The sequence below is a fragment of the Leptonotus elevatus genome, chromosome 9 (assembly GCF_054856555.1).
Source record: "Leptonotus elevatus isolate MCC_2025b chromosome 9, RoL_Lele_1.0, whole genome shotgun sequence".
NCBI lineage: Eukaryota > Metazoa > Chordata > Actinopteri > Syngnathiformes > Syngnathidae > Leptonotus > Leptonotus elevatus.
In genome coordinates, this window is record NC_141247.1 from 11204730 (window position 1) to 11348229 (window position 143500).

At 39.6% G+C, this 143500-nt stretch overlaps 10 protein-coding genes across 22 annotated transcripts in view; 3 read left to right on the top strand and 7 right to left on the bottom strand.

Annotated features, from left to right (window-relative positions):
• The first annotated feature begins 13030 nt into the window (after positions 1–13030).
• Positions 13031–22142, top strand: pitx2 (paired-like homeodomain 2). Of its 3 annotated transcripts, none has more exons than XM_086085555.1 (4): positions 13031–13273; positions 14913–14978; positions 17797–17996; positions 20953–22142. In XM_086085555.1, exons 2-4 carry the CDS (start codon positions 14933–14935, stop codon positions 21499–21501), a joined length of 795 nt encoding a protein of 264 aa, XP_085941681.1. In that variant the 5' UTR covers positions 13031–13273; positions 14913–14932; the 3' UTR covers positions 21502–22142. The 3 variants fall into 3 exon arrangements, with proteins under 3 accessions (XP_085941681.1, XP_085941682.1, XP_085941680.1); XM_086085556.1 differs by having other exon boundaries at positions 14916–14978; XM_086085554.1 differs by lacking the exons at positions 13031–13273; positions 14913–14978 and adding an exon at positions 17250–17654.
• An 18046-nt stretch (positions 22143–40188) lies between these two features.
• Positions 40189–52717, top strand: elovl6 (ELOVL fatty acid elongase 6). The gene is made up of 4 exons (XM_086084623.1): positions 40189–40520; positions 49918–50049; positions 50952–51103; positions 51370–52717. Exons 1-4 carry the CDS (start codon positions 40438–40440, stop codon positions 51804–51806), a joined length of 804 nt encoding a protein of 267 aa, XP_085940749.1. The 5' UTR covers positions 40189–40437; the 3' UTR covers positions 51807–52717.
• A 3514-nt stretch (positions 52718–56231) lies between these two features.
• Positions 56232–71149, bottom strand: egf (epidermal growth factor). Of its 3 annotated transcripts, none has more exons than XM_086084620.1 (21): positions 70726–71149; positions 68534–68609; positions 68091–68272; positions 66764–66991; positions 66482–66684; positions 66283–66393; positions 65025–65147; positions 64194–64316; positions 63539–63664; positions 63304–63440; positions 62707–62855; positions 62308–62412; positions 61975–62192; positions 61722–61889; positions 60935–61081; positions 60725–60844; positions 60368–60506; positions 59573–59737; positions 57185–57281; positions 56881–56977; positions 56232–56792 (listed from the first exon to the last, which is right to left on the bottom strand). In XM_086084620.1, exons 1-21 carry the CDS (start codon positions 70773–70775, stop codon positions 56608–56610), a joined length of 2949 nt encoding a protein of 982 aa, XP_085940746.1. In that variant the 5' UTR covers positions 70776–71149; the 3' UTR covers positions 56232–56607. The 3 variants fall into 3 exon arrangements, with proteins under 3 accessions (XP_085940746.1, XP_085940745.1, XP_085940747.1); XM_086084619.1 differs by having other exon boundaries at positions 68534–68733; XM_086084621.1 differs by lacking the exon at positions 60725–60844 and having other exon boundaries at positions 60368–60677; positions 68534–68733.
• Positions 71150–73301: 2152 nt separating this feature from the next.
• Positions 73302–81295, bottom strand: lrit3a (info leucine-rich repeat, immunoglobulin-like and transmembrane domains 3a). The gene is made up of 4 exons (XM_086084622.1): positions 80958–81295; positions 77814–78280; positions 76269–76574; positions 73302–75435 (listed from the first exon to the last, which is right to left on the bottom strand). Exons 1-4 carry the CDS (start codon positions 81071–81073, stop codon positions 74411–74413), a joined length of 1914 nt encoding a protein of 637 aa, XP_085940748.1. The 5' UTR covers positions 81074–81295; the 3' UTR covers positions 73302–74410.
• Positions 81296–82476: 1181 nt separating this feature from the next.
• gpm6aa (glycoprotein M6Aa) lies at positions 82477–102329 on the bottom strand. Its single transcript, XM_086084744.1, has 7 exons — positions 102031–102329; positions 91458–91650; positions 89674–89830; positions 88027–88180; positions 87785–87861; positions 87321–87386; positions 82477–85487 (listed from the first exon to the last, which is right to left on the bottom strand). The coding sequence occupies exons 1-7, from the start codon at positions 102065–102067 to the stop codon at positions 85335–85337; spliced, it is 837 nt and encodes a 278-aa protein (XP_085940870.1). The 5' UTR covers positions 102068–102329; the 3' UTR covers positions 82477–85334.
• Positions 102330–106999: 4670 nt separating this feature from the next.
• spata4 (spermatogenesis associated 4) lies at positions 107000–110993 on the bottom strand. Its single transcript, XM_086084366.1, has 6 exons — positions 110700–110993; positions 110144–110273; positions 109823–109941; positions 109001–109221; positions 108843–108911; positions 107000–108077 (listed from the first exon to the last, which is right to left on the bottom strand). The coding sequence occupies exons 1-6, from the start codon at positions 110774–110776 to the stop codon at positions 107983–107985; spliced, it is 711 nt and encodes a 236-aa protein (XP_085940492.1). The 5' UTR covers positions 110777–110993; the 3' UTR covers positions 107000–107982.
• A 122-nt stretch (positions 110994–111115) lies between these two features.
• Positions 111116–118327, bottom strand: asb5a (ankyrin repeat and SOCS box containing 5a). The gene is made up of 8 exons (XM_086084365.1): positions 118039–118327; positions 116724–117653; positions 115478–115557; positions 113716–113823; positions 113489–113639; positions 112626–112760; positions 111616–111807; positions 111116–111546 (listed from the first exon to the last, which is right to left on the bottom strand). Exons 2-8 carry the CDS (start codon positions 116947–116949, stop codon positions 111419–111421), a joined length of 1020 nt encoding a protein of 339 aa, XP_085940491.1. The 5' UTR covers positions 116950–117653; positions 118039–118327; the 3' UTR covers positions 111116–111418.
• Positions 118039–124502, top strand: ctso (cathepsin O). Of its 2 annotated transcripts, none has more exons than XM_086084363.1 (8): positions 118039–118310; positions 119103–119208; positions 119398–119522; positions 120818–120985; positions 121511–121632; positions 122371–122534; positions 124203–124295; positions 124362–124502. In XM_086084363.1, the coding sequence occupies exons 1-8, from the start codon at positions 118110–118112 to the stop codon at positions 124409–124411; spliced, it is 1029 nt and encodes a 342-aa protein (XP_085940489.1). In that variant the 5' UTR covers positions 118039–118109; the 3' UTR covers positions 124412–124502. The 2 variants fall into 2 exon arrangements, with proteins under 2 accessions (XP_085940489.1, XP_085940490.1); XM_086084364.1 differs by having other exon boundaries at positions 124439–124502.
• Positions 124503–124504: 2 nt separating this feature from the next.
• On the bottom strand, positions 124505–131347 carry tdo2a (tryptophan 2,3-dioxygenase a). The gene is made up of 12 exons (XM_086084362.1): positions 131190–131347; positions 130993–131098; positions 130807–130897; positions 129560–129630; positions 128435–128562; positions 128170–128356; positions 127688–127795; positions 127490–127601; positions 127331–127388; positions 126763–126842; positions 126428–126518; positions 124505–125295 (listed from the first exon to the last, which is right to left on the bottom strand). Exons 1-12 carry the CDS (start codon positions 131222–131224, stop codon positions 125142–125144), a joined length of 1221 nt encoding a protein of 406 aa, XP_085940488.1. The 5' UTR covers positions 131225–131347; the 3' UTR covers positions 124505–125141.
• Positions 131348–143099: 11752 nt separating this feature from the next.
• Positions 143100–143500, bottom strand: part of LOC147168368 (teneurin-3) — a 215617-nt gene continuing 215216 nt past the window's right edge. For all 8 annotated transcript variants that reach the window (XM_086084930.1, XM_086084935.1, XM_086084934.1 and 5 more), the window contains one exon: positions 143100–143500. This exon is cut by the window's right edge and continues 3131 nt beyond it. The gene's annotated coding sequence lies outside the window, so the exon portion shown is untranslated.

Here is a 143500-nt window from a genome sequence, read left to right on the forward strand (position 1 = left end):
CATGCGGTGCTCAAGCCTGCTATAGAAATGTTTTACTGCATCCTGCACAGGAAAATCATACTTTGGGTGCCATGATTGTGATGTGAAGCCAGTTTCACTTAGCAACATGAAATTTGGTAGGCTTGTGCATCATGAGTAGACCTATATAAAAAGTCTCAAGAAGCCATGACTGAAAACACACAGGAAGTCTGCCATTTTGGTTTCAGGTGGCAAACTTCACCAAATCAGTTTCACTTAGACATGACATTTGGTTGGCATTGACATCAAAAGTAGACACAAGAATCCAAAATCCAAAAACATTTTGTTTTGAAGTGACGGTTTTAGGATTATTTCCAGGGGTCCTTCAAAGACAAAAGCTTAGAAAAGAAAAAAAAAGGGAGGGGGGGTATCTTCCTTATAACAGTGGCTTCACTAATTGACAAGAAATTGTGCGGACATGTCAATTAACAAGACACACAAAAAATTCTCATGGTCCACTATCCAAAAATAAGTCGGACATTTAGGTTTGGAATTCCATGGCTCTCAGTTTGTTGAACTCCTAACTAGTTTGCCAAATGATCCCCGATCAGAAGCAGGTATCTTAGCTTGATGGGTGACGTTAAATTGCATCGTTGCCGCTTGTATGACATTGCCTAATAAAAAGATTTATTACGGTGACAGTTGAGTTCCACTGTACTGCGTGACATTATTATTCTGACTCCACCAACAGGCTCGTGAAAACTGTTGATGGTTAAATCTACAAATAAAAAATCGCATACGGCGTTCATTTCCAATAATTGCGTCAAGATGCAAGCGCGGTCGCCAACAGGTGATTCTCACAAACGTGGAATGCGCACATAATCAAAGTTGCGCACGTGCCATATTGATGACGACTGAACACATGACTAACGTGCTGATATTTCCCGCCAGGCATGCAAAATGAAGTCATGCGCGCCACCAGGGACCCGCGGTGATGATCCATCACGTTAGGCATTATCACTCACGTTATGAAAAAGAGCTTCGGGTTCCACTCCTGCTTGCTTTTCACTCCCTCCAACTATAAACGATCCCATTCCTGTTTCATGATACAAGAAGGTTGGAGAACTTCGGGAGGGCGGAGGGAACAAAAAATCTTTTAGCGATTCTAATTACGTCAATCAACAAGCGGCAGGCTTTCCAAGAGTTTCCTGTTAGCTGAGCGGCGTTCGTGACAGCGGTGCGATTAATTGAAACATTAGAGAGCGGCGGGAATGCGGCCTTGGCTGAGGCCTCCAGTCCAAAGCGACACGCAAGGCTGCACAGACGTCCGGCGGCAGCAGCAGCGTCCAGATGTCACTTTCTAGTCAAACTTTGTGCTCGCGTGAAAAGCAGACGCCATGGAAACGTCTCTCCAATGGCAAAGTTAGCGTCCCCACTGGGTATTTTTTCCCTTTTTTTAATGGCTTTATTAACTCTCCTGTTATTTTTTTGTGGCCTAATAAACTCTCAACAAAAATATAAACACAACACTTTTCTTTTTGCTCCCATTTTTTACGAGATGAACTCAAAGATCTAAAACTTCTTCCACATGCACAATATCAACATTGCTCTCAAATATTGTTCACAAACCAGTCAAAATATGCGATAGCGAGCACTTCTCCTTTGCCGAGATAATCCATCCCACCTCACAGGTGTGCCAAGATGCTGATTAGACACCCTGATTAGTGCACAGTTGTGCCTTAGTTGCAGTTTTGTTTTATTGTGTGTGGGCGGGTCTAAAACTGCACCTTTCAGAGTAGCCTTTTATTGTGAGCAGTCTAAGGCACACCTGTGCACTAATCATGGTGTCTAACACTCGATCTCCCATAGCCGTCATTTTGACAGTTCTAAAAATTGGATTTGTTGTTACTCTGTTTGCATAGATGGAGTCATAATCGAAATTATTACACCCGTTATTACACCCGTTTTCCACAGAAAAGCAAGAGAGGGGCTTTATTAGCGACTCAAAACAGCAAGTAATACCCATATTAGGCGATTACGTGAGTGCGAGAGAGCAAGCCGTCAAAATGACTGCTCTGGGAGATCTAGTTGTTTTAAAATTCTAGTAGTGCTAGTGCTAATCATCGTCTTGATTTGGTACACCTGTGAGGTGGGATGGATTACTTTAGCAAAGGAGAAGTGATCACTATCACAGATTTAGACCGGTTTGTGAACAATATTTGAGAGAAATGGTGATATTGTGTATGTGGAAGAAGTTTTAGGTCTAAGTGTTCATCTAGTAAAAAAAATGGGAGCAAAAAGAGAAGTGTTGCATTCATATTTTTGATGAGTATAAAAATAGCAGTGATAATACAAGCTAGTGTCTTGTGACTTTTAGTGTCTAGTACACCTTCCGATGAGAGCTCATTTGGGCAAGTTCCCTAATAGGAGCTCATCAAAAGTAGGAGAATTCACCCAAAATGGCTACTTTAAACCAAAATGGCCAACTTCAAGTCAAGTCAGGTGTATTTATATCGCCCTAAATCACAAAATAGTCTCAAAGGGCTTCACAGATCCACAGTTGAGAAAAACGACATCTAACAATCTAAACAGGGCAAGAAAAAACTCAAAAACAGCAAATGGGGAAAAAGAAGAAACCTTGAGAGAGACCACAGATGGAGGGAATCCCCTTCCAGAATGACCAGGCTGCAATGGATACCAAGTGGGCGACATTCAACACACAGTAATGTGGTACCAAACAATCGTCGCTAGAACAGCGTGAAAGTCCAACTTCCCATTCAATTAATGGCCATGGGACTTTTTCATGCATCCTGTTTTTGTCCATGTAAAAAACTGTGATCTATTTTTACAAAGAGTCATCTTGCTTGCTCTCACCAAAATGGCAGATTTCCTTTACGAGCGTAGGTCCTTGAGACTTTTTGGTGCAGACTGTCAGAAGAGACATGGTAATCCAATTTCTCCTTTCTTCTTTCTTCAGGTGTTATATTTTTTTAACTTTCCAAGAAAAGAAAAGAACGAGAATGTTCTTTGAATTTTGACACGCTCACAAGGTAAATCATTCTATAGATTTTGATTGATATATGACACAAATGTTTGAGAAAAAAATCAATACTCGTTCTTTGTCGCTAGCATCGCTAGGTGACTATTTTCATCCCACATTCCATCCACTCTTTGCCACCTTATCTGATTACAGTGGTCCCCATTTATTCACATGGGAGAGAGGCCGAAAATAAAAACGGAAAAGTGTCAAATAGGTGATTCTGCAGGTGCCAAACAGCGAGTAGGCGTCACCAACACTAACCTCACACCCAGGGCTGGACTGGCACAAATAATCGGTCCTGGCATTTTCCCCCGACCGCCCAGCCCGTTTCCTGATCACCCTTGGCTACCATGTTGATCGGTTCAGTTTGCTCTCTATATTGTAAACTGATTCATCGGCTGCTCCCTCTAAATTGCGGGGTGGTCTCTATGGGTAAAATGGAGGAAAATAATAATTGAATATCACCACATTGGTTTCATAAGACACCGGCCCACCGGGCATCTGCCCTGAATGCCAGATGGCCAGTCCAGCCCTACTTACACCACACCTCTGTTTTTTACTGTGAGCTTTCCCACGTTTCTTAAACTTTGTGCAAATGTATCTGTTTTTCAAACTTTAAGGGACTCTTTTCTACAAGTTTACAAGGTCAAGAATCCTTTTGATTTTGAGTGATATGCATCACAAGATCGCTACAGTCAAGTCGATAGTTGTCCCTTGTCACCAGCACCTGTCAGTCCTTGACTTTTTTCAACTCGTTTTCTGTCAACTTTCAAACATTTCTTACACTCTATGACAATCTCTTTTCTCTACAAGTTCTAGAAGCCTGTTGAGTTAGATTTTGCGTTATCTCTCGTGCCACTGTCTGTGACAACTTTCATGAATTATTAGCTTTGGATCAGCACAAGAAAGTTGTTTTTGTGAATTCCATTTTCATACTGTTTTTTTTTTAACACTGCGTCCCCGAGCTAAACTGCATACATTTTCCAAAAGGCTTAATGTGGCTTCACACCGACTGAGCACAGATCTCTACGCCGTCGGTGAAAATTACCCCCCCCCCCCCCAAAAAAAAAAAGGTGGCGAGGAAAGGCAGCAAGTAAATATGTATAATATGTACATATTTAATCCTGTTTATCCTTTCGTAAGGCCGGCCCATGTCCTATAATAGTCTGCAATGAGTAAATACAATCAATGCGTGATATTAAAACCACCACACCTTCTATCCCCCCACCCAAAACAATCATAATTGTTGGAATACTTACATAGCAGTTGCAGCACAGTATTGACTTTAAGATGTACCCAAAAAAAAAGAAGAAGAAAGATGGCCCTCCGTCTCCTTTTGTGCTCTCTTACTCCTGGATTACAATCTCTTCATCCATTATTAATGAAGTTAAACTACTAGTGGCATGCTGAATGCGCTGCACGGGAGATTTGTGGCTAATCCAGCGCAAAACAGCCCCAGTCACATAATGAAGGAGGGGGAGGGGGGCCACAAATGTCAACAGTTTCACACTGGGACTGGATTAGACACCCCCCAGATCACATACACACACACCCCACTGAATGCAGCACACACACACACTTTATCACCTTTCCTGTGATGTATGCCAGCAAATGGATTAGTGAATCTGAAGTGCAGATTGGAGTGAAAGGCCAAAGGGTTGTTCAGGTCCGCGTGTGACATTATTCAACACTGCTTTTTCATTAAAAAAATATATATAAAGGTCTTGTCCATGCTTGATCAAATTAATTATTCTGATGGGAACAAGTGGATGCTGAATACGCACAGCCTTTGTGCTGTAGTGGTGTGTTCAGGTGCAGTCAGCTTTGATTTCTACTGTGATGCGTTTAAGTGCGCTCCCGTAATAACTTTACTGTAACATATTAAGACGCAGTTTATTAGGGTGTTCAATTGTGGTCCATTCAGGTACAACTTATTGTTGGAATTTGGTCATGTTGCATTCAAGTGCAGTCCAGCTGTGGGTGGATTCACGTGCAGTCCACTATGGCTTTGTCTATGGTGCATTCAGGTACAGTTGGAAGTAGATTTCCGGTTGTGTTGCATTGGAGTCCAGACCAAAGACTTTTACTAAGGTGAAACCATCTTTGATTTCTACTGTGCTATATTCAGGTCAATTGGGCCCAGTGGTGCATTCAAGTGATGTAACTTTAACTGAGGTCAAATCCAGCATGGGGTTCCGGCCATGGTGCATTCAGGTGGAGATAATCTTGGAGGGATTCTATTTTAAATTTTGGCGCAGTTCAGCATGTGGTCTTGCTGTGGTGCATTCAGGTACTTTCCAAAGTGTGGACTTTGGGATTTGGTGCATGCAAGTGCAATCCAGGTGTGACGTTCAATTGCAGAACCACTCAGATTTCTACTGTGATGCATTCAAGAGCAGCCCAGTTATGCCCATCTTATTCTGTATTTGTCAGCACAAAGTCCAGCGTGGGGAGGTTGATTGTGCTGTGGTGCGTTCAGGTGCAGTGCAGCCATGTGAGGCGGCTCCATGAAAAGAAGGGATGAGCGTGAAAGAGTGGAACTGATCACAATGCGCGACACGAGCCTCGCATCCTAATTTGGGATTAGGCGTGTTGCATCCCACCCACCATCTTCGCTCTCTCACCGGACCCCCGGCAGGTGATGTGCACAACACCGGCTTGTCTCCTTTATATGTTTATTATTATTCATGTATTTATTTTTACATGTCTTGTTTTATTTTAAAAGTCCTGCTTAGATTGGGAGTTTTTTTTTTCTTTTGACACAAAATGGCTGCTGTAGGAATGACCAAAGGATCATTTCCGACCTTTTTTTTTTTACACTTTCACGTGTATAGTGCTTTCTTTCTTTCTTTCTTTTGTTTTAATTTGTAATTAATTCAGTGTACTTTAAGTACCTTAACACTTTCTGCTCATTCACTGCAGTTCAATAATCCTAACAATTTTGAATATGATTTGATTTGACACAACACTTTCACTGTTTGTTTTTCCGTTAGAGCAAGAATCCTGCAGATTTGGGCCGACATTTGACACAAAATGGCTTCATCCAATCAGGATATCCGAGCCAAAACAAACATTAGCGGCCGACAGCATCAACATGTCTTCTACTTTGAAGCAGCTAATCTCAAGACATGTTTAGATTAGCGCTCTCGGCTGAGCACATCTGGATGAGATGTGCCGGAAAACTGACAATTGAGCACAGTGAGGATGTAGAACCTCCACCAAGGCAGAAATGTTTAAAGTGAGGTTGGGGCGTGAAAATAGTTGAAATTGATAAAGGGTATATTGTTGAATTGTAAATCAGAGGTAAAGTTTGGCAGGTGATGTTGCCACAATGGAAGCGAGTTATTGTGTTTTTACATTTTTATATATAATAATAAATTACAAATCACCATTAATTTCATACCCATTGTTTAAAGATGCTACCATTTCTTGTCTAATTCAGCATCTTTTATTGCTACAAATTTCATGCGCCTGATTGGCCTTCCGCATATGTGTTCTCGTCTGCCAAAGCAGACCAATTAAGCACTAAGCCCATTCCCGCCTGGTGACCTTTCGGGCCCACCTCAAGTCCACTGACAGGAGCGTTAGCGTGTTAGCTGTCCTGTTTTACATGTTATCGACAGGGGCCGCGAGGCATCATAGTCATTTTATCACACCAATTTCATTCTTGGCCGCGTCGCCCTCAGGCTGGTTAGTGGCAGCTTGCTATTGATTTTTTTTTTCTCCCATAATTGATCAGACGCCTGCCCGGGCAATTTACCGGCCCTGCTTGCACCTGTGATTAAGGCCAAGGACCCGTGTGTTTATGCATGCACCGGCTAGTGAGGCTTAATGAATGCCGTACTGACTCGCAGTTAGGTGTTTAATTTAACGTCTTGTCGTGCCGTGACAGCAGCTGTTCGCGTAAACACTCAGGCCTGAGTGCAATTCCATGGCATCTATTTACAATAACCACCGCTCTTGAGCAATTGATCAATAGGAATAAACAGAACTTCTACAAAACTTTTTGCTTAAAAAATTTAATCCAAGTTCAATCACACATAACAATTGCATTTGCATGGCTATCAACACAGCTCTTACAAATATTAGATTTAATATAATGATGAATACCGTACTCTGAAAGTTTATCCAGCATCTGTTAGGCCTGCAATAGTGGGAGTGAGAATCCTGCACCGACTCCTCTCACCAGTTATTTATGACAACCAGCACCCTTGCACAATACAAATAAACAGAGCAACTACACTCTAAAAACAGTTGGGTCAAAAATAACCCAACTATGGTTCAAAAATTGACCCATCCTCTACTTGGATCTAATTTTTAGTCAAGATTTTTATTTTATTTTTGTTTAAAACAACTCATAGAAATTGGTCAGATCCTTGACTTGGGTCAAAAATGGGGTCATTTTGTATAAAACAACCCAGAAAGTTGGGTCAAATTTACCCATAAAGTGAATCGGTCCATTTTTTACCCATAATTGGGTTACTTTTGACCCAACTGTTTTTAGAGTGTAGAAATAATGTAGAGTAAAAAATATCCTTGTCACGTCAGCAGTTGTTCACCTAAACACAGGTGTCATTTCAAGGCCTCCTGCGCTAATATGACAGCCACCAAAGCCACAATGACATCATCTGAGCGTTTTTCCTGGAGACAGAAGACACAGCAGCACTCCTTTGGCGTAATAGCATCCTGTGGACCGCCAGCTAGCGCTAGGCTACTGCAGCTCCCCTGCTCGCACCCCCACCCTTTGGATGCGGCGACAGGCGGGAGCGAGCGGGATGAGCCGTAAAGCCGCTCAACGAGCTGGAGGGCTATCAAAGAGAACACCCTTTTAATTTGCTTAATTTACAGGAGGCTTCGCCCCGGCTAATTACCTTCCCGGAGTGATACTTGACAAATTGATTGGAAGGCGTGCCGGATGCGACCAATTGGAAAGCGTGCAGGATGCTGGTATTTCCTGTTTTTGACGCCAAATTCAGGATGGACAAACTTTTGTGTACAACCTGACTTTTAAAATGGACAGATGAGCCAAGACATTCAGATATTAGATTGAATGTGGCTGTAAAATATACATAGAATAATAGTAAAATTATTATTTAATTTGTATTTTTATTTCGTTTTTTAAATTGCATTACTTATAATTACTGAACTTATATATTTGTATTTTACATACTCAAAGACATATTAATTACAATAACTTAATTAATCATTTAATTAGTGATCGCAATGAATAAAACATGTAAATTACTTCATGTGACTAATAAAATAATGTGTTCTCATTTTTATTGTAATATTGATTTTAATTAACAAAAGACTTAATAAATAAATCAAACAGTCAAATGTACATGTAAAATTGTTTAAATTACTAATATTCCTTTTTTTTAAATAAATAAATTAACCAGGTAATTAGTGTGATAAATAAAAAAACAATTTTAAAAAGCAATAGTAACTTTACTAATAAAGTATTTGCCTTTACCATTTTCTAATTCTATTGTCTATGATGAATTAAACTAGAATGTATTAACCAATTATGTGGGTTAGGGTTAGGGTTACATAAAATGTTACAATGTTAAAGTATATATTTTATTATTATTTTATTTTATGAATTTGTCATTTTATTTACAATGAATCAAGTAACCAATAACTTAAAATGCACATTTTTATGCTTATTAATTTCAAAAATTTTAACAGTTTGCTAATATATTTGTAATTGATTATTTTATGACTATTTTTGTGTTTTATGAAAAATATATTTTGATAATGTAATGACCAATTGTGAATGTTACTATTTGTAATTATTTTAATTGATGAAGCCATTTTTTTATTTAAAAACCTGGTCTCACAATTTTTTTTATTATTATTGTTTTTTGCTATTAACAATAAATCAACTATACAAATGTTCCATTACATATATGAACACAAAAATAAATAAATACATTCAGCTAAATGGCTACTTGACTCCAACAACAACTCATGACCATAACAGCCCTTACTTGACCAAATACGGCTCCAAACTAAAGCTAAAGCTAAAACTATTTTCCCCACACATGAGCAGCACATCAGCTGATTTGTGGTGTGAGTGTGTTTTTTTTTATCTCCGAATGCTACAAGATGTCCTCACAGTCACACACAGAACCACTTGGGTTTGTCACATGTGGTTTGAGGCCAAAACAAATTTAAAAAACACCCCTGAAAAATGAAATCTGCACGAGGGCGACGACGATAGCGTGTCGTGCATGGCCGGTTAGACGTATTTGTTTCTGATTCGAGCGAAGCGTAATGGATTCCTGGTGCCGTGGTGTCAAACAATCGACTGCCTTTAAAGCTCTACGGAGGGGACACGGGGATTAATTTCACAACAAGCGGTGCGATTTGGCTGGAAGTATGTACACTATGCCGACACGTGGACTTTACAGCTACAAGAGGTAATAGAGGAAGAAAATATGGAGTGTTTAGTGCCAACTCACACTGGGCCATGGCTCATGACAACTGCGCTTCAACCACTTACCAGTTGTTTACTACAACCGCCAACTTGCACAGTGGAAATAAACACAACCAGCAATTCTAAATCTCATTGATTTGGGAAGAAAAATGTCTCAGTCGTGTAAGGCAAACTGTATGTATCATAATTTGTGTAATTTAGTTTCTCATCCGTTATTCAATGCCATTGCCACCTTGCACAATATAAATCATTCAGAGTGAAGAGAAAAAGTTGACAGCACAGGCGCACAATGCCCATTGTCATGATTAATTCAATAGCTTCTCTTGCCAGTTTTTTTTTTTAACAATAAAAAAACCATCTTGCACAATAGAAATAAACCAAAGGACTCAAAATAACGGAATAATGCAATCAAAAAGGGCCTGTTCTGTCACACACAAAAACTTACTATCATGTGACCATTCGTTTTGCCAATGATTCATGATAACCACCACCTTGCACAATAGAAATAAAGAGAACAACTCAAAATACTTTGGTCATAAAGGGCTCATGAAAAATGTACTATCGTATAATGAATATGAACACTCCTTTCAGCAGTGATTCATGATAAACAGCATCTTGCACAATAGAAATAAACCAGACTTCTAGACATAATGCAATCAAAAAAGGGCCTGTTCAGTCACACACAAAAATATATCATAAAATTAATGTGGCCGCTTCTATTGGTAGTTATTGATAACCACCACCTTGCACAATAGAAATAAACAGAGCAATTACAAGTAATTTTGTCAAATAAAGTTACACTCAGTCATGCATGAAACTCATGCTATCATATTATCAATGCAAGCACTCCTCTCGACAGTTATCCACCTTGCACATTAGAAATAAACCAAATGCATGCAAATAATTCAGTCAAATGGGCCTGTTTAGTCACACATGTAAAACTATTATATAATCAATGGATCCACTCCTCTTGCCCGTTATCTATGATAACCACCGCCTTGCACAATAGAAATAAACCCTTGAAGTCTCCTCTTGCATCTTCCTGCTGCTCGGTCCCGTAGCGCCACCGACAGCCAAGAAAAATGAAAGCATGTTTTTAAAAGTCGACACCTCCAACGGGCCCGGCCTCTCGTTAAGAGTCAGGAGAGGTCGCCGGCGGGGAGCGGGTCACCCCCGCTTCTTTCTCACATCAGCGGTGCTTTCAAGTGTCCTTCGCCGTCGCCGCGGATGACAACAGACGATCGATAAGGCGCTCGAAATGAAAAGCGGGAGCGAGGCGCCGCTTTTTTTCTTCTTTTCTCCCGCTGCAGCCCCTGAGGCGGAAGATTTGGCAGCCGCCGCCGCCGGGCCTCCTCTCAACTGGAGGCGCTTTGCACCTTTTTGTGCGTGAGAACCAACACACCCTTGACACATAACCTTCGCCGACGCCTTCTTATAGAAACACAACATTAGAGGAGCATCACCACCCTTCATGTGTGTGCGTCAGTGACTACCTAAATTGTTGTCAAGGTTCCCTTGAGCAAGACACCCACCCCCTGCACTCCAACCCACCCAACAACTGAAAACAAGTCAATTTTATAAATACACATCACTAGAAAAGAAAACGAAAACTCAGAAAAAATCATTAAAACTAGGACTTTTAGGGGTTTTTGTTCACCCCTAAACTGAATCCAGGCAGCCTTGAATTTTGACAGTTATGTCCTTTTTAAACAAGCTAAAAAAAAAACGGTTTTTTTCCCTCCCAATTCCTCCTACCTGCCTTCCAGTGACATATAGTCAATGCCTATGTTCAAATTCACAAGGCTGTGTCCTCCGACGGCCGAATTTGTCGGCTGCATGACATCACTTCAAATTAGTCGGCTGCATGACGTCACTCCCGGCGCGACTCAACATTTTATGCAGCCCCACAAGTCTAAACACGGCATTCTGATTAATATTGCATGTTTTAAACATAAGTAAAATGCACCCATTTGTATGCATATCTGACGGCGGACATTTTGCCACTTGCTGTCAACTGAAAATAGCATCACAGTTGCTCAGGGCTCAGGTAACGACCAATCATGACTCAGCTTGTAAACACCACATGACCAGTCTCAGAAAACAAGTGAGCCGTGATTGCTCGTTACCTGATGTCATGTTCAGTAGACAGGAAGTGGCAAAATGGCTGCCCCCTGACAGGTGAATTTGTCTTCTTAATTCATAATCCACAAACGCGATATTAATAGGAATGATGTGTTTAGACGAGTGGGCGTGCATAGAAGGTATTATTGTAAAGAACATTTTGGGTTTGACTCAAGATGTTACTTGATCATGTGCACCAACATGTTCAAGTGATACATTCGAAGGACTGTTTTTTGCTGTGTATGGGACACATGAGAGCTAGGAGCAAAGAAGGAATTTAGTATTTAGTATTTACAACTGTCAAGTTACTACGTTCATGTGTTTAACATGCTGTGCGTTGAATTTCAAATAAAAGTCCCCCAAATAAGTTTTGTGAGTTTTAGTCACTGCTTTACTCCAAGAAAAATGCATTCTGTTAATGTGTAGGCTATGTAGAGGTGACGCTGAATTAAAAAGAGTGAATTTCTCCACTTAGAATGTAGGTTACAATTAAAAACAATAAATAAAAATAAAACAAATAAAATAAAACAATAACTCTTATTCTCTGGCTACGTATTTAAATTACCTTTCTCACATTTGATTGTTTGGTCACACTTCCATAAATATGGGAATTCAATTGTGCTGAAAGGTAGAAAACAGTCAAATTGCATTTTAGCAACTTTAAATCCTAGCATGGCTCCTGTGTGTAGCTATCTAGCTAGTTAGCGCCTAAAGCTATGTTTTCCTTGGAAGAACTAGTAATTGATCAATTGAAATATAACCACAATTTTTAAGGCCTCTTCGTTTCTCCTGAATATACTTTATTTTTATTTGATCATTTTTTATTTATTCACTTATTTATTCATTTTTATGAATCGAATTCAAAATGGTATCGTTTTGTATGTCCATGCAGGATTTATGTACGACCAAGTTATTTGTCACTCCAATCCGTCTGGCAAGTTGACGCATGCGCATTTATCACAACAAAATGACGTGACCTTTACTGGGCAATTAAATAATATGTTTGCTTTCCAAATAGCATAGGAAAACAGAGTGCGTGCGTGCGTGCGTGCTCGCGCGCGCCTCAGTGCGGGTGTGTTGGTCGTGTGTGTGCACGGGTAATTCCCACGTGCATTTGGGCGTTAATTACCACTTTAATAGGGAGTATGACTAAAAATGTAAAAAGGGGATTAGATTTGAGGGGGGGTTGCACATCCGGTCTGCTGCACGCCTGATTTAACATATGAAATATGGGAGAATTGTACGACTAGCTCCGCGTGTAAATATGAGTGAGGAAAATGGCCCTCTAATGTGTTTAATTTAATCGCAGTGGGGCTGATTTAGTTGTTATTCGGGCTCTCCTTGTGCCGCCCATGCGATATAGCAGCGTGCGTGTGCACTAGCACACCCCTTTTCCAGGCGCGCGCGCGCGCACGCAGGAAAAGCGAGACGTGGGGCAGAGGGGTGGAGGGGAGAAGCCGGAGCGTCTTTCAGAGCGGAAAAAAAAGTTGAGGCGTGCAGAAGAGGAGAAGAAGAGCAGCGGAAAGACTGCGTGGACTTGCAGCTGCATGACGATTTTATTTCTGATGAAGTTGACACTTTTATTTTCTTCATTTTGGGGATAAAAAAAAATATCGCCGGCGACTATAGAGGACGTTCAAGTTGCGCGCCTGTATGTGTCTTTTGCACGGTGGAATTTATCTCATCACGCACTTAACGAGAGACGTCCACGCGTGGTAAGAGGATGTGCTTACTTCTGTCATTAATTCATTTTATCTTTTTAAGTCAGTTAAATGAAAGTGAATATGGTTCCATGAGTCAGTTGCACCCGTAAATGCGCACACATGCTGTCATGACTCTGTCTTGAATAATGACAATAATGGCAAGTAGGTTGTTAGCCGTTTCAAAATGGAGTAGAAGAAAGTAAATCTGTTTTTGAGTCAATTGTACGAATTCGCTTAAAGGACATAATGACGGGTGCAAAGTTTGCCTTTAATGATAATAATGATGACGTATTTTGATATAGGGTCTATGCGTCCACATATTTTTAAGGAGTTAAATAAAATCAAATACACGTTATGTGTCATGTGTGGTCATGGCTGAATAAATAAATAAAATTATTATAAATGACGCAATGAGAAATCCAAGTTTGTCTTAAATTATGTTGTGTATTGTTAAAATGATGGGTTCCTTTCTTAAAGGGAGTCAATTGCGAATTGAGGGTCTGTATTAATTGATGATCATAATGAATAAGACCACATGATAAGAAGGCAGAGTTGTATAATGAAAATGATGGCAAATACAAAAAAAAATCATTTCAAATGAGGATAAAATGTGTCAAAAAATAAGAAATGCCAATTAAATTCATATTCTGCTCGTTAAGAATTTAGCGTCAACGCGAAGCTACAAATCACTTTCTTTACAGAAAAAATAACACAATTAGCAACCCTAATGTAATAATTACATAATCCAAATAATCAAATGCATGCGCTTAAAAAATATATATGCAAGATGCGTTCACGTCCCGCGTGTGAAAAGGCCGGCTTTCTGTCTACACCGGGCCTGGTGCCATGACCCCCACTCCCTCCTCCTACGTCAAATTAGAAACGACAGATGGATGTATGAATTGATATATAATATCGTTGTTAACGATATGATTATTGGTATGCGACCAAAGGTAAAAATCTATTTGCTAATTACAGAATAGGGCAATTTTCATACTTTTATTAACATGACTTTTTTAAGTTGTAGTCTGAGTGGAGGAATAACATTACCAAATAGTCCAATACCATTTTTGAAATAGGAAGTTACGATATAACCTTCCTCCTATCAGACGTTGAAGACGTGCTGAAAAAAAGGTTGTGTTCAATATTTATTTGTATCTCAGAGAAGACTAACAGCAGGATGAGGAGAAAATGGCGCCCGCTGACATGCAAATTTGCATTATCATAAGCAAACATTCTAATAAAAGCCCATCTGTGTTGGCGTCCTATAATGAATTTTGTATATGCTCGCACGCCCACAGACTGACATCTCAATCAAGAGTCTTAATCCGGGAGGTTTTAGCGGGCTGCGTCACGCGCACGCGCGACATACTGTACACAGGACGAGTAAATAACACCTTTTTGCCTGTGATTGAAATACGTGAAAACATTCGGGGGGGAAACGTGATTAGAAAACCAAAATATTGAATTATTTTTTATATATATTTTTTAATTGATTTCAACTGTTTACATATACGATGTCTTAGCCTGCATTACGCACGCAATTCCAAAACATGAAATTTATAAATCTGTAATTTTTTTTACATTTTTACGTTTACCTGTTTACTTTCACTCATTTTTATTTTATTTTTGTTTTTCCCCCAATGCACAGAAGATATTTCCTTCGTCATCATGGAGTCCCACTGCCGGAAGCTGGCCACCACCTGCACACAAATAGGTAAAATATCAATGCACGAGAAGCAACATAAATATTATTTTTATTTTTTATTGTTTGCACGGTTTACACAAAATCATTTAAAATTGACAGTTTATTAGAAAATTACTATTTGAACATGTTAAATGGTGCAGCCTTTACTCAGACATGTTATATAGGCTGCGACGTTAAACACAAAACCGTCATGTATACATAATTGAAATTATTTTTTTCAACAAAAATATGTAAGGATGTAAAATATTGTGCAGCGCTGGAATTTGTCGCCTGATTTCACACGCGAGTGAAGGAACCTACTTGTACTGCATATCTCCTCCAGACGTGATCGCCTGGCTATTCCTTGTGTTATAGCGACACCTGGTGGCTAATTGTGAATCAGTAGCACCACCGGCGAGTGCTTTCAAAGGTCTTTATAATGAGCAACAAAGGTGGCCTATTTTATAACTACTCTGTTTGAATCGCAAAAGACACAACACAATCCTTCGAATTATCTACTAATAATGTCAAATTGACACGATTGTTTGAAATTACACATAATAATTGTAACTCATTCCTCTATATGAATATGCAACTTTTTCAGCATTTGACCCGAGGCGTGTGTCACGCATATTCTTAATGACGATTGATTAGGACTAATAGAACGTGACAAGCAGTGTGTGCGCATCCAAAACAGTGCGTGTAATGTATGCGGCTCTCGTTGCGCTCTCCACTCTGGGGAAAAGGCACATGTATAATGAAAGACATTCGTGAGCAGGAATACGCTAATGGAGGAATGTGATGTGTCCGTAATCCTGCCTAAAAAGGCTTGTCGTCGTCGAACCCCTTGCACCCCTACTCTCTGCAATAGGCTATTGACTGAATTGTTAATTAATGGCCCATGTATATGACGGGATGAGGAAGCGTCCACAGATGAAGACATAATCCACTTCAACGTGAAAATAAAACAGAAAAAGACTAATAGTATTATTTGGACGATTAATAATAGCGTCGCTTTAGCATGCAACTTAATTGGACGACTCGTCAGGACAAGGCTGCAAGTGAATGGAAGGATAAACTTAATTGTTAATGGAAATTTAATTTGCATAGACCAAAATATGAAATGCATATATATATATATATATATACTAACTATAATACTTAATAAACAGTATCCAAAATTCATATTTTGGGCCAAGGTGGGTGTCAAAATTATTTTTGACGAACCCTTTCCTTCATGACTGCATGTGAAAGTGTATGCATAATCTCAGCGTTATATTACTAAATATCAACAAATTGCTATATGGGTCATTTTGAGTTCAGAGATCATGGAATATTGTATCCATTCATTTTAACAAGGGATTCAGTAACAAATAAAAAGCTTGCAATGTCTTAGCATTTGCAATTTTGATCCTTTTACCAAGAAACTTGAGGTCCACGTGCACGATTTGCTTTAGCGGACCAGATCTGGCCCCCAGGTCTTGAGTTTCATACCTGTGCCCTAGATTACACGATTTTGCTTAGCAATGCAGAACTTCCTAGGCAAAAAGTCAATTTTCGATTAACTTCAGAAAACCACCAATGATTCCATACCCACATGAGTGAAAACAACCCCGTAACGTCCCTCCCGCCGAGACAAGTCAATCGGCAGTACTGATATTCGGTTCAGTCTCATTACCTGCCTGATTCACAGCCCAAATCTTGCTGATTGCGTCGCCAGCAACGGCCCCAACCAGCAGTTTTTTTTTTGTTTGTTTTTTACGCGTGCGTGCAGGGGACAACATCTGTGGCGTCTCGGCCGAGTCGACCTCCGAACATGAAGCGGGTTCTGTTTACGCCTAACTCGCTTTGGACCTCTCCGGATCCATTTGCAGGCGATGGTTGAGGTTGTCGTGTAGCGAGGGTGCACTTTTAGAGGGAGGGAATGTTGATTTGGCTCTTTTTCAAAGCGAGTCCGGTTCCTGAGAGAGTTACTCGTGGTAATGTATTTTTCTTTCTTTCTTTCTTTCTTTCTTTCTTTCTTTCTTTCTTTCTTTCTTTCTTTCTTTCTTTCTTTCTTTCTTTCTTTCTTTATTGTTTGTTTGTTTGTTTGTTTGTTTGTTTGTTTGTTTTGGTGTTTGGCTGCTGGGGGGACCCATTTCTCTTCGACGCCTCAAGCACGCGCCTGTCAAGGTAGCGAGTGGGCAGGGCTACAGGTGGTGACGTCAGGAGAGAGAGAGAGAGGGAGAGAGAGAGAGAGATGGAGGGGGCTGCGTTCGCGCGCCGTGCTTGTGCGTGCGCGCCCCCGGCTCCAATATCAACTACCTGTCCTTGTCACTCCACTAGTCAGCCGCCGCCCGCCGCCGCCGACGTTAGGATGGCAGCGCCCCACGGTGGCCCGCTCTAAAAAGAAACCCGGAGCCCTATAGCATTTTAAAAATACATGAGAGAGAGACCCTATACCGGAATTGGGATTTATTAAACACTCCTTTTTCCCCTTTCTTTATTTTTTATTTTTTTTGGGGGGGTTGGTTTTCGGGGAGCGACCGATGAACTCTATGAGGGATCCTTTAAATCTAAACCACCACCCGCACCACACATTTACCGGGACTAAACTCGCCTCCGCTATGGCAACCGGTTTGCAGCCGCTGGTGCGAGCCGTGGACTCAGGCAAGCACCGCATGGACGCGCACGCGGTGTCGGACACTTCCAGCCCGGAAACTGTGGGTAAGACAAGACAGGCAAGGCAGGCGAATCACGGGAGACAGGCGTCTGACATATGCAAATGAAGGATTCATTGTTGGCTGTTATGCAAACGACACACTGAAACAATATTTATTCGTGAATTGTTTTTGATTTATTTGTACAGAGAAAGAGAAAAGCCAGAGCAAGAACGATGACTCGTCCGACGATCCGTCGAAGAAGAAGCGACAGCGGCGACAGAGGACTCACTTCACCAGCCAGCAACTGCAGGAGCTGGAGGCCACCTTCCAGCGCAACCGCTACCCGGACATGAGCACCCGCGAGGAGATCGCCGTGTGGACCAACCTCACCGAGGCCAGGGTTCGGGTGAGTCTATTCTGGGACCAGCGATTTACCATTACGTTTAAAAAAGAAAGAAAAAAAAGACGGTTACATTCCAGGGTAAAAAAAGCTGTTGCAGAGAACTTTATTGAGTACAATTAGACGTTTTTAAGAAAACTAAAACGATTTATCTCTGATAGCTACATTTTAAACAATTGCTCGTGCTAAAAAATATATTTCAAATCAGCCCTGCAATGTCAAGAGTATAAAGTAGGACTTTTTTTTTTTTTTTTTACCGCGTTTTGCATTTTAAACATGTCAAGCAAGATCAAATATATTTTTTTGTCTTTTGATTTTTGCATTTTAAGAATATATGTATATGTTTCTGATCAGTGCACATGAAGCAACGTGTCCTTACATTTCAGAAAAGTACAAAATTAGATATTTTCTTGCGTCATAACTGCATGAATTAAAAAAAAAATATTTAGTGCACGATTAAAAATTTACGTATATCCATATACAAAAATATGGGTCTATATGAGATATTTTACTTTCCATGTATATGCATATAAGTGTGTTAGTTGGATAATCATATTGCTGTTGTGATTTTCAAATCAATTTATTTCAAAATGGAGGCTTTTTGAAAAATAATTGCACGTGAAAAAATTATTTCAGATTTCAGAGAACATTATGAAGATTAAAATGTGAACATAATGATAAATGTTTACAACAAGTCGTGAAAACAGCACAAAAAGAGACATTTTTATTAGACGTATAATCTGCTAAAAAACACACACATTTCTGCACGCACGTGATATGCGCATGCATAAAGTCATTATCAACAACTATGTGCAACAATATGCATTTTTTTCCCCATTTCCAGCGCACATTATCGACCTGCCTTAGAGCAAAATATTACAATGCTATAAAATTATTGTTTGGTTTGATACTTCGCGACGGATTAAAAATGTATAAAATTACCTCGAGGTCAGCAAATTCATTGAATTTACTGCAAAACAATTTGTCTATTTCTTTACGTGCAAATCTCAGCAAAAATGTTCGTTTTGGTAATAAAACAGCCATGCAGTGTTAGTGTAATAATGTGTCCTCCACTCAGATGATCTGCAAAACAAATATGCACACACACTTGTTTAAACACACTGCCGCTCCGAGACCCATAGTCACAGCTTAATTTGATATTTAATATAATTACACCCCCTGCACGAGAAGATAAATAGCTTTTTTTCCCCTTCAGTAATTCATCCCAATATGCTGTCTATATGCGGTCCAATTAGAGGTGCAGCGTGGCTTGCGTGTGACAGCAGTGACGGATGCCGCGCGTGTGGTGTGAAAGAGGTGTAAAGCTGCTCATTTTGGGACAGTGTCGCGAGACTTCAAAATTGGGCGGGGGGCAGTCAGCGTGGAATACACACAAGTTACTGATAAGGACCGAGACAGGAGACGGGAAATAACAAGATAACAAGCTCCATCTTTATGTGCAGCGGAATTGACGAGAAAATGCATTTGTGAAATATGACGTCATCAGATATCATGTGCAAGCTTGAAATGGTTCAAGATGTCACGTGCACCCTTAAACTACAATTCCTCAAATTTGGTTTTGTCGGTTTAATGACAAACATAACACATTCAAGCAGTACATAAAGACAAGCATTTTGGCGTGCATGCTTGGGGCATGCACAAACATTTTCAAACATGCAAATGTGCAAGACAATTAAAAGTCAGCTATTAAATTGGTGACGTCAATTAGAAGTTGGAATAGCCACACTTTTGAATATATTTAACATGTCATCTGTGGATGTCTTTGCGGACATTATTAAATAAGACCTTTGAAAGTATTTGACGTTTTGTCATAATTGTTAAACTACACAAGACAGACTGTTTTGAAGACGAGGGGGAAATTACACAATTGTATGTATATATTTGCATCTATATGCCACATAATTTTTTTTAAATTTTTACCCTTTTAAGGCAGGATATGACTACTGTATTGAACATTCGCCAAGTTCTAAATTGCGCAAAATCAATGTTAATCATGCCACCCAAATCTTTGTAAACATTACTACAAATGCTTATATTAAACGTCTTTAAATTTTAACATTTGAAAGTTTAGACTTGCATAACCGTAATCATGCCACTTGTGTTTGGTAGATATTGTAATAAATAAATAAATACATTTTTAAAAATATTATGCCTATTAATTTGAGTGTTTTTTGCTTGATATGATGTTAATAAATATGAAATACTGAAATACTATATGGTGCTATAACTCCAAACAATCTGGATCCATCAAGTACCTAGTTTTACGTGTTGAAATAGGCTCCATTAATAAACAAACAATACAATTAATAATAGTAAATAATTTTGCACTTGCAATTTAGTTTTACGTATACTGAAATCTGCTGAATACAATCTATGATTGGGCATATTGGTACCTGCAATACACATATTAGAAATAGACTATAGTGTTAAAAAATGTGGGTTGCAGAAATGCATTTTTTTAAACCAATTAACATTATAAATCATGAAAGTGTTTAAAAAAAATGTGGTCGCATTTCTACGAGTAACCCTTTTTTTTAATGTAGGAATTTGTTTTCATGAAAACGTCTGAACGGTAGTGTATTTTCAAAACAGGATTTTTACAACAAATAAACAATGGCTGTAATTTTGCACGCGCTAAACACAAAATTTGAGGATCAAGGTACTCCATTACGGTAAAAAAAATAATAATAATACACTGCTGTTCAAAGGTTAGAGGTATAGTTAGGATAACGCTACAATTACAAATAGGGCCTATAGGTTACGGTACATGGTCGTGCACTTTACGCAAGTAATCCACCAAATTCAAATTATGGAAGCTGTGAGACTGAAAACGTTGGAGAATTTCTAACCTGTTCAAATGTCCATTTGTGACGATTTTGATGAGTGGTAAAATAAATAGATAAATAAATAAACAAATAACGCCGGTTGTCCTTGTCCTCAGGTCTGGTTCAAGAACCGCCGCGCCAAGTGGAGGAAGCGGGAGCGCAACCAGCAGGCCGAGCTGTGCAAAAACGGCTTCGGCCCGCAGTTCAACGGACTCATGCAGCCCTACGACGACATGTACCCGGGCTACACGTACAACAACTGGGCCGCCAAGGGCCTGACGTCGGCCTCGCTGTCCACCAAGAGCTTCCCCTTTTTCAACTCCATGAACGTCAACCCGCTGTCGTCGCAGGCCATGTTCTCGCCGCCCAACTCCATCTCGTCCATGACGTCCGGCATGGTACCGTCGGCCGTGGCGGGCTCCAGCCTCAACGGCCTCAACAACCTCAACAACCTCAGCGGGCCGTCGCTCAACTCGGCCGTGGCGGCGCAGGCCTGCCCCTACGCGCCGCCCACGCCGCCCTACGTCTACCGGGACACTTGCAACTCCAGCCTGGCCAGCCTGAGACTGAAAGCCAAGCAGCATTCGAGCTTCGGTTACGCCGGCGTGCAGAGCCCCGCCACGAACCTGAGCGCTTGCCAGTATGCCGTGGACAGGCCGGTGTGAGACGCGCGCACCCCCATCTAAACCTACTCCAACACCACCCCACCCACCCCGACACCTACGCCCACCCTTGAGAGAGGAAAAAAAAAAAAAGCACCACTTTGAGCATCGATTTCCCCCAAATGGGATGTACAGAAATGCAACAAAGGCATTTATGGTGGTCATTTTTCATCCACAGGAACATGAGACTACTACTATTATTATTGTATTCTGTTTTTTTCCTTCCAAAAAAGGGCACTAAAAACTGAACCACTGATTTTTTTTTTAAGCTTTATTCCCCGATTTGCTGTCTGAAAAGTTGTGTATATATCCAAACATCCCCAAAGCTGGGGTTCAATTTATTAACGCATGCGTGGTAGGGAATAAATAATAAATCATGTTTTGCTTGCAAACAAAAAAAAAAGGGAATGTAAATACTAAAACGCACCGCAGTGGTGTGTTTCTAACATAATATTAAATGATTATTATTATTCATGTCTGTGTGAATATCGATTTTAGACTAGAAATCCTAGAGGAGGAAGAAGAAGAAAAACGCATTAAAATCTTCCTGTAAAATATTTGGTACGGATCCCCCCCACCCCCATGCACCCACAACAGCAAAAATGTGTTTTATTTAATGGAAGTAAATATATTGTTCAAAGTCATCCTTGCTTGTTATTGAATCATCTTTTTGCTCATGCGAAACTGCACTCCACTTGACTAATCTGTAGAGAGGGGGCAACAATTGTGCTGCGCCAGTACACATCATGCGATCGACAGATTAAGATGCCGAATAACATGTCTGTCTGCCTCCCAATCAACAAACAGGAGGCCCGAGACCACACAACAGTGGCGGGGGAATTCAAGTGGGTAATCATGCAAAGGTATGCGAGGGGCCAAAGTGCACATTTACATGCATACATTGTTGGATGTAGCCTATATGTAAAAAATAAAATAAAATAAAATACATGACTCACAAAAGTGTCCAAACGCGGATGTTTCGGCGAAGAGTAGGCAAGTTGGCCGGGGTGGAGGCACCTTCTCCGGAACACATGTAGCTGCAAGCTACGGTGAGGGGAGAAAAGTTACGGAAGATACCTCTCTTTTTTTTTTCTCCCCTGATTGTCGACCATGACGTGATTTTTCTTCTAATATTTTTGTTTTAATAAAAAAAATGAGCATACATATTAGTCATAAAAGGGGGAAGTTATTTATATATATATATATATATATATATATATGTGTTAAAAAAAAAAAAGAGGCACATTTGCATGCATGCATGCATTGTTGTATAAATTTAAAACAAAGGATAATTCAAGGTGACAAAACTTTGGTGTAAGGAGTATCCCTCTTGGCAAGCCGGAGAAAAGACACCTCCGCTCGGCTACAAGCGGCCGTACGCCCGGGTGAGCACCAGTCAAGTTATTGACCTTTTTTTATTTTTTATTTTTTTTTAAGTTTTAATACTCTCGTTCTACTAAGCTTTACATAAAATAACCACAAATATTCTGTAGCAGGAGGAAAAAAAAGATGATATGACATACTTATACGTGTCAACATAAAGAAGTTTGCGGGGACTGACTGCCTGATCAAGTCGGGGAGGAGACACCTTTGCTCGGCTACAGGCAGCCGCACGTCCCAGTATGGGTGCACCGTGCAGAAGATTATTCATCCATCCATCCATTCATTCATTAATTCATTCATTCATTTGCTTGACGAATGTATATATACAGTTTTAAAATTAACACTCTAAATACTTAATTTTGATTAAAATAAATAAGAACACATTCCACATAAAAAGAGAAAAGGTTGCGTCAGGTAAGTAGCTAATTGTGCATATTCTCCATTCAACAACATCAATTTGAATATTAATGAATGGTAATTTAGGGGTGGCAAACGTGGACATTTGTATACAAAATGTGTGTGTGTGTTTTTTTTTAAAAAGATTCACCACAACGTGTCCAAACTCGGATGTTTCGACGGGGAGTGCCTGCATGGTTGAGCAAGTCGGGGTGGAGACGGATCCATTTGGTTGGAGTCTGCCGCACGCCCGTGTGAGGAAGCTCTGGCGGACCATGAACCGCTGACCTTATTTGGGAGTCCGTTCAGTGTGTTTACTCTTTTGTAAAACTACAATACATATTGTGTTATTTAATTAAAATACGTAAAAACACACACTGCAGGAAAAGGGAGGGGGAAAGTTGCTTTAAGAGCTGGTGTCATGTTGGAAGAAGCCTCGGGGGTCACCTCTCAAGAGGGGGATTACTACATAGTGGGGTGGGGGCTGGGGGTGCTTGGGAGGTAAATCACAGTTAGGCCAGATGCTGTTTAATTAAAAGGCACATCTAAAAATAATAAGAAGCAGTCCAACAATGCGCGGAAAGCTGCTTTAAGTTGTGTATTGCGTTGATGGGGGAATTAATCAACCCAGGGAAGGATAAGCCTCGTCTGCCGCCGCAATACACATCTGCACAATCAACATGTGCATAGAAGACGAGGAGGAGGAGGAGGAGGAGGAGGAGGAGGAGGAGGAGGAGGAAGGTGCATGAATAGGACATGTTCATTTATAGACTTTTAATTCCCCGCATTACATTTGTTTAAGGTCGTCAGATCATTGCTTGTTGCACCTGCTTGGATTCAAATCCCGTTTAAAGGTATAATTTATAATTCGGATAAAAACTCATTTATTTGAGAGATTTATTATCTCCATGTGCACAGTGCTCTATTGGTATATAAATATAGTCTAAAAAAAATTGATTTGTGTACATGTTAACGCGAGATTTGTTCCGCTACAAGACATGACATTTCAATAATTGTTACATGGATGCTTGGATAAGAGCACATAAAGTCTATAATGATAGAGTATAACTTTTCAGAAGAAAATATATTTTTAAAAAATCAATGGAAAAGTCAAATTTCTGGTAAGAGCAGACAAAAATCATAGCAAAAATTCAATGAAAAAGCTGAATTTTTGGAGGGGAAATAATTACTTAAAATTAAAATTTTAAAAGTACAGTACAATTATTGACAGAAATTAATTTTAAATTCAATGGAAAAGAGACAGAATCGGCAGGGTGGACAATAGGTAAAAAAGTCTACAAGTTGAATGTACTAGTGAATACTGTATATATACATTTCAAAAATCAACAAAAAAATCAGATTTGGTTAGTCTAAAATACATGCACTAAACATTTCATGGAAAAGTGCCGTTTCTGGGCTAAAATACTTAAATATACGTTTTTTTGTACAACAATGAAAGAGTAAAAATTCCTGGAGTGAAACCAGACTAAATCCGACCCCAAAAAATCCATGAAAAAGTGTTATTCCTGGGGGAGCGTTAGACAAAAATGTACTTAAAAATGTAAAGAAAAAGTGTGATTTCTGGGGTGAACACTGTCCAAAAAAATTTGGGGGTGTAAATAAACTCAAGTATGGTGGACCAAAATGTATTGTTTGTCATCACCTAAAAACACAAACAGTTGCATGCATTGCTTCTTTTGTTATGAGGTCAGGCAACATAATAGTGAACTGCTGTGGGTCAGGGGGAAGTGTATTGGAAGGGAGTGGGGTTTGGGTGGGGGTGTGTGTGTGGGGGGGGGGGTGCTTCTTTGGCAAAGGACCAATGGTGGACCAGTGGCTTGGGCTAAAGGTTGCACAGTGTGACCTGGCACATTCTCACCCTGACCAAAAAAACTTAAGCCAACCTCATACACAGGGCAGGACACGTGCAGCACACGAGGCAACACATTAGTAGGGCAAAAAACAGATTGAAAATTAAAAAACAGAGCATTTTTTTAGGGGAAAATATACTTAAATAAATTTAAAAAATCAATGGAAGAGTACAATTTCTCTGGGTGGGGTATTACTAAAAAATATTTTAAAAAATGGAGATATGAGCAATCCTTTGGCTGATTATTTTGTCTTGCTTGGCATCTGGCATCAATATCGCGGTATAGGTAATATAGCCCTTGAGGGCAGTGGTGTCCAATCACTGGCCCGTGACCCAATAGCGGACTGCAGGCATACCGCGGCCACACAGATAGATTGAAAAAAGTGGAAAAATTAGGTTACTGTATTTACTTAAATTTATAGCGGACAGAATGTATCGAAACAGAAAATATAACAATAGTGCCGGGCCAAAGTGGGCATTCCGTCAGTACTGAGGTCTTCTGACAAATGATGAAAAAACTGGCGGTCTATGCACCGACGCAAGTGGATTTTTATCCCTAGACGCAATTGTCACTAACCGGGTCAGTACCAACGGACCTCTCAGTCTATCACTGATGGACTCCCATTTCGCTGATGACGTATGTACGCTGGAATTATTTTAGTGCTTGGTTCGTGTCATTTAGGTCAGGCATGTTGTTGGACAGCTAACGGGCCCTACGAGGAGATATATTGAGTCCACGTTGCCGTTTGTGGAAGTTACGACAGTGTGTTCCTCCTGCACGGCGACGGAAGGAAGAGAACAGGAAAAAGACAATATCAGGCGGACTGAGTGAGCTTGTTAAATGGAATTGAGTCACCATTAAAGCCACAATGTTTGTCCTGCAGGGGTAGGGAACCCTGGTCCTCGAGAGCCACTGTCCTGCCTGTTTCCAATGTCTCTCTCCTCCAACACAGTTGATTCAATTGATTAGCAAGATCTATCGAAGCCTGATAACAATCCTGTTCATTGAATCAGGTGTGTTGGTGGAGGGAGACATCGAAAGCAGGTAGGACAATGGCTCTCGAGGACCAAGGTTCCCTACTTCTGTCCAACTGTCTGGCCACACTCTTTAACTTGAGTGATTGTGTGGAAGAGCCAATCCAGCGAATCCCCCTAAATTCCCATACAATACGTTGTCGACTCCGATTGGTTGTCGCTGACACAACAATCCTAAAAAAAGTGGTGACGAACTCTAATTTAGCAATGACAGAAGCTCGGTTAAAATAACGATGACGGAGTAACGAACTGACGATTACAGCTTGGTTCGGCTTGAAATAATGATGGACTGATGATGACGGAGGGGTGGCCCAGCAACTAGCGAATGATGAATGACGGACCGGCAACATCTTCTGAGAAAAATGATGGATAATATTGCAGTTTACTGAGCATTTTGTGTACAGGTATGTACTATAACGATTAGCGCCCGGTTGTACGTTTTTCAACCCCAACACAGACAAAGGAATTTCATCTTTTTGTCCTGGACTTGCCGAGATGTTCTGTCTCACCCAACCTGATGATTCATCACAAAACCCAACCAAGCTGGTAAATTTCCAGCTTCTCTGAGGCGCAGAGACCGCACCCCGGTATAAGGCCCGTGCCCCTCACCTACTACTTCCTCTTTGCTCTTCTCTTTCCCTTGGTTACCTCTTCACACTGCTGGCCCCTCTGACTGTTTGTTTGATCAATTATTATTTTTATTTTTTTTATCAATTTATATTAACCTCTAAACTGAACAAAGAACTAACAAAATTGTTAAAGGGTACAACCTTTATTTTAATGACTGATTCAACGAGGTTCTCCTCTGTTATCTCTGCAGACTTGACTCTGAATTAATTTAAATATTACATTTAAGTCTCCTTCAATTAATGAGTCAATTGATTATTTATTTGATTATTAACAATTATTGATTTAATAATTAATTGAAACGATTTCCCTTACAACGTTGTACTGCCCCCTGGTGGCCAAGGCACACACACCAGTGGAAACTGCTCACCAATTTCATAAAATCATAATGCACAAACTGCTTAATTCTTTAAATTATATTTAAATTGTTATTAGGCAACTGTATGTTGTTATCATTTAAAAGACTTGGGAGTGATAGTTGTCTTACCAAAAACACACTGCACACATGTTTGTTGGCATTTTATGGGGGGGTTGGAACAGATTAATGGCATTTCTATTCATTTCAATGGGAAAAGTCGATTTCAGAGAGTTTTGAGTTACAAGTGTGGTGATGTAATTAAATTTGTAAATTTCTGTAGACTGAAAATTCTATGAAAATGTAACATTTCTTGGCGGGGGAATAAAATAAAAGAAGATTTTGCTCAATTTATTTTTTATTTTTTTGTAAACAACTGTAGGCCTATATGTGACACATTTTGGATGTGTAAAAAACAAAAGTCAAAGAATAATCAAAATACAGCCTTTAAGGCTCGCTACTTACTAAACTGTGGGAACATCGATTACTAAACTATGGGTACAGATTGCTAAACTGTGGGAACAGAGCAGTAAAAAAGTAGGAAAAGAAAAGTAAAAAAAGAAAAACAAGAATAGGAAGAAAGAAAAGTGTTTATATGTTCAAAACGGGTAGGAGGAAGTTAAAAACGTATCGAGTCCTACCCCTTATTTGTTTTATGTTGATAAAATGATAAGGTGAAGTATTTCAACAAAAGAAAATGTATAAACCTAATCATATATACAAGTTAACACACGCACATTTGCCAGCAACATATGTACATGAAAATCACAGGCATATACCATAATACATTTATAAATCATATCCTCATACTCACATATGCAATTTTCATTACACTAATACCGATACAACCAAAGAAATTACAGCATATATACATTTTTAAAAGCTCATGTCTGATTTATGTAATTTTTTAAAACTTTGCTTTTAAACAATTTTTTTAATTCAGCAAGTGACTGACATCTTTTCAGGTCAGTTCCAAAATGATTCCAAAAATGAACACCTTGTACCTCTTATGTTATAAGGACTCTCTCTAATTTCAAACAGCTTCTGAGTACTGTGGCAGAGTAGATTGTTGTGTAATTTATACATTATTTGTGCTATTTTAAATTCAACTAAGTCTTAAAATGTCATTGTATTTGATTTAATAGAACTCGCTGTATATTTAGCCATGTCAGAGCAGCCATGTTTGTCGAGGCTTTAAAACTCAAAAGCATCTTCTAAGCAAATAGCTCATCTGAAAACCAACAAAAAAACAACATATTTGCCAATGAGTCATCGCAACAAAAACGAAATCTCGCTTTCCCGTACGCTCAAATTCTTCTGGATTGAAACGTCACTCAAGCGGCATTAGTTAGCATTAACCATTGTTTAACTATGCAGCTGGATGAGAACACATCAAAGGATGCCATATCCAACTACTTACCGTCCGTATATGTATATACAGTAGTCTCTCTGTCTCTCTCTCTCTCGTTCGCACTCTATATAAATAAATACAGCGAATAAGTATATTAGAAATACAAAGAGTGTGTGCCTGCAGGCTCAACAGCTACCTAAAGCCCTCGCATGCCTTCTCATGTCTAAAGTTGCTAAAGTTGTTTCATGTTCAGACATCTTCACCACACACAAAGATGGCGTCCCGTCACCCAACACTGACATCTAAATTGGCGTTTACCTCGAGAGTTTCCCAGGCTGCAAATCCATGTTGAAAAAAAAAAAAAAAGAGAAAAGGACATGAGGGACCTTAAATTTTCATATGACACTTTGACTGCTTCGCCCTTGTTGTTGTTGCTGTCGTTATGGCAACCAAAGCTGTGTCATACGTTGCCCAAATGCTAATTAAGAGTTTGCGCGGTGGGTCACAGACGCCTGCTGTGACTCACAGGTCGAAATATTAGGGAGCGCACCCACACACGTTGACGGGGATGCATGGACCAATGCGCATGCACGGAAAGCATAGCCTAACGACGTCCTGAAATGCTTCATGAGTGGAACAACGTGGGTATTGGCGGTCTATGTGTGAGTCCGCAGTGGCTAACATGCACAATGCGTTGACCACAATATGTAACACAGTGTCTGTGGGAACATTAAAATGTATGCAGTTGCGCGGGCGCGACTGGATAAAATTCTTACTCATTCGCGACCAATTTGTTCGCAGTCTCGGGCCCTGCATGAAACGCACTTAGTGAGTCCTGTCTGTAAGAAGTGCGAAATAAAACAACGTTTTTAATTACAGCACATACACTACAAGATTACCCAGTTTGGACCTACAGTAAGTAATGAAACAACAGAACTGTCCGTGTCACATACAGGAAGTGAAAAGTGAAGAGAATACGAAGTTCCTTCCACTCTTCTAAGATTATTTCGTACACTCTAGCTAATCCCAAACGTCAAATTTATCTGAGCTTGCTGTGTGTAACGAAGAAAATGACCATCCCCGAAATGTTCCCACAACCTTTGGAAGCAAAATATGAAGTATTAAGATAATGGGCGTTGTTATTTGTTTGTTAATGATGCATCTATCAAGCGAGTGAGAGCAGAAGGCATGCAAAGAACAGACAAAGTAACTTCTCAGCGATGTATACGCTCCACCTATATGTCACAGATGGCGGGATTGGCTCGGTTGATATAGGAAAGCCACCGAGGAGCCGTATTGATTTGGCCGAGTGCTGCTCTCCGCGACTGAGCTCCGCAGGATTGCCAAACGTCCGCATGCAGAGACGTAGAGGCGGGAAGTACCATTATAGACGCATACACAAACTATGCCTTCCCCCACCATTTAAAACAATACTCAGGTGTTTTAGTAACATGTTTGTGACTTTACACCCTCAAAGCAGGGGGCAGGCCTGTGTGTCTGTTACCATGATGAACAGGTGCTAGGGATGTATTTTCACGTGTGGAAGCAGCACTTTATCAACTAGCCGCTGAATTCTGTAACAATTAGTGTAGTGGATCCGCACATGCGTGTAGCACATGCAGCAGTCATATCTCCATCAAAATTACATGATATGTCCTCTTTTGCTATACTAAAGCTGGGCAAACCTTGGTGCTCAGGGCCCACATTTGAGGTTTAAAGGTGGATGGACCCGGTCAAGTACAGTACTATATGTATATAAAACATCTTTGGAATAATAAATGAACCACTACTTTCTATTTCACGATTTGGAATTAAGGTGGCTCAGTGCCGACTGGTTGGCTGGGTTTGAATCCGTGGAGATTGCATGTACTCCCTGTTCATGCATGGGTTTTCTCCTGGTACCATGACCAAAAATTAGGGATGCGTGACTATCAATATCTGCCAAAACCAGGTTATTTAAAGGTGGTTAAAAACATTTATCTTGTCTTCTAGTTTACACAATCTCTTGTGTTTGCTTTTTTTTTAAGAGAATAAGGTTTGTATTTACCATTTTGCTAGTTTCGGCATTCACTACCGCCTACGTCCAAAATCTTATTGTCTTAAAAAAGAAAACACAAATGACTTATATCAAGATATTGGTACTTCCAACTGCAGACGATACCATTATCTGCCACCCTCTTGTTGCCGTTCTATGGTCAAGAATGGAAAATTGCCATTCATTTCATGCAATGTTAAGGAAGCATGCTTTAAATTGTATTTATGTTTTATTTTTACGAGTAGTATCGGCATTTGGCATTGCCCGTGACTACTCAAGCATTGTGTAAACACTGGTATCGGTCTGAAAAAATGGCATCGAACATCCATACCAAAAATTTACCCTAATTAATACCACAAATGTTAGAGAAGTGCCACTTGATAATGTAAATACTATTCCAGCTAGGGCTTGAAAATGGCATCTCTTGACCCAGCCTATCGTCGTGGGCAGAGAAAACTTGGTGTGGTGCCACTTTTTGAGCTTCAGGCAGAATTTTCTTTTGAATAAGAGTCCATCCACAATTTAAATCAATGTTGAACTAAAACTGATTTTTTTGGTAATTTGTTTTCCGGATTTTTTGCACCACACACTACTATTAATAATATTGACTGTATTTAGTTGTTCAATTTCACACTTGACAGGCGGACAAGCAGGCCACTGACTATTTGCACACAATATATTTAAAAAGTCACTTTTACATAATATGTGTTGAGGTTAGTGGGTAAGTGAAGACTGTTAAGCAAAAATTTTACACATTACACATGATCCAGTGCATGAATTTGTTGTTACTCTTTTATGCATTGTACAAGTCGACATAAAACCTTCCTGTCAATGTTGGTGACCCTTCATTACTGCACCCTGTGGGGGGGCCCCTTGTGGTAATCTCTGCTGGGGGGAATCACCGTACACGCTTGAAACGGAAGTCGCACGCACGCACGCACACGCACACAAATTGTGCATGATGAGCTACACACATATTGTACAGTCAGCTTGGGATTGGTTACATGGTAACATGTAAGTGTCACATATTGGCTGTCAATGTTAAAAAATATATATGTACTGTACTGCATAACACTGATGACTGATTTAACACTACTTGCTTAGTTTTTCCGCTCGATTAAGGTCAGCCCTCGTGGTTTTGCATCAATAATGCTTTGTTAAGAGCTCATCTATCTATTATTGTTTCTGAATCGTCATAATAATAATAATAATAATAATAATAATAATAATAATAATAATAATAATAATAATAATAATAATAATAATAATAATAATAATAAAAGAAGACAACAAAAGATCGTGTTTAATTCAAAATGTTTACAGATTATTTGATTTTGAAAAAATAATCCGAACATGCTCATGTAAATACATCACTTTCCAGGCTAACAAAGACTCTCCACCGCCTCTCAGGCTAAATTTTGCTTGTCCGTGGCATACAAATGTTGTCTCTCTTGATGTATGAATTCGTCATGTGTTGGAAGGCTCTGGCAACCATACTGTTTATTTATACATTAGCCAGCAGATGGTGCCAAATTTAATCAAACCTGCGATTTGGTCTAGTGCAGAAATGTTCAAAGAATTGGAATTAACGTCAGCAACAGAATTATTAAATTTCTTACAAATGAGGTACAATTCATGCTCAGGCTTTGCTCCAAAGATGTGCAATCAGGTTTGTTTTTCCAGAACTATTTGGTCAAACAAAATATTTGCATTTAGAGGTTTTGGTGTATTTTTGGAAACATCCAGGGTTAGAAAGTTGCAAAGTAGTACTATGATGTTGGTGTGCGTGTTCTTTATCATGGTGTCTAGTCTTATGCAGCTCGGGTGTTATGATGAAAATATTTGATGATAAAATGTTAGTTTGCCAAGTTTAATGCAGTTACTAGGTTCCTTATGCGCAGATATATATTTTTTCATGCTAGTATCAAAATGGGTACTGTATATAGCTGACAGTCAAAATACAGTGTTTTTCCTTTTGCTTTTTGTTGTATTATACTTTATCTTGAGTATAGAAGTTAAATCAGTAGGCCTACTTCTGCTTTTACCCAGAAGCTCAAGTATCTGTACCACTATGTAAGTACAGTGACCCCCCCCCCCTATCATCACCACCCCACCCCGCAAAAAAAAAGGTGGGGTTGTGCAATATTGAGGCAAAACACCTACAATGGAGAGGACCATAAAGTATCAACACAATCATGAACATGTGTAACAGAGACAATGTGTATTCTGTAATTAAATTACTCAACACAAATCAACCACCTGAGTGGCTATCATACTAGCCCAAATAACAAGCTAGCACAAAGTGACATGACAGCACACATGGACAAACAAATGTCATGTGCACACCAAAACTTTACACAAAATCCTTAAACTCATCAAAAGGCATTTACACACAATAATACATGTTAGGGAATACGGTTTATTGTAATGGCAAAGTACACTACGGGCTATTAGAAGCCACATCAGAAGTGAAGCAGAAATATAACATTTTGATGATGTAAGAAGTGAAGGAAGAAGGACCACCAACACAACAAAATATCTCAAACCAAGACACTATCAATTACTGCAATTAAACCAAATTACAATAGGATTCCACAAGATGGCGCCAAAGTAAAACCACAAACTGTTGTGGCCTGAGCCCAAAAACGGCAAGAGTCAAGATTTTCAGCGAAGAAAAAAACAACACAAAAAAGTAATTTATACAAATACGCTAATGCAAAACAGCGAATATAGAGAGGGTTTCAATCACTGCATGAGACATGGTAAATTGGAATTTGCAAACAATCACAATAATAAGCGTTGCTAAAATTGTACAATTAGATCTGATTTGATTTGACTGTACCTTACATTATGATGAGTGACTGTCTTAGCAGTAGAACTGTCGTGTGTGACTCTCATATCTGCGCAATAAAAGAATATAAGTTGGAGTGGGGGCTCGGAAAGGGGATGATGGGGGAGGCTGCCCGCCGCAGTCACGGCCAAGGCAGGTCTATTCTCCTCTCTTTTATGAGGCATCGCGGAAGGTAATGAAGCGGAAAAGGTCACGGCCATGTGGTGTTTTTCATCGTCTCTAAAGTAATAGGTCAGATTGGCACTTTCCACGCCAATACTCTGTGACAGCAGCTGCTGCCCTTTTGCTTAAAACAATATAGTCACCTGGGCCTTATTGGCACATATTACACACAAGATCAGACATGGCACCTACGCTATAAGATGCGTTGTAATGTAAACCATACATTATGAATCCAATTTGTTTGGGGGTTGGGAAGACAAAGGGTATTTGCGGAATAGGTCAAGGGGGCTGCAGGGCGTGTTATGGACACTAGATGGCACCATGTCGGTGCTCAATATACAGTTTATATATAACAGTTTGAATGCTGTAACAATTTAGGCACACTTTTTTTTTTAATTCAATGATGATACCATATAAATTTACTCAAAAGTTGAAAACCTCAGTGTGAACTCTTTGTGTTTAAAGCACCTCCTCAATGTTGGAGCATACAAAGGGGAAAATTAAAATTAGGTCTTAGGTAGGCTATACAACTCAGGTCCAAATGTTCGTATTGTACTATTTGACTTTTGTATGCTCATTGCTGCCCATTAAGCCCTTTTATGGTAAATGGTACTTCGTTTATATAGCGCTTTTTCTTCTTACAAGACCCTCAAAGCGCTTTACATTCGACTACTCATTCACCTACTGATGACGCAGCATCAGGAACAACTGGGGGTTCAGTATCTTGCTCAAGGATACTTCGACATGGTCACAATGGCATGGGATGGAACCCACAACCTCTGGGTTGGGAGATGACCACCATACCATTGATCCACGCCGCCGCCCCCTTTTAGAAGCGTCTATCATTTTGTCTTTGCGTCAAGCTGCGAAAGACCCAAAAATATGGTGGACATGAGCTGTACACGCCCACCAGCTGAGTGCGTAGGAACTATCTATACTACCTAATAATTGACACGGAAACCCCATTTTAACCAGTCAGAGCGCATTTTTCTGAGAGGATGTCAAACAGACATGGCGTAAACGTGATCACACAAAAATGATGTCATAAATATGGGCGGAGATGGCTCTATTGTCACGTACCTTCAATTGTATTCGCAAAACTGAAATAATCAACAGCAGTTTGTGCTGCATTGCCATGTTTTGCCATTTTTGTTTACCTGTTTGTGTATTATTGGGTTATAAATACAATGTGTGTGTGTGTGTGGGGGGGGGGGGGGGTGCGTGCATGTGTGTGTGTGTACACACTGTGGCATTTTCACCATATCAATCAATCAAACTTTATTTGTATAGCACTTTTCATACCAAAAAAATGCAACTAAAAGTGCTTTACATAGTTTAAAAACAAATCCCCAGTCCACCGCGCCCCACAATACCGAACCACAAAAAAAAAAGTGCATAAACAAACATTCAAAACAAAGCAAAACAGATTATCTAAGGCTCAGCACAGGGCAACCTAGCAACGAAAACGCTATCTCAGGGAGCCCGCTACACCAGGAGAGGGCCAAAAGCGGTGGCGGCAGCCCCAACCTCAAAAATAAAATACTAAAAGAATAAAAACAAAAGAGCAAAATGCTAAATATTCAAAAACATAAACATGATACATAAGATTTAGTTTAGCATAAAATAAAAAGCTAAGATAAATAAAAGAAGTACATAAAATAAATCTTAGGTTAAAGCTACATTAAAAAGGTGTGTCTTGAGCCTGTTCTTAAAGACAGAAAGAGACAGAAAAGAATGTGCTTGTGTTAGTGTGTGGCAACGTAAGATGGCCGCCGCACATACATAGTTCATGCGCAGAACACAAACCAAAATTCCGTTCAAAGGGGGTGCCACAATCGTGTTCATACAGTATGTCCCTAGCCTCAGCTAGTTTCATGTAATCATAATAAAATGTGCTGACTAGATCTTACAGGTTCATCTTAACACGCCTGTCAGTTAATGCAGAGACGATATTTTATGTTATATAAGATATGTAGTATGTTGCTCAAGGTAGCATTCCGGCATGTCAAAGACAAGTTCTATACTGGTGATGACATCCTGAATTAGCTTTTGTGAGGGAAGCTGTCGCAACTTTCGTTTCTCTACAGAACATCCGCAGCTGTTGTACTGCGGTGAAAAAACTTCACCACCTTTACCGCTCTGCCCAACAGCCCACGTGTTGCGACGACTGCACACCAAGCCCTCTCTGTGCATACAATAGTATGTACAAAGCATCTCTCAAGTGGTGAAAATCCAGCCACTTCCACAGCATGACTTATGTTTTTAGCATTGTCGGTGGTCACAGGAACGAGTGTATTGGACTTGCTGGTTTTCCACTGTTCCAAAAGCTTGACTGTGTAGCTCTTGTAGCTAGCGCATGATATTTAGAAGGCCGTGTTCGCAATTTACCAATTATGTGTGATAAAGTGTGCGGTTATGGTCATGTAGCGGTGTGACAGGGAACGTCCATCCGTCAGTGTTGAGTGCGATGGGTTCAGTAGCATTTAATTCTGCCTCCAATTTGTCCTTCGCTTCCTCGAAGAGATTAGGTAATACAATTTAAGAGTATGTAACATAACATAACGACCAGTTGTCTGTGTTTTGTCAACTACTTTGTCATCAGCTGACCTCCCTACGCTTGGAGGGTCCACAATGTCGGGGTTATTTGAAGTATTAGCCATGTTTCTTCCTCTCCTCCGTTCTCCTTACGTATTAAATTAGCACAGTCGTGTAGCCACACTTTTGCTCACTCCTCACACCGAATGTTATTGTCCTAAGACTGCAGTTGGATGGGGGACGTCCCCGTCCGTCCATCTGTCCGTCCGTCCGTACGGACAGACAGACAGACTGACTAACTACACATCGCTTCAGACTGTAAACGGCCCGGTGAAGTGAAGGGGATCAGATTTATGTATATCTTTAGGAAAAGGGTGTGTAACAGTGTGAGTGACTTTGTGTTCAGTGACATTCCCGCGCCAAGACAACACAGAATTCCTCACAGAAGTTGGGCGGGCCTCAAAGGTTGTAACACAGCTACTGCCAGAAACAAATCCTTTGTTGCTTTTGTCTAAGAAAATGGCATATGTCATCTCTATGTTTACATAGTATTGGTTTTGAGAAGCATTGCAGTCCATCCATCAATTTTCTATGAATACTGTACATGGGTCCAGGGGTGTAGCCAGAAAATTTTCATTGGTGGCCAGAGTGAAACCATGACTCATATAGGGGTGGCCATAAATTCATACCTGAAATGTCTAAATAAGTGGTTCTTAACCATGCAGCCATACCGTTCACATACCGGCCTTGGGCTGCGAGCACCGACTAGTGGGCTGCATAAAATAATTTCAGATCATATGTTATGAATTCATACAAACACTTTGAGTCGAACAAAAGTTGAAGTTCAATCAGAATCCTCTGGGGAAAAAATATGCAGAATTTACATTTGTAATGGCTGTTACAATTGTCAATGAGTTGCTCAGTTACAATAGAGCTTTCTTGCACTTGTCGGCTATAAGGCAAATGTCAGTTACTGACTTGAACACAATAAGTAGAAAGGGAAACCGAACAGCGAAATTCATGACTAGTTATAGTTGATTTTACACACATTTATTTGTAACAACAATGAACATTAAACATTCAAATAAATAACAAAAACAAGTAAATTATGCCTTTTCATGGACTAACATAGCACTAACATAGGCTAACATTCAGGCAACATGACAACGATGTCCAAAAACACACCCGCAGATGCGACACAGTTTTTTTGTTGATTAAAAAAAAACACATATTGAAGGTTTGTAATAATAAACTTAGGTTTGTGTAAACGCCACATGTGTAAGCTCTGAAATGTTTTTGGAATTATGTTTCTATCTGCTTCAGGAGCTGAGGTATCAATTATTTAGTAGGTATTGACAATATTGTTCAATATCCAGGATCCAGGGGGAAGGGGGTTGTGGGATGGCCGGGGGGGGGGGGGGGGGGGGGCACCACGTGCCTGCGCCATTGCATGGGTCATTGACAGATAAGTTTGTCCGAAGATACCCATTTTATGATGTATCATGTGGTGCAACCAAAAATAAATAATCAATTTGGGACTTTTATTTTGAAAAACATTTAAAGACAAGAGTTTGCATCAGCCACAAGACAGCCACAAGTCTCACAATTATGTTAAAAAAAAATAAAAAATAAAAAATAAAAATAAAAAACCTTTTAGCAACTGGTATGTAGTGGTCATATTATTTTGGATATTATGTGACCTGAAAAAAATATTACTTTTTTTCCAACAAATATACATTCTCATTTTAATTTTCTTTGTGTGGCTATCTAGCTTGTTGTGTTTACGTGGCTAATTGTTAGCCTCATAACTTGATTTGAGTTGAAATATTATGTGGTGGGTGCAACCATTGAAGAAAGCTTTTCATGATCAATGTATGTACGGTAGCCCTCTGGAGCTTTGGGCATCAAAGGATCTTCATAAGGTGGCGGGTATGCAGTGACTTCTATTTAACATGAGTTTGAATGTGATTGGTTAATTCTGAACACAGTCGCATTCCAGCTATAAACAAATGTCCACACTTGGGCAACCATATTGCCTCATTTGTTTATTTTTGCTTTCTTGATTTCCTTTTTCAATTGAGGAATACAGATCTTAGGTCTCATTTAAAGTTTTAATGTCATGTGTCTTGGTCTAATTGTTTTTAATTTTACCAAAACTTGACATTTGAACAAACTTTATGTGTAGACTTTTTTTTGTCTAGCCCAGGGTTCACCAATTCCTGTCCCCGAGTTCTGGAGTCCCGCAGGTTTTAACCTACCAACACACCTGAAAAATCTGGATCGTTATCAGCCATTTTGCTAAAAATTGCCAAAAATCCACTTTAAAAGGCCAAAAAAATCAGTAACACGTAAGACAATGCCAAAATTGGGGATCCTAAATTGACAACATGGTGTCCATAAATTATTTCACGTGGATTTAACCGAAGGCAGAGCTTGATAGTGCCTTAAAGGGTGTCCATGTGTTGTTTCGACGACTTTGACACCTTGAACTGTTCGCCAGCCAATTGCAGGGCTCATACTGTCATAATCACACTAAAAGACCATTTATAGTCCTCAATTACCCAAAGAAGAGTCAAACGGCTATAATCCCATACATATTTACATTTGTAAATATTCATGAATATGTTCTGTCCCATTTTTAAAAAATAAACAAATAAATGAAATGAAGCATTAGCAACTATGAGATACAATGTGTTTATGGTATACAATATGATATACAGGGTTGGGGAATCCAGGTCCAGAAATAAAAGGCCTGAAATACTGTAGTTTGGCTTTAGCCACAAGTGCTTCTACTCAACAGGCGGAGACGAGCTTGTTTACCTGCCAGTTGAGTAGAAAAACCTGTGGCTAAAGCCAAGCAGTGGCATGGTTTTTACTTTATGGACCTGGATTCCCCAACCCTGATTTGTTCAAATGTGTCCTTCTCAAACTTGCAACTTTTATTTTTCCTCTATCATCTTGTTATTATTGTTATGCTTGTTTGAGTTGAATAAAGATAAAATGGTGTTCTGTATTAACATTAAGCGAAGCAGACCTTAAGGCACAGCTATGTGGTTATTTTAAATCAGGGGTGCTCAAGTTCGGTCCTCGAGAGCCTCTATACAGCCTGTTTTCCATGTTTCCCTCCTGCAGCACAGCTGCATCTAATGATCAGCTAATCAGCAAGCTTTGCAAAAGCCTGATAACGATCCTGATCATGAATCAGGTGTGTTAGTGGAGAGGAACATGGAAAACAGGCTGGATTGGGGCTCTCGAGGACCGAACTTGAACACAACACACGATTTGTACTTATTTGTTGTTATTATTGTTTTGTTTAATGTGACAGTGAACTTCCACTGGGAGAGGCATTACACTGACTGAATTGACTTCAATTCCACCATACAGAAAAAAAAATGGCTGAAAGACAGCTCATATCTCGAAAAACTCAAATGTCTTGTCATATGTATCTCAAGTAGAGGGTGACACAACTCCTGTCCATCCCACTCCCATAGAAAGAATCTTGTCCTGTCCGCTCCAGCCTCCCAGTGAAAATGACTCATCCAGTCGAATCGCTGTTTCAAGAAATCCAGCGCAACCGGAAGATCCATTGTCTCATGGGTCGCATAGTTCATTTGGCTAACGTTAGTTGGCAGGCCCGTGAACGTTTCATCATATACCATCCCAATACAGTGATTAAAGGTAAAGTCGAGTCCCATCCCATGGGAATCTTCTTGGAAAAAAATGGCGTCCTCTAATCCAGTGATTCACAATGAGAGATCATCAGGTGTGCTGCAGGAAATTATCCAATGTTAATTTTTTTTGACCAAAAATATTTATTTTCTAATAATTTTTTGGGGGGTTAATTTATCATGTCACCGTGTATAATGCTCCATGTACCATGTATAATTAAATGCTGTTCCGCTAGATGACAAATTCATAAACCTGTTATTCCACTTTATGAGAATTGATTTTCTAAGTGGTGCGGTGAGATTTTTCCCCAATGTGAAATATGTGGACACGTAAGTGCGGAGAAACAATGCTCAAATCTCGACCATAAAATCCCCGGCGCTAGGACTTACGGGATGCCTTCAAATCGAAGAGCGGAGGGCGTGGCTATGGTGAGGCAGGCCGACCAGCGGGCGAAGGAGTAAGAGGAGCTGCGTTCACTTACTGTCAGTGCATCAGGATTCCGACATCAGCTCCCACGCGACCGCGACGTCCTGACGTCGGCTAGGGCGATGTGAGTGGCGAGTGGCGGGCTGCGACTAAATCAGATCTCTTCCTTCTATTTCTACTACCTCCACCACTTCCACATCTTTCCGCCGTTAAGCTTGACGCCCTGACTCGCCTCCCCGCCAGCATGTCGGTGTTAGCCCTCCAAGAGTACGAGTTCGAAAGGCAGTTTAACGAGGAGGAGGCCATCAGATGGATGCAAGAAAACTGGTAAGCCCACATTTAACTGTTCCGTGTTAAACCCTTCGAACCCAGCACCGCAACGCCTCAAATGCAGATACAATCTAACCGCGCTTTACGTCCAAACCCGTCGTGTGATGCCCTTGATTCTTTTGCGATTTACCCCCCCCACATCATCCGCATTTCACCCGCTCCAGGCATCTGGCAACATGATGACATTGTTAAGGTCATCATATCTCCAGCTATACCAAGCTTAGCTTTATATGTAGAGGATGAATGAGTCCAAACTAGGCTAAATGTAGTTCCTTTTTTTTTTTTGGACTGATGGGGCAGCATGCAACTCATTTCAGTTCTGCTCATTTTCAAATGTTGCTGTGTTTATTATAGTAGAAGCAATTCAATATGTGGACAAACGTTTTATTTTATGTCTCAAATGTCTATTTGTATGTACCAATTGTGTAGTTCCTCCTACAAAATACATTGACAAGGCATAGGTGTCCCAGCATTTTAGTGCCTTGCGGCCGTCTGCTGTCAGTTGTTGACTTATTCAAGATTCCCTGCATGAACTTATTATCAACATGATTCACATAGTATCACATTTTAATTTCAAGTGTAGTATGTATGAGGCCGCATGGGTCAGCGACACAGGAGTCTGCCACCCCCTGGCACTAAGGAAGCACCAATCAGAATCATCTACTGATGTCTGCTGACAGAGCAGTGGCCAATCAAATCACAGCTCTGCTGTGCAGGCATCAGTCTTGTTGTAGATGTCACCCACATGGTCGTTCAAGGGAAAGTGTGATCTTACTTTTGAAAGAGACTAGAAAGAATGCAGGGAAGCGAAAAACATGCGTATCGGCGTGAAATACAGGAATTGTGAAACCTTAGCACAGCCAAACCGGCGAGACCAGTTACAAATACTTACCAAAGAGGATTGTTGATGGTTAAGGACATCTCTTAAAGTGGTTTAGTTTACAAAAGGATTGGACACTGGAAGATACTTTCTTCTTTTGGTTAAATTTGGGTCATCAAGAAAACTTGGCAAGCTAGAGACTGTAATTAAGTTCATAGTCCACATACATTTGACCTCATCTTGATGAGATCATTCCGCGGATGTAGTTTACATAGCCTATAGATTAAAGGTGGTTTTACAGATTTCATTTGCTTTGCCCTTATCTTAGATGGCAGTTTACATAAGCGCCTGCCTGCAAGTTCATCAAGGCCAACAAAAGACTAGGAAGGAACAAAGACAGCTGTTCATTTAGCAGATTGTTTTCTCAAAGTGGCTGTTTTTGACATTTTAGAAAATGACACTGTTACCATTTCCCTCATAAAGCCAGTGGTAACAAACTCGTATGGAAAAAAAGTGACGAACCTATACAAGCAGATAATTTCATGAAGTACTTAAGCATGTGGTCCCAGTTCAGTGTGTAACTGTCAAACCACAAAATAAGAATTTTGACCACTCATACCCCTCGACTGTTAATTGACTCAACAAACCTCAAAGTGGACTTTTTTGTTTTATGAAACAATTATTGTTTCCGCCAAAACGCCAGACATGATCACGTTTTTTTGACTCTAAAATATGTTGTCACAATTTTTTTATGGGAAAATGATGCAAAAAGTTCATGCATTTTGAGTGGTGGTACATAGATAATCTATTTATGTACTTTTCACATTATAAAAACAAATGCCACATCTAATGTGAACGCAACGCGCCCATGATGCGACTCGCATGCGCTCGAGTGACGTACACCTAAAACATCACGTTGCAATGTTCACGGAAGTAACCCGACTTGCAATGTTTTACCGTGTACCGTTCACACCGCATGAAAAAATCAGATACTTGTGAAAAATTCGGAATTGAGCTGCAGTTTGAACACAGCCCAAATAACCAGAAAGAAAGACTTTTTGCCATTTATAGTGCTAAATTATTCCCTTGCCCTTCTAGAAAAAAAATCACAAAACATCCTTTTGCGTAACCCGCCTTCTGTGTTGGTGACATCACACAAGGTTTGATCTCACACATCATAATTAGAAACTCGATCGCCAGTGCACTGTAGCAGCCGGCTACCGTTCTGTGGCAGCCATGTTTGGGAGGCACGTGCTTACATGGCGGCCATGTTGGGGAGGTCAGCGTTCCCATCAAATGTAATTAATTCGTGGACGTTGAAATTAAGTCTCTCAACTGCTCAGGGCGGTGTACTATGTTAGAGAGGTTTATACTTAAAAACATACAGTAAAAGCAGTATTTTGCATAGTCATGCAGGTTAACACTAGCAAAGGATGCAGATGCGTCTATGAAGTCAGTCTAACGTTGACAATTGGAGACAAGGAAACATTCTGCTAATGTAATTCAAAGAGGATTATTATAACCATTAATGCGAGTGTGCTACTGCTGCCATTAAAATGATGTTGATCGCTCTCGATGGCTTCAACCTCGACGACCCCAGGCTGGGCTGCCGGCCTTCTCGGTCAGCGTGGTAGATGTGGGCCAGCTCTTTAGGAATGATGCCTGGAGTGCTGCTCCTGTTTTGGCTTTCACATCGCATCAATGCTTTACGGGGGAGCACAGTGGCAGCAAATTATTTGATGAGCGTGTGGTAGGCCTGTTTGGCTTTGTTTAGGGCTGGTAATACCCAATCTTTTTAAAATCGATCATCTGTTGATTACTTGATTACCTCACTCATCGACGACCCCAAGGCCGATACATATTGCTCAGTTGACATGTTTTGTTTGTTTTTTGGTAAAATGTTGGATAATGATAAGCAGTACACATCTGCAAATACACTTTAGCTTGCCAAAGTTGATGAAAATTAACATTACACTCTCTTAAAAGTAAACAATATTTTTAAGCTGACCTAAGTTAGCTGGAAAAGCTTTAACATGCACCGAGACAAGTTAAACCGGTCATGACAATTTAGTGGAAGATGTTTTGCTCCTGTAAAGTAATGAAGGGATGTAAAGCTATAGCTTGTTCTGTGCTAGTGCTACTAGTGTCATTAATATTTACGGGCTAACTCGGGCTACTTTTTTTCAGAGGAGCAAACCTGAAATACTGCATTAGGGGCACAAGTAGACTATTTCGGGGGGCTGGGGGAAGACTTACAAAGTACATATTCACTTTTCAAAATACTACTGATAAATGAGCTGGAGTGTGGAGAAGAAGCTTGTCAGCAACAACTAATATCCAAGGATGGTGGTAATAAAAAATAAAATCTGCAAATTTACGGGTCTCACGGGTGCAAGTAGATGGAACAATGTATTTGCGCTGTCTCTAATTATAGGAGCAAAAGGTCACCATTTAGGGGCACTAGGGCAGTCTGGACCCCTGTACTTAAACAACTACTGCTACCAAAAATTTGTGAAAAGAAACGGATAACAATGCATATGTTAGGCAATAACCGAGCTAATTTTTTATTTTTTCCCCCCAGCCATAGCTTTATTAAGGTCATTTCCCCCGTTATATTACAATGATTCAGCCACGCATAGGAAAAGTTGAAGGTGAGTGGTAACATATAGTATTAAGGATTCGGAAATTTATAATTCATGTATATACACCACGTGCATGAATCCACTACATAAATTGATGTCACTTAAGCAGCTAGGCGAAGAAGTCCTGCCACTGGCAATTGAAATTCAGTCACTTACAGTAACTTTTTTTTTTTAACATCAATAAAACCTGGCATTTGACAAGGGGTGTGTAAACTTCTTATATTTTCAAATTTTTTAGAGCTCTGCCCCTAGTCGTCATGGTAACAAAAAACATTCTCGCGGTGGCACACTGCAGTAGAGAGGGCAGGGCTACATCCCCAAAGACCAACGCCTCTGCCATGCGTTGCTATGGGAACAAGAGTTAACAGCATTTCGAGATATTCAACAATCCCGGTAAAATACCATGGTACAGTATATTGAGTTACGAGTGGCCTAACTTTTAATTTATGGGCCGTGTGTGTGTGTGTGTGTGTGTGTGTGTGTGTGTGTGTGTGTGTGTGTGTGTGTGTGTGTGTGTGTGTGTGTGTGTGTGTGTGTGTGTGTGTGTGTGTGTGTGTGTGTGTGTGTGTGTGTGTGTGTGTGTGTGTGTGTGTGTGTGTGTGTGTGTGTGTGTGTGTGTGTGTGTGTGTGTGTGTGTGTGTGTGTGTGTGTGTGTGTGTGTGTGTGTGTGTGTGTGTGTGTGTGTGTGTGTGTGTGTGTGTGTGTGTGTGTGTGTGTGTGTGTGTGTGTGTGTGTGTGTGTGTGTGTGTGTGTGTGTGTGTGTGTGTGTGTGTGTGTGTGTGTGTGTGTGTGTGTGTGTGTGTGTGTGTGTGTGTGTGTGTGTGTGTGTGTGTGTGTGTGTGTGTGTGTGTGTGTGTGTGTGTGTGTGTGTGTGTGTGTGTGTGTGTGTTCTGTGAGTTTTTCAACGACAAGGTACGCCAGCATTCAAGTGAAGTGGATAAAAAAAAAAGAAAAGACGACAGCCATAGTAGCTGATGCACATGTATTGAACAGTAAAAGCCATCAAACAGCACAATTATTCAATTCAAAATCTCGCAAGGAGCTACTGTAGATTGGACTGGATTAGTGGCATTGCAATTCATTGCAATGGGGAAAGTTGATTAGACGTCTAAGTAAATTCATTTATGAGCTTGGTCAGGCATCAATGTAAAGCTAAAATGACAATTTATCGTCAAGAATTTTGTCTGTATGGAATTTTTTACCATGTACAGAACAGCAAACTGATGTCACCGAGCGCTCCTTTCATGCTGTTTCTACACAATTGCCATTTAATAGATGAACTGCGACCTCCAGACTATAAGCCACTACTTTTTCCAAACGCTTTGAACTTGGGTTGAAGACAATTAAACCAATACAACCGAATATTAGTTCAACAAGGAGAGAAATATGACTCCATCGGTAGCAGACTCCTCAATCGATACATCTGCCAGGAATCTTCGATTGTAGAGTTTTGGACTGATGGCAGCGAAGAAGCAATAAATGAAATGACTAAACTTGTCAAATCTGAAAAACAACAACAATTGTCCATTATATCTGTAAAACAAGCTGAATCAATCAATATAGTAATTATCGTGATGGGTCTGTGTGGCTTATGTTCAGGCGCACGCAATAGTGCAACGCGCATAACAACGTGTGACAAATTGCAATTACCTTGTGAGTCCTGGATCGCTTCTATTCCTTATCACACTTTTACTACCCTGCTTTAGTTACTACCTAGGTATCAGGTCGATATTTCAAGCAGAATGTTTGTGGCTATGTGAGGTTGGATTACATCCACAAAGAAACCCTCAACTATGGCTCCTGCATAACTCTTCTGATTATGACTCTGGCTAAGATACAGGAGTTCAGAATATTGTGGCGGCCGTGGCTGAGGGCGGAGAGACGGTCGTTCAGTAACCAGAAGGTCGGCTGTTCTATCCCCGCTCTCCCCAAGTCATGTGTCATTGTGTCCTTGGGCAAGGCACTTCACACACATTGCCTCCAGTGCTACTCACACTGGCGTGTGGAAGGTGCGACTGTTTGGTGGTGGTCGGAGGGGCCATAGGCGCACACTGGCAGCCACGCTTCCCTCAGGTCATTGTGAATGTGTGGGGAAAAAAAGTCAAGAAAATTGAGAGAGAGTCAATTGACTTTTCATCTCCCTAGTCGTCGATGAAAAGAAATGTGAAATACACGTTGCATAGCGTTGCATCACATCATGACTTGGCCTGAAAGAATTTGCTATCTTGAAATGTTGCTCAAACATGATGATTGACAGGTAATTTGTCTGCCAAATGTACATTCAACGTCAGCGTGACCCTTCACTTGATATAAGGCAATTATAATGGCCACATGGAGAGATTGCATAAGGCTGAACCGGATGGTATCTGCCTGTTTTTCAAAGATGACCTTGTATGGAATACACTATGACGCACTATGTAACAGAGGTGCGTTAGAATAATACATTCCCGTATAATAGTACTGCAAAAGTGTGGCTAATTCCTTTATTTTTTATGTCGACTGACGAGCTTGTGAAGATTAGAGTCAACTGCATGTATGAAAAAGTCTCATGGATCCATGCCGAAGTAAAAAAACAAAAAAATATGTCAGTTGTTTTAGTTTGAAGTAGCCATTTTGGGCAAACTCCGACTAGGGAATGAGGTCAAATTGGAGGCAGGTATCCAACATAAATAGTGATGTTAGGTGGCAAGGTTTCTTTGGACTATGACTTTCATTGTGAGTGGAACTTAGTCAAGGTTTGATTATTTCCAGGCTTCTTAAATTAAAAAAAATAAAAATAAACTGGCATAAACCAATTTGATTAATTTACACTAAATTGGGTGGATATGTTTTCTATTATAACTGTATACATGATTAAAAAGTCCCAATAACCATGCCTGAAAGTTAACAGGATGTCGCCATTTTAGTTTGAAGAGTACCTACCTACCGTCTTCCTTTTTTAGTGGCCAAGTTGGACAGGTCATATTGCTCCTTTAATTGTGTGATGTAATCAGGACCTTGGGCGCTTTGCTAATTGGATTACATGAGTATGCTTCCTGTTCTCATGCCTGCCACCTCTTGGTCTCTTCGTCATGACACAGTATTATTGTCATTGTGCTTCCTCTACTCAAAACCACTTGACCGTTTCACTTGTGTGTACATTAATTTGTGCAGTGTGCACATTGTTAACACACGATGTCCGGCGAAAACACTGCAGACCCATTCCCAGATGGCAAACTCAGGATTATGTAACTGCTGAAATCTCCTGGACCGTCTAATAAGGATACAAGATTCACAGTAGGTTAGCCAGCAAGTCCATGCACTGCTGAGGGAGGGGGTAGAGGGTTACACCCCGGGGATTCCTGAGTTTGGCACGATACTCCAATTTGTACATCAGTGCATGCTTGCATAAAGTCGACTATGTGTTATCCAGTCTTGTTTATGATGCTCGTTACATTGCAAATGCTGCAAGTCGATGAGTGGAATTCACAAAGATGTGTCAAACATTGCATGGATAACTTGACCCCAGGTGCAAAAAATATCCTTATACCTTACAGGGGTAGGAATCTTTGAATGTCACGATTCGATTTTGATTCTTCGGTCTGCGATTCGATTCAGAATTGATTTTTGATTAAAAACGATTTGATTGACTGATTTTTGCTTCAATCTATAGATGTCCAAGGAATTGTAATGATCTACTCCAGTCTGACTCGCTAATGCTAATTAGCGCGCTACTCGCGGCACTTTTATTGCTCAAAAGAACGTCTCCACACTGCAAAAAAACAACTTTTATTGGAATAACTTGATCGTGACTTTTTCCTTCTACTCTCTAATGTGGCTACAACTTAACAGTGTATCAGACCGCGTGGAACCACACTGCCCCTCAGTGGCCAAACCCGGGTACAACATGAACAGCGCTCTAAGTAAAGGCACACACAGACAAAGGCAAGACAGTATAAAATAATTAAAATAAAATTGATTCTGAATCGTACTAAATGAGAATCAAAATTGTTTTTTTCTTGTATTGCTGATGTTACTGTTGCACACCAACATAAACACAACACCTCCCCCAAATCATGCTAACCAAATTGACTAAAAATCTGTCAATTTTATTGCGCTGTTTATTGATTAGAATGGTATGGGCATGTCGCCACTGCCAGCCATGTCCATTTCCATAGTCTTTAATGACTATAGTTACGTCATCTGTAGAAATTGTGTTTCAAATGTCTGACAAGGATGTCTAATAGTCCCTTACTGGCTGACGGGCCTTTTTCTGCACTGATGAATGATAGTGATCAATGTTTAACAAGACAAAAAATGTGTTTAGCCAATGTTCACTCATTTTTATTTAGGGAGCTGTTTTTGCTTGTGGTGACTTTCGATCAGGAGATAAAATGCCACAGAGCTGCAGCGGAGTGAGGGAGAGATGGTGTTATGGGATGCCTCAGACATTTAAAGTGTGCGATAGAGTTAGGAGATCTTTGAGGCCCTCAAAGATAGTTTTAACACTTTAGATTGGTTGATATTCATTTTAAAAATAACTTGACAGCGACCAACAAGTCCTCCTACAATAAATGACCATATTGGTTGTTTTACCATGCACCAAAATACGACCAAATGTTACGTATTGACGTTTAGAGACCACTATCGGCCATAATAAATAGCGAAAAATACTAATGGGACTCGACTCGTTCCAGGGTCGTCTGGTCGCAAGACGAACGCCTAACTACTGGCCTAACAGATCGGTAAATATCTGAGTGTTTTTTTTTTTTTTGTATTGACTGGGACAAATGGTTTGGATTAATTATTAGGCTTTCAGTGAGATTGTACACGTTACATCTTTACATGGGACACTAACGGTTGAGGTTAGGAAGAGGCTCACTGAGGCGGTAGTATGGTTGACGACGTTACAAAACATGTCAGAGGCTGAGATAAACTGTATTTGTATGTGTAGACGTTTGCTGAGGGTGTGAAGCAGTTACGCTCCCTTTTGCGTATTTGAATGTATTTTCTTTCCATCTTATTTTCCTTCTTTCTTCCTCCCTTCTGATTTGCTTTCCCATTTTGACGCCATCCATATTTTCTTCCACTCTGCCTTTCTGCTTTGCATCCTGGTTTCCACCTTCCCTCTTGCCTTCGTTCCTTGCATCTTTATATTCTACCTGTTTGTTTCCTTTCTTCTGTTTGTCATTCCTTTCCTTCCTTGCTTCCGTCCGACGTTTCATCAAGCCTTCCTATTTTGTCTTAGCTTCCTCCTTTTTCTTCCTTCCTTCCTACCTCCCTTCCTCCCATTCCAGCCGATCCTGTAGATTAAACCGTATATTTTACCCACTTGTGCTATTGGAAATGTGAGAATAAAAAAATGGAGAGATACTATGTTTACAATCTATGATCATGATCTCGGTGTCTGCAAAATGTAACGAGGTGGCCATGTAACTGTTTTGAACGGGGAATTTAACAACGTTGCTTGAGCCCCACCCCGCCCCACTGTTCTGAGGAGCATTGAGAAGCAATGATGTCATCCTGCAGTCTGGCCTTGTCATTGCTGCCTTATGAAGCCACTATGTTCTTGCATTATCTGATTGACAATAATTGATAGCCTTGTCACGCATTTCTTCCACGCCTGCAAGCATATGTTTTTTTTGTTTTGTTTGCTCTTCAGTCCTTGTTTTTGTCAGCTTGCCCTTCAGTTACACCGTGTCCTACTACCTGCTTATCTTAAACACAGAAGGCTGCAGCTGTGAGGCGTTTGAGTCAAAACAGCACCACTGAATAGGATCTGGCGCTATTTGCTTAAAACGACACCGCCACGTCATGTGTCATCACTACAGTTTTGTTTAATAAACAATATGGTGATGAATGATGCAAACATTTATTGAGATGCACCTGTATGTGTTTAAGTACTGGATGTTGTTGACCGCTGTATATTGATGTTTTTGTTTGTCTTATACAGGAAGAAGTCCTTCCTTTTCTCTGCCCTCTACGCCGCCTGCATCCTCGGTGGCCGACATGTCATGAAGCAACGGGAGAAGTTTGAGCTGAGGAAGCCTCTGGTGCTCTGGTCCCTCACACTCGCTGTTTTCAGGTGGGGTGAAGAAACGAGTGACAGTTGTAAAATCGGATTTTAAATGGTGGGGTTTTCCGCCAAGCAGTACAGGAATGTTTTGCCACCGCATGATTCGTTATTACAATTCGTAGGCCCATGATTCAATTTTGATTACTGAAAAACTGTATTCATAAACTAGTAAATTAACAACAAAATGGAAGAGATGATTATGAAAATCCAGTATACACTCCTCAGCATTTCAAAGGCTCTACCAATGTTTGAAATTAAGCTTTTACTGATAATGCATTAGGCTGCATCACAACTGAGCCACACTTGTTAACATGGTAAGAACTGCACTGATTAATAGTTTTTAGTGGAAAGGAATTATGATCCTAAAAACGCTTCATTTCAAGCTCTAATCACACAAAAAATAAAACTTCTCCTGCAATGTCCATTAACAATCCAGGCTCCAAAGTTAAAGTGCATCACTTCCACGTGCTTTTTTTTTTTTTTACACCAATTACAACTGTCCTGGATTTTATGGCATCTTGGAGCATTTTTAGCAAGTGTACACATTTATAAATAGGCAAAATTGTTTTCTGTAAATAGCTGAGGATAGGTTTCACAGGAAAAAATGTGAACTAGAATAGCAAACAGAGACTAGGCACTGTATACCATTTTTTTGTCGCATGAAAAGGAGATTCCAACAGTCTTTTAACCGAGTCTCTTGTACACTTAACTAACTGTGCCTTTAAAACATAGCTATTGCTCAACTGCAGTTGAGATGTTTTAGACTGAAGAACCAGTTACAGCAATCCTTCACGGTGTTATATAATGCCATGCAACACTGAATACCTTTTAAGCAAACACAAGTGCTTTGTGTGTTATAGGTTCCTGTTCAGTGATATGCACTGTTGTTTTTTTGTCTATTTCCCATACAGTATATTTGGCGCCGTCCGCACTGGAAGTTACATGATGTACATCCTCATGACCAAAGGGCTCAAACAGTCAGTGTGCGACCAAAGCTTTTACAACGGGCCTGTCAGCAAATTCTGGGCCTACGCATTTGTGCTAAGTAAAGCACCAGAACTGGGTAAGTCAGGTCTTTTCTATTCATTCATTCATTGGGGCTGGAGATCTTTGGAATTTCATTTCGGTTCCGCTTCCAAAGAAGTCTTGATTCCAATTCTGTAAGGGGAGAGGGTCAAAAAAGGTTTGCGAGGTTTCAATTAGGTGTCCAAACTCTATAGCCATTTTTTTTTTTGATGGATCTGGAAAACGCGTACAAATCGCTGATATATTTGTGTGAATAATTTTGAGACAAGTCAGTATAACAACCTTAACACCTTTTGTGTGCAGGTGACACATTGTTCATCGTGTTAAGGAAGCAGAAGCTGATCTTCTTGCACTGGTACCACCACATCACCGTGCTGCTGTACTCCTGGTATTCATACAAGGACATGGTAGCCGGCGGGGGCTGGTTCATGACTATGAACTACCTGGTGCACGCCGTCATGTACTCTTACTACGCGCTGCGGGCGGCCGGCTTCAAGGTGTCACGCAACTACGCCATGTTCATCACGCTGACGCAGATCACTCAGATGCTGATGGGCTGCATGGTCAACTACCTGGTGTACTCGTGGATGCAGCAGGGCCACGAGTGCCCGTCGCACATGCATAACATCGTGTGGTCGTCGCTCATGTACCTCAGCTACTTTGTGCTCTTTGTGCAGTTCTTTTGGGGGGCCTACATGGGCAAGATTAAAACACCCGTTGCCATGAAAAAGACTGAGTAGAAAAGGAAGGAAATGAGGACTGATGGTGGGATGATACTGTAGGTGGACCATCGTGATGAAGCCATCGCAAGCTGATGTTAAAAAGTTCCTCTTTAAGTAGTCTTAAATCACATGATCAAAAAAATCTGCCACAACTGTGTGTTTACTTGACTTTTTACAGTACTACTACAGTACTACATATGAAGAATTATTTTTGTCTTGTCAGCGTGTACGTGTGTGTTTTATGTCATGTCAATCCAAATAAAAGTTGTTAATTTTCACCTTTTTCTCAAGCATTTGCCACATTTTCTCAGGTCTTAGTTAAGTCACTTACTCACTGAAAAATGCAGACATTTGGACACAAAAATAGCCTATACAGTACTTCCGAATTGATCTATGCTTTGTTTTTGTTTAAATATAAAAGTTAAAAATATATACATATGGTGGTTAGTACAGTATGTCTGCTTCCCAATTATAGGTTTTGTGGTTTTAATCTGTAAAGTACAAAATGGGTTGATTAAAAATATTTCCGACAGTATTGTTGTGAAAGTAGTTTTGTTTACGAAAGGGAGGTGAGCAATCATGCAAATTGTTAAATAATACGCTGCATTGACTTAAAAGACAGATGTTTGTTGTGCTTATGTGCTTTTGCATTTGATGTTGAAGAAAACATGCAAAACGTACATTGTGCCTGTTCTGGTCTTTTTTTTTTCCTGTCTTAAAATCACAATTTCATCAAAATTTCGAGTACTGTACTATTGTGAATAACGTTTGAATTGTATACAGTACGTAGACGCTTTAAATCCATTCTGTTTGACTCTACGGCTCCCTCTCGAGTGTCAATGGCAAAATGCACTTTTAAGTACTGACTTTACCATTGTGAAAGTTACTGTATAAAGTGACAAAATTAAAAGACTGATTTTGTTAAAGTACCATCTCTTGTTATTGCCATAGTACATTTAATTTTGTTCTTATTTTTTTTTGTAAATTATTTGTCATTATTTTTGCTGGGTCCGCTAAGGTAAACAAAATGTCTGTTTGCACAAACGAGGCTCAAGACTTATTTTGACCACAATAATGAAAGACAAACGCACCTAAGTTAGGATCAAGTGTTGAACAAAGACGGAAGGGCATGCTGCAACTCTTCGAAATGTGAGTTCTAAAACTAACGCAAATACCAGAAGTGTCATGATTGACAAGCATAGGATTATTAGCAGATGTGGGGCTTTAAAACATTTATATTAAACACTTATTCAACATAGACCAAGCATTAATTAAAGTCCACATTTGTCTTTCCCTTATGTGTCAGTAATAAGATAGCCTTGCTAAAATGTTAGCTTTTTAGAGCACAATTAGGCTAAATGGAAAACTTGTTAGTCATAAGAATTGTCAAATTAGCTCGGTTGTGCTTGCTAACATAATTTTTTTTTGTAACATTGTGTTGATTAAAGTCACCATTATAAAGTATGTCATAGTGTGTTAATTTAAAAATTTTAAGTTGTAAACCTTAAATGGAAGTTTTGAACTATAAGTGTAGCATGTGTGATATTAGCTTAGCTCCAGAATGCTTATTAATTCGTTAAAATAGTAGACATTCCCGTCATTTGTTCAAATAATGCCTTCACCAACTTTCAATAAAATTGAAATACAGTAAGCCTACATGTTGCTAGTTGCTACTTAAACACATGGTGCACCCATTCAATTGCAATGATACTTACTAAAAGGAAACATAATGCACTTTATTTTCGGTATTTAAAACTGTTTCCACTTTTATTGATCATAAAAAGCTGATGTCATTACATCATCACTGTTTTATAAAAAAAAGAAGAAGCACCATATCACACTTGCCAATTAACATAGTAATGTGGCACATGAGCACACGTTATCGCCAAGGGCAAATACAACTTGACAACTTAATTAAACATAATTATGGTAATCACTGACATTCTTAGATGTTACTTACTCTCTCAGTCAACAGAATTGTATCTCTTCAACATACTTCCTTGACACAAATGAACATTTTTTTATGGCCTTGCCGCCATCTTATGTAATATTTATTACTACTGCAGTTTATTGAGTTGTGCATACATATAGTGAGGGATGACTGTACACAAGACAGGCCTCACCTACTAATATCAGGTCAGTCCATCACAGATTTTACTTTTAAATTTGTAGTGCATAGGACCACCGTATGTATTTAAATAAGGAGAGTATCTATGTATTACCGAGTCAAAAACATCATAAAATGGATGATAGGAAAGTAGTAATTGGTAGTTTTACATGTTGTGAATCTACGACATACAGTCCAGCATTCTCACAGTTCCAGTGCATTTCTCCCCCAAAATCTAATAATTTGTAATTCATTTATTTGTAATAATATTCTATATTGTAAAATGAGTTTGAAATGATATAGAACTGATATTAATGCTGTTCAGGATGGGTCTTGCTCTCGCTGCGAATAGCAAGGGTTTTCTGAATAAAAGTGTCAACGGAAGCTATGCTGGTCTCAGCAATGTAGAGTACACAAAAAAAGTCAAATTTCCATGACGTGTCTGTCCCCATTAAAGGTAGAGTGTAGCTGCAATTACAAATGCACTGCCGCCATCCACTGGACAGTTAAAGCATCTACAGAAAATGAATAATTTATTCTCCCTTAATGGACATGGAAGCAAGATGCACTGGTGTAGAACTGTAGATCAGTGATAATGCTTTCAAACTCCTTAGCTTCCCCTCAGGAGCCAAAAGTTCCAGTTTTCCAGATTTGGATTTTAGCTAGTGTGTTTATGCATTAGGACCCCACACTCCCACTCGCTCCACTATTGTGATTTTTAAATCAGGCTAAATCCTTGTAAAAAGCAGTGTAACTTTGTCCCCGCAGCAGAGACACGGTGTGACCCGTAGGATCAGCGCTAAAGCCTTTGAGTGGCTCACTAATTCCACGCCAAAGACCTCATCAGCTGTCATCCCGGCTGGAATGGAGTCGGGAGCGAGGCAAGCAAAGCTAGTCCCATCTGGCAGGAAAAGAAAGCACGGTAACCTCCGCTGCAAACTGGCCATTAGTTTTGTGCAAACATTTTGCTGTCACTGTTGCATTGTCTTCATTATAACACAAAATCAATACTTTATATAAATTATATAAACACTTAATCATTTAAAACAGATTAAATATTTTCCTTTTAGGAAAGTAGAAAATCAAAAGTTTGTCTTCTTTGGCAAATGAACAGTGTGGCCAAGTACAGCAGTAACTGATTTTAGGAAAGTGCAACAGTTTGAATAGTCTTCGGCGGGTAAACTAAATTGTTACCACTTAAATCTATTCTTATTAGCGAGGTGTGAAATCCACCGTTTGTCTTCTTTTTAGGAAATTGACGATGCATACCACTATCACGGTTTGAACAGCCTGAGCTTAAAACCTCTTAAGTCTTTTTTTTCCAGCAGTGTTGACACCAATAAATATTCTTCCTTTTAAGAAAGTGTGACATCAAACGTTTGTCTTCTTTTTAGGAAAGTGCTACTTCAATTGTTCAACTTCTTTTTAGGAAAGTGCAGTGTGACCAAGCAGTAACAGCTTAAACAGTCTGCACTAAATATTTCATAACACAGAAATGTTTCAATCTTTTCTTCTTCTAACATCAATAGTTTGTCTTATTTTTAGTTAAGAGCAACATCAGTGGTTTGATTTCTTGCTAGGAAAGTGCAGCATCAATAGTTTGTCTTATTTTTTAGTAAAGTACTAAATTAATTGTTCTTTTTAATAAAGTGCAACATCAGTCTTTTTTAGAAAATGAAGCATGTGGACAAATATAGCAAGCAGGATTGTACTTGCATACTTCTGGAGAGAGTAATGGGTAAAATGGTAATTTATTTTAAGGAAAGTGCAACACCAAAGTCTTAAAAAAAATTGAATCAATGATATACAGCAACAGTATAACAGTATGTATTATGATGCCGTGAAAACACCATCGGCATTTGTTATGGACGTCCATTAGCCATAGGCTGAGTTGCACTGTGCTAGATTTGGCGCATGAGGCAGACATTTTGGACAATTCCATGCTTAGTTCCAAATCTGTGGGCCGTGGCTACAATGCGGTCTTTCTGTACGTAGAATGCCCCTATACTTTAGTTCACTCAACTTCCCAGTGTCAGTGACTCAATTGCCCTCCCTATTGTCCAAATTGAGGTGCAATTCAAGATAAATTGACTCTTGCTCTTTGGACTGCACCCTAGCCCTCTATCTGTTAGTACTAATGGAGGCCAATGTATAAATAAGTGTGCGCTTGCCAGGAAAATCAATATCCATGTGACCCTTGAGCTATTTTTTCTGTGAATAGCCTACCCCAAAAAATTTAACAAATAAAACACAACCATGTCAGTTCAAAAATGTATTTTACAACAAAACTATTAAAAAACAGATTCTGAGTAAATCTTGAGTCAATAGTCAGAAGCTGTGATTATAGTTTTATTATTAGAAGTACAGTATAAAGTTTTATGTCACAGTTATGTGTTATTGCTTACAGCTGCTAAAAGTTTATATGGCACAGTGTTGCCTATCCAAGGACTACTGAATATGATGATAATAAATGATGGGTTTCACCCATTCGTTAAACAGGAATTATCAGAACTGGCCAGGCATTCCAAAAATATCATCATCACTATCCAACCATACATTTTCTACACCACTCACTATTTTCAATACAAATACTGGAATGTCGGTAGTTAATAGCTTCATAGAACCAAACTAACTGAATCGTCTACATTAACACCATTGTGTAAAATCTAGTACGCTGTTGACCCCTAGTGTAAAAATCTGGTAATGCAAGACTTAAACGGCGCAGGAGGCAGCCGACTTTGCACTGAGGAGTTGTGTCTGCGAGATGCAATCTGGCGCATGACTCGAGCCGTGGACGGATTGCTGGTTGGTCTCCATGGCAGCAGCGGACACCATGGAACACTCATACGCCTGGTTGAGTTTAGACCATGTCCCTGTTTCTTCGGACTGGTTGTCTCCTAGACAAAAAAAAAACAACCCAATTATATTCTGGAAGATGTAGGTCTATATATTTACCTGCTGGATGTTCACAATAGCTTCAAGTACCTGTCTCTGAGGAGCAGGATGGACATACTGCCCTCCTGGGACAACCCGTTGTTGGGATGATGACTCCTTTTGGGTCGTTCTTTACCGCTGTGTAGACCTGCAGTCGGACAGTGATTGATTAAGGGACACTAAATCTTGTCTGCTGGCACAGGTGACCTGGGTGCTATTCACCCCCTGTTATGGGTAGGATGCTATGATGTTTGAAATGCCTGTGCCAGTGCATGCTTTTGATAAGTACTCCATTTTGGAAGGAAGCACTGGTGTGATGGACCACAGTGCTACCATAGTTTGCTAATATGCTTACCTGACATACGTCGTTTTTGGCGATCTCGTCCTCGTCCTTCACACTGGTCTCGCTCACATTATCCGCCGAGGGCTGCTTGCAGAAGAGACCTCGAGTTCTTCACAGTAGAAGATTTAAAATTAGAGTTGCCTCTCAAATCACTGCACCCTAGCTTTATAAATTATATGATAACATATATTATATGTTATAAATTCAAGTTTATGGTCAAGGACCCAGGCGGTGACTGCACAGATCCCGAGACACATAAATTGCTTTTACAGTGTGGTTTTATCTAAGATGGGGGACACAAAGTCACATGACTTAACTTCAGGTAGACACGTTGCCAATTTTATGACATCCTTGTGTTTAAAAAAAAAAGAAAGAAAGAAAAAGAAAAAAAACTGATTGCTAAATAAACTTTTTGGGGTAATGAGGACAGCAAGAGTTTATGACTTGACATATGACTTAATGCACTTAACCCTAGTAAGACTGGAGGCTTATGATTTGCACATACAGTATCTGATTTACTGCCACCTTTGGATTATGCACTTTGTCATACAAATCAACACGTTTGTGAACGTAATCCTGTGTAAGAGCTGGTGTGAAGTGTTCCTTTGCAGATAGCACCAAGATAAGGCCGTTTTTGATACAACTCATGTATTGGTGTAGCTTGCCAGAGATTTAGTAAGTAAATCCAGTGCTTGTGTTATTCTCTGTGAATTTGATGGTGCGTTTAGGTAAGTCAGTTTTAAAACCAGGGTAGATCTTCAGTGGCTCATATCTCTATGCAATGAGGGGCTTCTTTCCCGTCCCCTCTAAGCAAAGATACTGAAGCACCAAACTCAAAAAGAGCGCCCAAGTGCACTTGCAGTCAAGTGCAGAATGCAATTTGAAGCCGAGCTATTGGCGGCCATGCGGGGTCATACCTCAGCGGCTCCATTTTGTCGCAGCGAAATGACCTATTTTGATGCGTAATTGCTGTCGAACAAGCTAAACCAAGCATGTAATTGAAAGCGTGCCACTTCCACAGACGGGGAGGGGGGCACTGTGACCAAGGCAAGTGCGAGGATGGAAGCGCGAGATGGAGGCGAGTCAAGAATGCATGGCGAACGCCGACAGCCTCGTCCGTAAGCCAGCAAAACAACAGCAAAGCAAATCAGCTACTTAGCAACGGCTCCGGTGGAAATCAAATGGAGCGGATGCTCCAGCTGTGTCGTCACTCAGCTACGCGGTGCTACTACATGCTGCCACATGTGGCCCCCCCGCCGCCTGGAGACACTCCCATCACACGACTCACGCATACCAAATTTAAGTTTCCGGGTGTTTTCCTTCGTCACTAGAGCAGCCCCACAAGAATGATGACCAATGATAATAACAAAGCACTGCTTTTACAGTAATTTGTAACACCATGTTTCTATGATGTATATATTATTTATGTAAAATGAAACCTCCATAGTCGAGCGTAGTTGAGATTGGTCAAATTTGGCCCAAATCCATCCAGCTACCCGTTATCTATACCATCTGTCCTCATTAATCTCATTCACTCCCAGACATTTTCACTGAAGCAACCCCCTTTCGCTCCTGGCTATTTTATTGGATTTTGACAAATTTTGCAAGGCCCACATAATATTGTGTTCTATTGCTATAAAAACACAGAACCTACCAAAAGAAAGATTAGAGTCTCTTCTTGCATCAGGAAAAAAAAGTTTGTATCTATTTCCGTTTTGCAGCAATTAACATTAGTATATAGCTAAGTTTTATCATTATTCACATTCCTGGTGAAAACAATGGCAAAAAGAGCTTGTTGCAACATGGCCCTGGCTGATCTCTTATACTCTGCTGCCACTTGCTGGCCGTTTTTTGTAATAACTACTTTTGCTTTAAGCGACCTCTTCAGGTCAAAAGCTGCATCAAAGCCTTCTTTCTGTATGTTCTAACATTAAAAACAACAACAACAACGTATTAATACGTTTTTGGGAGTGAAGGACAAAGTATTAAAACACACAATTTATATGTTAATAATTAATAATAAAGTGCACAACTAGCTACAATATCCACCAGAGGCCTCAGTTTGTTTACAGAGTAGACATGTGGATAGACAAACTTCAGTCCCACCATGAACCTTAACTCATTCAAACGTTTTATATGTTTTTGGGAGTGACGGGCAAAGTATTAAAAACCTTATTTAAATGTTTTTGTGTTTGAATGAGTTAAGGTTTATGGTGGGACTGAAGTGTGTCTATCCACATGTCTACTCTGTAAACAAACAGAGGCCTCTGGTGGATATTTTTTTCTCATTCATTCACTCATTCGAAATAGTGACTGTTGTCTGCATCATTTATTTCTGAAATGGAAAACAAACAATTGATGTTGCACAAAAATTAAAGGTAGCAATTCCTCCCTCCTCACCTGTAGCAGTAGCTGACACAGGCGGCGATGGAGAGTAGGCAGATCAGGAGCACCATGCAGGAGGCGACGACTACGTTCCTACGTTTCTCCTCCTCGGCCTGCTGAAGCTCCCACCATTCCAAGTCACTGAACTGGCAGCGCTCGCCCATGTAGCCCGCCACACAGCTAGAACAGGTGAATATTGATTATTTCAATTACAGTATATTTTGTGAGGATAATAATGCCTGTTTGACTTTGTCATACAGGTATTGAGTGAACAATGTGTTTATTATTGTCCCCTGTTGCCCACCTATTGAGGATATCAGTTTCTGATTGAGGGCTAATTTGGGCAAATTCCCCATTGTGCCATATGCCCATTGTTGAAACTGGTGACATGGGCTACTTTTCCAACGTTCTTTGGGGCATTACTGAGTGAATCTTGGAGGGGTGCTGTTGGGGACCCCCCAAAAATCATATACATTTTCAGTAAATGCAAATATCAGTGAGTTTCAGGTTTGTTGAGTGGCCTAAAACGGCGATTCCTTCTTTGGATGATTGATAAACACAGCCATAATAAACATATTGTGAGCGTCAAACAAACATGGGCATTACAAAATATTTTGTAAAGGCATCAAAACAATATGCATGGACAAGTGTGACTACCCAGTGTACCCATATTTCCTACAACAGCTTTATAAATGTTGCTGTGGGTTTCATTGAATAATAGTGACCCCCTAGTGGTTGAAACCATTCATTATAACAAGGAGCCTTTCTCTGATGGATCAGTTCCAAGTTAATAAGACACAGGTGAATTACTTGCAGGCGTAGGTTTCCACCTCTGGGAAGTAGAAGCAAATGCCCTGGTACAAGCAGTATGAGTCATGGGTGGAGGGGCAATTCTCCACGGAGCTTCCAGGGTGGCCGGCCGTGATCGACGGAGGTGTTTTGCTTATATCTAGAAATAAAAGAAGATGACATGGAATGAAACTGGAATTAGCTGCGAGCACACTTTGACTTACATGTACATGCCTGTTGCTGTGGTAACCAGACAAAGGTGCGCTTCGTCTTTTCAAGCAGTCTGCATTTTTGTTGCAGTTGTGGCTTTCCAGTTTATATTCATCAATATATTTTATTTTCTGTTGCTCTTATACTAGAATGATATCATATACCCACCTACACACAAGTGTCCATCACTGGTGAAACCTTCTAGACAAGTGCAAACCGGGCTGCCGGCATTCAGGGTACACTTTGCGTTAGGACCACATGGTCCTGCCGAATAACACTCGAGCTCCTCTGACAGACACCATGTGGAAACACATAAATGAATTACAATCATAGTAAAATGAACAGCTTTCAATTATTTTTCATCGATGCTGTTGTTACCTGACACCATCTTGTCTGTGAATGTCCTCGTGTCAACTTCTGAGTCCACAGCAGCTTTGTTAGAGGGTGTGTGTAGTGCGCTTTCATCATTGAGTGTTTTATCTGGGAGCGATGTAACACCCATGGGCTTGTTGTTGAACCCTAACCCTATGAAAACTGAGAGTCAAACATTCACACCGCAAAAACTGAAATCTTAAGTAAGATACAATTTCTTCAATTTAATTCAATTTGCTTATTTTGCCTTGACAAGTTATTGGTACTGGAAGCTTAAAACAAGCATTTTCCACATTTTAAGATGACAACTAACCAACATCAAAGGCCCTGAACTGGGGTTTCATAACCTCCCTGCCTGACACTCTGGAAAAGTTATCCAAGCATAAAATAATACTTGTGTATTTTAAGAAAATAGGTATATTTATTACAGCTTGAAAAAAGTCAACATTACCTGTTTTCATTCTAAAAAATACTATTTTCAAGACTGCTGTGGTTGATATGGGCATAGTATTATTTTCTTATTTTTCAAAATCTTACAGTTAACTTTAATTTAAATGTTTTTCTTAAAATTTCTATGGTCCTTTGTATCCCTATTTTAAGTATGCATACTTAAAAGTACAGACATTAAGCCCCTAACCCAACTATCTCGATGGGACTTTCAAACTTCCAAATTCCGATTGGTCGTTGCAAGTGGATACATAGAAGTCAGCCTTTTCAATTCATCCTCAATGGGTGGATTGTACCTCCAATCCCTACCCATATAGGTTAATAAATACATCTTTATTTGCTGTACCTGGTTTAGCAAGCGGATGCACCACTACAACAGAAGCAGGTTGGACCAGGTCACCAAAGACACGATGCAGTTCCCTCCCAGTCCGCTTGTGCACGCTCAATAGCTGCTGGTGCTCCCTGTCCACGAACCATAGCCTGTCTTCAAATACGGCCAGGTCAAATGGCCAGCCTGGGCCAGTCGGAAGAGGAAATTGTGAAGGTCAGTGAAACAGGTGAGCGTCAATCAATAGACCATGGTCATTTCATAACCTCACCTACTTGGATCTCTAGCAGGATCCGTCGTTTGGAGCCATCCAGGGTGCAGGTCTCTACCCTGCTCCCGTCGCACCAAAATAGACGATCCTCAGCAAAGTCGATGGTCAGACCTCCGGGTGCAACCAGGTTAGTGTTTGCGATCACTGTGCGGTCCGTCCCAAATAAAGAGCAGCTTTCCACAGTAGGTTGGTGTCCGATATCCGCCCAGAACAACTTCCTCAAAATAAGAAACCAAGTGTAGTATATATGACGTTTTAAGTCAGTACATATGATAAGGATTTTCTTAAATACGTATTTTGGAGTATAGCAATACAGTTCATTGTTAAACTGACTTGTCCAGAGGATGAACTGTGATGGATGTTGGCTTGTCGAGTCCTCTGCTCACTACAGTTGTCACATTGAGTCCATCCAAGGTACTGCTGACCACTATTGACTGTCTGGAAGTGTCACATTGAAATCCTTTACTTTAATAAGTCCTAGCTTAGTTCAAATTAATGAATTAGAGTGCCCCAAAAAGAGAGTAACGGAGTATGCTCTAGTCGCTTCAAATGGGGTTGCGGTGCGCCTGGAGAGTCAGGCAGTACAGATGGAAACAGTTCAAGCACATGATGCTGATTGATTTATAATACAGGGTGCTTCAAAATGTAATTGGAGAGGAGGCCCCTAAATCCACATATTGAATGAAAACATTTTTGTAACTTGCTTATTTTTAAAACTGTCCATCTACGCACCTTGTAACGGTCCAATACATTTTACGATGGATCCAGTCGAGAGCCAGCCCGTTATTTGAGTCTGGGCCGTCGGTGATGAGGCGTTGTCTGGTCCCGCCGTTCATATGGATTCGTTCGATGGTTTTCTGGGATGTGCTGGCAAAGTACACCTTTAACGTGATGAAAGAGCATAACATTAAATACACTTACCCCACTTTACTGTGACCAAATATTAAAAAAAAAATGTAAAGAAAAAAAAATTATTCAGTTACAATATCTGTCCACTAGATGTCACTGCATGCCCACACCTAAATAGGACCCTTTTGCACTGTTGCTATTTAATTAAAGTATCTATCTGAACTCTCATTCTAAGCCTTTTGTTTTTGCAGTGTTTCCCACACGATGTTAATACTTGGGTGGGCCACCCAAGTAAACTGGCCACCACCCAACACCCAAGAAGTTTTCAACCAAATATACCACATGTAATGTTAGTTCGCCATCACTTTGTGGATTGAGAGGCTAGAGCAGATGTAGTAACAGGACACACCCCACACCCGCCTGCCGGTGTCCACCCACCCAGGTAGATTTAAAATCTGTGGGAAACACTGTTTTGCTTACATGATTTGACACTGGGTCATAGTCCAAAGATACAATTGCTCCTCTGGTCTCATCCACAATGATTTGTCCCTCAGTTCCATCACTGTTTATTCTATGCACAGCCACCAGACTGGCAACAAGCAGATATGGTGGTGGTCCTAAAAACGAAAAACAAACGATTGCATGTGCAAGCTTAAATGGGCACACGGAGATAAGATGTGTTAATCGGCTACTTCACAATAATAGTGTGACTCACCAGAGGCAACGCACCGCTTGCCGTCTTGGTGGAGCTGGTAGCCAGGCATGCAGTCACATTGCCACCTAGTGGGGGAGACATGGACGCACAGCTGACTGCAGCCCCCTTTGTCTGCGGAGGAGCATCCTGCAACAGTAAAAATACAGTAGTCATGCCAGTCACTGTTAACCTATATGTAACAACTTGTAGCCTATAATATTGTGTTATTGTTTTAATGATTAACAGGGCAGCTGTTGCCTGCCACCATGCCAACTCATCTGTCTGTGTCCTTGAGCTTGACACAAATACCACAACCATGACTGTGATGGGTCATTATTTTGCATACGTTTGTGAACATGGCAAATAAAGATGATTAATCTGTTATGTGTCTTTTAAAAAGTAAGAATTGTGTTAAAAAAAAACTCTAACAGACTGAAACATTCACACTAAACCAAACCCGGAAACCTCGGCTTAACTTTAACCGCCCTAACCCAAACCCAACAGCTAATCCTCAACCTACCCCAGACCTAACCGTGATCCTAAAAAGTGCACTTCTTATACAGTAGTAATGTTAAATGTATTTCCCTATTATTTCTCATGTGAAGAAAGAAAAGTGAATTTTATTCTTTCTTTTTGATTTACTTTGTACTGATTAATTACACATAATAAAGGGTACCTGTACAAGCCTGTCCATCCTCCTTTAACACAGAGCCCTTCTGACAAACACACACGGGACCCTCATCTGTTGCTAGGCAACCATGACCACACTCAGTGGCGTTGCCTTCACAAGTTAGGATCTCTGATGAGAGGAAACGAGCACAGAAATTTTACCTTTCATAAAGGTTGTTAAAAGATGCAGCATACATGTTGTTTGCTATACATTATTTTTAGGCAGCCAGCCATTGCTGGGACCCGGAGTCCAACTAGCAACAAGCTTCTTATGTAAAATCCCTTTATGAAGTCAGATCGTAATCCTGTAAAAATGGGTGAAAGTGTGGTGGGAAGCAATCTGGGATGTAATCTTAGCTCATACTGGACATAATATACACAATAGTAGCAGTCAATGGTTTTATATCCATAGTGGTTTCTTGACTTGTTAACATGGCAAAGGTAGCAAACACTTTTTTACTTGTATGCGACTACTTTTTACTTTTACTTGAGTAATATTATTTTGAAGTAACATTACTTTTACATGAGTACAATTGTTGGCTACTCAACCCACATCTGAAAATAAGTCCCAAATGAGCACAATATTTTTTATATGTGCACTATACAAGTGTCAGTGTTTTGTCCCAAATAAGCGTACAAGCAATCGGTTGCTCCCATACAATGTCAAGGCAGTCTGAGCGTCTGCGACTCAGCGTTTTTAATTGACTCTGTTGCATTAAAGTTGTGACTGCAAGGCAAATCAACAAGAAGAGCTAAATGACATGAACCAAAACAAGTCTAATTTAAACTGACGAGCAATCTATACATAGATACAAGACAATCAAGTGTCCCACTATACCTCTGCATGTTTTTTTATCCGGTAGAAGGGCATATCCGTTGGGGCAGGTGCAGAAATAAGACCCTAAGATGTTCTCACAACCAAGAGAGCAGCCGTGGTTCCACTGGGCACATTCATTCACATCTAAGGTAAACAGCAGTAAATAGTTATAAATTTGATAATGTATAATCCATGTTGAGTGAAAGCAGCAAGGCTAGAACAACCTTTGCTACTTTGACTACCAGGGGTATAGAGCCAGGGCATTGACAAAAATGAGTGCCCGTAAGACGGTAAAAACATTGATTGTATCTTCCCTTGTGGAGGCAGCATTTGTTATCAAGCTGCCGAATTGCACATGCCATCATCATCTGTGTTGCGGATCCATGAATGTGGCAAATGTAGAAGACGCATTGGCAAATAGTTCCTCCTTCCTGAACCTCTAAACCTAGCTTTACCCAGAGATGGACTGGCACAAAAAATAAATGAATAAATGGTTTAAGCCCGCTGGCCTGGCCCGGCCTGGTCCAACTCCTGACTGCCCTTGCCTAAAACATATTTCTACCACTGATATTGGCTGATGTTGGTTCAGTTTGCTGTCTATATTCCAAATGGATTAATTGACTACAAAATAATTTAAAAGCATTGCATCAGCCCCCAAAAGACGCCGACCCACCAGCCATCTGCCCTGTATGTCCAGCCCTGGCTTTACCTAACTAATATTTACCTATTTAACCCCCTCCCTTTGATTCTATTTCTATCATATCCATAGTGGAAATAAATAGTATTACGGGTTAAAAACACATAACACAATCTACAATTTGTTTGGTCTCCTGTGCCCGTGTAATCGCTAGTGTTTTATTTAATTTTTTTATATTTTTATAAACACTACGTCTAATACTAAACCTAACCATAATCCAAATCCATAACCCTAGCCTTTACCCAACCCTGAACCAAACCCGAACAACAAATCCCATTATATTCCCAACCCAAACCCAAAGCGCTTTCATATAGTCCTACCATTGCTTGGAAATGCTAGTGCTGAGCCCAACCTAGCTACCAAGCCATGAGTGGAGAAACTCAGTGTTGGGGTGGAGTTATTTATCCAAATTGTTACATCAAATCAGATGACAAGCCAAATAATTCAGTTCACCTGGCTCACAGACACATTTTGGGAAATAGGCAGAAAATTGACTTGGTTTATATTGTATATTTGTATACAAAGTTCAAAAAAGTCAATTTTGCATAATCTTTGGTGCGACATCTTTAATAAAAACCTTACCTTCACAGTGGAAGCCTTGTTTACTGAGAGCAAAGCCAGCGCTGCACTTACAAACTCCCTGCTCAGTGCTTGAGCACACATTGACGCAGTTGCCGCTCTGTTCATCGCATCCTGATTGATAAGAATTAGCATTCATTTTGTATATTGGTTTCCAGCATTATAAGAAATAATACAAGTTGAACTGTAAGTCAAGTCAAACCTGGAAGCGGCAATGGTGAGTCCGCCATTGGCTGCATGTCAGGATGAATCACTTTGATATCAACCGGGACCTTTGCCATTTGTTTTAAGTTGACGTCCAGATCCTCGCCACCTGTGTACTTGTCGACTCGTTTTATTGCTCGGGATGCAGCGTTGGTGTAATATAAGTGCTTGTGGAAAAGCGCTATTCCCAGCGAATCAGACCTAAGCAAACAAGAGAAAAGAATGTGAAGCACACAAGTAAAAAAAGGAAAGGGATTGGAAATAACTTTAGAGTGTTTACTGAAGGGGCTGATCTATGATATGCAGGGCTTTGCCGTTGTAGTCTGACGAAACGATGGTGCTTTCTCCTTGCAGACCAAACTGTACCCAGAACAGTCTTCTGTCTTTGTAGTCAATTGAGAGTGCCTTCAACTGCTGCGAGGTTTTAATCAGCAGCATTTTTGCTTGTCCTGTCACGTCACACCGCTGGACGGTCGGGCTCATTCCACCGGACAGCCAAAACAAAAACCTGTCAAATACAGTATTTGTTTGCTGATTTGTTCATTTAAGAAAAGTATGCATATAGCAACAATTGGCAGGGATTTGCGCTTGTTCCCCTCCCTTACAATCAGCAATCTCCCGATTGTCAAATGTTTCTAAAAGACTATCTTCAGCGATTATCTATTGGTGTGGGGTGTGTTGAGTGATTTATTTATATATATATATATATATATATACATATATATATATATATATATATATATATATATATTATTATTATTATTATTTTTTTAATCTCTGATTTGCATAGCAAATGGTTGGGGCCAACAATTGTAAATGTTAAACCTGTTGAATATTTATGATGGCAAATCCGTGTACCGCAAATTGCATGATTGTGACAGAAAACGGAATGATTAAGAAGCGACCTGAGTGCACAAACTAATAGTCGGGATAAATTTGAGCATCTTCCCTTCCTTTCAATCAAAGTCTGTAAAGGCCCATTATCGAATGTCTCCAAAATAATCCTGTGCTGTAGGGGGTCTTTCTCTCCATGATATGCTCGGAAAACGGTCAGGCTGACATGTTAAGCCTGTTCAATATTTACGATGGCAGCTCCTCACATGTGCGGCGAGTGACGGAGTCCATGATTATAACGTGAAACAGAATGATAGCCAATAAGGAAGTTTGCTGCCAGATATATATATATATATATATATATATATATATATATATATATATATATATATATATATATATATAAAAGAGGAAGAACTGGTTGTATTGAGAGTTTTATATCATGTTTCACAAGTTATTCACCTCAATAAAAAAAGACATGATGAAGCGTTTGCAACTGAAACACAGTTACCAGATGAGTTACAGTAACCTAAGTAGCTTTTTGTGTTTCTTAGACTTTGCTCTTTCTTCTATGTGTTTTACAACAGTCTGGACGCAATGTGGCACCATGCAACCTCTCACAGGTAAGTCTTGGTTATACCTTGGTTAGGTTTGGGATGTTCTTTGCTGGTCATCTCAAGTACGTCACACACTTTAAAATCACTTTCCTCATCATATGTTAAGAGATGGGTTACAGGTTAAAAATTTCTGTCATAAAATTTGACTAGTGTTACCTTTTAGTGGGGTCGATCACAATGGAGCTTGGCTGAGTCAAGTGCCTCACGAGAGTCCTTTCACTTTTCCCGTTTGTATCAATCCTCTTGATTCGGCCCTTTTCCCTGCTGGTCCAGTACACGGCATTCCAAATCCAGTCCACGGCGAGGCCCGAGATGTGTTTGTCGGACGAGTACAGTTTCTGCGGAAGAAAATAAACGAACAATTTGTGTCCCTCCAAAGGCAAACCAAATCAGCTTCTTGTAACTGTGTTGGTCATGTGACTGCTTAGTTACAATGCCACAGCCTCAAAGGTGAGATCTTGGAGAGGAAAGTCAGAATGTCTGAAAAGCTGAAAAGTGTGTGTGTGGGGGACTCAAATCGTTGTTATGTGTGTACCTTATTTAAATGGAATCAATCAATTGATCCAAGACACTCCTCTAATCAAAAGCTTCAACGTCACCTGTCTGAGCAAGCCTCTCACAGATGACTTGTAGATGATTCCGGCGTGCTTGTCCGCCCAGTAGATTTGTTCCTCACTGAAATGGAAATCAAGCAGGATAGAAGATGCCACCCCAGCCACCAGCCGTCTCTGATTCTTCCCGTCCAGGCCCATCCTGTGTATGGATTTGCCTTGGCCGAAGATCAGGAAGGGCTGCAAAGCTTAACACAAGGCATTGTTTTCATCTGTCTGTCCCGGAGCAGCTTCAAATTCAAGGTTGCAATGGATCATTGCACAGCAGCACGACAAGATTAAAAGCTAAACCTTAGAAATGCCACCAGTGATGATGCCCAGTCAGTGCAGTCAGTCAATTCTCTGCAGATGAATAAAGTATATGCAAATAAATGAAGTGCCTTTGCTGATGCGGATACGATTTTTTAATAAATATAGCTGGGGACTGTCAGGTCATATTTCCATTCAGGAGGGTAATGGCTTTGGGATAAAAGCTCTTCTTCAAACTTTTTTTTTTTTTTGCCTTTATGGACCTGAATCGCTGGCTGGAAGGAATTAGGCCAGGGTTTAAATTGTCCCGAAGAACTTTTCTATTGCTGTTTAAGCAGTGAGAGGTAAAGATTGTAGAAGTTTTAGCTGGTTTGTGAATAAAGTCTTTATAAAGAAATGATAGCAACAAAGACTTTATCTATTTCCCAATAGTGTTGGAAAAATAGTTATTGGGGTGGCCTTAAAAGTGAGTGGCAGACGTTGACACATGCCTTATTTGTTGTGTTGTTCTATCATGGTAATATCACTACGTGCAACCATGGATACTGCCTCGACTCTGCGGAATGAAGAAAAACAATGAGCGATGGCTGGCAAGCAACATAATGAAATTGAGGTTCATGGAACGGTCAGCATTATTGTTGAATTTGTAGGTGGTGTTCATCCAACACTATGAGAACGCATGTTTCATTTGTACCCGGTGGCAAATGACGGTGACTGGAGAACGTATTCATTTTAGATTACTAAGAAAAGTGTGAGCTGTCAAAGTGGGGGAGCTATCGGGCTAGTCCTGTGCCCGCACCTCGTAAGTAAATATTTCACTGTCCCGTCACAAATCACCCACAGCTTTACTATTTAAACACCATTTTCCAAATACCAGCTGCTAAATTTTCATGGTTGATGTCATTGACATTTCATCATCATTGTATCAAAATTACAAGTGTTTGCGTGTACAAAGAAGCTTATACTCTTATCCCCCCCATTTCACTCACATAGCAAACACATAGTCATTTGGAAAAAAATTACAAACTTTGGATGATGGATGGATGGATGTTACACAGCTAGCAAATCTTTTTTTTTTCAAGTTTGGGTTTCGGATAAACACGACAAAAGCTACAAATACAATTCTCTAGTCTTTGATAAACTCTTTGAAAGAAATGCTACATTTACAGTATTTTATGGATGGATGAATCTTATTATATGTTATTAATAATTTATGATATTCTTTTATGTGAACTTACTGATTGTTATTGAATTCTGATAATCAAATATCGGCAATATGCAACACTGTTTATTTATAAATCTCTACCAGTGTTTACATTTTCAAATGATCACTACGCTAGCATTCCTCAAAAATCACATTATATTTCTAGCTACATTTTTAATCAGGTAACTAACTACTAAATGTATCAGAATACATTTGTGAAGTAACCCTGAGTCCCAACCCTGAATGTCAACATTTAACAAGAGAAGATTTTAAAATTACAACATTATTCTTGTAATATTACCGGTACACCTTTTATTCTGAAAAAGAGCCTGTATTCTCTCTCGCTCTCTCCAAAAAAAGGACTATACTCTCAAAAATATGCCTTTGTTCTAAATTTTTTTTATAATAATGCCGGGATGTGTCATATTTATGTGATATGTCAGCGCTTTTAATTGGTCTAAGCTAAGATGTTTGTTAAATTGGTACTACGTAGGTTGAATTTCTAAAATAATACAGCATAATAATTTATTGCAAATTATTTTGTGGTCTTCAAGATATGGGGGAGCCTGGGCCTCTAGTTTGAGAGCCACTGTGTTTGATAATACAGCTATATATCTAAGAAGAGAAGAAAAAGAGAAAAAAAACACAATATGTACCTCAATCAGCATCCCAAACAGATGTACTACAATTTCCCCCCCTAAGACATTTAATGGCGAAACAAACTCACCGACACAGCTGCTGTTTCTGCCCGCCCGTGTCAACCTCTCGTCCCAGCATGCCGTGCCCAGGGCCAAAGCGCCACTATTTTGCACCGTGAGATAGATCAGCACTGTCGTGAGCGTCGCAGCCAACATAATCCCGTTCACTTTGCCTTAGGCATTCCTACAAACAGCCCCGGCGTGGAAGAATTTCCCCGAACGAAGCGACATCTGCGCATGGACCGTTTGCATGTCACCCTGTGGCGAGGGTTACGACTTCACAGGTGTCCCAAGTCTCAAAGTGAAGATGCTAGAAAATAGCGTGCACATCCTGCGCATGCCCCGCGTTGGCCCCCATGCTGCCAGTCTGTTTTGGAAGCAAAGATTGAAATTCCTGACACCCCCTTGGTAAATTTTGCACAAGCAAACCCCAGCGCTAGAGCGAAACCTCCTTTAAGTCAGTGTCCCGAGGCAGAATGTGGAAAATGCCAGCAATGAGGTCGGGCCCTGTAGAAAAGTCCCACACAATAGCAATTTGGCCTCACACCTCCCCCCTGAGAGACATGTCCCTTCTCCATGTAGATTCCTGATTGTGTCTGTGAGACTTACATGACAAATCAGTTTGGGCTTTAGGGTTAAATTACATCCATGCAGCTATCTCCTATATCCATCATTTGTCCTCAGAAAGTCACAAAATGTACTGCCTACTATAAACAGAAATGTGATGATCTCATCTCACCAGCACAGAACAGATAGTTGTTCTGCATATCACTATACGTCGCTGGCATAGATAGATGGACAAGGATTAATATGTTGTAAATAAATAGATTTCAAACCAATTCAATTAAATCGGATAATTGGTTGGGAATCTACTGCCTATCCTATTCAGGGCCATTGGTGAGCTGGAGCCTATCCCATCTTACTTGGATCTGGACTGGTACAGTATCTCCATTCTGGCAATACATTATTTTGTGTGTTTGTTGTGAATACAGTATACAGTATAATGATTTACAAGCCAATTAGGTGAAAGTGGATAATTGGTTGGGAATCACTTTTCTTGGCGTGAGAAGCACAGTCATCGGGGAGGGACTCAGATTAGAGTCGCAGATGAGGTGGCTTGGTAATCTTTTTAGGATGCCTCTTGGACGCTTTCCTGGTATTCCAGGCACAACCCACTGGAAGGTGGCCCTGGGGAAGACCCAAGATACGTTGCAAAAACTTTCAGCTGGCTTGGGAACCTCTCTGGGATCCCCCGATAGAACTGCAGGAAGTGGCTGGGGAGAGGGAAGTCTGGGCTTCTCTGCTTAGGTTGGTGACCTAAACCCCAGAAAGTAGAAGAAAATTGATGGATCACTATTAAAGGTTAAACTGAAGTCAACCCTGTCTAACTTTTTGGAGAGAGAAGCAGGTTACACCTTGGCCTGGTCACCAGTCAATAGCCGAAACTTCCTCCATCCTTTTTATCGTCAGTTGGGTTGCGGATGTGTTGGAGCACAGCTTACTTTGGGCGAGAACACCTCCCTATAATCCTGGGCTGGTCACCAGTCAATCGCAGGGGACATATAGACAAACAACCATTCACGCTCACATTCACACCTATGGACAATTTGGAGACCTCAATGACCCTAGCGTGTTTTTGGTGTGTGGGAAGATAGATTCAAGAGTATCCAGAGAAAACACAAATTCCACTCAGGAGAGCCTGAGATTTGAATACCAAACGTCAGAACTGTGAGACAGACATGTGAACCTCCAAGGTCAAATTCAACTTGGGTAAACTCCAACCATTCCTAAATGACATGCACTTCCTCAGTCACGGACAATAGACTCGTTTTCTGACACCAGAGTGTCAAATAGTCCCCGAGGTACATCAGCCCCTGCAAGGAATGAGTAATTTCGAGAGAACGGCATTGGCTGAGCGCATTACCCTTAATTGTTTGGAGAACAACTAGCAAATGTCAGGGACTAAACCCTCTATTCATAGCCGTTGTGACTGCGAGTCTTTGTCAGCTCCCGAGTCACCAGTAACTTCGTAGAAGAGCACTGCAAGATTTATGCAGCTCACTCAGTCCTTGAGTCCAGCAGTGGCCGGGGCGATGACCTTTTCTCACAATTCTTCCACCTCCTATGCTGGATGATGAACAATGAGCGCAGTAATATGTTTGCTTTTCGGCTGTCTTGGGCATCACTGCAGCCACATTTCTTCTTACACATCATTGGGGAAGAGGCTAAATCGGAAACTCTTCAGCTCAAATAACTCTCAGTCTTTATGCTCCCTATTTCAGGGGTTTTCAAACTCTTGGGGAGCTATTGGTAATAAACTAATAATATATATTTTTTAACTCTCCCCTGTTAAAGCCTATTACAGGGGAGATTACCTCATAATCTTAACGCTACTTAACCATAACCAGTAACTTCCATGTGTACCCTTAAATGCCACAGAAAAGTAAAAAGTTGAGTATTTTTAAAGAATAAGTCAAATATATGCCATGTTAAATATTTATAGACAAACATTTTTGTTTGTTTACCCTTCCAACCAATTTCACTAATCCCCTACACACCAATATAGGTTACTTTGCCTTATTACCGGAGTTATATGACATTTCTGCTGTATTTCATTTTATTAAAACACATGGAAATGTACATAATAGTCTTAAAAACAAATATACACATTATAAAGATGAAAAGTGGCAACCTTTCAGATGAGTCACATTGTATAAACATTTGTCAGGTAAGGCATACTTGGATGTTGTTGATGACAGGAAGTGACTATGAATGAATGACTTGACTAGTCTAGCATATGATATTCATATCTAACACATTACATTTTGGCATTGAATATCACAAGAAACCACTTTGATTGATAATATGCGCAAGTCCAACAACGGTGTTGGCTTGGCGTGACACCCTCTGAAAATTTTTAACTGATATAAGGCTACAAAAATGGATAAGGGCATGCATAACAATATCAGTCAACCATAGAAACAAACCTGTGGGAGTGTTAAATAAGTGCTTTCTAAATCGTAGTAGTGCATCTTTTTTTTCTCTTCATTCTGCTGCGTTTCTCTTGGTTGCACTACTTCCAGTTGTGTATATTACATTTTTTAGTCTTAGATTTTAGCCTCTATGTGTTGCGCTCTGTCTTTACTGCCTAGGAACTTCAGAGTCAGTTGTGCTAGTCAATGTAACTTAAACTATTAGGAATGAGACTGTTTCTTTAATCAATAGCCAATCGGATTTCAAATTCACAAGCTGGCCCACAATAATTTTAGCATTTTTCCGTCACATGGCTATTGATCAGAGCAAGACATGTTTGATAGTAAAACATGTCTGCAGCAATCTGCCCACATAACTACGTTTAATCATAAGCATCTCTGGTGCATGATGTATTTTATGAAGTGTTTCTATGTGTTTGTCGTGTTGTTAGATAAATATTGATTCTGAATTGTACCAGATGATGTATGTGGCACAGTTGTATTTTTGTGTGGTATTGATGGTTTCGATAATTGTGTTGTGTTGGTTCTGGTATTAAGGGGTGGCTTAGTCGGATAAATCCCCACTAAAGGCCCAGGTACCAAATGTACAGCCCACCACTGCTAAATTCCCATTTATGTCTTTAGAAATGTATGTGTTTTAACTTCTCAATGTTAACTTTTTTCAATGGTTTATCAAAGGCATTTAAATGCAAATAATTTTTCCGAGCACGGCGTTCTGGTATCAACAGAAATACTCAGACCGCGAACTGTCACTCTTGTAAGTCATCTGGGAGTCGATACTCGAGCGAGAGCACAGCAGCAGCCGTTCCGACTCGTGGGTGGGCCTCCTTGCCCAAAGCTCTGTTGGATGAGGGTTCATGTTCCTTTGCTTCATGGTGATAGTCTCAAACTTGACATAACTTTCCTTCTCCAGCTCCTCTTCATCCGGAGCTGCCTCGCTCGCCTTGCAGTAGAGGCCGAGGATCTTGTAGAGCAGAAGCCCAATGAGCGGCAATGCCAAGGCGCAGGCGATGCCGCTGAGGATGACGAAAAACTGGTTCTGTTCTCCATCCTCCACATTGTCCAGTGTGTAGAAGTCAATGCAAGGGTCTTTTGCGGCAACACTACCCTTGGCCACAAGGCAAACCGAATACCTAATACCAGGTGAAAGTTCGTCCAGCAGGATTTTGCCACTGCCTGCAGTCGTCTCCGATGTTCTTTTGTAGTCATCCTCGCCGTCTTCGCCATAAGGTGAATAAACAACAGTGAGGGGAGAGTTCTTGGGTAGACCCTCTGCCGTCCATACCAGAACCGCACTGTCAGATGTTTCCTCCACAATCTCTAAGTCTTTGACCAACTTTGACGTGTCACCTTTCTTACTTTTTTCATCCGACACAAACTTCCGCCCGCCACTGCCTTGCTGGATCTTTGCAGGCTTGAGCGAACCCCTTTGGTCACCAGAGATTGTTTTTGGCTTAGCCGAGAGGGCAACTGCATTTGTTGGGACCATGGGCACGGTCGACGTTGAGAGGGTCACGCCTGTTCTCGTACTGTACATCCAGTCTGGACCTGTCGGTCCCGTCCCAGCACCGGGCATCGGTGGAGAGATGGTGGTGCTTATGGTGCCGGCCACTGAAACGGATATGGTGGCGTCTGCTGTACCGGCGTCATTCTTGGCTTTGCAGCTGTAGTCCCCGGCGTCCTTGTGTAAGATGCCATGTAGGCTCATGATGGACCATCGGATGCCGTCACCTGGTGATTCCTGTACTGTGGAGCCAAGCAAGAAATGTCAATACGAAGACCTGGAAACGTTTTGTTGATTTATTTTCAAACTCTACAGGAATTCATCATTCAATACACTATTCGCAAAAAGTTAGAGATATTTCGCATTGAGGGGAACATCCATTTCACCTTCCCTAAACTTTGGACCGTGCATGTCCAACTGTTCAACATGGCAGTACCTTTTGCACCATTTGCTGTTCTCAAACAAGGAGGAAAAAATCACAACAGGTGTGTGATCCTTGATTGGACTTACATTTCTTGGTTTAGTTAGAATTGGTATTGAAACAGTAAAGAATTGTGATTTAAACAGTACTTGTCATCATTCTTTTCACATTATGAGATGATGCCTAACAATTGAGCAATAGTACCTCGCCATTGCAAGGCTTCAAACAGAATGTTCTCAGATTTAAGTGGACACTGAGCTTCGAGTGTCTACAGCAGGTTGCAACAGAGGGACTGGAAGTGTCACAGAAAGGGTTAGAAGGCTTTGGAAATTTCCATGGATTAAACACTTGTTTTGAATTTTGCTGTTGAGCTCCTTGTTAAAGATCAGCAAGTTGTGCAAAAATCACAGATGCATTGAACAATTGGAGTTGCATTCAAAAGTTTAGAGAATGTGAAATGGAGTTGACCTGTAACAGCTATAGTGCAGTTAACCGAAAGCCCAAGATCTCAAACTTTTTGGGAATGATGTAGAGAAAATTGCACCAACACCGAGTGGTATAACTGAACCCATGCTGCCTACACCAAAGCCAGATGAATATACCAGTATAGAATTAGTGACCCCACTATGAGAACAGTTACAAAGAGCTTAATACCTGTGTTGTTGACTAGTGATCCATCAGACCGAGCCCAGGAGAGGCTTGGTGTCGGGTACCCTGTTGTGTCACATCGCAGGAGAACATTACTCCCCAGCGGAGACGTAATCTTGGTCGCAGACGTCATGACCGAGGGTTTGACACAATTGTCGAGTTCGGCACGCTGAAAGAGAACGCCAGCTAGGTTCTCGGGTGCACTGCAGGTCAGGAACAGGTCCATCAGAACCACGGGCGTGACTGCCATTTTGGATATCTCGATCAACTTGGAGATCTTGCAGTCACAGAACCAGGGGTTGTCTTGGAGGCCTAGAAATATGAATTAGGGGAATCAGGTTTTCATTGTATATACTGTATGTAGTTCAGGCATAAGATATGATTGGGAATTTGTTTGATTTAGTCTTTTTTGTCATTTTCTTGTGGGGTATTTACCAACCTTTGTTGAGTGAAAACACTTATTTTACATTATTTTGAAAAATCTCAAGGCATACCACCCACAAAAAAAAAATTGTGTATCCTTTTTTTTTGCTTTTTTTTTTTTTTGCTCTAGTTGTGAGTCAAAATTTTAGGTGTTAGTGAGGTTTAGATTCAGAGAAGCTAGTTGGTGACAGAGGACCCCATACATTCACCCAGCAGCCAGTGTCTCCCTCAAAATTTAGTATTTCAATTGCTCTGCCTGTCAAAAGTAAATAAATAATTGTCTGACTAGATTACTTGAAATGTTGTTTTAGCCTCATAAAATTAGAGCAAGGGCTGTGTATTCATAACAAGTGACTGTGCGAGCACCTGTTGCACACAATAAGAAAACATGTCCCCAGTGCATATCAAATCCCTTTAACCAGATTAGCTGTCCTAACAGTGTCAGCCAGTGCACCTAATCTAGCCCTGTCCTTTATTCGGTGTGTGGCCACTCATCAGCCACGTCAATAGATTACAGCATTTGCGTGTTAAAATGAAGTAAAAGTAACAGTTTGATCTATCAGCATTAATAATGCTACTGTTATAGACCGTTTCACTCAGTAATTATGAATGTGACATGTTTTGATTGTAAGAAAGATGGTCTTCTCTGGACATCTTCGTCAAGTACAGCATATGCCATGAAACACATAACGTATTAGTGTATGTGAAAAGGGGCCATTTCATGCTTTGGAATGAAGAATAGGGTAACTATAGCAATCCCAAGCATTGATTCGCTACATACTGGGATCAGAGATGCTAAAATGATGTCGTCCATAGCCTGTAATTACTGAAGGCATCATTGTATGCATAGTCAATGCGTGACTGAATGCTAGATTCATGAATATACGCGTATGTTTTTCAGTCAGATCATTCATTCTCCACTTAATTAGGGTGATAAATTAACTGTGGACAATGAGCTTGAACTGTGCAGTCACTTAATTAGAATGTGCTCAATTGATGGTCCTTGGCGCTCGTACGTTTGGGTGATTAGAATCAATTTGGCTAGCTTAGTAGCAGGCTGATGGAACCAACTGGCTGATGTAATTAAGACTGACCTGTCCTGCTTGTGACACGATCCTTGGTACTCACCCAGCACCACCTTCTGAGAGGCGTTTGATGTAACCGGCTCGCCATTAAACGGTGGCCAGATATCCATGAGGTCCGAGGGTAGGGTGGCTAATTTGTTGCTGGATAGATCCAAGTACGTAATCTTCATCAGGTAGGGTATAGCCTCAGCAGGAATGCTGGCAAGCCTGTTGTTGTGCAGGTCCAAGGTTCTCAACAAGGGCATCTCCTTGAGGGACTCCCATGGGAACACAGAGATCACATTGCCGTCCAGCCTCAGCTCGTGGAGCACTTTGAGGTTGTAGAAACTCCCCGTGTCCACCGAGGTGATAGAGTTGTATGTGATCCACAAGTAACGGAGCTCTGTTAGGTAGTAAAACGCTTCTGTCGGCACTCGGCGGACGCCGGTCTTCTCCACCCGAAGCTTGACGGTGTCCACCGGGACGTTGACGGGGATATCAGACATGTCGGGGTCATTGCAGAGCACGGACCTGGGGATGGAATTGGAATTGTGAATGTGGTTGAAATCTGGATGTGGGAAATGGACTCACACTTAGTAATTAATTGGAAGTTAAGATACTTGTCTAAAGAGGACTGGCAAAACTAGAAGTACTCATTCAACTCCTATTCAAAAAGGTGAAGTAAAAAAAAAAGTACAGACTCAAAAATGTACAGTACGGGCCAAATGTTTGGACACACCTCAGCAATGCATTTTCTTTATTTTCATGACTACATTGTAGATTCTCACTGAGGGCATCAAAACTATGAATGAACACATGTGGAGTTATGTACTAAAATAAAATAATGTTTTATATTCTAGTTTCTTCAAAATACTCTTTGCTCTGATAAAAAATGTTCGCACACTCTTGGCATTCTCTTGATGAGCTTCAAGAGTAGTCACCTGAAATGTTTTTCGAACAGTATTGAAGGAGTTCCCACAGGTGAGAATGCCAAGAGTGTGCAAAACAGTAATCAGAGCAAAGGGTGGGTATTTTTTACGTGGCGGCCGTGGCTCAGGGTGTAGAGACCAGTAACCGGAAGGTTGGCTGTTTGATCAGCGCTCCCCCATGAGTCATGTGTCCTTGAGCAAGACGTTTCACACACACATTACCTCTAGTGCCACTCACACGGGTGTCTGAAAGGTGCGAATGTATGGTGGTGGTCAGAAGGGCAGTAGGTGCACACTGGCAACCACGCTTCCGGCTTCCGTCAGTCTGCCCCAGGGCAGCTGTGGCTGAAGTAGTTTACCGCCACCAGAGTGTGAATGTGTGTGCGCACGATTAATGTATCCACTGTGAAGCGTCTTTGAGTGTCCCAAAAAATCGAATGCATTATTATTATTATTTTGAAGAAACTATAATCTAAAACATGTTTTCAGTTATTTCTCACTTTTTTTTTTTAGGTACATAACTCTACATGTGTTCATTCTTTTTGATGCCTTCAGTGAGAATCTACAATGTAAATAGTCATGAGAATAAAGCAAACACATTGAATGAGGTGTGTCTAAACTTTTGACCAGTGTTGTACTCAAGTATAAAATATATTTTACTGTCAGTCATAAGCCTCGTTTCTACCAACGGTATCTACCCTACTCTACTCTGCTCTACACCAAAAAGCAGTGCGTCTCCACTGCCACGGCCACCACCCGGGAGCCCCTCCTCACTTGGCCAGTGATGTCATGCTAAAGCGACCGCAGCTAGCGTGCACTGCACACACAAGCAAAAACAATGGAGAGCGCAAACAATGGTTTGTGCCTGATTATTTCAGCCTGAAGACATCGAATGAATATTGCAGCAACCAGAAGACTGCGTTCAATAATGTTAAAAAAGGTTTGCACCTCCTCACAAGTCCAAGCATTAATCTGTTTGGAAGCCATTGTTGTCCTCTCTTCATCGTTAATGGCAGCTGTTTTCCCGGGGTGGTGATTTGCGCAGCTGCAAATTGATGACGACATGTCTCAAACCAATCATTGGCCTCCAAAATAATTACATCACGTTTTGGAACTGGGCTACTTTTTTTTTTTTAACCGCAAAGGAGCAGGTAGATACCAGAAAAAGTGAGTAGAGTAGAGTAGAGTAGAGCCGGGTAGATTTGTTAGTGGAGGCGAGGCTTTTGAAGAGTAGAGTAGAATAAAGTAGAGTAGATACCTGCGGTATTTAGTTTTTGTGCACAAGCTACTTCTTATCTATATTATCATACTTTTTCTCCTAGCGTAGCTTAGCAATACAGCAGGGTAGCGATAGAGACCAGTGCTAATTAGGGCTCCCTCAGGAATTAATGGGACATTACCACACCGTAAACACGTGTTATCTCAGTACATGGATAAACGCCAGATTTTTAATCAATGTGACTACATTTTATTTGGTCAAAAAAAGCATCCACAGCTATATCGCTGTTGAAATGTTTGGTTTAGATTTGTTTGGTTGAAAAGTGTATGTTTATAGAACTGGACGAAGTGGCCGAAGAGAGGGAAGTTAGCGACCCGACCCTGATAAGCAAATGAAGTTGGATCAATTGATGGATGAATCGATATATCACTTTTTACCTTCCCTATATCATCCACCTATTCTATATCACAGATTTTTTTCTGTCAAGCAGATACAAAAAAATGGGTTAACTACACCATGTGGGAGGGTAAGGCTTAAACAATAAAACAAATGTTTTAAATTCTTATTCCATTTTTTCATATATTTTTTTGCTTGAACTTATTATTATTATTTTCAAATGCAGTGTGTTTAAAAAGTGTGTTATAATAACTTTTTATGTGTTTAAAGCATGTATATATTTTTGACATGGTCTCTTTATTGCAAATTTTCACCTACACTCTAAAAAGAGAATCGTTGACGATTAATATATTAAGTTTAATGAACTCAAGTGATTAAACTTAATGACCTCATAATTAATTAAACTTAATATATTGAATTGGATTAACTTAATTCTATCGCATGTCACCACTTGAAGCAACGCAATTAAGTTGGTCAACAATTCTCACTTTAAATTTAAGTTGGTTCAACAATTCTTTTTTTTTTTTTAGAGTGTACCACAGGTGGGTCTGGAACCTAACTCTCACAATGAACGGAGAATCACTGAACTCTTGAATATTTTAAGATGCCCAACTCAAGTTTTATAACAAACCCGTGAAAATATGAAAATGTGAAGAAAAGTTACCTGGTTCCCGCTCCATCACTACGTCCATGGGAAACACAAGTGCACTGGGATGGACAGAAGGGACGAGCCATGTTAAAGCAGCATATTAACACCAACGACCGGAGGATTTGATGCATGATTTCACCAAGAGGACCCCAAACAGTCACTTGGAGGACTGATCAGGAAAAAAGACATCAGGATTCTTTACAAGTTCCAAGGATTCCTTCCAAAAAACAAACAGACAACAAAGAAAATCGCTTTCAAAGTCCATAAGCGTCGGCAGGCTGGCGATGGACTTACAGTACAGGTCACCTGTGAGATGCTAATCGCACAACCCTCCCAGCCTTGCCAAGATTAGCCGAGGATTTCTTTGGGTTCTAAGGGTCACGCAAGCTCGGCAGCAGGCCCTTTAATCGCTAATCCGCCTCTTCCGGAAGGGTTCCCCTTATGTGACCATCACGGCTCACCTGTTTTCTGGGTTTGGTCATGTGACATTTCTTACCTGAGCTCTTACCTCTTATGCGCTGGGATGTCATTTTTAGTCAACAGCAAGTGACAAAATGGCTGCTCAGTGAGATAGATACAAATCGGTGGATTTAGTTGAGTTGGGGTTATAGTTGGTTTAGATTGGTTATGGTTGAAGTTTGGGTTGTAATTAGGATTTGGAGACTTTATGTTATTAGTGCATACTGTACCACTCACTGTTATGTGTGATATAATATTCAAAATCCATCGTTCTAAGAATATACACATATCATATTCTGGTTTTCTACACCTGCTTGATTCTCTGACACGACTGGATAAACAACCAAATTGTAAACGTAATATCTTCTTTGTGTGCCAGATGTGTGCAAACGCTCTGTCTGGCAACAGAGCGCAAAGTGTAATTTGGGATGTGATTTATGGCCTGACTGGCCCCATCCCTCACAAAAGGCCAAAGCCAAACCGCCTCTTGAAAAATTATCATTGGAATGGACACACGTTCAACATCATACATATCAACTCATTACTGTATTAGGTTTTGAGTACCAGACAGTGAAAATTATTTTTTTTTTTAGGCCTGCCCAACACGACCCTCGCAACATTCACTCTGGAGTGCCCACTGGAACCATCACAACCATTTCACTGATCAACACGAAATTGGGTAGACATGTCGATCATGGCTGGATGCATAGTGTCAATGGCCCATACCTAAAACTAAATAGGAAGTTGGACATTCTGGTTTTGAAGCAGCCAGTTTGGGGCCATTTACAAGGCTCATACTTTGACAAAGTCTGTTTTGCCCAAACAGCCCCAAGGTGTCTGAGACAGATGGATGTCACTAATAGTCAACCTTATTTGCATGTATTATCTTATATGGATGAAGCTTGGCATTACATTTGCTGTTCTCAACAACAACAAAAATGTTCAAATAGTTTTAGCTGTTTGTTTTTTTGCTTAAAACCTTGTGCCTGTGCAACGTAACGGACGCAATAGCGTCATCTAGTGGTTCACAATGTAGCTACTCATTCTAAAAGCGCAATCTACCAACACCGTCACCTCAAGTACACAAGTGGATTTTATTTACGCGGGCAAATTTGATCATACAGGTCAAATAAGCCACTTCAAGCTGTTGGCACATGAATGTATACAAAACAAATTCAACTTTTTCCCGCCGTCTTTTCATGTAAAGCCCGCTATGAAGCATCGGTAGTGAAAGTACAAAAAACAAATACAAGGAGACAGCCGATAAGAGTAAGAGAGAGAGCGAGGTCATTACAGAATAAGCAATGTCAGTACAAGTATTAAGCTTTAGGACGATTCCTCATCACAAACTAATCACAACTCAAACAACTACGTCTCTATATTAGAAGCATGAAGCATCATTATATGGAAGGTTTTAGTACTGCACGTTGAAACAAAAGGGCTGGTTAGCAAGACAGGTAAAAAGTGTCAAAATTTATAATAATAAAAAAAGATGTGAGATAAAAGTTACTTTTTGAGTCAATCCGACTACATTAATGCATGTCCATGCCACAATTAACATCTAAAGTCACAGTCTTTACTTAACAGTAAACTTTTCCAACTCGGAGCACAGAAAATAGTCGAATAAGCGTATGAAACACTGACAATATTATTCTTTTTCAACAGCCAATCAGATGTCAGGCCTCTTTTTCCTAGACCATCAGTGTTGACTGCCAAGAACACCTAAAGAAGACATATGATGGAAAATTGACTTTCTAATTATTTGTGGACACATAGCTTGGTCTCTGAAGTGGAGATTAAGCTATAGTTCAATTTCGTGTGCTGCGAAAATTTGTCAGCGCATGAGTCATTTGGAATTTAGCCAGATTATGATGTAACAGCATGGCTAATTTACATAATTACCCCCCCGCCCCCCAGTCCGCCCGCCGGCCCACAGAGAATCATGTAAAGACAAAAGGTAAGCAGAGCTGCAGTCTTCACACAGATTAGCATTAGCTAACAGGGTGATCAGTATTAGATTCTCTGATAACCGGCGCATTTCGTAAAATGTGTGTCTGAGTAAGACTCTCAATTTGGCTATTTTACATCATTTAGCCCTCATGCAGGTTTTTCCCCGCCCATGACTTGGCCCCCACAAAACTGAACTATTCCAATCAGAGTGTGACAAGTAGGTGTCAAGTGTTCTGTAATCCTTAACGGGTTTTAAGACAAGAATGCAAGAAAACTGTTTTAAAATGCCACAGTACACAATATGTCTCCTTTAAGTGAACCAACATTCTTATTCTCCTATAACTCAAGTTGCAGTGCTTCACCACACATTGGAATGCTTTGATATATCACTATATACATTGCAGAGTCTGCAGGAAAAAAAACCTCAATTCATTATATCAGTCATAACCATAAGAGTGGTTTATGAGAGCATGTGCTTTAGTGACAATGGAATCATTCACAGTTCAGAGATATATGATCCCTTTCTCGCAAATTTAACCCCATTAATATATATCAATCAAAAAAATAATTTCCCTGTTTAACAGGCTTGGCACACCTAGCAAGTTATCAATAGATTTTGGTATTCATTGTTGTTCGCTATTTTTTCTTAAAATATAAAATAGCTACTGTGATTAGTGGTTTTAATCCCTGGCAAACATTTTACTGTATGATTTTTATTTGATTTTTTTGAAAATACATCAGTCATTCACATACAGTACGTCGATATCACACATGAGATGAGAAATGTGCTTGAGAACCCTTTTTAAAGCCTCTGTTGACCTCCTCGTGAAGCAAAAATAAATAATTTGTCACACTAAAACTCAACAAGAATGATCTTAAACCTCCTGCAATATTGCATGCCATATTGACCCATTTTAATATGTAAAAATCTACGTCAATTAAAAAATATTGTAAAAAATACATTAATAAAATGAAAGAAAAGAAAACCTATTCTGCTTGCCTGATTTCTCTTCCTTCTAATTTTAAGATTATTAGTGTTTAATTCTTCTTCCTCTTCTTTTTTTTTTTTTTTTTAAATCAGAGAAAGACAAAAACATATCAGGAAGATTAAAAAAAAAGGTTTTCCCCTATTTATTATTAGCTTTTTTTTTCTTTTTCTTTTTTTTACATATATATATATATATATATATATATATACATATATATATATATATATATATATATATATATATATACATATATATATATATATATATATATATATATATATATATATATATATATATATATATATATATATATATATTGTATTTAACACATGTGACCTGTTCGAAGTTAAAAAAGAAAAAGAAAAATTTGGAAAATATTTGAAAAAAAATAAATTACATTTTACCATTGATTACTAGCCCTGTTTTTGTTGTTTGCATCACATTTTTTTATAGCTATATTTCATCATCATATAATGGGTCACATTGACCCATGGACATTTTACACATAATAATTGTTTCTATTTTTTCTAATAGTTTTCAATGTATGGTCTATTAATCCCCTATTTTAACATTTTTAATGGATGCTTAAATATGCAGCGGGTCACATTGACCCGTGAACACATGTAACAGGAGGGTTAAGAGCAAAAAAAAAAAAGTTGGCTTAGCAAAACAATTCATTCATAAGCAAAAGCGTAAAACGTAATAAAATCTTTAAAAAAAATCTACTACTAGTGCTACTCATGATTCTACAAACTACACTACAATTACTACTCGGCACTAAACGACTGTTCTCATATTTCAACAACTGCCAGAATGATAACAAACACCATCCACGAGAGAGGTAAAGGGGCTTCTTTTTGTTAGCTGAAATGCTGCTTGCGGCTGAGGTGGACCCCCGCCCAAACCATATTGTCATGTGACGCACCAGTGACGTTGGCGGTGGCAAGGAAGCCAAGGGAGTAACCGCCCCACCCCACCACCCCATCTTGGATTTTTATGTATAAGCGTTGAGCCGTTCCTTGGAGCGAGTGGAGTGGATGTCGTGAAGCTCCTGCTCCTCCTTGGACTTGATGTCCTCGTACTTTTGCATCCGGCATGCGTCCTTCACGTAGGCCCAGTTGGCCGACAGCACCATCAAGTAGTGGATCTGGAGGGGAATGGCAGAAAGAAAAAAGCCATGTTTCCGAATGGGAAAACAGCACAATGTCCTTTTTTTTCCCTATTAACTGGAAGCAGCAGTCTAACGCAGATGCACACATACCGATATTCATTAACGGATGCCCTTAAAAGATTATCCTGAGAGATTTTTTCTGTGGTGTGTACTGTGTTATGACTGATGTTTCATCCCTGATCTGTTCTGAAAACAATCAAGGCCGCAAATATCAGATTTTTCTAAAAGAATATCATCAGCAATTAATATGTGGTGTGCTCAGAGTTTTTTTTCTCTCCCCCATCTAAGTGTAATTGTTAAAAAGCACTTGATATATGACTTTATTCTTGGGCTACAGCTATTAAAAAAAATTTAACCCGTGTATTTTACCATCAATTATTCCATTAATAAATCTAGTAATCAGATAAAATATTTTTGTATTATTAAACAATACTAACACATAATAAAGTTTTTAAAAAGTGGGGGGGAAATTGATTATGCATGTTGAAACCTCTGTCGCTTCCACGACAATCCAGCAGGTGGCAGCATGATGCCGACTGTATTCTTGGGACTCGTTTCCATAGCAACGCAGCACAGAATGAATTATCGAGCTGCAGTGACTGTCATTTCACAAACAGTCTATTTACATACACATTATTTTCACATTTGGTGAATGAATTGCTTTTGTTTGACAATTAAAAAAATCTACTTCACATTAATTGCATTTAATTAACTGGGTTTGCGTTGAGATATCTTGAGTATTCATTAGATACATTACATTGATTATGTTTTTCAGCAAGTGTAATCCCTCATTAACTAATTTCCTCCCTGGGAAATAGGATTCCTAATAATATTTTCACCAACAACATCAACACTTTCTCCTTCCGATAAAATAGCTCCGAGGAAATGACTTGTATAAAGCGAGCGCGTTTGCGACCATCACGTCTCCTTTCTTCTCACTGTTTCCATGACGACGTCGTGACATGCCAAGCCCCCTCCGAAAGGAGAGAGGAGAGGGAGGCAGACAAACGACGTCGTTTCACTGCGCAAAAAGGCTTTCTCACAGATTAATGGTGGTCTGCTGCCCTAATTACCACCCACCAGTCACAACAAAGAGGTTTGCTCCTTAGTCACCTTATAGATAGATAGATAGATAGATAGCTACCTAGCTAGCTTTGGTTCTCTTGGAATAGCCTAGTGGTATAGTCACGGGCGCAGATGGCACTGGGGACGGGGGTGGGGGGACATGTCCCCCTCAGTTTCATGAAGACCATGATCGGTCCCCTCCATTTTCGAAGGGTTTGCTTGACGCGTGCACGTCTGAGAGCACACGTTTTGCTGCCTTCGTCATACTCAGCACGTCTTTTCCCCACTGTGGTCGATATTCTCCCAGGCTATAGGAGGCAGTAAAGAGCGTCTACGGCATATGAACAACACTTCACCCCATTAGTAATAGAATACAATTGTATTTATTTGTTTATTTATTTTTCTAATAAACGAATGACTTCAGAGAGAGAGAGAGAGAGACTCTAGGTGTGAATCTCCTGCAGGGAGTTTGCAATGCATGTTTCCCCAGCGCTTGTGTGTACTTTCTCTCACATTCCAAGAACATGCACTGAAGACTGTAAATTGTCCGTAGATTAGAATTATTCTTTGTTTATGTATGTTCCCTGCATCTGGCTGACAACCAGTCCAGGTCTTACCCACTGAAAGTCAGCTGTGACCCTGAAGTTTGCCAAAAGTCAGCTGAGATAGGCTCCGGCTCAGCCTCACCCTAAAGAGGACGAGCGCTACAGAAAATGGATGGTTGAATGTTTGGATGAATCTCACCATAGCAATGACGGCGGCTCCTGCTCCGGCGAGGGCGCAGATGAACAGGTGGAATGTCATGTCCAGCTGTAGCAAAGACAAACAAAGAAACACAGCACAATTTTCACCGTCATTGTTTCTTTTTGTTCAAAGCCGAGGTGGGAAGGATGAAAATGAAATCATGTTCTTTTATGATCAGAAGAAACTCCGCATTTTAATAGACATGCCAAAATCACCACGTCATTGCTCTTCTTGGATTGGTTTCAGTCAGAAAAAAAAAATCTATATATCAGGATTTAAATAAAAATATTAGCTCATCCAAAAAAAATAACTATTGGAGCAGAAGAGTGAAAAAAACTATTGGAGCAGAAGAGTGAGGTGATACTAAATATATAGTGTGACACGACAAGATACATTTACTATTGTGACTGAGTGTTTTCTAGTACTGGCAAGTTTCTAATTACGTGACAATCTTTAAAACTCACCTCATTAGATTCGCACATCCTGTAAAACTTCTCAGATCCGGCACACACTGTCTTTGCTTCATTAATAGCCACGATGCCTGCAATGTAATTAATTAACATTATTGTACTGCAAACAATGCTCCAATTAGGCAACAGTAGGTGATCACCTTACAGCTAATGGGATGTGAGAATCATGGAACCAATTGTAAAGGACTTTAGCTAAATGAGCCATTTAACGTTTTGACGGGCTTGGCCATCCCTACCGTATTGGCGCGGGTCCAGGCAGAGCGTGGTGCCCTCCAGCACGGTGGCATTTTGGCAAATGCTCCAGATGTTGAAGTAGATGAAGACGGGCAGGGAGGTAAATGCCGTCACGCCCAGCCAGGCCAGCATGAAAATGTACGTCAGCATGATGAACTGAAATGACACAATAGCTTTTATTCTAAGTATGTAAATAAATATTGTGTTCATTTGCACGAAAAATTATAGATGTATAATAGATGTATCCCTTGAACATATTTCCTTGATACCAATTACTACTTTGCTATAAGCTTGGGCTTTGGCACCATCTGGTGGCAATTTAGGGTGTTTCAGTAATACCACCAAAAAAACGTGTTTTGCACAAAAATGTTTCTTAGCATTCATGCAACAAGTTGAGTTTGACATAAGCTCTAACTGCGACATATAAAATAAAACAAACAAATCTGATTGGTCAATGAGCACAAGACCTGATGACTTTCTTCGCCTCCCATGCAGAGAGCTGCAGACTGGCAATCTCATTTCACGGCTGACATAATCTTGTTTCGTGCCGACTCTGCGATACGACATTTTTCATTATTGTCACGTCCTGGTAATTGAATGATTTGGGCCGCAATGTAATCACAGAGCTGGAACGCGTTTAATACCAACGTTGTGTTATTTGGTTAATTTTTGCAAATTTTCTTACAAATCTGACGGATAAGCTGCAAACTTTATCCAGTTAGCAATGTTATTAGTGCAAATCAGTAAGTTTTTAGAAACAACGGGATGTTGGATAAGTAGCCACCTGAGAGTGGGCAAAGTATGGCCCACTGAGAATTCACATGATCTAAAAGTCCTGTAATATTTGTTGCATGTGTTCCCCCTTAAAATTTGTTGATTAAAATGTATTTATTAATCTTTATAAATCATTGTTTATTTTATTTTAGTATTAATTTTGTTTAAGTGCTTTATTGTAAATCTTTTTAAAAAATGCATATAGCTAATCAAATAATTGGTTAATTATTTTTGAAAATTAGTTCATCAAATGAATTCATCTAATGAAAGAATAATTTATTTATAGTAAATAAAATATCATTGTTAAAAAAAAAATTCTAATTAAACATCCAGTGCCATCCAAATCAAATTTTTAACACTGTTTTCTGAGTAACATAGGTCAAAATGAAAATGATTTAAAGTTTGACATCCAGATTTTTGTGTCGTGACATACAATCATAATTCAAGTACCTGCCCACTTTGTGACAGCTACGCACCCGCTCAACCCGCAAAAATGGCTAAGCAGCAACAATGCAACTGCGTTTTGTTCAAAGCTCAAACTTTGCATCATCTGCCAACCTCAGAGGAGATGACGAATAAACGTCCTCAATCCACATATGAAGAAACTCGTAAGCATTTGAAACCAAAGTTGTGCTGTGTTCGGCCACATTTCGTGAAAGATGACTTTGTCAACGTCAGCTTTCACACACGTACGGTACAAATACATTTCCACTTGGTCAATTTTGGCAAATAATGGTTTAATTAGCCCTAATGAAATTAATAATAATAATAATAATAATAATAATACCAATTTAAAATGAGTTTATTATTATGGTTTGATAAAAAATCTTACATATTTTATGCATCCACTTTTTAGACTATATGTCATGTCCTACCCAAGCACTGACGCAGCGTCCGCAGGTTGTGATCTTGAAGTCTCCGTAGAGGTCTTTGATGGCTCCACTGGTGAAGAAGCCCTCCACCATCAGCAAGATCCCATAGACAAAAAAGGCCGAAGCCACGCCGTAGATCACGTACTTGATGATGTCAATCCTGGAAATAAATACATAAAAAAATATATTTTTTAAAAAGCTTTAAAAATAAATGTTCATCGGTAAGCTTACATACCAGGAAAAGTACATGAATTTCGACTTTGTTAATTTTATAAAATGCAGGAAGGATGTTTTTGGTAAGAAACCAAAATTCCAAATTTGGAATTGAACCAAAGCTTTCCACCTCTTAAATTGTCAAATTTTTAAGAAAGTGCAAAGCCAATCATTTATATTTTCATCAGTAGTTTGTTTTCTCTTCAGGGAAGTGTGACAGCACGCATTGTCTTGTTTTTAAGAATGTATAACATTAATTTTCCTCTTCTATTTGGGAAAAGTGTAACATTATTTGATCAATTATTACATTCATTAATGAAACAATCATATACATTTATTTAGCACTAAAGTTGATTGCAAAACCCTTTTTTCTAGGTTACTCTTTATTAACCTATTATTTGATATTTTTTCATGATTAAATAAACCACAATTAAGCAATTTCATGTCAGAGGAAGTGATGCTGTATTCAACAACCTTTTTGAAATTGACTGCTACTTTATGGGTACTGTATTGATTAATGCAAAGGGTTACTAGCGGTAGTTTTATTCAGGTTCAACTCAATGTAAATTACAGGTTATTCGAACCATGTCTTTTTTAATAACAGATTAAATTGACTATTTTTTTTCTATAAATTGATCAGGATTCAATTGCTGTTTTAGTCAGTAACATATCAGAAAATGGCCAAATATGTTGATCATTGCTTTACTAAGTTAAATCAGATGTTTGCAAATTTCTTATTAAATACGCAATCAGAAATCAGAATATTTACTCAAGGTGAAGAGAGGTTTGGGGTAATTTTAAGTTAAACATAGGCTCAAAACGATTACTCAATTATCAAAATAGTTGATTCATTTGATGATCATTTAGTTGTTGATTAAGCGATTACATTTGACACCTCTAGATTTTGCATGTACTTTTTAAGAAAGAAAGAATGCATAGAAGTTCAAACGACCGTAAGAACACTAATAGCAGTAATAGCGCCATTTGTTATTACTAGAGCCTCATCTAAAGAACCTGGGTGAGGCTTTTTAACTCTGCCATTGACGGCTATAGGCGTGAAAAATTCAGTTGAACAATTTCTATTAGTTAAATTTTTTTCTTCCACTTTTGTTAACAATGAAAATCTAGAAAAAAATGATTGTACATTTAGAACAGATCTAAAATTTGTGATTAATTGTGAGTTAACTATTGAAGTCATGCTATTAATTTTAATCGCCTGACGCCCCAAATTTTTTATAATGTTAAAAAATAAAACTATTATTTTTAAAAATGTCTAGGTTTTCATACTCTTGTTAACAAACGTGGGGAAAAAAATTAAAACTAATAGAATTAGTTGAAATTAATTTTTGACGTTTATAGGCAGTGAATGAGTTAATGGCCACTAGTTGTATGACGCCATTTCAAACAAGTTAGTAAGGTTGATGCACAATATTTATTATACAAAAGCATATCACTCGCCATGACGTCCCCTACCCAGAGGCAGAGCTGCACTGTGTTTGTATACACAGCGTAAGGCAGTTCCCCTTCCTGTCCTTTACCTAATCATTTCCAAAAGTGATGCTTTTTGTACTCACATGGTGAAGACGTCCAGCGCGTCCACGGGGCTGCGCACCACCTCAAAGTAATTCTGCAGGATGGTGACGGTTCCGGAAAGAGCCTCGTGGCCGCATCCGCAAAACAGAGCCACGCCGGCGTACAGCAAGATGGTGGCGATGAGCGATGGGTAGGGGATCCCGCCCAGGCATTTGATGCAGCACTCCAGGCACCCTAAACACAACCAAAAAAAAGGGGGGGGGGGGTTGGGTGAGTAAAAGAACAGTTGAAGCTGCAGCTTCACTCTGACAGTATAACACGATTTGGCCATTTACAATCTCCCAAATTTAAAGCTCTGTCGGCGGGCGCCCATGCACAACAGAAAAAATCCATCAAGTGGACGGGGAAAGTAGGCCACAGTTCATTTTGTGGCTGATATATGAATGCTGACAAGTGTATTCTCCTACTATCAAGAGTATTTAAAGCCACACACCATTCACCAGCCAGCCTCGGTTATCTCCCGCATCCTGGCTTTGTGCCTTCGATTTGTTGTCGCCCTCACACGACAGGATGACATTTAATACCACTGCTTGAGATTTACATCGCAACCCCAGACTTTTAACCCTATGTTTTATTTATGCCGAGGCTTTCTTGGCGTCTGGGGGTGGGGTTATAAGCGTGGCTAAGCAATGCTTTGCCCCAAATTCCTCCGAAGCACCTGGGGAAGTCTGCTACTACTTGTTAGTGTTGAGGGAACGGTTTCATGACAGTTTGAATTCGGTCCTCAAAATGTGTTTAAAGATGAGTCAGTGACACGTTTCACAAGTAATTGGGTGGACAATGTCTATCATAACACGACACCACAAAATATTAAAGACTGAAAATAAACATGATGTTGGCCATTTTGGTTTGAGAAAGCCAATTTTGGGTGATTTCCAAGGCTTCAATGAAGCCGTACTAGGGAATTGCCCAAATAACCAGGTATTCTAGACAGATTGGCGACAATGAATTAAGAAGCTTTTTGCCCACCCAATCTAACGTCGGCAGAGTATGATGTCAAATTTCATGATTAGTCCGAGGAGTCTTTAAAGCATAAAAATATGACATGGCTATTGTAACAAGACACACGAAAAACTCTCAAGGAGCCATAACAAAAATTATATAGGAAGACAGCCATTTTGATTCAAATTCAAAATGAGTCTCGATCTGAAGCAGGTGTTTTAGACAGAGGTTGACGCAAAATTGCGATCTAATGTGGGTGAAGCATGGCGCCTAAATTTAAAATTGTTTAGAGGATTTGTCTTACAAAAAAAGATGCGAGGACCTGATCATCAATTATCTGTGATTTTACAGTGTCACTTATACTTAACAATGTTGTCAAAACAATCCCAATCACACACACACACACACACACACCTGAAATGGCTTTAATTAGCATTCTAGGTCAGTAGCTGCTTATGTCACTTGGTCAAGAAACGAAACGAAAAATGTACTAACTCTGACTCGGAAAAAAAACACCGCTCCAAGTCGGAACTTTAAACATTGATGTACACCGACTTCAACTTGCATCACATATTAAAAGATAACCTGGAATGTCGCATCCTTTTGGTCTTTGATTAGAAACATTATAAATGCACCACTACAACAGCACCAGTGGGCGGCCATTGTTGTTTTGATGATTGTTTTCAACTTGACGATTGTTGGCAAGTGTTTTCAAAAACTGCCAAAAGCACTTTATCTGTTTTGTTTTTAGCTTAAAGCAAAGTGTTTAAAACATACACGGTCTATCGCTGGTTATGGGGGGAAAAAACAAGTTGTTACATTTTGTCAATTGGAAGGAAGTGCAGACACATAGACTCGGCTGTTTGTCAGGCAAATGCATTGCTGGGGTTCATTTCCTGTGCAAGACATTATCAGCTCTCGGGGTTCATTATCAGTGTGGTGCGATGAATTAACAAACTCATCTATTGACTCCGGATGCTCCCCCAGCGGGATCGATCCGCGGAATGCAAATGTCCTGTTTGAAAGATTCCCGCATTGTCAATCAAGGATTCCTTCTCTCAGAGTGTCTTTTTATAAAGTCGTCTTTGTCCTCATCTCACTCCTCCTCTTTTTCTCAACCCGTCGCTCCTAATTCTGCCGTGAGTATGAGCGGAATATCAAGTAGCCGCTGTTGGCCAAGTTCCAGGTTGGCCCGGATTATCCGCTTGCACGCCTACTGTACTGTGGCGCCTCCGTTGTTTGGCCGCACTGTGTGTTGGATGCGCCTTTTTTTGCTTGCAATATTTTTAGATTTCTTTTTTTCCAGGAAAAGTGTTCTGCTTTGCAATAACCTCGGAGCTGCGGCTTCTATGCTAATTTACGCCCAGAAAACATGACCATATCTATGTCAGAATAGCACGTGTTCTACATATCCGAAAGGACTCATGGGATTGCATTACAAAGTACAGTAGACCTCACAACCGCACATGAGTCAATCTAAAAGGAATATTGATCACTAATAGTTTCATCATTAATGCTAGGAAATGACCCCAAAAGAGGCGATGTCACAGACCGGGTCGACATCATCACTGCTCATTACAGAATAAAAAGACAACAACACATGCATACTGTATAATACACATGATCATGGCAGTGAGCATGTGCAAAAAAGGTTCCCTTAGCAAAATGTATTCAATTAGTCTGTTATTTAGTTAGGTAGCTATAGTTAGTCAATGAGTATATTTGTTGGTTGATGAGTCGTTTAGTTAGTCAATTTGCCAATTAGCAACTTAGTTGGTTAACTTGTCAGTTAACGAATTTGTCAACTAGTGTTTTTGTTATTTAATCAATTGGACAGTTAACTGGTTGGTTAGTAAATTAGTCTGTTTGTTAGGAAGCCATTTATGTATTTATTTAGTCATTTAGTCTGATTTGTGGCTAGTTTGGTTATTTCTTCTGTTAGACAATTAGTCTGTCTGTGTTAACTAGTTTGTCAATTAGTCCGTTAGTTAGCTGGTTGGATAGGAAGTTAGTAAGTTAAGTCTGTTAGTTAGCTACTTAGTTATAGTTAGAACAATAACAATAATTAGTAAATATAAAAATAATAATTTGTTTAATGTTTATGTCAGATTGTTTAGCGGTTCGGAAAATGATTGGATGGATGGATGGATGGACGGACAGATGGATGGATAAACAGACATTACGTTGTCTTGTGTATGAAATGTGGTATATAATATGCTGCCATACCTTTTGCATATTATGCACGTATCATTTTAATTTAACTCCTTCAGACCCATAGCTGGTTGCAGTGGACATGACATATTTTCGTGTCTAAACCAATAAATTGCATCATTTGGATGATGTCAACACTTCTGGTTCATGGTTGGATCTTAACTAACCAATCACAATCGCAAGTTGATTTGCATGATGTTCGTGTTAAAATGTTTGCATTAAAGTCCACTATAACAACTACAAACATGTGATAACACCCCCCCCCCCCAACACACACACACACACACACACACACACACACACACACACACACACACACACACACACACACACACACACACACACACACACACACACACACACACACAAAATGTCCATGCAACAAATAATACTGGTCTGTTGATAATGTGAAATTTGGTGGGCCAAATGAAAGAATTGAACCCCTATGCCACACTAAGACAACCCATAGGCTATTGTAGTGTCAAAACGAGTTATGTGTGCAGTAAAACCTACGTTCCGAGAAGACCAAAGGTGTAAGACCGTGCAAATTGAAGGTTTCAGGCGCAGCAAAACTGTCACCACAGCAATTTACCACCGGCCGATGAATGACCTTTTGGCGTGGGCCAGAACAAGCCTAATAAGACTTTATGTCACACTGTTGCGAGTTTATGATCTCACGGCGAGTTTCAAGCGTCACATTGCTCTACAGTATTGTCAAAAATCCAATGGCTATGGTGTCACGTCGTCAACTGACTGGCGAGCAGAGGGGCCACTGCTGAATGTGGAATCCATAACTTTAGACAGCGCTGCCATGCATGAGCGCAGAACATCCCGCATTTATTATTGATGCTGAGAATGACGTTACCTGAAGGAGCGGAGAACAAGTTTGTGTGTGCCTTTATTGGGAGCGCTGTTCATGTTGTACCCGATTTGGCCACTTAGGGGCAGTGTGGTTCCACGCAGTAGAAGGAAAAAGTCACGATCAAGTTCATCCAATAAAAGTTTGTTTGTTTTTTCAGCGTGGAGCTGTTCTTTTGAGTGATAAAAGTGCCGTGAGTCGCACACTCATTAGCATTAGCGAGTCAGACTGGAGTAGATCAATACGATCTATAAATTGAAGCAAAAATCATTGGCAATCAAATCATTTTGAATCAAAAATCTTTCCCAATCGACAATCGATTCTGATTCGAATCGGACACCCAAAAATCGGAATCGAATCGTGAGACATTCAAAGATTCCCCCCCCTGCAATTCATTTTTATATAAAGTGTTTAAAGGGTGACAAAGGCTTCACCATTCGGTCCACATTCAACCACGACATCAAAAGTGACATAGTTCAGCCATTTCAGAGTCAAAGGCACCCCGTAGAAAGGTTTGACATTTTGCTTCATGCTTTGAATGCTTTGAATGGGATATGTAGTAGCATACCGTTACATCGCGACAACCCAAAACATAACAGTCAACAGTCAAACAGTCAGCTTTGCACTAATGCAGAGAGGATGACCCCCTCCCAGGACCCCTCCCACCTCCCACTTCTCCTCCATCTGTCAGTGTCATGTCCGACAGGCAAAAGGGACACACACACACACACACACACACACACACACACACTCACTGATCCAATCAGCGTTATTGCGAGCGCTAAGGTTATCCTCAGATAAAGCTGTGAAGTAAATTGCATCCTTCCAAGGAAACATGAGACAATTAAGGTTAATTAATGAATCATTTGTCAACATTAATGCTATCAGACATTTTGATTCCAAATGTAGAAAATAGAGAAAAATACATAGACAAACACATTTCAACAGAAATACCAAATTCCTCGCTTTGCATACCCATCCCAAAACAAACAAAGTGTTCCCGCCACACCTTCTACAACAACAAACTGTAATAACATAAACTAGCACATTCAACAACAATTTCAACAGGAACAACAACAAAGCAATCATCCGTGGCGTTATTGATCGCTCCTGTGGTGTTATCAATGGTAAAGGGGCGTGGCCACACCCTGAAAAGCCTCCATGGGGTTACATTCAATTAAGCGTCATTCATTCCCATTGATTTTGATGCACTGAATTGAACTTTATTCTTCACATTTAGCCTTTACCGGCACATCCTGGAGTGAACTCTGACAAAACATATTAATAAATAAACTCTTCAGCAGTCTCACTGAGATTCCTCCATCGCTCACACGGAGACAAGAGAGATGAGAAACAAAAAGGAAAAAAGCGTCGAAGGCTGTGCGGTGCTTTTATGCCCCGAGGGGGGCCGTGCTATGCGGCTAATGCGTCTCACTCACTTTATTGTCCCACTGAATTTGTTGACGTACACTAAGTGGGTCACGGCTCTCAAGGCCCCGGCGCAGATTTGGCGCTGCCGTCGTCATGGCGACCATAGTGGTTGATTAAACATGCGAGGAGGAAGAGAAAGAGGAGGTGGTAGCTGAAAAACACGGTTTGCCTCGGGGGGGGAGGGGTCTTGCGCGTTAACTATAGGAAAGCACGGGGAAGACGCCCCACTTTGTTCTCGTTTGACAGCATTGCAACTGCAGCTACTAAAAGCTGATAGTTACTGGAGATATGCAAGTATATATATATATATATATATATATATATATATATATATATATATATGTATATATATATATATATATAGTACAAATGTATTAAATCTCTTCACTTGCAATTGTTTGTTGAATTTTGTTCTTTTTTTTGTGTCCATTTTGCTCGGCAACCAAAAGCCCTTTGAAAAGCAAAAGAACCATATTTGTTAACTCAGCAATGGCAAGGAACTTGTTTAAAAAAGTGAAAATGTGACTGCTGTAAAAGAAAGAAATAAACAAATAAATAAATAAATAAATAAAACCGTAAAGCACAAATGAAAACGGTAGCTGTCACCATTTAAAATAAGTGAGAGTTGACTTTTTCGAATGACATCATCCTTTGTGAAAATATGTGTTTGCTATTTTTGTTGCCCCCCCACTCATTTGTTTTTTAGTTAGTTCACTCTCTTGTCGGACATAAATGTTTCGTATCATCCGGCCTTGGTGGAAGTCAACGTTCTACAGGATTGCAAGGTGGGAGATGTGTAATTAAATATGGATGATGGAACAGAAGGGCAAGCGGAGTCTTGCGGAGAAGATTCTTGGCTCGGCAGACAGTAACAGGTGTTCAATTCTCACTTTTTCCACTTGGCTGACAAAGTGTCACAACCGCCCCCCCCCCCCCCCCCCCCTGCTCATTTTCACATGATTCTCACTGTCCTGTGATCAATGAATCGGAATCAGCTCGCTATGCGCTCGTGTCGAGTTGTGTGCGTGTGTTTGTGTGCGCGTGTGTGTGTATTCTAGTGTAAAGTAGCGAAATGTTGAGTGGGCAAAATGTCCGCCTGCTGCTTGTGATTCATCAACTCCGATTTGGAACTCACAGGAAATTGAAATACTAAAATGCACAATGCTATTTTATTTGAAATACGCTCATTCAATCACTTACTCGGTCATTCTTTTGTCAGTTGGTTTGCTGACCGTGAGTGAGTGAGTGAGTGAGTGAGTGAGTGAGTTAGTGAGTTCACTCAAAGTTAACAAAAACTAACAAACTAAAACTAAATTTGAAAAAATCGTTTTGTTAACAAAAACTCTAAGTTCATCAAATTTGCTACACTATCGATAATCATAGCAAGAATGCCCTTCATTTTTTCTTTGCCTATTAATTAATTATTCATGCATTCATAATCATACATAGATTTTACATGAGCTTCGAGGGTTATTTAAATGTTTTTCAGGCATGAAAATTCCTCACCTGGCGGCGAAATTCACCGTTTTGAAACTCAAATAGGTCAATTACGTGAATCATGCAGATCCATTGCTTTTTTTCTTTCTTTTTTTTTTCATGCAGATCCGATGAAAAAATATTTCGGGGGGTGTCGTGTCGTCTGTGGAACGAGCTAATTCTGGGGCCAATGAACCGTTTTGACCGCAGTTATTTTTTTTGTTCAAGGGTGCCAGGTTTTCTATTGTTCGACTACAAGGAGAAACCCCGGGTAAATACACCGTGAAGTAGCCTTAATAAGGAATTATCTGGCAACCCGGCTGCCAGCAACGGTCCGAGGCGATGACGTCATCAAAACGCGAGGCGCGGTTGCCTATGTCGCATCGCATTGTATGGAATTCCGACGTCTCTAAGCGTCTTTTAAGATTTTGGAGTTGACTGTAAAACTAAAAACACAACATGAAGAATTCCGCGCATATTTAAATACAAAACATTATGCTTTTATAAAACATCGCTAATGCTAAGTGAAAGGACGATAAGTTAGCTCATTCATTTGTTATTCGTTTTCTTAGTTGTTTCTTTCTTTGTTCACTTGTTTGTTCTTTTTATTCATTATAACTTGTATGACTTGTAAGTTTGTTCATTAGTGCCCTCTCTAATTTGTGATTTGGTTTGTTTGTTAATTTGCTCAATCAATACGTTATTCGTTCACCTGCTTGTTCTTTTGTCAGATGACTCCATGTTTCAATCAATTATTCGTCCCCTGTCTCTAAAAAAGTTAATTTGTTCATTCATAACCAGATCCAATAAAAGAGCTGTAAGAAGAGGGCTGTGTTGCCCCCCCCCCCCCCCCCTCAAAAAAAAAAAATGGACGTGACTTGTAGAAGTGTACGAGCATCTTGCATGGATGCTTCTTTTGGTCCGATGAGCATTTGTGTTTGAGGCAAAGTCTTTGCCCTCAGCGCGCACTTAAGAATCACGACTAGCCAGAGATGCAAGTAGAGCTTTTCATCCCCATGCCTATCGCAGTATACGAGAAAATCCAGAAGATGGCCGGTACGTGGTGCTCATATATGACGTTCTAGTTCTGGATCATTCTGGTTGCATCGTTTGTGCTTTCCTTTCCACCTTCTACCGATATGTCGTGAGTGAGGGGGGGGGGGGGGGGGGTGATGACGATGACGGTAATGGCTACTGTTGGACGGCTCCATGGCAACTCTTCACATGTTCAATCTAGGAGCTGAATGGAGGTTCTAAAGATAACCAAAGAGTATCGCTTGTACAACAGGAGCTGTCATAGCAAGTAATTAACCCATTCACTGCCATTGACGGCTATAAACGTCAAAAATTCATTTGAACTATTTCTATTTGTTTAACATTTTTTTCCACTTTTGTTAACAGGAGTATGAAAACCTAGATTTTTTTTTTGAAATACAGATTTTAAATGTGTGATTAATCGTGAGTTAACTATTGAAGTCATGCGATTAATTACGATTAAAAAAATTTAATCGCCTTAAAGATTATTAAAAATTAGGGGCAACATTTTTAATCATAATTAATCGCATGACTTCACTAGTTAACTCACATTTAATCACACATTTTATGTCTGGTCTAAATGTACAATAAATATAGGTTTTCATACTCTTGCTAACAAAAGTAGAAAACATGTTAAACTAATAGAAATAGTTCAAATGAATTTTTGACGTCTATAGCCGTCAATGGCAGTGAATGAGTTAAAGAAATGGCTTTAGTGAGAAAGAGACTCTATCATGGATAGATTCTTAAAAGAGTCGCACCCGGTGCCATTTTATTAACGTCATCATTTGATGATCATCAAATTTCAAACATGCAAAACGTTTCACAATTTAGCGCCGCCATCCATCTGTCTAGGTTTCCTCAATTGGAGCAAACTTTGGTCAGACTGCAAGGCAAAAAATGGCTGCTTCAAACCTAAGTGATTGACTTTTTGAGACTCTTTTTTGTGTGGACTGTTATGATAGATGTGTGTTGGCTATTTATTTAATTTTTTTCTCAAACTTTCCAGATGGTGCGACTGAATGTTTCAGAGCACTAAAATAAATGTCCACCACAACACACATGTTTGCAATTCTGGCAAGTTCAGATTGCAAAATATAGTGTATCTTTTTTTTTCCCATTCCCCACACGATATAGCGGTAGATCATGCTGGCGTAGATTGAGCTTCATAACGTCAGAATAATTTGCATATCACACTGACCTAAAAATTCATGTGGCATGAGAAAATCTGAAGTCGTTTATGTTACAAAGTGACAGCCACTCAGTAGCTCCCCATGAATAGTTTCACTAAAACTCTAAATTACCTCATAACAGGAAAAAGTACCCACACCCGAAATTGAACAAGTCAGACATTTTTGATTTAAAGCGGAAATTTCATGCACATTTCAGGGCTTCTTGACGAATTCCTGATTGTGATTTTGCACAATTAGAAGCTATCATACCCTAGATACCTACCAGATATCTCGATAGCTACGATTTATTTATTTATTTATTTTTACCCATGACGAGGCTCCCATCTAAAGTCATTTTGGTGACTGGGCACTACCTCTTGGAACCACAAAGAATTAAGCCATAAATTAAAACCAAAAGCAGGAATCATACGCGGTTTGGAAGATGGATGAATGGAAGGAAGTGTTGAATCATTCATGTAGCAGTTAGCAGTATAAAGTAATATACAGTGCTACTTGGAGTGCCCCAACTTTGTCTTGTTTTGAGTTTGCACCGTTGTTCAGTCAAAAAATGTTTGGGCTTTTTTGTCTTAAAGCAAAATTTCCGGTACAAACTTTGGATACACCAACGCTCGATTAAATTGAGGAAAAAAGGGAGCAATTAAGATACTGTGATGCCCTCACATGTGGGCAAGGAGAGCCACAGTCACTGATGCACTTTTAGCTGTTTATTGAAAAGGATTTACAGTTAAACACACAAATAACAATTCTGAACACTCGCAAGGAGCTGCTGTAAGCCACAACTCACGCCCAGATGCTCACATGCACACCGGCATCAACCTTGTGTAACTCAATTGGTCACGCCTTTTAAATGCACAACACCTAAAAAAAAAAAAATAATAAAAAAAAAATAATAATAAATAAAAAAAAAAAAAAATAAACAACACCTGAATATGTTGTTTCCAGTATTTTTGATGATGTTTGATGATGAGAGTGTTTTTCTTATGACATATTTCTTTCTTTTTTCTTTTTTTTTTATGGGAGGGGCTGGAATGAATTGTCGTCATTTTAATTCATTTCGTGGGGAAAATTGATGTAATGCGAGTAAATGCATGACAAGCTTGTCGACGACATAAGGTTGCACTGTATATATTTAACGCATTGGTTGAAAACGTGGAGGCTCGGCCTTCCATGCACGCAAGCCTCATCAAGCAAACAAAGGCAGTTGAGCGCAGCCCCCAAAACTCACCCCCGCCCACCCCTTCGGTTCACACCCCTCCGTCAACCCAAAACACAACACACGCAGGCGTGCGCACTTCAGTCGAGTGCGCCCACTCCACGGAACAAAAGAAGTGAGCTCACAGCTGCTTCTCCGTTGGCTACGTAAACACAAGTCGACATATTTATCACAAACATCGAGATGCGACTCACCCTTCTGGGTCTGCCCCTCGTCCATGTCTTCTTCCATCGTGCTCGTTCGTGTTTTAATGCAGCAAATAAGAAGCCTCTATGTGTCTCGGCGTGTTAGAATTGTTTACGTCAGGTGGGTTAGTCCACAAAATATTAGCGGCGGCACTTCCAGGGAATGCTGTCAGCTCACTGTCAAGCATCCGTCTTTGTGGTGCTGTCCATTGCACGCTGCCGAGACAAGTGCTGAAAAGCCCTCCTTGCTCCCTAGTGGAGGAGGAGGGAGAGGGGGGGTGTGTGTGGAGCAAAGGGTGGTCTCAAAAGCGCATGTGTGGTGGGGGAAGGGGGTGGGCGAGTGCTCGGCAAGGCAGGTGAAATCCGTGATGGGAAGACTGCGACGAGCGTCTAGACCAGATCCATGCTTGGAAAAAAAAGACCCCCCCCCCCCCCCAGAATGGTTCAACCCCACCACCCCCAACCATGCCATTTGCTCCACTGCATTAGTGCAACCCCCTTTCAAAAAAGGGAGCTTTGAGGGGCAACATCTGATTTCCAAATGGGATTCTGCCTAATCGTATTAGTGCTACGCATTCTATTGTACAAGCGGCGATGACGCGTTGTCACATCGCGATCCCGTCCATGCAGACGTCCTCCAATCCTTCGCTGTCCTAATCCTGTGATAAATGACATTTTACATTCTGTCATCACTACCAATGAAGATTCAAGTACATTTTGTGCTGGCTTTTTCTATTTTGGGATTTCTTGAATACTGTCAGACGTGGCTTTTAATTAAATGGTGAACGATAAAAGATGAGGCAAGCACGGTGGCGCAGTGGCTGACATGCCGCTTCTTTTGTCCAAAAGTCAACAAGGATAGGCTCCAGCTAACAAGCAATATATAGGACAAGAACTATAGAAAGAAGATGCTTACACTACTGTCAAAGGAGTAAAAGTGAGAGCGTAAATGCTTATTTGTCCAAATGTGCCCTTTGATTGACTGGCGACCAAAAAGGCAGGGACTCAGAACGGATCCCTGATGCCATCCCACCTCCCCCTTAAACTAGCTTGTCACTCCTACAGCACATCTCACCACTTCTGGTGTCCTCATACACGTCTTGTACTTTTCTACCACGCTTCTCTGCCACTCGCGGTTTCCTCACGCAATACCGCACTTCCTCTCAGGAACTGCCTTTGCATTTTTCTTTCCCTTGAGTGCCTTTCTAACTTCTCCCTAACTCATCATTGTTACTTCCTAGTCCACCGCAATTGCCGCTTCTGACGCTTCCTTCGCTCTCACTTTCCACGTTCATCAACTGCTCAAAGTACGCTTTCTATTTATCCAGCCCAACAACACAGTTCCACCGCCATCTATTTGAAATCATGACAACATGTCGCAGTTTTGTACAAAAGCGCGCCTGCTCTCTTTTTGACGGATGGATGGATGATAGAAATGTGGAGTTTGGATGAACTATTGAACGTTTCACACTGTGATCTATCTTAAGCATGGCCTTTCTTTTTAATTCTGTTGTCAAGTGTGCTAATGCTATTCATAAATGATTGTCATGACATATTAATGTGCAGAAGTAATGCTGCATCAATATTTAAATAGTCAATGTAACACACGGGCAGATAAATACATAATTCATTGATTGTGGACCACTTTGATGGATTTCTTTAATTATACAGTTAAGAGTGGACTTGATTTAAACTTGCGTCACACTTGGCAAATACTTTTTTTTTGTTTTTTTGCAGGATTACACAAATGCTGACATTGTCACTTTAGCAAAAGTTTGCAAATCCACATGTGGCTGCAGATTAAGGAATTGTTCTCTTTTATACACTACATCCATCCATCCGTTTTCTTAACCGCTTAGTCCTCACAAGGGTCGCGGGGGTGCTGGAGCCTATCCCAGCTGGCTTCGGGCAGTAGGCGGGGTACACCCTGAACTGGTTGCCAGCCAATCGCAGGGCACACAGAGACGAACAACCATCCACACTCACAATCACACCTATGGATCATTTGGAGTGTTCAATTAACCTGCCATGCATGTCTTTGGAATGTGGGAGGAAACCGGAGCACCCGGAGAAAACCCACGCAAGCACGGGGAGAACATGCAAACTCCACCCAGGAAGGCCAAAGTCCAGACTCTACACAGGGTTTCAATTTTATATCAAATGCTGGAAAATGTATATTTCTCATTTTAGTTTTTTTTTCTGGGATAGACATGTTCTGGTTTTTATTTTTTTATATATATATATATATATATACTTCTGTGGTAATGGACAGTTACTACACCTGCTTTTTAGTTGACCTACTTTGATGATTGACATTTATGACATTTATTAATTTTTTCATTTTCCCTTTCCATTCTGTTTCAGGATTGAGGGTATGTGACATTTTCTGGTTTTTCTTGCGTGATGGACATTTACATTTTTGCATTTTCAGTGGTCTTACGTGAATTTGTTTTTCCTTTACCAGTATATTAGTGATGATTGACAGTAATGACCTTTTTTTTGTTTTACTTTTGTGATGGACAGCTAAAACTTTGTTTTCATTTTACTTCATTGATGGACAGTTAAATTTGTCTTGTTTTCAGTTTAACTTATGTAACAAAGTTGAATTTTTTCCCTCATCCATATGTTCTTGATTTTTTGTTTTATTAATTTTTATGATAAATGATATTTCCTCATTTTGCTTTTGCAATGATAGACAGTTGTGTTTTTATGATGGATTATTATGTCATTTTTTTATTTTGTGTTTTCTGTCATTTTCATGTGAGGATTCCAGACCTGCTCCTTATGTACGGTAAGTGTCGTGAGATAACGGGAAATATTATGCCTTCAATATTGTAGAAAAATTTGGAAGTTGACCGAGCAGTTAGAGCATCAATTATCATTTAAAGTTAAAGGTGAAGGTATGATATGCAGTACATCACGGTGAACGTCTTTTTATACATGCAGATCATGTCTGCACCGCACAGGTCAAAGTTTGGGTCATGATTACATTTTGACTATATCTGGAAATGTGCTAAAAATGATGTCACTTGCTTCAGTTTTGATGTTATTGTAGATTTGTATTTTCTTCCTTATACAGTAAAGAGACATCATACAGTCATTTGATGCAGATGAGTTTTACCATTTTTAAACTGGAATGAGGAAGTCTTATCAAAGACCTAAATTGTTATGTCCACAAATGTCATTCATGCCCGCTTCCCAGTTTTCACCCACAGCCTGCATAACACGGATTTGGTTATCAAGAGTGGGAGATTTGTGTGTTGTGGAAGTGGGAGGAGGGGTTCCTCACTTTTATATAAACCCCCACCTACTGAGCATCTTCCCTCCCTCAGTGCAGCGAGGAAATCTCAGCAGATGGCGAACACTTTCTAAGGGCATTTCAGGCCTCTTCTCTTCTAACGCTTGTTAGCACGTCGACACGCTTGAGTGAATATTACGCGATGCGTGCAGCGCATTGGGCTTAAAAGAGGCTCACAGTAAGCTAATTACCGTCTCCAGTGTGGGTTTGGCTGCGACGTCGCCATAGCAACCCAGCCGGAGCTATCAGAGATGCGCAGATGTAAATATAGGCGTCAACTTTTCAACCCGAGTGTTTTCATTATTAATATTTGAAATAGAGGAAAGTGTGTGTTTGTGTGGACGCTCGGTTAAAAGGCGATAAAAGATTGAAGTAGGATTTACGCTGCCATGGAAACAAGACCAACTGACAGACATACGCTTGTGAGACACTTCATTAGGGATGCCTGCAAAGATTTAAAGTCTTTGACATATTTATTGTTATAGGAAATAATGAGAATAAAAATACAATGAACTCTACAACTGCTCTGTTATTTCCTATTGATGCCACAAGAAGGTGGCAAGGGACTACTTTTGTCTTAATCAACCTTTTTGGCAAGCTTCAGCACAAAGATGCCACCAGATGGCAACAAAGTGAGTCGGTGAGTTTGAGAGTCAGTGAATGGATAGATTGATAATGGTGGATAGCCCCGCTCCACAAAAAATGTATTAAAATGTGCAAATGCCGAGCAGCGAATATGCTAAAATGCTTACAAGTGACCCCCATATCAGCTGTTTGAACCCTAAATATTCTGTTTAAAAAAACAAAAAAGCCAAGTTCATCCTTTTGATGCTTGCTGTCTGTCTTCACTTGTTTGGATCTATATAGTTTTAAGCTATACGCTAATATATATATATTGATTAAAACACACGAATTCACCCGTGAAAGTGCAGTGAACAAGATCAAAAAAAAGATGTACCGGGTGGATGTTTTATTAACAGGCTGCAGTGACTGACTTCAGTCATCCTCATCTATGTTGCCATCTAGTGGTGATTGTAACGCAAACATGATGACATCATGTCTGCGGCGAGTGATACAGCGTCATCGTATATGTACGTACTGTATGCGGAAATGTCGCTTAGCAAGTGAAACAACAAATAACTTTTTTAAATGTCTTGTGTACAAATAGTTGTCTCAACCATCAAGTGTAAAAAAAAAAAACAAGTCTCTAGTTAGCCATTCTGACTTGTGCCAAGCTGTTACATCCATCCATTTTATTAACCGCTTGTCCTCACAAAAGTCGCGGGGGGTGCTGGAGCCTATCCCAGCTGGCTTCGGGCAGTAGGCGTGATACACCCTGAACTGGTTGCCAGCCAATCGCAGCCTGGTTGTTACACTTTTGGATAATTTACTTATTAACCCTGCCCCCACAACGAGTTTCTCCACCCAGGACTTGGCAGCCAGGCTGAGCAAAGATCAACTGCTTTCAGTTGACACTATCTGAAACACTATGTCGAAAAACACATACAGTGCAAGTGCAGTGTACGAACTAAAATGTTTATACTGTACAGCGGTGCCTTGAGATTAGTTTGTGTTCCTTGGCCATGCATGCACGTAACTGAAAACACTCATCTCAAATCCTCTTTCCCCATTGAAATGAATGGGAATGTCATTAATCCATTCCAGCCACCACTCCAAAAACATTTTGCAATGCATTTTTATTAATGAGAATTTTTTTTTAAATAAAAACGTACAGTAATGACATAATAGAATTACAAGGATGAGGAAGTTTGTCATTTTCTCATTTAATTATTTCACACCTTGGCCACATGGGGGCAATGTAAAGGCCAAATCATATTGCACTTTTCCGCCTCATATTGTAGCATGGCGTGTCCTGCCTAACTCAAGACTGATTCATAATAACACAAAGTAGCAGGAAGTCTCCTACCTTGAACTCAAATGGTGTTCGGTCATTCTTTGCAGAGGATAAAGAATACAGTATGTCTGTATGTACTAGGTAGCATATTTTCTGTCATGTTCATATATTAATTGTTATATTGTATAACACAGCCATATACAATCATTGCCTATGTTATTATTAACCTTGAGGTAGAGGACTGGTTTAGCTACATGGTTCTTGTAAACGCACGTTACTTTGTCTTTTGTTTAATTTGACAGTAACTTAAACTGAGAGTGGCAATAAACAACTTGAAGCTGAAATATTTGATCTGACACTATGACCCTACAATGCTCGTATATCAAGTGTATGCTCGCAAGTCAAAGCAAAAGGAATCGCCCTAATGATGGCTCGTATTTGGAAACAAACAAAATCAGTCATTTCAAGGCACCACTGACCCCCCCCCCCCCCATTTTGTAAAATCAGGGTGAGGAGGTAATATTTATGTATCCCAACCCTACATGTGCTACATGCTTGAATCTGCCCTACTTGACAGGTGTACTGTAATTTATGTCAATGAAGTGCTGTCTCAACCAGGGAAAATACAATCCATGCTGTCTTTCTAGTGCTTCGTGTAAAACAGGTTAATTTCAACAAGGTGTGTAAAGTGTTCTCTAATTAGAGATCCTTGGGTGTACTTTGACAAGAGTTTGTCGCAGCCAATTTACGTCAAGACACTCGAGAACTCTTTTGAATTATGATGGAGAGAAAAAGAACACCGTTTGCTTTAACATCTTTGCGCAAGTCTTCTCGCAGGCTGGTTCACTTTGATGGTCTTGTACGAGACAACAGCACCACTCAGTGGGGACTGGAGGCACAGCTCTAGAAAAGCACAAGACAAGAAGTGGTTAGAGGCAGACTTAAAGGTATTAACGCTCAGATGAAAATTTAAATAAAAGGTTTTGTTCCTCTCATTAATAAAAGGTCCTAGTGGTCATTTAAAAATAATTCAGTCCTTACAAATGCTGAAGAGATTTAGGTAGTTTGTGGTAAACCCTGCTTTAACAGTATATTGACGATAAAATTGACCTGTAAATAAAATAAAATATCAAGATTGTTTTGTGATAACATTTTACACAGGCTGTTTCTAATAATAGCTCGCCAGTCATGGCACATTGTGATTTCCTTGTAACCTTGTAGAAGTGATCCATTTCAAAATGTGAATTATTATTTATTTATTTTTTCTAAAGAATAATGCTTTTGGAGATGTGAGGATTCCGCCCGGAAAGCAACAATATAGAACAAAACACGTCTCATTCCCTTAAAAAAAAAAAAAAATATATATATATATATATATATATATATATATATATATATATATATATATATATATATATATATATAAAATAAATGAGTCAATTTCACTTTTGAAATAATGGAAGGCGTGATCTTTATGTTACCTGCAAAACGTTGTTATTCTTCTATTTTATGTGTTTATTTTATATTATACATGTAATATTACCACAGTATAGCAGCCTACTTTATATAGTACTGTACTTTTACCAGTCTATTATGAATTATGGTATGTTTTGTAATATGTTTATCTTTTTTAATTTTAGTAACAGAAGTGCACTAAATCAGCCTCACCAGACAAGTGCTTTTCATCTTGACTCCCACTCGTCTGTTTGGGTCTTGACTTGACCTGGTTCGAGTGCCCTGTTGATGAAGAAAATATTCAATCATTAAGGAGACGTTCTATCATTAAATCCTTCACTCGACACAAAATGGCATCCCGGTGGTCTCACCGCAGTCTGTCGCCGTCCTATCGATCTTATCCTGCAAGTGCTTGCCGATGATGGTTTCGGCCCTCCTCTCGTTGGAGAGGATGTCAGGCAGGGCCAGGACCTCGGTCTTTCGCAGGTTACTCTTGACGGCTGTGGTGGCCGTGGCGCGTGCCGCCGGAGGGAGGAGCTGCTGGTACTTCTGATCAGAGAAATCCAACTCTGGGCTTTGAGCTGTTCGAGGCCTGAATGGTTGATTTTGATCATTAAGTGGCTTTATTATGAAAAAAAAAAATACTCATTCACTGCCATTGACGGCTATAGACGTCAAAAATTCATTTGAACTATTTCTATTTGTTTAACTTTTTTTTCCACTTTTGTTAACAAGAGTATGGAAACCTAGATTTTTTGTTATTGTACATTTAGAACAGATATCAAATTTGTGATTAATCATGAGTTTACTAGTAAAGTCATGCGATTAATTACAATTGAAAATTGTAATCGCCTGACGCCCCTAATTTTTAATAATCTTTTCTTTTTTTAAATCGCGTCAAGGGATTATTTTTTTAAATTGTAATTAATTGCATGACTTCGCGATTAATCACAAATTTTATATCTGTTCCAAATGTCCAATATATTTTTTCTAGGCTTTCAAACTCTTGTTAACAAAAGTGGGGGAAAAAAATTTAACTAATAGAAATGGTTCAAATTATTTTTTTATGTCTATAGCCATCAATGGCAGTGAATGAGTTAATGGCCTGTAAACAACAATATCTGGAGTGCCTACCCACCCATCAAGTGGAAAAATAAATAATCAAGTAAATATTTTTTGAGTGGCTTTGTCACCTGTGCTTGGTCAGGACAGAGTACACCTGCTGCACCAGCAACTCAGCTGCTCCCGGTTTACAGTGCATGGTCCCATAAACTAGCTTCTCAGTCAGGTGCAGACGTAACTTTTGCAGCGTCTGTCGGCACAGAGACACTCTGATTGGTCCATTTGAAATTAGAGTGATAACATCACACACATATATAGGACCTTAATGGCATTCGCTCCCTTCATAAAGGGACCACAGTCAACTGAAAACAAAATTAAACACGTTACAAAAATAATTGCAATTCAATTATGCTTGTATCTGGTTATTTTTAAACATTTTTTCTTGCTCTTACCCGGCGTATCTTGTTCCAGTTGTCCTGCTTGGCAGAGAACGATGCTCCCTTGCTGTAGGAATGCATTTCAAAATCCCTGGGATAATAACGGCAAAACATCTCGGCCACATGGTAGCCACTGCAAAAGTCTCTGGGGAGAAAAAGACCATGCACAATAGTTTCAAATCTTGACAACGGTAGAGCGATTAATTGATTTGATCAGTATTTGATAAGTATTTGCTAGGACGAAGTAGTTCAAGACAGTTCAAGTTAAAAAAAACAACAACATTTTAACAATATAGGTACACATTTCTGAATTGAGTGTGTCTGTGACGGAAATATTTATTGTAAAACACGTAAAATAATACAAGTATTAGTAAATACTAGTGCTGCTACTAATAATGACATTTGCATTTTGTATAATGTAATAGAAAATGCCATGACGACACATTTACTTGCATACGTTCATTGGCTGCATAACACGTAAAAAAAAATATTATAGTAAATACTACTGCTACTACTAATAATGACATTTGTAATATTTATATATTTCAAAACGCCATGACGACTTATTTACCTGCGTACGTTCATTGGCTGGACTGTCAGTTCGAGGCTTTGCAACCATCTTGTAACGTCCCTCGGCAGCGCCGTCATAGTTTTTTGTTTTTGTTTTTCCCCCCGCCCTCCTTCTCGGCCTTCCAGCCAAACACCGCGCAAATCGAAAAGAGCGGTCCCTGTTCCCAGCTCGTCGTCTTCGTCCTGCCTTTGTCACACGGGGGTGGCTTTGGCTAAAGCTAAAAGCTAGCCAGGGTGACGTAGCAGGCTTTCGATGTGTAGCGTATATCTCCATGGCAACATTGCTTCTTTCTCTTGTTTCCCGGCTGGAAGCGTAACAAAGGCTGCGGTGGCACTTTTCTGCCGACTGGTGGACAAAGTTGGAACTACATTATACCCCGATCGATTTAGCTGAATTTCCCCATCTCAAAGGAGAAATAATATAAAATAAAGCATTTTATTGAGTATTTGATAGTTTACAATGCAGAAAATATATATAATGATGTACAATAACATGTTTATAAAGTGCATTTTCTTATAAATATTTCAATCAATGTATCCACCCTCAATCCATATGAATATTCCTAAAGTAGGATGAGTATGGTACTGGCTCGTTCCCAGACATGTTTTGGGAAACAGGCAGCTCACAAAAGATTTACTTGGGTGAGCAGGCACTCCAGAGACTCGACTATTTGTATTACAGGCTATTAAAAAGTCATTTTTGCCTGCAGACAGGCATTGTCACTGGTACTGCAGGAAGTTCCTGATCCGACCCGGCAAGGGCAAATGACAAATCAGGTGCAGTCGGTCCCTGCCGACGCACGTCCTGATGCACTGGCGGCACAGCTGAGTCAGCAGTCGCGGCATAGCTACAAAGGGGGGGACACAAATCTTTAAGTAAGGCGTTTAATTAATAAACAAGATAAGTAGGACGTCACCTTCATAGAGGAGCAGGAAGCCTTCTGTCAAGCTGGTGGGCGGGGCCACTTCCACTGGTCGCCGACACTCACCGTCCCGGGCGTTGATGTCGGCACCAAAGTCGAGCAGCAGCTTCACCATCGCCGTGCAGTCTTTCTCTGCCGCTGCATGCAAAGGAGAGTCCAGGGATTTGCCTTTTTGGACGTTAGCGCCTGAAAAGAAAACACAGAACATGCTGAATACATTCAGCAAAAAAACCCCACTCAAGATGCTTATAAATGCATATAGTCATCGTTTCAACTGTAATATACTTAAAATTATGATCCCAAAGCAGTTAAATATAATTTCGATGGGATATATAGATGAGTTGGGTTTTTTAAGAAACGGCTGAGGATAGATTTAAAAAAAACCCACTAATAATTGAATTTGTGATTAGCAAACAGCAGATATGCAGTCGCTGACTGGATTTGAAATTTCTAGTAATGTCTCGAGGCCATTTTCTGTCATCCTCGAGACAATTGCCCTGGTAAATATCACCAATGTATGACATTTAAACACGTCCAATGTTCACCTTTACCACAGGTAAATGCTACTCATTGACAGTCCAAAAGACTGATTTGATGCATTTTGGACCTTTTTGACAAGAAGGCCAAATCACAGATTTAAAAGGAATAATATCCTGGCATTGTAAAAAACAATGATGCATACTGGGAAATTAGATGCAGTAAACTAGCATTTGTAAATAGATGAGTTGATTCACTTAGTAGATACATGATTTTGCACCTTTTTTTTGCCAAGGTAAAATTACGGCAGGAAAAGGAATAATGTCAGGCCTTGATGCATTCATGAATGCTAGGAAATCATACCAATAGTGTTTGTTTTGTCTGTGAATTAACAAATTGACATAGTGGATCCAAAATAATGGACCTTTTAGGCAGGAACAGCAAAGATGAAATTGTGAACAGAAAGCAATCATGTCATGGCATCATTCCAAAAAAACAAAAAAAATAAAATAAAAAACGCTACATACCTTCCCTGAGGAGCTTCCTGGCACATTCCAGCTCCTGGCAGACGCAGGCGGTGTAGAGCGGTGTTCCCAAGTGAGGGATGTCCATGTCCACATCTGCACCCCACGTCAGCAGAACCTCCACACAACCGCAATGACCTTGATGGCGGACGAGTGGGGAATTCAAACTTGTTTTCTTAAAAATATATCACGTTTTTATATTGAACACAAAAAAAAATCTCTATAATTTATCAGGATTTTTTTTTCTAGAAAATGTTTTTTTTCTCTCAATTACCATTACCATATCAAATTTTTGTAATTAAAAAATTGCTACTTTTCTCTCACAAATAGCCTTTTTTTTCAGAAAAAATCCAGAAGACAGAATTTATATAATAAATATAAAAAAAATTCTAGAAAATATTCTGTAACAAAAAAAACCTCCTTTAATCCAAAATATACAACTTTTTAAATCCAAATATCAGAACCCCCCCTTTAAGACTTTTAAGTTAACAACCTTCTTTCAAGAAAACTCCTGACTTTTTTTCCTCGAAGAATTCAGATTCGTTTTCCCTTTTTTTTCCTTCTCAAAAAAGGTTCTTTTAATTTTCTAAGTTTAAAAAAAACAACAACTGAAAATACCAGACTTTTTCCCTTGATCGTGAACCTGATCTTGAAACTTTTTTGGTCAAAAATATTCTATGAATTTTCTCTCAAAAATATCCAATTTGTACTCTAGAAAATATTAGACTTATTTTTTGGGGGCAAAAATATAAAATTTTAAAAAAATTTAAACCGTTTACTTGAAATATAATGATCTTGAACTTTTTCTCGAAATGTTTTTTTTGTGTTGTGTTTTTCCTGGGAAATGGTGAGCAAAGTGTACTGACCTCTGCTGGTGGCCTCATGGATGGGTGACGGCTGGTGCGCGAGGCCCTGCGCTCTGGCACCATTTTCCAGCAGCACTTCAGTGCAAGCCGCGCTGCCGACTGCACAGGCGTTCAACAGCGGCGTGGCGCCGTCCACCGTCGAGGCATTGACCTGCGAGCAGCCCTGTTGTTACTGTTGACAAAGTAGTTGACGTCATCGTTTTTGTTTGTTTTTTAAAGTCACAGACGTCGGCGCCGGCGTCGACGAGGGCTCTGGCGCAGGCCGCGTGATCTCCCAGGCAGGCTTCGTGGAGAGGAGTCACGTGGTCCATGGTCACGCTGTTCACGTTGTGACCCTGACACAAAAACAGACACAAACACCCACAGTTCAGTGGTTTGTAACTTTTGAGCATAAAAAAGTCTACACACCCTTGTTCAAGTTCCAGATTTTGTGACAAAGAAACAACTGTAAAAAAAAACAAAAGAAATTGCTTCAGGCAAGTCAAAAATGATCAACTGAATTGCGTGGTTGCGCAAGTTTGTACACCCTCTTCCAACTGCGGATCTGGCTCTGTTCAGAAACCAATCACATTCAAGCTCATGTTAAATGGGAGCACCACAGACCCGTCACCATGTTTTTTTTAGTGCCTCTGATTAAACCCAAATGAAGTTAAGATGTTCCAGTAGGCTTTTCCCGTATATCCACTTTACTGTACTGTATCTTGAAATTGCAATGATCTTGTCTTAATTTACTCACTTCACTAGGTGGATATTTAGCCCCAAATATATAATACTTTTTTTTTTAAACATTCTTTTTCTTCTAGGAAATGAATAGGTTTTTTTTGTATATTTGTTTTTTTGTTCAAGTATTTACAACTTTTTCTTAAATGTTATTAAACTATTATTAAACAATTGAGTTAATTTAAAATGTAATGAGAAATAATACTTTTGATAAAAATTATATTTTACTTTTTTTTTTGAAAATATAGAATTGTTTTTCTCAATTTCAATTTGCTCAAGAATGTATAGCCAATTTTACTTAAATGTAATACTTTTGTAAAAGAGAAAACACAAGACATTTTGTTCTTAAAATATACAGCATTAAAATATGTATTCAGTTTTTTTCCTCGAACACAATACTTTTTGCTAAAAAAGTATGATTTTATTCATAAAAAATATACAGTACATCTAAAAAACATAACATTTTAAAATATAGCCTAATGTGTTCCAAGGAAATGTGCATATTTTCTCCCTAAATTATTGCCAGCTATTTTTCCTCAAATGTAATTAAATTCTAATTCAATTATTTAAACAAATAACATTTAAAAAATTATATTACTGATTTTCTTTAAAATATTCAAGACTTCTGAAAAATATACAACTTATTTCTTATCAATAAGTTATCCTTTCTTTCTTGAGAAAGAGACATAAAAAAAAAAAACATGACTTTTTCTTGAAAAAATTGCTTCTCAAATCTAACATTTCTTTAAAAATTTGATTTGTTTTAAAAATACAAATAAAAAGAAGAAGAATTGCCCAAAGCAAAACTATTTTCTGGATTTGTAACATGTATTGAGCTACACATTACCTGTGGGTTAACTTTGTTTTTGTGATTTTACAGGTGGGTGATTTAAAGTTTTTTGAGCTGGCCCACTTTAATCCTGAGCTGCTCAATTGAAAAGGTTCAACCTTGGTCCATGCAAAACACCTTTCATAGTTGATTGCTTTATGACAGAGGTGGGCAATCTCGGTCGCCGAGGGCCGGAGTCCTGCAGGTTTGGGAGATTTCTCACTTCCAACACAAGCTGATTCCAATCAACAGGATCGTTATCAGGCTTATGCAGAGCTTGCTGATGAGCTGATCAAATATCAGCTGTGTTGGAGAAGGGCAACATGCAAAACCTGCAGGACTCCGGCCCTCCATGCCCACCTCTGCTTTATGAGCATGAGTACATTTGGAGTAGTCTTGCATAAAAATAAACATGAAGGAGCAATTAAATCGCCTTTCACCTGTACAATGAGGGTCCTGAGGGCGAGGAGGCGACCCTGACTGGCGGCATCGTGGAGCGGCGAGCGGTCCGTCCAGGATCCTGTGGGCGGCAAAGATGCGTTTGTTCATTAGAGCGTGGGTCCGCTCCCTCAATGATTCATTAGTCAGCTGTGAACGCTCCCGCTGAGAGTGCTTTACATCATGCGAGCTGTTTACTACACCCGCTAATCACGCTACGCTACATCGCACAGGTAATAGCGCTAAAGAAAGATAACAAGGTTAATGGTAAAGGTGAGTGCAGGCATTTGTATACAATTGAAGGTGTTCACTACACGCAATATGCAATTACGCTTCATTTATTTAGAAAATAATCAAGCATAAGTAATACAAACGTCAACATGCCTGCATGCACTCAGTGGACACTTTATTGGGTACACCTGATGACTGATGCATTAACAGAGAGACAGAAAATGGATGCTGACATTTAGAAAGGCCACATTATTCAGACAGATCTTCAATTGGATCTCACAACTTGTCTTTTCTCACAAGTTTTAATACAACTTTTTTGAATTTGAAATGTATTAAAAAAAACATTTTTATTGACTGTAAGCCTTTAAAACTTTTTTCTTAAAAGGCCTTTTCTCTTTTAAACATAAAACTTTTCTGAATTTAAAATTTGTGATACTAAATTACTAATAATTTATTTGATCTGAAAATATACTTTTCATTAAATACTGTATTTTTTTTCAGTAGATTAAAATATTAATCGTATGGCTTTAATAATTAAATCACGATTAATCACACACATTTTTATATCTGCTCTAAATGAAAATGTGACTTTTTCCTAACACATATAGAACTTTTTTTCCTTGAAAATATGTGACGTGACGCGCTCATGTCTTTCTGAGAATGTTGTTATGATTTTGCCTTTGAGTGGGGGGGGTCGTCACTGCCCGTGCTGAAAATAGAAACTAGGGCAGTGTGTATATGTGTGTGCGTGTGTGTGTTGAATGTGTCCTATTACTATATGAGAGCAAAGAAGCTGCCAGCCTTGCAGTGTCTTGCCATAGTAATTGATGTACAGTTGACATTAAGATGATTAGAGCACAGTTTGGGATCATTCATCATCTCTTAATGAGAATATAATGAAAATGAGTGTAATGTCAAATGAAATAGAATGAGTCTGGTTAGCACAGTGGCTTAGTAGCCACCTTGCCCCCGTGTGGAGATGGTTCTCCAATTCAAAGGTGTCCGGTGTTCACTCACCGCGTTGCTGGGCGTAGTCATAAAACTCGGCGGATATCCTGGCCGCCTCCTTGCGGTTGCCGCGGACGATGTAAAAGTAGGTGAGCAGGTTGAGGGAGATCTTGACGAAGAGCTTGAAGCAGAACAGCGCCAAGATACTGAGGTAGACGTTGGACAACCGCGCCGCGAAGGGCTTGCTGTCTCCCGTGGCGGCGCTGCCGGCCAGCTGCTGCGCTGCGTCGGACATTTCCTCGGCTTCTGTGACGGTGAAGGCGGGACGCGCCGACTGAGGGGGAGTAAAAAAAAAACAGACTGGAAAAATTTCTGCAGCTGTTGCTGGGACAGTGCGACTACAGCGGTGTTATTGTAGCGAGGGAGTCACGGCGGGGGATTGGCAATAGAACTTTGTGTGCTATTAATAATGATGGATCATAAATAACAACAATACAACACACCCTTAAAACTGTTGGATGAACTTTGAAATTCCCCTGTTGGGTTGGCCCCCGTTGGGTCAGGTTTACTAAACACTGGACTACATTTTTAGACCATCATTTGGGTAAGAGATGCCAAGCCCACAACATAAAAGAAAAATCACTCAACTAATGTTGTTGGGTTTGAGTTTGATCAACAACTTTGGGACGCAAGTTCGGAATTCACAATAGTGTGGGAGAATGAGATAAATAACTTGTATTTGAACCTGGGAGGAATTAATGATGCTCTGTCTAGATTTTAGCCACCACTCGATAAAACTATCATCTCTCCCACACAAACAGGATGTCAACGCCATGAGGGGCAAGTGGTGAATTTACCACAAGAGACACCAGTCATTCTGTACGTTGTACATTTGCTGGTGTGTAATATATAATTCATGCTAATTAGAAAATACTTCCCCAGAAGAAAAAATGTGGGCTCGCTGGAAGATGATGTTCAGACCAACGTGACATCGCAGGGCTGCCAGGAAAAAAAGAAAAAAGAAAAAGATTACTGTATTATTAAATTCAAAAATTATAATTAAGTAGATTTTAGACCACTTTTGGGGTGACATTGTATTATAAGTAGAATTTGAAGTCCATTATTCAACTGCTTAGGATTTATGCAGATAACACATCGCAGAGTGAAAGAAGATTCCGACAGTAAATAGTAGCCTACTGCATTATCTTGCATGTCATTCTAGTTTAAAAAATAACTCTTGTAATTGCAATAGAACAAGATGATGAGGGGTTCCTAATAAAGTGACTTCTGAGTGGACGTATATTTGATCCTATCATTTTAGTAATGTCTCCCCCTTGTGTTTGTTAGAAGGAATACCGCTACGTTCACTCCTTATCAAGTTTACCTTTTCGTGACGTCCCTTCTTCCTCTTTTATCCCAACTTGTCATCGTCACGGGAACTTTTCTGAAAGCAAAATGAATGTATGCTACCTGTGTATTGTTGTCATGACGACCGTTTTCGCCGTAGTCGCCCCGGTGTGCTGCCAAAACACGAGTTGGGACGAGGAAGTGAAGCACTTGAACGACGTGGCGGGTGATTTTATGCCATTTGAAGGTCGTTGCTACTTTCTTTATAAAGGTAAAGGCGAGTTTGAGAGCTTCAATCGCTGTTTTCAGGTAAGAAATGAGTACCATTCGTCATTACAGACCACGCCTTTCACGTGAAACCGGAAATAGAGAACGCAGGTGTCCGTTATGACTTTTTGATTGAAACCGTAAAAACGGTAAGAACTATGCGTTTCAAGTGTGATAACTTATTGATAAAAGCTGAAGTCCACATTTCAGCGTTTCTATGTATATAAAAATATAAGCTCAGTAGCTCACTGAGTTTGTTTGAATTTAAAAAAAGATTTTTTTAAAAATATTCATTAACTTCTTCGCGAGTTGACATACATTGCACAATGAATCACTAATAAGGCAACAAGCACTTTAATTATTTTAAAATGTGGATAAATGTTTTTTTTTTTTTCAAATGCAGAGTTTATTTTGTTCTGTTGTTTTAGGTTCAAGTCTTAAGTAATTTATGGATGAGTCAAGAGTAATGTCATGAAAAGGGAGGTGTAGTTTACTCAATTTGTATGGTACAACTTGTATGCAACACACTGAAACTTATTATTTTTGATTGAACCACAAAAACATGGCACGATTGTCAAGGAAGAAGTGGATGTCCGCAAAGATTAGAAAATGGTTGAGAAGAACGAGAGAGTGTGGATATTTTGAGACGCTGAACGATGAACTAAATACACTCACACATTTCGGTGACAGGCATGACACATTTTGTTTTCTTGGCATGGCAAATGTCCAGGCATTAAATAAGTTACCAACTTTGATGGTGCTCAATCCAAGTTGACAGGCGTATCTTTATTAAAGTTTTTTTAATTGTTGTCTTTTGCTGTTGGGACAACCCAGGATGCGCCGGAGCGTCATGCGTACCTCAACTCATTTTCTACACAACCTCAGTCTGCCAAGTATGGAATCAATCACTTCTCCTCCCTCTCGCCGGCAGAATTCCGTGGTAGGGTGAACTTGGAATACTGTTCCATTGCTGTGATGCAACTAGCATGTCTGCCAACAATTTGTGTGTTTCTACCTCGGCAACATCATCTCCCGGCGTTCAAGTGCAATTTGAAAGGGAACTGACATGATTGCTTTACATGTTTTCCATTGGCGCAGGACGTTCTCGAATGATTTGTGTTCTCTGCAGATTTGTACCTGCGAGCAATCTCCGAGCGCGCTTCGCCGTTCGTTGGAGCCAAAGCAGAGGAGCTACCGGCCAAATTTGACTGGAGGGACCGAGCAGTGGTGGCGCCGGTCCAGAATCAGCAAGCGGTAAGATCATGATGGCACACAGAGAAATGTATTTTTAGTCAAATAATCAAATCCAAATTGTTCTTTTGTTGTTTTGGGTTAAAAAAAAAGAAGAAGAGAGAAACAACTTTGGAGATATGCTTTATATTTGACAGCGAAGATATTATGTTGTAGCACACTTGCTAGTATACGGTCCAATCCAATTACTGCGACTTCAGTCTTCACAGACAAATGAGGCTCTGTTTCCTCCCATGTCATAAAACTGATCTTGCACAGTTATTCTTAAAGGGTGATGCACAGGCTCCCTCAGGTTCACCAGTTCAAGTACTCGAGGTTCGGAATCCTGCAGGTTTGAGATGTTTCTGCCCACTAGCACACCTGATTCATATAATCAGCTCATCAGCATGCCTGATAACCATCCTGCTCTTTAGTATCAGGTGTGTTGGTAGGCGGAAACATCTAAAACCTGCAGGACTCCGGACCTCACGGACCAGAATTGGTGAACCCTCCTCAGCGCTACGTGAAAGCATCACTGAATTATATTAACGGCGCGTATAGTGTTACAGTAGCTTTAACTTGCGGTATTTAAAATCCAGTACAACATGTCTGTTGCGTACAATTCAGTTGCATTTAAGTCTTAAGTACAATATTTTTAGAACAATCTGTTTTCAAACACATTTAAAACATTTTTATTACTTTATCAATACATTAGTGTTTTGACTTATATGAGCGTGATAATGGAATTCATTTAATTGGTCTTTCAAGGCACCCATATACAACTGTTTTTGATAAAGACTTGCCCCTATTACACTAATGTATTTACATTTTGCTCGTGTTGGTACTTGGAGTGCAAAGAAGGTTTTGGGTGTGGTGCTTAGTGTAACTTTGCATGTTGGAAGTGTGTGCGTGACCTGATGCTCAGCCTTTGAAATAAGTCAAATCAGTCAGCAGATGGCACCATAAAACCACCCCTGCTGGGGCAGATCTAAAAAGTCTTGGATGGTGTTTGACTTCTTTCAAGATGACTGTGTGTATATCTAATAAGAGCTGATAATGGATAATCTGATAATAGACTGCTTTTTAAGGATAAATTAGGGCAATTATATGACCAGCAGGGTGGCACCGTCTCATGCATTAAAATGAACTCTTTGTCCCGCTCTCCTTTACAAAGTCACCAAGAAGCTAATTTTGGAAATGTGGCGGGACAAGAAAAATGTATTTCTGCTGGCGAGGATGGTCATTTAGGACAGGATCTGGAGTAATACCTCCCTCAGGGGTCCGAACCTTGGCTTTTCTCGATCATTCATCTTTTGCAGTGTGGAAGCTGCTGGGCGTTTAGCGTGGTGGGCGCCATGCAAGCGGCTAATGCCATCGCAGGAGCGTCGCTGGAGGAGCTCAGCGTGCAGCAAGTCGTCGACTGCTGCTTTCAAAATGGAGGATGCAAAGGAGGCTCGCTAACCAAAGCTCTCCTCTGGTTACAGAGGGTACTTTGAACTTTTTTTCCCCCTTCTTAATTCGACCCCCGATGACAGTATGACAGTGTTGAAATGGTGACTATAATGTCAATTATATCTACACACTTTTACCTATCTTCATTGTGTTTTGATTCTTATTTATCTTTATCTCTGACCTGTTTTACCGAATACAAAAGTTGGTTGTGCATAGCCCCTATTATCCGACAACAAAATTGGGGTTAGTGAAATGATCAAGTGGCTAGCAACTCTGGGAAACCACTAGCCACTGTGGCTTTTGGTGAGCAAAAAGTTATTATCAACCCCCGTCTGAGCTACAGTACTAGAAAATGAATAGACATGTATTGAAAATTCACAAAAAGACAAGGGACATCTGCCATTTTAGTTTCAAAACGGCCATTTCGGGGTTGTCAAAAAGACACAAGAACCTAAGAACATAATTAAAAAATAGATAAGGTGGCCATGTATTGCCAATTATGTCACTAAAACACGAGAGCACATCATTAATATTTATTTAACATTATGTTATCTATGCAGTCCAGGGTGAACCTAGTGCCACAGTCTGAGTACCCCTACAAGGCCAAAAATGGAATGTGTCACTTCTTCTCCCGGCCTCAAGGGGGCGTTGCTTTGAGGAACTTCACCACTTACGATTTCAGGTAAAAATATATTTTTTTCTGCAGTGCATAGCTTAAAAATTAACATCCCTAGTAAAAATGAAAATCATGCGAAGTTCAAGGACAGAGGATGGTTCAGGACATGTCATGTTTGCTGTGTCAACACAGTTATTGATCACTCGGTAGCAGACGGGTCTTAACAAGTCACGGGTTCACAACACTTCATGTCACGTCATGTTTCAAAATATATGGTGGGGGAAAATGATTTGGATCCGACTTGTTCATTAATAGATCAATAACTATTTTATTTATTTAAATGAAAAAAGTATAAGTTATATATGTTTAGATACATGTATACATTAATTTTAGATGGTAGTTCAATAAAAATCATTCTAGTTATAATTATTTCTTATTTTTAAATATGTGTACATTTAGATTTGCATTAAAATATTTTATTTGTTTAACAGAAAAATGTTTCTTATTTTTATATCAATCTATCTGAAAAAATATGTAATTTATTTAAATGGTAAAAATATTTTTAGTAATCATTAATTGTGAACTTTTCTTAGAATGTCCGTGCTTTCCCCTGAGAATATTTCCATTAGTAATTTTCCAATAAAAGAATGATAAACAGCACATAATGTATCCCAACAATATTTTTACTAATATAGCATACATTAAATGTTGCTATATGTAAAAATTAAATGTTAATCTTTGGGTGTTAAGCCCGTCGTCCTTTCCACAGGACCGATGTTGCTTCTGCTCTTTTCACACCCCCAGCGGTCAGGAGGAGGCAATGAAGGCAGAGCTGGTAGAGAGAGGTCCACTCTCCGCCGTTGTGGACGCGGTCAGCTGGCAGGACTACTTGGGAGGAATCATTCAGCACCACTGCTCCAGTCACTGGCCCAATCACGCCGTGCTGGTGGTGGGATACGATGCCACGGGTACGCCACAAAAACGAGTTTAGCTTGGTCGTGTATCAGCATCGGCAGCAACAATGAACGTATTTTTTAAAATATTTTTTATTTAGTTTCCCCCTCCCTGAGTTGTCACCTTATTATGGCGGAGTCGTTTGTGTCACCCATGGCAAATAGGCCATAGGCGAGAGACCAGTCTGTTGGCTCTAGGGCCTTGGAATGTGACACCTCTGGGAGCGAAGGAGTCTGTGCTAGGATTATAAATTCCCATTAGATATATTTGGACTCACCTTGACACACGGCTTGGGTTCTGGAACCAGTCCCTCTCGAGAGGGTTTGCACTGTATTCCACTCTGGAGTTACCCACAGTGAGAGGCGCCGAGAAGGTGGGGACCTTGTTCTGCTGGGGGACTTTAATGCATACTTGGGTAAAGACCTGAAAGGGTGAGATAGGGGGGAATCTGAGATGTGACCCTAACCCTAAACCTTAGCCCCAAACGAATTGTGAGTGTCTGCTGGGAACATCTGGCAGGAGTCTCCTTTCAGAAAGACTTTCAAACTATTCATCAGAATCTAACCATAATATTTGAATGGTGTTTTGCAGCTTTTCTTAATTTGACTTTTACCAGCGTGAATGTTTTATTCCCAATATAGTTCAACTTGAGTTCAAAAGTACTTGTACCGCAAATCTCTTAAAGCCCTTGAATTACACAAACCAAGAAAACCTCAAAGTAGCCTGAATTTGCCGGAGAACACCATTTCAAAATCAATTTCTCTCCCAAGGCCAAACATGGCCATTAAATACAAAAGAACACATTGAAAATGCATAAACACAATCAGCTTTCCCGTGTGTATTCCACTATTGATGTTAGAAACACAATCATCTTTGCACAGTTCTTGGGGGGAACAACACAAAAACGATGTGTTCCATTTTTATTATTCAGTTGTTAGCCTCTTTGAATGTTGACAATGATGTAATTTGAAGGTGCAGTTATATCATCAGTGTTATGCAAGAGTTAAAAATGTTGTGTTTTATGAGAGGGGGTGCGCCATCTCTGTTGTGATGTCGAAGACGTTGTTTGACTTTCAAAGTTTAAAAAAGGCTGGTCTGAAAGTATCCAAAAGTCTTTGTTTTTAGCATTTTCAGCATTTTCAGCATTCACAACTTTACAGTATGTTTTTCGGATTCTTTATTATTATTTTCATCTCATTTTTTCTTTCTCATTCAATTTACACATACAACATCCAATTTTTCATCATTTCAATTTCTACTTGCTTCAAAAAATCACGGCAACCGGGACTTTATTTTTCTCATTCCACTTGCGTACAGTTTTCGCCCTAATCAAAGAATGTGGGTCCTTTCAGCTCTGCCTTTACCATTTTTTTTTTTTTAAATTTCAGATGAGAGTTTCCCAAACTTTTGACACAAACAGAATTGGCGTGACCCACCTCTCCCGCACACACTCAAATTTTGCAAGCAGACACACCAACAAATAGATTCAAATGCAACATTTTTGATACTTGCATAGAAGTTGCATTGAGTGTATGGGTGTATCCTGTGCGTGCGTGTGTTTACAAGTTATTTTCACTTTTTGTGACTAATTTGCACAAAGAGATTATGCAGTCTTATGCATCTTCACGTCAAGTTATTCTGTTTACTTTGTGAATTTAGTTGACTTGTTTTTTCTTTTCGAGGGGAAATTCCCTTCTGGATCGTGCAGAACTCCTGGGGGACCGAATGGGGAAACAGCGGTTACGTTTACGTCAAAATTGGCAGCAACATTTGCGGTGAGTAAACCATTCCTGTCGTTTTTTCCATGTTGATTAGTACAGTACATTCACATCTGCTTTTAGGATGGATTGTCTGCTTCGCATGTCGTCGAACCCTGTGGGATGGACATTAATATTCTCTTTGCCTCGTGTGTTGCCAGGCATCGCAGATTCTGTGGCGGCCGTGTTGGTTTGAAATGATGCAAATAAATTACTTTACAAGGGCGTCAGTGCTGGGCTTTATTTAGACATGCACAAACACTTACAATACAAACAAATACTATGTACAACAAATATGTATTACTAAATTGTACAGCTCCATATGCAAAGATTATTTCAATCGCCGCATAAAAAAAGAATATATTAGCATATGTAGCACTAAGCCTCACCGGACACAACATTAGGTATACCTGTGTGCTCTAAAGTACTGTATGATACAGGTGAGTATAACATTATATACATACATAATAATAGTAACCATAGTTCAATTCAAATATGTGCTATGTCAAATTCTTCAATTGGATCTTATTGGTGCATGTGTACCTAATGTTATGTCTGGTGAGTGTATACCATATCGACATTATATACACGCTTTATTTTCTTGTTTTCCAAGCTGTGCAAATAGTTTCAGATGCAGAGCATCATTGTTCATGTTCATATTAATTATATTCATATCCTTGTGGAATAGCCACATTTTCCTTGGCTAACGCTTCAGTAGAATATGAGGCTTGTCGTCAGTGCGCAGTGGAAATCGGTGTGTTGTATGGATATCACTGTGGCTGTGTGGGAAGAGAAAGAAGATAGGTGCTAGAGTCCTTTTTTTTTTGTGTATGTGTTTGGTTGGTTTTCGTGTGGTTCTCGGCGCTAGTCCGAGTCTTCGCTGCTGCAATAGGAGCTGTCGCAGCACTCGGCCGTGTAGAGGAAGGTGTGGACATTGGGGTTCAACTTGGGCACCCAGTGGCGAGGTACCAGGAACGTGGCCAAGTTGAACAAGTCCACAAAGACCTTGTAACGGTCACTGTAGGGAAAATAAAAAAAATTGTTTAAGGTGGGTACACACGCAGACTAACAGAAAGAGAGAGCAAAAGCACTGTTAAGTGTGTATTTGAATAACCGTCTCTTTTACATGTTTTGATACAATAGATGAACTAGTAGGTTGTTTATGGGAAGAAAGCTAATATTATCAAACATTTATTGAGCAACAGTATGTGTCCCAACCCCTCAGTGCCACTGGACTCTGGAGCTGGGCCCGACTGGGGAGCCTCAGTTGACTCTGGACACGGGCACGACAGCAGGATTATTATTTTTTACCACTTGGGTTTAGGGAGGGGGGAGTGGGCAGGGGGCCTTGATCGATATGTTGGGGCGGATGAGAAAGTAATTCATCACTTCACTTTCTTTTTTTCAGAAATTCTAATTTTTCCAATGAAAGAATGATAAACAGCATCAACATGCTTGACATAAAAGTAATTTTAACTGAATTTGATCAAAGAACATTCAATAAAAAACTGTTAAACCTAATACAAGTGACCACAGGGCAATGGCAAACTATTTAACCTAAAGTGCAAGTACCTAAATAAAATACTGCCCTCCCCTCCCTCACAAACACACACGGTGCGGGTACAGAACAAACCTTTAAGAAGGTTAAGAATTTGATTGAACAAAATGGCTACTTGTGAACTCTTTAGTGTAAACTGAATTAAATGAATACAAAATATTTTCAAACGCTAACTAAAATGCTTGAGCTACACCATTTTCTGATGGGGCTGTAGCATCCCCTAGAACTGGTGTAGCGCTCTGGCAGTGCCACAAGGACGACAGAACGTGACAAACGTGAGGGACTACTGCTACTACTCAAACTATTGCCATTGCTACCTACTATTAGACTCCTACTTCTCTACCTCTACTTTTACTACTGCTTGTGCTACTTCTGCTGCTACTGTTACATGCTAATTACTATCACTTTGTGGAAATGTGACTTAAGGCAAAGTCTGTCATGGGTGCAAACTAAATCGACCGGGCTGTTTTCCAGTGAGTAGGTCGGCAGATATATGGAGTAAAGTATTGGGACCAACTACACAGGAATAGAGTTATGTAGTGCATCTCTCTTTCTCTACAATGCAGCCTTGAAATATACACAAAGACAGTACCTGACAGTAGATCTCAGGTAATGGTACCCGGACGAGCCCCCCGTGCCTGCCTTGCTGCCAATCATCCGGTGCACCATGCATACGTGATTGTCTACAACAACAACAACAGGGGGAAAAAAACAAAATAAACGTGAGACGTCAATAATTGATTCACGAGTGCCAGGGCAGGGGTGAGTACAAATGTATTGAGTGGGAGTGGAGCGGCTTCCCAAAGGCTTCTCACTAACTTTTTAGCCGGGCAAACTTCCCTGTTAGTGCACTGAGGCCTTGGGCCAAACGCTCCATCATTCTGCTCCAGCATTGCTGTGAAACTGGTGTGGCATCTGCATACTCACATCTCCATTTTGTCATGAGCATATCGATGTCCATGAGGGAGTTGAGCAACTGGAATGGAACCTGGAACCGGGGCTCCTCCCTACGTTTAACAGACAGCAACGGGCGGCGTTATCAATGCACTGATTACAACCGTGACCACAAACGATATTTTTGCTTGTCAGTTTACATAATCTAGTGGCATGTAAACCATGTGCAAAAGTTGCACAGTTCTGTATGACTTACTGCTTTTCCAACTACTATCTCCACTACATACTCGTCGTGCAATCCCTATCACTACTACAACTTCCTGCAACGACATGACTGTCACCACTGTGACTACTCTATAATATTATACTACTACAATATCACTACATATACTATTACCACGACTTCCTCGACTTCTACTTCCTGTAGTACTGCAACATGTAACTCAAAGGCCTACTATATCTACTAACTCTAAAACTACCAACTACTACTACCTACCAGCATACTACTGTTACTGTAACACTGCTAACTACCGCCTACAATACTGCTACTACTCTACTATCACTACTGACAGTCCAATGTGCGGTCTGTAGGTGGCGCTACCTGTAGAAGTAGATCATCAGAGCGCCTTGCAGAGCTTTGTAAGACAGCCGCCTCTCACCTTGTTGGGGGGGAAAAAGTAACATCCGTGAGCCACAGTCGACATATTTGGAAACTGCGTGACGCATTCAAATATACGAGTGAATCAGGAAAGTTACTGACCTTTACTCAGCAGATGTTCATGACGCTTGACGTCAAACAAGGAAGTAAACGTTTCCTTCTGCTTCAGCAACTCAGCCATCATCTCCTCTTTGTCCTCGCAGTCAGACATTTGCTACAGATCACAAACATCATAACATGATTTCAAATCCACTTTAGATGTCATTTAAGAGTTGTTTACTATTGTTCTTATTATCTTACCTGAATGCTTTGCTCTTCCTTATGAAGCTCATTAAAGATGTTGATCTCCAGACTTTCCCAGAAATTGAAGCCATCTGCTTCCAGGCCAGGGGTTCTCTCCAGCCACTCCTTTAAAAAGACAGTGTGCCACTTTTAGCAAGTTACCAGAATGTAGTTTATTTGAGATGATTACTTCCTGTTGTTTGAATGAACTACTACAAGCACCACTACTAATACTATCATTAAGACTACCGTTACTACTTCTATCACTATTACTAAACGACTATCATTATTGCCCCTCCTCCTCCTCCTACCACCCTAATTACTAATACTACTGCTACTCCCATTTCCTCCTACAACTTCCTGACCAATCAGTGGTGCTGCTATATTGATTGTGGTGTATCAGGTCTAGTAAATGAACAGCCAGACAAAGTCAATACAGTCAAGTTAATAATATACCTTTGTAACATACGTTAACTATAATAAATGTTATTAGTCTTTACCTCAACCAGTTTCAAGAGTGTGGGCTCTCGTTCGGTGGCGAGCAGCAATTCGCCATCCTGACCTTTGAAAATGTCGCGGTAGTGCTGCTTGTTGTACGGCACCCTCATGTTGTCGGGGACCCCAATTTTGTTCTCCACCAGCCGGAACTGAAGGCTTTGGAAGCCAGAAGCTGGAGACAGATAATCCCTACGCACAAAATCAACAACATCGAGTAAGAACACCGTGCTGACAGCTGAGAGAAAAAAAACATGTCAACTGTCAAACCTGAAGTCAAAAAAGTCCAAGGCAGTCATTGTCTCCAGGACGGAAAACTGCTCCACCAGCAGCCTGAAGATGATCACAATCCTGTGAATACGCGTGTTGACTTTGAGCATGTTGCGTTCATCTCGCACCTGCACGGAGAAGAGATGTTTTCAATTGAAATTGTTCCCACCGTACTCTAAACTTCTACTAATTGGCTCTGTAACATGCCGCTGGCTTGATTTAACAATTCAGCTCCTTTCACACTTGCACTCCATGATATTCAGTAGCCACACAAGGAGATGCCCAAATAAAGTATCAAAAAGCCATTCATGCCTTCAAAGACGCAGGGAGTCTGCCAATTTGATTTGAAGCATCGATTTAAGGGTAATTTTGGGCTTCTCCCGGTTATCTGCACTGCGGAATTATTTAATTCAGCCCCCTTAGGTGAACTTTGGTAGGCATGTCTGTTATGAGCAGACCCGCAAAACAGTTTGAAAAAAAAAAAAAGAAGCCTTGCCTGAAAAGATAAGATGACATTTTTTGTTTGAAACATTTCCAAGAGTACTTCAAAAGGCAAACTAGACATTTTGTCAACTTGCTACCACATTTCAACCACATGACACAAGACAAATGGGTAACCCTAAATTGCAAAACATTTTACTCTTTGTTATTGCGGTGAGCATGACGGCAAAAGTTGGATGAACATTAAACGGAAACGGAAAACTAACGCGTCTTGGACGTGATGAAAGTCGTGACTAATAGAAATTCACACACCTAAATACATAAATAGGATTGCCAGTAAATGTACTGAATTTATCAAGCCTCAGTTCCCATCATCAATTCATCAGCTTGAACTTTTTTTTAATTTATTTTTTACTAATGATTAAAAAACCAAATGTCTGCAAACGCCAAGTGACATTTGGGAACATTTTCCAACATGCAAGAGCCAACTACTAATTGACTAATTGAGAAAACAATCCACGGATCAATTGACAACAAACAAGGTTAATTGCTTGCTGCAGCTAGAATTGGATTTCAGGCGGTCGACTTTCACACAACAGCAGCAAGGAGCTGACTGATATTAATCACGTAATGTGATGAATGAACAACCACGAGTAAAAAAAAGAAAAAGCAAAAGTGACTCACGTGTCCATTAATGAAGATCTGGCGGACTGAATCCAACTCGAACAGAATCTGTTTGAACCACAGCTCATAAGCTGCAATAAAACACACGACACACTCTTAGACATTTTGGCATGCTTTATAAAATAGTTATTTTATTATAAATTGCTATAAGGCTACAACAGCAAGTTCTGACCAACAATTTGATTCCACACGATTCATTCCAGAGCAACACTGTGATTTTAAACTTGACATATCACTCCACCTCACTGGTTGTCTCAACCGTTAACTTGGCCCATATTAACAATTAGTGGTTATCTAACAAAACTGTGGGTTCTGGAAAACTTCACAAAGATGGACATATATTGGTGCCTTGAGATGTGAGTGACCTGACTCCACATACAAGCCTTCAAACGGCCACGTTTTTGCATTGACATGCGGACAAAAAATGTAGATATTTTAAATGGCAATTCATTATGAAATATAACATATATTTCAAAAGTCATTGATCATAGAACCGATAGATCTATTTCATGACATTTTAACATTTTTATAGCATTTTTTTTCTTTTTAAATAATGGAATTTTTATTTTGGGAAATTTCTTTTTTTTAATTGACATTTATATTGTGATAGTGAATAGATAATGAATTAGTATTAATTTAGTGCCATATTTTTGTGTAGAATGTGAATTCAAGTTTTTACTTTGTAATATTGTTATCCACTTAATTTATTTTGTATTCATTTGTCATTTGTGGCAGTATTTAATTACAATTTCGTTTCATAACATTTTTCTTTATTCATTCACATTTATGGTTATTGTATTGATGTTTTTGGTTGTATATAATTGTAATTTACTGACTGATTATTTAATGTTATTTGTATTAATTTCCATACATTTGTATCAGTTGTTTATGTAATTACAACTTTAGTTTTATTACTTATATATTCTTTTCATTATTACATTACATATTGTATTGTTATTTATGTATTTCTAAGTATTTTTTTAATGTAATTACATTTTAAATGTATTTGATTTTACATTGTGTTGCATTGTCATTAAACTAAATCATTTACACTTTATTGAATTATTTATAACACCTTAATAAAAAAAAAAGTATCTTCATATAAACCTCTTTAAGCCAGTATTAAGTGTTAAAAATTGTGAAAAGTCGTATATAATAAAAAAACAAACTACAAACCCTTCCTAAGGGTTCTGTGACTACAAAGTGGTGCAGACATTTTGGTCCCTCAAAGTTAGCGCAGGGTTCACCTTGATGCGTGACGATGAAGAGGTGCTCGTCATGAATCTTGTTGCCCTTCAGCTCGCTCTGCAGCACCTGGGCTGTCATGATTTTATCCAGCTTGGAGGGGGGGGAGAGAAACACCAACAAAATACTTTTTTTTTTTTTAAATTCTAAGTGACAACAGTACAATGTGACAGATGTTGTTTTTGTACCTTGAGGTAGTCTCCATAGATGATACCTCCTTTGCTGGCCTTGTTGACACCTGCCTGAGAGGCATCTTGCTCTTCTTTCTGCTCCAGAGGCTGGCTTCGAAACAACCTGGGAACAAACCAAACCAATGAAATGATCAAATACTTACATGTAAAGCGACCACCATTAATCATAAAAAAAAAAAAAAGACTAAACGTACAAATGCTTCCTCTCAAAAAACGGACATCCGCTCATGACTTGCGCAAATCAGTGGCAACAAATAACACACTCTTGGAAACGTCAAAATGTACTAAAATGGGCTTCTGTGTGTTGCATGTTTTTAAGGTCGTCGTCATCCAATCAGAGGCGAGGCCACTCGTTGTCATCCGGCACGCCTCCCCTTCGTTTACCTTGACCTTGTCATCAATTTGTGGACTTTGTTTGACCGGTTTCAAGGTGCGGTCACGAGACACCCCATCGTAGCGGTAATCATGGGGAAATAAATATGAGAGGAACTTGTCATTTTTCCTTGAAAAGTGAAAACTCATTAAAGCACTTCAAAATGCTGAACGATTTCTTGGTCACAGGTGGTCCTCGTGAATATTAAGCACTGTACATTAAAATGTTATGTTTTATTATAAAAACGTTTCATCAGGTCATCAAACTATGAGAATAAAGTTGGAAAACTATGTGGACAAAGTAGTAAATAATAAAAATGTACTAGTGTGAGAAAAAAAGTTATTTTTTTTAAATACAAGAAGTAAGGATGAAGAAATACTGAATGAAGCAACAGTTTTACAGGGATAAAGTTCCTTGTTTTTTTTTAATTTCGCAAGAAGAATGACAGAGTCAGAGAACTAATGACTCATCTTGTTATTTCTTTGTTGAGGGGATTTATTACGGACATGTATAAAAATAAATCGGACCAAACCAACCTTGTGAGAAAAGAAAGAAAACAATTCATACAAACAAAACAAAACAAAACATCAAATAGAAACAACAAGAGGGAAAGTAAAACTTTGGTCAGCCCAGTCATTGATAATAAATTAGACATCCGGTACACTATTGCAGTACATTGTATCGTATCCTATTAAACTCAAAGAAGAATCATTATTCTACTCAGATTAATAATAAGGATACATGTTTTATTCGTCATAAACAATGTGGTACCTCGGAGTTTGAACACAATTCGTTCCTGTCCGAATTGTTCAACCTCCGAAACATTTTTTTCCCATATGAAGTAATGTAAATTCAATTAATCTGTTCCCAAGCTCCAAAAGCAGAAAATTCCTATTTTAATTTCTATTTATGTAAAAAAACAAAAACATGTACTATGAGAATAAAGTTGGAAAACTATGTGGACAAAGTAGTAAATAATAAAAATGTACTCGTGTGAGAAAAAAGTTTTTTTTTTTAAAATACAAGAAGTAAGGATGAAGAAATACTGAATGAAGCAACAGTTTTACAGGGATAAAGTTCCTTGTTTTTTTTTAATTTCGCAAGAAGAATGACGTTGAGTCAGAGAACTAATGACTCATCTTGTTATTTCTTTGTTGAGGGGATTTATTACGGACATGTATAAAAATAAATCGGACCAAACTGTTATTCTAATTAACCTTGTGAGAAAAGAAAGAAAACAATTCATACAAACAAAACAAAACAAAACATCAAATAGAAACAACAAGAGGGAAAGTAAAACTTTGGTCAACCCCCCAGTCATTGATAATAAATTAGACATCCGGTACACTATTGCAGTACATTGTATCGTATCCTATTAAACTCAAAGAAGAATCATTATTTTACTCAGATTAATAATAAGGATACATGTTTTATTCGTCATAAACAATGTGGTACCTCGGAGTTTGAACACAATTCGTTCCTGTCCGAATTGTTCAACCTCCGAAAAACATTTTTTTCCCATATGAAGTAATGTAAATTCAATTAATCTGTTCCCAAGCTCCAAAAGCAGAAAATTCCTATTTTAATTTATATTTATGTAAAGAAACAAAAACATGTTCAATAGAAAATACCTTACCTTTTTTGTTGTGGTGTGATGGCCTCAGTGGATGAAAAATGCTATGTTAATGAATGCATGCTTTAGTTCAGTGCCAAGTTAATGTATTTTACATCGGGCATATTGTTAGACTACCAAGGGGTCTTTGTGCGCTGTTTAGCGTCAGGCACATTGTTGAACAGCTAAGGGGGGGGGGGGGGGGGGGTCATCGTGCCAGTATTTACGGAAGTAGTTACAACGGCGTGATAATCTCCTTCCTAAATCCACTATGGTTCATAGCACTGTTATGTACGTTTTTCTTTTCTGCCACTGGCACTGTTGTCGAAGAAAATTGTCGTGGAAAAATCAAGTACCTCCAGTAGTATTCATCCGCTCTGGCTGGAAATGAGCAGAGCTTCGTCTCCACTACAGCAACGTGAGCATTCGATATCGCTCAGCTTCACTCGGCGACCCGATCAAGGTACGTTCGGCTTTGCTCGGTTTGCTTGGGTGTTCAAACTCCAAGAATGAGGTCAAACTCCGAGGCTCAGCTTTTTTGGTCGAAGTCCGATTTGTGTGAGTTCCGAGACGTTCGAACTCCGAGGTTCAATGGGATTTTCCAAAAACACCATCAACAACAACAATAATAATAATAATACAACCAGTATTTATACAACTCGCGTCCTTCTTAAAAATAATAATAAACAAAATTATTTTTATTTTATTTATTTATTTATCCCCCCCCCCCCCAATTTTTTTTTGTTTGATTTATTATTATTATTATCAGGCTTGCACTGCCCCAAAATGTCATGACTCCATCACAACTCAAAATGACGGCTCTCAGAGATCAAGGTCCAAGTAAGTTTGCTGTGCTCTCCTGTGCTGCACTCGCGTCCGTGTCTACTGTCTCGTGGCGCGCCAGTAAAATCTACGGCTACGGGTCCCTCAATGGGCCAAGTTTCAAATGCTTGCGCATTGACTTGCCACTCGCGATCAATTGCGTTCTTTTTTTTAACGCACTCTTTTGCACGTAATTAATTCATCTAGATGAACGCGTTAAACTGACAGCCTTAGTATTTGTTTGCGGAATCAGGAATGATCATTTATTTATTTATTGGTCCAATGTTCAAGTTAATGCTATAATAATAATAATAATAATAATATAATAATGTTCTATAGCTTCTTGTAGTTCGTTGTCCTTCCTTTTGACATTTGTAATCACATTATGGTATCTAATACTGTATTTTCTAAGTGCCGTTAATGTTATTAAGGCGAAAACAGCGGCCACTGTGCGGTCCCTATTGTTTCTGTAGGAATTCTTCTTCTTACTGAAATGCGATCGCAGCCTGAACGCCACGGCAAGGTCGCATATATCCGACCTCAACGCATCCGCGAGGTCCGCACGGCTCGGGAGACGTACGTGAATCGGCAAAGTTGTTTCGAGTAACAGTTGCGACTTTATATTTGACTTTAATTTAATCCCACTTGAACCATCAAGTATAAAGATGACATTTGTGGTGGTGATATGATATTAGCAATTTGGACACACAGACGGCTCGTTTATTTATAACGTGATGTCATCGTTAAGGAGAAGGAAAAAAAAGGAGAGGTCTCGCCTCATTTTCACAAAATATTATTTTTACCTCCTCCTGCATCACTCCTCTGTAGATATAAGATGGTAAAAATATGAGCCCCGACGACGAAATTGTAAAAGTCCGCGGCCCTGACACGCTGCTGGACCAAACGTGTTTACTTCCGCAAACACAGCATTGTGAGTGACGTATCTTCATTTGCGCATGCGGGTCACTTTGGGGACGCATTACGTCCACAGAGCAGACAGACTGAGGTCGCAATTAATAGGTCATGTGAACGCTTACACACAAAAAAAAAATCGGATTTCACCCCCCAAAAAATCGGAATTGAGCATTAAGACCTGCAGTGCGCACGCGTGGGTGGTGCGGCGGGAAGAAGAAGAGGAAGAAGGCAGAAGAGAGTTAAGGCTGTATGTACTCGAATGTGGAGATGAAACGAGAAAGTCATTAAAAAGAGATCAAATAAAACGGCAGACTGCAGTGTGACCCGTCTGGACCCCACCTTTTTGGCAACGTGTGGCAGCTGGGCACTATCCACGGAGACGCTCGGGCATCGGTGAAGAGACACGTTCACGAGACACAATTTAAACGGCAAGCTATCAGTTACGCGGTTGTACAAGGTAGAGAAGGTGAACACACGTCCACGAAAAAACAAACAAACTGTGAGGCAGCGCTGGTCGGAGGAGTTACGCCACGGTACGTGAATGGACGCCTGGGCGAGCGTGTCTGAAGAGCTGCCATGCAACGAAGAATGTGAGTCCATTGTTAAATTGTTGAATTATAAAGTACAACCGAACTCACTGTTTTTCCCCCCTTTGTCCTTTTAAAACATGCGGTAGAATGCTTGCTACTGTATGTTTTAGCATGCATGCTACAGTTAGATTTTAGCATGCGTGCTACCATTTGTTTTGTTATGTGTGTGTTAAATACAGAAATACAACCCGTCATGGAGACTGTGCCTTTTAATACGGTGCGCCTTATGGTCACGAAAATAAGGAATTCAATGGAGATTGTGCTTCTCCTTCTTGTGTCATTGGCTTAGCATCTGTAAGTAGTATAATACAGTGCAGACCAATGGCAGACGGTCTCAGCTGCTCAGTAAGCCGTATTATTACCAGTTGTTTGTCACAGCTGGAGGATAAAGAAAAAAATGTCTACGAGTATTGTTTCGTTGTTTGTCTGCAACTCTTTCCACCGTTGTTCAAATATTGCTAAAAAAATTATAACAATTTCCCTTTCCGCACTTTCCTTAGGCAAAGTTCCTTGGTTGTGCTAAACACACATAATTCTCTCTCTTTTTTGTTGACTTTGACAGTCAACTCGAACTGGGATCGGCATCCAACAGCTTGAAACCTCTTTTTCGAACAATTGTTCACTCGCTGTTGCTTTTTGTGGCGTGATCTTAGTGGAGTTCATTGCCGTCGTACAGCGTTTGTATCGAGAAACGGTGTCTGGAAATTGTACTCACAGAGCAGAACAAAAAATTGGGCCAAAGTTTGTAAATCGGGTCACTCGTTTCTCACGGCACCACTGTAAGAAAAAATATTACGATTATTGGCATAAAGTCATTATGTTATGATTTATATTGCAAGTCATGTAGTTTGAGGAATAACAAGCTTTTTTTGTACAAGACAAAAGTTGCAGTATTACCGTGAGCTATTAAACTCGAATATTAAACTGTTTTTCACCCCAGAAAAAAAACAAGGAAAAAAAAAAATCTCCATTGTAAAGTTTTAACACATTTTACAAGACAAACTAATGCAATGCAGAAAAATGTGTTCTGCATTTTTATTAATTATATGTATTTTAAGTTAATCAGTAATTCATTGTGTTTTTATTCAGCCAAATATCAGAATCAGCCTAAAAAAGTATCCAGATCGGTTTGCCCCCAATTATTACAATAAGGTCGGAGCTGTATGAGAAGTCGTTCTGTAAATATGTAATGTCAACTGTAAAAAATAAAAAAATAAAAAAAGTACAAATGTTATTATCCATTGGTAAGTTTTATTTACAGAAAAAAACCATAACAAAACCAAAAAAACATCATGGGAATGGGTAGAAATCGCCGTTTAATGCTAAATCTGATCTCATAATGTACTCCAACATATTAGTTAAGCACTCATATTTGCGTATTGTAATCGGTTGGGTTTACATTTGCGTATTTTAATCTGTTGTGTAAACAGGACACGCATTGCATACTCTAATTCCTAGTGTTTGATTAATTTGCCACTTTTCTTGTTCGAGCTGCCGTTTACGTTGGAGCCACCAGCTGCTGTCTTGACTTGACGACGCACCTTCTCGCAGCGCCAGTTGCTACATTCGGAAAACTCACAAAACCGGGCTAAAATAACCAAACTTTGCACTCTCATCGACGTTGTTTACAGGTCACGGGAGCCATAAAAGTACAACCCTGCCCGTCACTGAGTCTTTTTGGCTCGGTGGACTTGTCTGTAAATATTTGTCGTGTGGTTAATATTTTGTTCAGCGCGATCAACAACTACCGGTACATCGCGTGTCTGGTTTTCTGTCTGGGTTATGCTTCCAAATTGTTATTGTCACGTGTACTGGTTGTTGTCTGGACACACGGGAGCAGTGCTTTGATTTGGGGCACTGTGTGGTGGCCATTCAAATGATTCACTACGGTGGGTGTGACAATCAGTGGTACTAAACTTAGGAATCTTTTTTGCTGTTGCCGTGGCGATGCACTGTTGCAAAAAAAAGGTATGCTTTTTTTGAGGGTCTAAAAAACATGGACGAAAATTCATGAAACTTTGCACACACATCAGACCATCAAAATTGTAGAGATTTCTTGTGCAATTTTCAATAAATGCTCAATAGCGCCCTCTACATTTTTTTTTAAATGACACATTCCCAACTGTATTTTTCACCTATATATTTTTTTTAATATATAATGGTCTAAGACCCACAAGAAAGTATTTTGTAGTCATATGCTAAAGCCCTACAGGAGGTCCACCATTTTGGATTTCTTTTGTGAACTGCACACAATTTTTTGCCTTTTGAGGTCATATTTTAATAAATACTCCTCAAACTTTGCGCACACAGAAGGCCTGGCAAAAATATGTATATTTTAGACAGTTCTTGTCCTATGTGTCATACTGTTAGTACCATAACGTGCCAGAAAAACAAATGAAATGATTGCTTATTATATGAATGTATTTTTAACTCTATAGGCCACTCCTTCCGGCTGAACATAATTCATTCTGAATTTGATCACCTGAACATTTAATTTCTGTGTTAAACGATTATGCGTCAATCTTCGGTTATCTTAGCAATTAGCAAATTGCTAATTCGTCAAAATGATTACATATGTCTTATTTACTGCCACATTTCACGCCGGGGCGACTCCGCAACGTGTTTGGCCGCAGCAATAGCCAGCCGTAGCTCGTTGCTCGCTTGCGACTACCCGTGGTGAGTGACATGAACGACGCAGCCCAGTGAAGCTTTTTGGACCGTCTCGGTGGTTGACTCTCAATTTTGCTATTCAATTTTTTGTGGAGAAAAGTCAAACATCTAAGGTAACAATTTACATAATCGTGAATCTGGTGCTGTAGGTGGTGCTACATATCCCACTTAATGGTTTCAGTTTTAAAATTGTTAATTTTTTAATTTTTTTACCAATAATTTTTATTATTATTATTTGTTGTTGTTCTTGTAGAAGTAATAATAGTAGTGTTGTGTTAATGCTCGTTATTTTCTTTTCTTAAACTGCTAAACTTCCCCTCTCTGGATGAATAATGGCTTTCTTATCTTATCTTTTCGGCTCTGTTTACATCGTAAAACAACTTTCAAATTGTAACAGGTGGCAATTTGACCAACATTTTCAGTCCAAGTGAGAGCGGTTGACCTCTTTTTTTTTTTCCACTTGTATGGTGCTTCAAATGTCTTCCTCACTGTCAAAGGCTCACTAGCATCATTAGGACTCCCTCCATCTATGCAGGATCATTAACACGCTTGTTTTTCTCACCAAGGCCCCTCTGGTGAGGAGTCCCGGCTGCCAGCCGCTTTGAGCTGCTGCTATGCCCTCGGAAACATCACAGGCGCGATAACGAGAAGCTATTTCTGAACGGGGACGAGTGCGACGAGACCGCGTAAGCTTCGCTCGACCTCCCGTGAGGCCAGATGATAACGGCAGATAGGCGGCACGTGTCCCACCTGCGAGGTCTCAGCCAGTCACTCGCTTTACTGTACGGTCACGTACTCTGACCTTGTTTGCAACCAACACGCGCCAACGTGATGGTACGCTAGCTCAGTGGATGGCTTGCTTTTCCAGGAATTGAGGCTCATACAACAAGATAAAAAATAAATATCTCTAAAAAAAAATACTTTCTCTACCAAATATGATTTAATTGTTTTTGTTCTTGCAAAATGTGTTGTTTTCTACAAAATCAAGTCAAAAACTATTTTCATAAAATTACATTACAAAAAAAAATGTGATTGATGAAAAAAAATCCAGATTCTTATTATCTATAGAATCTAAACAAAAATTAATAAAAAAATTATAAAAAATACTACTTTCAGAATATTATCAACTAAACAACAGAGATGATGATGTTTTTCCTCTCACAAGTTTTTCCTATGAAATTATATAACTTTATTTTTTTAAGCATAGGCCTACATGGATATTTTGTTCTCTCTCTACCTAAAAGTGAAAACCAAATTTATTCTTGTACAATTCTATTTTGCGACCGGCAAAAAAAAAAAATCACAATCATACTTCGATAGTACGATTCAGATTTTTTATTAAAAAGCAAATGATTAATCAATAAAAAAAAAAAAATTCTTTGAAAACACAATTTTGCGCACAAAAAAAAATCCTTCAAAATGATACAAATATATTCTTGGGAAATTATTTTTTCCTACAAAAAAAAAAAGAAATCTTGAAAATGTGTGTTCGCTTGTGATTTTATGATTAATTAATAATTTATTCATTCAATTTATTCCAAAAAGTTCTGGGAAAAATGTCTACAAGTACCTTTTTTTCTGAAATATGAAAAAAGTCAATGTTTAATTTTATGGACGTAATGTACGTTGTTAGGCTATTTCTTCGAACATGTTTCAGAAGGTTCAGTGTCAGTGAATGTTTACGTCTGCATACTTTACAACCAGAAACTCCTCACAATCACAGTCAATCTTCTCTCTCTGAATTTTTAATGACTGACTTGTCATTAACGAGCTCTTCTGTTCCTCATCATCAGCCCATCTTGATTGCACCTTCCCACTCAATTCACCTTGCTATCATCCACGGGCATGTACATACGTCGTACAGTATGTAACCCTTGCTGGGACGTGACGCGTTGTGTAGGGAAGCTCTTGTGATGTTGCGCGGCCTTTGAAGTTGGCGTCTGTTTCGGCCAAGGCCCAGCGGTCCGCCGCCCCCGCTGCGCGCCGCTGTGGTCTCAGCGTGAGGCTGCAGCTGGAACTCCGGCTTAGTCATTCCCTTTGATGCCTCCTCATTTAACCTGAGGGGGCTGGGAGAGGAGCCAGGGGGGGTCTCCGACTACTCGCCAATCAACACGCTGCAATATGCAAAGTGACTGGAGTTCTACGAGTCAAGTCCAAGTGCAGTGGCAGGGCCTCTGATGTGCAACACTATTGACTCCTTTCAAGTTGTTTGACGAACAAAACACAAACTCATAAGGAAATAATACATGTATTAGTAAGTAAGTTTGGGTATGGCTGATTGGGTAGCACATCTGCCTCACAATTAAGAGGCTGTGGGTTCAAATCTCTTTGTACCTGGCTTTCTTCAGACTCTAAATTGTCTGTGGGTGTGGCTTGTTTGTCCACTGTGCCCTGCCATTGGCTGACCAATTTGAGATGTACCCTGCCTCTTGCCAAACGTCAGCTGGGATAGGCTGCAACAGACCCGTGATCCTTGGGTTGGCGTCATTTGAAAAAAAAGAAAGAAAAGAATTTCATCCCACATTGTTGGTTTGGGTGAATGACTTTATTGATGCTAAGAGCCTCAAGGGGGCACCAGAGAGGCATGCAACTTAAAATTAGATTGACATGTAAGTGCAATTCTCTTTCAAACACGCACACTAGGGTTACAGTCAGATGTTTCACGGTGGGATGGCGCTTGAAGGTCCTTGAAGGGAGGCTGATGATGGCATTTGTTGTGCATACATCGTTTTTCAAATCGATCAAATATAATAATAGAGTAAGAGCAAAGAGAATGTGATGATGAAGAGGCAGCAAGTGGGCAAAGTCAAAGAACGTCTTGAAAAATATGCGAAGCAGACGATTGACCTCCCTTCAGAGTTTGGAAATGTTCTTTGAAGTGTGATATGAAAAAGAAACGTGTCAGTGTTACGCATATCAAGTCAATAAGTGTTCACTTTCAAAGGTTTGACGGTGAACTGCACCAGAAAAAAAAGTACCTTTTTTTTTTTAGCACTTACCTTTTTTTTTTTAGCACTTACACATGACAGTCCATCCAGCCCTGTTTGCTAATTTGTTTTTCTTTTTGATTTGGTTGTGACCTTATGGTTCCTTTTCTTTTCATCTTAAAACAGAATAAGGCTTTTAGTTCCACAATTATTTCTGGAAAAATATGACTTTATTCTGCTAAGAGTTCAATAATTCAACACGATTCTCTCATATTGAGTCTTTTCGGTTAGAAAATAACTTTTCTTGAAAACCTTTTTCTCCATTTTTTCTTGGATTAATGTTTTCTACATAAAAAATATTACTATTTTGTGTAAAGTTTTGATTTTCTCCCAATTTTTGTGTGTGAAAACAATTACTTTCCTCAAAAGTTCTTGAATGAATGCAACTTTTTTCGAGGGAGGGTAGACTTTTTCCAAAAAAAAAATTCCCCATCAGAATTTTTTTTTAAAAAGTGAAAATTACTGTCATTGAGATTAAATTTTTACATTACATAATATCTCAAGGGAATCTCTCAAAAAATGGCTAAAATAATGAAAACTTCTTGACAAATACCACTTTCTCTTATATATATAAAATACTCATCCTTATTGTCATGTCGATTTATGAAATATTATTTTCATCTTGCAAAAATATGCATTTTAAAAATAAAAATAATAATGAACAAGTTTTTTTTTCACAAAATGACTTTTCGCGATCAAATTATTTATTAAATTAACATTTGTTACCATAAATGACTTAACTTTTTCTAGTATTTTTTGTTATTGAACTGTTCAGTCATACATCATATTGTATTTGAGATCATATTTTGTGCTTTACTTTGCAAATTGATGAAAATAAGCAATATACAATACATGTTATATAATAAGTTAACCTAAAGTAGTGATGAAAAAATGAAGCTTCACAAAAACTTCATGAAGCACTTGTGATATTTATTGACTCTTCTCGATGGCACTCTTGGTTTAAAGATGCAGTGGAAATGTAATCACTTTTCACTGCACGAGTCTTTATAGTTAAACCAAGAACACCATCTAAAGAAGTTTATTACGTTTATTAATTATTATTATTATTATTTATTGCAAGTGCTTCATGAAGCTTAATTTTTTTCAGCACTATTATTTGATCATTCTTTTAAATGTTGCTTTATATGAATTCACTTGCTGTGATTTGTGAGTCCAGAAAAGCACAATAAAGCTTGACGATGTCATCAAATCGAAAGGTTGTTATCATTCGAGCAGGAGCTATATTAGGTGTGCCAAAGAGGCGGCTTGTTTACGTGAGCCACCTTCATGAAATATTTCCAGTGAAACAATGAAATATTTAGTCAGCAAGCGGGCAGGTCGAAAGGCATTATGCCCCCTAAACGATTCTAATGCACTCAATGTATCACACGTCACCACATTCACGGCAACAGACTTCAAATGTAACAAAACAATATGTATGAGAGCATATTTCATAGCTTGAAATGATCCAATATTATTATGTTTGTTGTTGACACGTGTAATTTGGCAGCTGAGGCTGATGAAAAAATGACTTCTTTGTTGTTTTGAATGCTCATTTACACTGTAAAAAAACCGAGCTTTTTCCTGAAAAAGAAGAACATTTACAAACTATTTGAACTTGAAAAAATAAGACTTATTTGAAACAAGGCTTTAAAAAAATGTTTTACAAAAGTATCATATTCTAGGGATGTTCGATACCAACTTTTTTTCAAGCTGCCACCAATACGAGTAATCACTCAAAAATTTCGAGTACTTACCGATACTACTAGTACTTTTGATACATACAATTTCAGTTAACACAATTTTACAGGCAACTGTGAATAAACATCTTTCTTTCAGATATTATATTTTAGATATCACATTTGATTTGCCATAAGTATCGTCGCTGCAGCATACACAAGCACTCGATACCTTGAAAGGCCTGAGCTGGCATGGTCAGTGCTAGAGTGGCCATCTTCCAACCCGTAGGTTGTGGGTTGGAAACTCAGCCATTGTGACGATGTTGAAGTGCATTGGCCCTCAGTCGAGGGGGATGTCACAATGTGATTGAGCAGCGGTTACCTGATTATGAATTGAGCTAGAGAACAAAAAAACATGAACAGTTTACAAGAGAATCAACAAGAAAAGAAACCATCCAAAATCCATCTGTACTTTATTGGTTATGTATAAACACAAACATAAATTACTGGTAGTTTCATCATTTACAAAAAGCGGGTTCCCGTAGGGTGCCCGAGGAGTCCATTCGAGTCCTTTCTCCCTTTTTCGCCCCACACACAATGAACATTTTCTATTTAAACATGGAAACAGTTTCTTTCAAAAGCATCAAACACATGTTGAAGTTTACAAGTGCTAAATCTCATATACATGTTTTTTTTTTTGTCGTTTTTTTTAGGGGTGATTTCAAAAAACAAACATTTGCTTTGCTCATTGATGACCTAACGTGCCCCCTCCCCGAGCACAAGTGCACAAAAATGTAAACATTTCCTGGTCGTACAATAACTGCAGTGAAGCCAAACAAACTAACAACAAGAAAAAA

Excerpts from the sequence above, each read along its gene's own strand:
- pitx2 (XM_086085554.1), top strand. The coding sequence starts at position 17,477 with ATGAACTCTATGAGGGATCCTTTAAATCTAAACCACCACCCGCACCAC. Across the intron at positions 17,655-17,796 it reads TTCCAGCCCGGAAACTGTGG|AGAAAGAGAAAAGCCAGAGC; the intron begins GTAAGACAAGAC and ends TTATTTGTACAG. Across the intron at positions 17,997-20,952 it reads TCACCGAGGCCAGGGTTCGG|GTCTGGTTCAAGAACCGCCG; the intron begins GTGAGTCTATTC and ends CCTTGTCCTCAG.
- elovl6 (XM_086084623.1), top strand. The coding sequence starts at position 40,438 with ATGTCGGTGTTAGCCCTCCAAGAGTACGAGTTCGAAAGGCAGTTTAAC. Across the intron at positions 40,521-49,917 it reads AGATGGATGCAAGAAAACTG|GAAGAAGTCCTTCCTTTTCT; the intron begins GTAAGCCCACAT and ends TGTCTTATACAG. Across the intron at positions 51,104-51,369 it reads AAGTAAAGCACCAGAACTGG|GTGACACATTGTTCATCGTG; the intron begins GTAAGTCAGGTC and ends TTTTGTGTGCAG.
- egf (XM_086084621.1), bottom strand. The coding sequence starts at position 70,852 with ATGTTGGCTGCGACGCTCACGACAGTGCTGATCTATCTCACGGTGCAA. Across the intron at positions 64,317-65,024 it reads GGATAAAAAAACATGCAGAG|AGATCCTAACTTGTGAAGGC; the intron begins GTATAGTGGGAC and ends TCCTCTCATCAG. Across the intron at positions 63,665-64,193 it reads GGATGGACAGGCTTGTACAG|GATGCTCCTCCGCAGACAAA; the intron begins GTACCCTTTATT and ends TTACTGTTGCAG.
- lrit3a (XM_086084622.1), bottom strand. The coding sequence starts at position 81,073 with ATGCATCAAATCCTCCGGTCGTTGGTGTTAATATGCTGCTTTAACATG. Across the intron at positions 78,281-80,957 it reads AGTGATGGAGCGGGAACCAG|GTCCGTGCTCTGCAATGACC; the intron begins GTAACTTTTCTT and ends TTCCATCCCCAG. Across the intron at positions 76,575-77,813 it reads CTCTCAGAAGGTGGTGCTGG|GCCTCCAAGACAACCCCTGG; the intron begins GTGAGTACCAAG and ends TCATATTTCTAG.
- gpm6aa (XM_086084744.1), bottom strand. The coding sequence starts at position 102,067 with ATGGAAGAAGACATGGACGAGGGGCAGACCCAGAAGG. Across the intron at positions 91,651-102,030 it reads CGAGGGGCAGACCCAGAAGG|GGTGCCTGGAGTGCTGCATC; the intron begins GTGAGTCGCATC and ends GGTTGTGTTTAG. Across the intron at positions 87,387-87,784 it reads GGATGTGCGAATCTAATGAG|CTGGACATGACATTCCACCT; the intron begins GTGAGTTTTAAA and ends TCTTTGCTACAG.
- spata4 (XM_086084366.1), bottom strand. The coding sequence starts at position 110,776 with ATGACGGCGCTGCCGAGGGACGTTACAAGATGGTTGCAAAGCCTCGAA. Across the intron at positions 110,274-110,699 it reads CAGCCAATGAACGTACGCAG|AGACTTTTGCAGTGGCTACC; the intron begins GTAAATAAGTCG and ends TTTTCTCCCCAG. Across the intron at positions 108,912-109,000 it reads TAGGACGGCGACAGACTGCG|GGCACTCGAACCAGGTCAAG; the intron begins GTGAGACCACCG and ends CTTCATCAACAG.
- asb5a (XM_086084365.1), bottom strand. The coding sequence starts at position 116,949 with ATGTCCGACGCAGCGCAGCAGCTGGCCGGCAGCGCCGCCACGGGAGAC. Across the intron at positions 115,558-116,723 it reads TGACTACGCCCAGCAACGCG|GATCCTGGACGGACCGCTCG; the intron begins GTGAGTGAACAC and ends TGCCGCCCACAG. Across the intron at positions 111,547-111,615 it reads CTTCCTGCTCCTCTATGAAG|CTATGCCGCGACTGCTGACT; the intron begins GTGACGTCCTAC and ends CCCCCTTTGTAG.
- ctso (XM_086084363.1), top strand. The coding sequence starts at position 118,110 with ATGAATGTATGCTACCTGTGTATTGTTGTCATGACGACCGTTTTCGCC. Across the intron at positions 120,986-121,510 it reads CTCTCCTCTGGTTACAGAGG|TCCAGGGTGAACCTAGTGCC; the intron begins GTACTTTGAACT and ends TTATCTATGCAG. Across the intron at positions 122,535-124,202 it reads GGTGGGATACGATGCCACGG|GGGAAATTCCCTTCTGGATC; the intron begins GTACGCCACAAA and ends TTTCTTTTCGAG.
- tdo2a (XM_086084362.1), bottom strand. The coding sequence starts at position 131,224 with ATGAGCGGATGTCCGTTTTTTGAGAGGAAGCATTT. Across the intron at positions 131,099-131,189 it reads TTTTTTGAGAGGAAGCATTT|GTTGTTTCGAAGCCAGCCTC; the intron begins GTACGTTTAGTC and ends GTTTGTTCCCAG. Across the intron at positions 129,631-130,806 it reads CTTCATCGTCACGCATCAAG|CTTATGAGCTGTGGTTCAAA; the intron begins GTGAACCCTGCG and ends GTTTTATTGCAG.